This window comes from Dromiciops gliroides, chromosome 1 (assembly GCF_019393635.1).
Source record: "Dromiciops gliroides isolate mDroGli1 chromosome 1, mDroGli1.pri, whole genome shotgun sequence".
Taxonomy (NCBI): domain Eukaryota; kingdom Metazoa; phylum Chordata; class Mammalia; order Microbiotheria; family Microbiotheriidae; genus Dromiciops; species Dromiciops gliroides.
This window is the reverse complement of record NC_057861.1, coordinates 400,122,788-400,236,196: the sequence shown is the minus strand read 5'-3', so window position 1 is coordinate 400,236,196 and position 113,409 is coordinate 400,122,788. Positions and strand designations below refer to the sequence as shown.

The 113,409-nt window shown below is 40.1% G+C and overlaps 1 protein-coding gene and 1 pseudogene across 1 annotated transcript; one reads left to right on the top strand and one right to left on the bottom strand.

Annotated features, from left to right (window-relative positions):
* The window catches only part of LOC122749744, a 16,267-nt pseudogene extending 4,745 nt beyond the window's left edge, over positions 1-11,522 (bottom strand).
* A 21,315-nt stretch (positions 11,523-32,837) lies between these two features.
* On the top strand, positions 32,838-93,093 carry IL31RA (interleukin 31 receptor A). The gene is made up of 16 exons (XM_043978387.1): positions 32,838-32,895; positions 34,754-34,871; positions 35,410-35,412; positions 49,331-49,494; positions 51,115-51,266; positions 58,152-58,308; positions 60,692-60,774; positions 63,794-64,010; positions 68,290-68,472; positions 69,669-69,779; positions 73,860-74,006; positions 76,872-77,012; positions 79,399-79,492; positions 85,647-85,725; positions 89,471-89,973; positions 92,972-93,093. The coding sequence occupies exons 1-15, from the start codon at positions 32,838-32,840 to the stop codon at positions 89,966-89,968; spliced, it is 2,205 nt and encodes a 734-aa protein (XP_043834322.1). The 3' UTR covers positions 89,969-89,973; positions 92,972-93,093.
* Positions 93,094-113,409: the final 20,316 nt, after the last annotated feature.

The following is a 113,409-nucleotide window of genomic DNA, read 5'->3' as shown; positions in this document are numbered from 1 at the left end:
GAAACTTTTCCCAGTGATGTCTGTAATTCAGTGTGCTCATTATCTGCCATGAGGGAGGTTGTTGTCGTCATTGTTGTTGTTGTTGAGTGTTGCCCAATTCTTCTTGACCCCATTTGGGGCAAAGATATTGGAATAGTTTGCCATTTCCTTCTCCAGATCATTTTACATATGAAGAAACTGAGGCAAACCAGGTTAAGTGATTTGCCCGGGGTCACACAGCTAATAAGTAAGTATCTGAGGCTGGACTTGAACCCAGGTCTTCCTGACTCCAGGTCTGGCACTCTATCTAATATGTCATCTAGTTGCCCCACTGTGAGGCATGCAGTACATTTAATTATCTCTTTTCTAGGACCTTCATTATTGGTTGTTTTTTTTAAAACTCAGAGTTTTATTTTATTACTTATTTATTTTTACTTATTATCTACTATATTATTTGTTAATAATATAGCATTCACTACATAATTTATTGTATTTAACTATATTATTATTATTGTATATCATTACATTATTACTGTATTATTCATTTTATTACTCAGAGTTCAACTTCCTTTTAAAGTTCTTTTTATTTATGCTGTTGTCCTATATAGTGTTCTGCCTATTTTGCTCTGTATCAGTTCATACAGTTCTTTGCATCTTTCTCTATTCCTCATACTTGCCATTTCTTACTATATAATAATATTCTGTTATTTCCATATACCATGAATTTTTCAGCAGTTCTCTGACTGAAGGACTCCCCCTTTGTTTGCAGTTCTTTGGCTATCTCAAAGTGTGCTGCTGTGAATATAGATAAAAATTCCTGCAGAACTTCCTTGCCCTACTTGGCATTTGGTTGATTCTTGGCTAGAGTTGGGGGGTGGGGACAAGAAAAAATTCTATAAGCATATTATCTAATGATGTTTACTGCAACAACTTGATGATTCATGAACAGGATATAGAGAGACAATGCATGACTTCAGCAGTTGCTTGCCAGTCTAACCATAGTTAACTACATGTTACATATGTGTGCTTTGTATTATCCATTTTGTAGTTTGTCAGTTGGGCTCACCAACTTTCCTTTCCCCACTTGCTTACTAGTTACACAAGAAGAACAGGAGTTCTTAACATGGGGTCTGCAGATTTCAGTGGGTCTGTGAACTTACATAGGAAAAATACATCTTTATTTCATTATAACTGGTTTTCTTTGTAAGCCTATATATTTTACTTTATTCACTTAAATTTTTTTCTGAGAACTGGCATATAGGCTTCACCAGGCTGCCCAAGGGGTCCATGCCACATGCACAAAATATAAGGAATCTTAGCACTGCCTGGATTAGAGATGACACACTCGTGGAGGAATACGGAAAGCATAAAGGAAACAGAGAAGTGGATGACCTGTGGAGGTCAAGGCTGGTGGTTCTGTCCAGTAGGAATGGCAGTGGTGGTGGTCCACAGACTAAGCTTCAGGTCCACTGGGGCTACTAATGATGGGGAAAGCCTTTTTAGGGATGGCTTCTGAATTACTAAACTTTATAAATGATATTATTTATTATTATTATTATTATTATCCGAAGCTAGACAGGGCAAAGGTCAACTCTTTGAGCTGTTAGTTGGTTAGGGAGCGGACCTGGATAAATAATAATAATAATAATAATATCAACAACTACAACAATAGCAACAGTTTATATTTACATAGTGTTTTAAGGTTAACAATGGTCTTTCCTGTTCAATAACAAACAACTCTGTGATGTGGGTTGAGCAAGTGTTAATATCTCTATCTCTATGTAAATAATGCCCACATCTTCATTTCTGGCCCTAGTCTCTCTCCTGAGCTCCAGTCTCGAGTCACCAATTGCCTATTAGACATTTTAAACTGGATGTGCTGTTTCAAACTCTAAAACAGAACTTGTTATCTTTCCCCTTAACCCCACTCCTTTTCTGAACTTCCCCAGGACTGTTCAGGGCATCATGATCCTCAAGACCTCATTATCACTCATCCCATATCTCTAACCAGTTGTCCATGCTTATCAATTCTACCTTTACAGCTTCTCTCTTATAAATTCCCTTTTCTCTTCTCACACAGTCACCATACTGGTTCAGGCCCTCATAACCTCTCAACTGGTCTATTGCAATAGCCTCCTAATTACCCCAAAGATTACCTTCCACTTATACTGGATGTATTTTATATCTCCCAATTTATATACATGTTATTTCCTCCATTAGAATATAAGATCTTTTAGGGAAGGGACCTTTTTTGGGTCTTTTCTTGTGTCTTCAGCATTTAGCACAATGCCTGGCGCATAATAAACTTTTTAACAGACTTTTTTTTTTTGCATAGTAAACTCTTAATAAATGTCAATTGACTGATAGAATGATTGTACAGATTAGATTTTTCTGGATTTGGGGAGAGACTCATCAAGGGTCCTACCAGTAGTGTCAGCACCTTGGTAGGAATCTAAGCCTCCTAGCTTTAAGATCAGAGTCCTTTCCATTGTACTGGATAATAAGATAGCTCCTCCATATCTACTTTTTATAGTCTATCCCGACTGAACTCTTGGAGCTGGCCCATGACTAAAGGGATACGTGTAAATACTATGCAAACCTATTCCTTAATGGTTTACAAGTTTTATGTGGGAGTCACCCTCTAATTATCCCTACTTTGTACATCAAACATCAGAATTCAAAGGAAGGTATCTTTTCTCTTACAGATTACAAAGTCCTGAGTGCAGTACTATCCTTTTTGCAGAGAATTATTTCACAGTTTGAAATCTGGTTTTCCTGTTTTTCGTGCTTTATTCGCCATTGCCAAGAAACTCACTTCTGAACTGGTGCCTAGGGAGAAATGAAAAATTCATCTTCTTTGACACCCTTTTGAATTATAGACACTGTTAATGTTCTAAAGTTGCCAAGTCATTCCACCTCTCTTCTGTAATTAAAATCACTCAGTAGGAAGGGGAAAAAAAGATCAAATTTGAAGTGAATTCCCTTGAGCTAGGGACCTAGGAAGGATGAACAATGTTTGTGGATGCTATTGTTGACTGAAGAGAGGTCAGAAAAAAAGAGGGAAGAAAGATAGGAAAAGGAAGGAATTGGGAACAAGAAAAGAAAAGGGAAAAAGGGAAGGACAGGGAAAAAGCATTCATTGAATGCCTGCAAAATAAGCACTGGGCTAAGCATAGGGGATACAAAGACATATAATATACGTTTAACAACCTGTGCTCATACCTAGACAAGACACACATAATATATACACGTATGCATATACATAACATACATACACATACAGGTAAATCTATGCATACATAAAATATAAATATAAAACCTGAACCTGTACCTAAACACGCATGATATATGAATATACACATACATATAATATGCACACACATATGATAATATACACATAACACCCCATACCTATACCTATAAATATACATGCTGGGGAGGTGTGGAGGCTACCAACACAAGTTCCTGCTTGTGTCTCAGGATGCTGGTGTTGGAAGAGACCTGAGTGAAATAGCAGGGCAGAGGGGCAGCTAGATGGTGCAGTGGTTAAAGCACCGGCCCTGGATTCAGGAGTACCTGAGTTCAAATCCGGCCTCAGACACTTGACATTTACTAGCTGTGTGACCGTGGGCAAGTCACTTAACCCCATTGCCTAAAAAAATAAAAAAATAAAAAATAGCAGGGCAGAGCAGAAGGAGAAATGGTTATGAATCCAAGGTCTCTGGACTTTGAGTTCTGGCTCTGACATTTGTTGGTGATTGTGACCAGGTTAGTTAAACTGTCTGAACCTCTGTTTCCTTATCTACAAAACAGGAGATCAGGCTACTTTTGGCACCTGCCTCTCAAGTTTCTTGTGCTTTATAAACTAACACTATCATGCTTAACTCAAACCCTGACAGCGGCTCCAGGATCAAAGCTGGTTTACAACTTTCTTTGGCAGGTTGTTGTCAATCCTCTTCACAAATGGTTAAAATCCATAGAATTAAATTTGGGCTTCAATAAATCCTTGCTGAATTTAATTGAACTCCTGGAAAGAAAGCTGCTGGGGTTTGGGGGATAGGGGTGGTGACCAATGCAAAAAGTAATGGATTGGAAGTCTGAGGATTTGGGTTCAAATCATTGCCTGGCTACTGGATGACTGATCTGTTGGATTTGCTGTAGAGGGGATTCCGGTTTAGATATGGGTTGGCCTATATGACCTTTGAGCTCCTTTTTAACCCTGAGATGCTGCTTAATCTTTGTGTGACCGTAGACAATTTGTTTCATCCTTCGGGTCTCTTGTCTATTCTTCTGTGAAATGAGATCAATCATTGGAGACTTATTAAGCACCTACTATGTGTTAGGCATTGTACTGTAGGTTGAAGAAGCTTACATTCTCACTAGAGAGGCAACATGCACAAGATGCTTACTAAGTAGCAAGATAAGAGCAGCCAGGGGAATCAGGAAAGTCCTCCCAGGGAAGGTGCTGCACTTTACCTCTCAACTGGTCTCACTCGTGACTCCAAGAAGCTGTACCGTGAGTGGCAGCTACACCCTGATAAGACCATCACGGCAGATGGGCTACACCAGGTTAAGGGTAACCAACAGGACTCAAACCTGTTGGCGAGTTGGAGGGATGTCTACCCCAAGCATGCGAAGACTTTCCCTGGTGAAATAAGTGGATGAGAACAATTTGTTCCAGCGGCCATGAAAGCAGCTGAAGCAGGTGCTGTGGAGTGTTTTGAGCTTGGTCAGACATGGAATCCACTACATCCCTGGTCATTGTCAGTTGTCTTGATTTTTGTCTTGGCACTGGACTTCCATGACTGTAAGAGAAAGTGAGACTGATGACTTTGGGCAACTCTGCTTCACTTAAATCCAATTCATGCTCAAGTCGAGACATCATCACATGATGTTTTTGGTCCTCTTCAAAATGAAGGAAGAACAAGATTAAAGGAAGAAGATAAAAAGTGGAGGCACTGAGTGTAGACTTAAAAAAAAGAATTTAGCTAAGTAAAGGAGGAAAGATATAGGGGAATAGCAATAGAGATGGTAAGATCTAGTGAAGGTTTTTTGTTGTTTTTTTAAGGCAAAGGGAGACTTAGGCATGTTTTGTAGGCAGCAGGGAAGAAACCAATAGATGGGAAGAGATTGAAGATTTGAGGGAGAAGGGGGATGATTGTGAGGGTCAATCTGCTGAAGAAAGTGAAAGGGGTTGGAACTAAATTTTATTTATAGAGAAAACTTGACTTTGGAGAGAAGGGCCATCTCTTCATCAGAGACTGGAGTAAAGGAAGACATAGTTGAGAATGATGTTGCAGGGGATACGATTTGGGGAGCAAGGGAGAAGAAATAGATGATGAGTCCTAAGGTCCCTTTCAGTTCTAAATCTATGTTATTTATTTTCTGACATCTATTGTTAACTCCTCACCCGGGAAACCTAGTCACTCCTTTTTTTTTCTGTTTTTGGTGAGGCAATTGGGGTTAAGTGACTTGCCCAGGATCACACAGCTAGTAAGTGTTAAGTGTCTGAGGCCACATTTGAACTCAGGTCCTTCTGATTCCAGGACCAGTGCTCTATCCACTGCACCACCTAGCTGCCCCAACCTAGTCACTCTTAATCAATGCCTGTTGCTCTGCAAGTAATCTCATCAGAATAGGCATGTCCTTTACCAGTGCAGAATTCTGGGTTCTTGACTTCCACATCTATCCTACAAGCCTTCCTCTGGTTCTCTTACTATTTTACAGATACAACTAGCATTTGTTTTCATCCTTCACTGGAGGCCACAGGAACCTCTTGTAAGAGCCCTTAAAACACAACTTCTTATTCTTTTTGCACATGATTCTTCCCAGTCCAGAAATGGTTAGCTCCCAATTCATAGGATCATTGACTGAGAGCTAGAAGGGAACTGAGGGGGTCTTCTGGGACAGCCTCCTCATTTAAAGAGGAAGAAATTGAGGGCCACGAAGTTACCCTTTTAACAACAACATTGCTTCCTGGGAAAAAGCTTGAGAGTTCACCTGGGTGGGCCTTTTGTCTCATTTCGCAGCATTGGGGAACTAGAATGACATGGTGACTAAAAGCAGACAGTAGGCCTTCCTGTGGTTGGCTAAGACAGATCAGCTGAAGACAACAGTCTACACATGATGGGAATTTCACTATTTCCTTTCAGGGCTGCCCCATCATTGCTTTTCTGTGTTCTGCCATAATAGATGGAGTGCATTAAACACTGGATGTCCATAGGGAATCCTCAGTGTTGACACCAGACATATTTCTGGAAACCTTTGGCAAATCTGTCCAGGAAAGAGGGCATGATGACTTGTGGTTCAAGTCATATTTGAAATTAAGCTGTAAGATTCTAGCGAAATAATCCCCAAGTTCTAGTTGTTTTTGTGTAAAGAGACAGTACTTTGCCAGAATACGGTTAGATAATAGCTAATGATAATAATAGCAGTAGTACCATTTATATAGAACTTTACTGTTTGCAAATCATTTTTATCTTGACATCTGGAGTTTACATTCAAAAACAACTTTTGTGCAGTCCTAGGTTCAGCCAAACTCCCTCCTAAACCTCCCAAAGTGAGTGTTCTACACTGAGAATCACTGTTGGCAGTGTGACTCTGAGGCCCTGCAAGCTCACGAGCTGACCAATAATGACTGCGCTTCCCATTTTGGACTTTCTAAAGACACAAGAGCATGAATGTGCTTGAGAAGGAGGCTGAAGTGAAACGGGCTTACTGGTTAACCTTCACCTCACTTCTCCACTAACTCCAAGTTATAAACGAACCATTTATATCTTAACAGTTAAGGAGTTGATTTGATTGCAGCAAAGCCCCAACATGCATGTTAGAGCCTGTATTTGCACAACGATTAAAGGTACATAGCTCTATCCAGGGCACCTTGCTACAACATTCACCATGAATTCAGAACAGTCTTAGCTCACATACAAATTTAAAATATTATACTTTTCTACTCACGAAGCAACTTATTTTTTGATGAACTTTTTCCTCTTCAAGGCCTTCTATTTGCCTTCCTGGGTAGCCAGGCTATTGAAAACTTATTTTACTTTTTGCTTCTGTTCAGGATCCTTGCAGCTCTCTGGGGTATCCAATATGCATGATAATCTGATATGATTTGTTTCTGGTTTACTGCTTTTAATCCATTTGCTTTACTGAGGGGGAGGTTTTTCTTTGACCAAGTTTTCATATCTTCCTTATCAGAAACCAGAAGCAGTTTTGAATTATTTCCTGGTGGTTTGAAAGGATGCACCAGAATATAACCTTGAGTACCTTTATTGGGAGTTGCTATGTAAAATGCCTCAACAAGGAAGTAAACAAGTTCAGGTACAAATCTCTGGGACAAAGATAGATATTTCAGGAATAAGCAGTGCACAAAAAGTCCCTTAACAACATCTTGGAGTTACAGGACAGAACAGGACAGTTAGTATTTGACTCATGCACATCAGTGCAGGAGTTTCTACTGGTTGTCAGAAGTTGGAAATAGCATTCCATTAATTTTCACATAAATGAATATGTCTTATCATAGAAATGTTGCACAGACTTTGATTTCAATCACTTCTTCCATCTCATGCACAGTGTCTCCAAAATGTTTGAATTTAACAGAGCTGCTTGCAAATTTAGGAAACATCTGGCAGAGGCTGTACAACTGAACAACTGACTTTTTTTTTTAAATGAGGCAATTGGGGTTAAGTGACTTGCCCAGGGTCACACAGCTAGTAAGTGTCACGTGTCTGAGGCCAGATTTGAACTCAGGTCCTCCTGAATCCAGGGCCGGTGCTTTATCCACTGCGCCACCTAGCCGCCCCTCATCTATTCTTGAAACAAACTCCTCAGCCTCTTCTATATGGGGAATTACAGCAACAGCACTTTGCACATCATTACAAGGACTGGGCTCAATGAGCAGTCCTCTTATACTAGATACAAATGCAAAAGTCTCTGCCCTCACAAAGCCAAAGAGTTTTTCTAATTTTGTTTTGTTTCCCAAAGCAAGACTTGGATGGTTGCATTTCTTAATTGTCTTGGCCACAATCTGTTGATTTTCCTGAAAGTAAAGACTTACATTCCTCATAGGAATTAGGAGCAGCAAATGTATATAGGAGGTCAGATCTAGCAGCTTTTATCATTGTTTTTTTTTTTTAATGCTTCAATCTGTATTCAGACACCATCAGTTCTCTCTCTGTAGATGGACTGCAGTTTTCATAGGACCTTCAGAGTTATCTTGGATCATTGCATTGTTGAAAATAAGCAAGTCATTCACAGCAGATCATCTTACAGTATTGCTGTTATTTTGTATATAGTACATTTCACTTTGCATCAGTTCATGTAGGTCTTTCTGGGTTTTTCTGATAGTATCCTGCTCATCATTTTTTTATAGTAAACTACATTTATATAGTACTTTAAAGAGAGATTTCCAATAAACCTATGAGGGTGATTCTTGCAACAACAGTAATAGATAACATTTATATAGTACCTGATACCTGACAAAATTTTTTTCACAATTTCCCAGCAAAGCAAGTACTATAGTTTTATCATCATAATTAATCAATCATTATCATCATCATCAATCCATCTTCATTGTCCTCAGTCAATCCCTTCATCCAATCATTCGATCATCATCATCATTTTATATTACTCTTGCCTCTGCTTCAAATTTTTTTCACAATTACTGTTCTTAACTGTTTCCCTCCATCCTATTCCCTTCCTATGACATTTACTCTATTTTCTATCTTCTTTCACCCTGTCCCTCCTTAAAGGTGATTTGCTTCTGACTGTCCCCTCCCCTAATCTGCCCTCCCTTCTTTCACCCCTCCCTCCTTAGCTCCTTACCCTCCTATTTTCCTGCAGGGTTAGATAGATTACTCCACCCAATTGAGTGTGTGTGTGTGTGTGTGTGTGTGTGTGTGTGTTATTCCCTCCTTGAGCCAACTCTGATGAGATTAAGGCCTTTGAGCCAATTCTGATGAGTATAAGGCTCATTCACTGACCCATTCCTCCCCAATCTCTTCCCCTATTCCATAAGTCCTTTCGTGTTTCTTTCATGTGGGATTTCACCCCATTCTACCTTTCCCCTTCCCCATCCCCCAGTGCATTCCTCTCACCCCTCAATTTTACCCTAAATATGTCATCATGGGGCAGCTAGGTGACATAGTGGACAAAGTACCTACCTTGGACCCAGGAGGACCCAAGCCCAAATCCAGCCTCAGACATAAGACAATCACCCACAGTGTGACCCCAGGCATGTCACTCGACTCCAACCCCCCCCCAAGATAAACAAAAAATAAATGCATTAAGATATCATCCCTTCATAATCAATTTCCACTTGTGCCCTCTGTCTAAATTTATTTCTATCATCTGCCCTAATAATGAGAAAGTTCTTATGAGTTAGATGTATCATTTTCCCATGTAGGAATGTAAACAGTTTAACCTTTTAACATCCTACTTAATTTCTTTTCCCTGTTTACCTTTTTGTGATTCTCTAGGGTCTTGTATTTGAAAGTCAAATTTTCTATTCAATTCAGGTCTTTTCATAACAAATACCTGAAAGTCCTCTTTTTCATTGAAGTCCCATTTTCCCCCTGAAAGATTATACACAGTTTTGCTGGGTAGGTGATTTTTGGTTGTAATCTCAATTCCTTTGCTCTCTGGAATCTCATATTCCATGCCCTTTGATCTTTTAACGTAGAAGCTGATAGAACTTGTGCTGTCCACACTGTGGCTCCATAGTACTTGAATTCTTTCTTTTTGGCTGCTTGCAATATTTTCTCTTTGATCTGGGAGCTCTGGAATTTGGCTATAATATTCCTGGAAGTTTTCATTTTGGGATCTCTTTTAGGAGGTGATTGGTGGAATCTTTCAATTTCTATTTTACCTTCTGCTTCTAGAGTACTAGGACAATTTTCCCCTGACAATTTCCTGGAAGATGATATCTAAGCTCTTTCCTTGATCATGGTTTTCAGTTAGTCCAATAATTTTCAAATTATTTCTCCTGGATCTATTTTCCAGGTCAGCTGTTTTTCCAAAGAGATATTTCACATTGCCCTCCATTTTTTAGTCATTTGGATTTGCTTTATTGTGTCTTGATTTCTCATAAAGTCATTAGCTTCTATTTGCTCAATCCTAATTTTTAAGAAGTGATTTTCTTCAGAGAGCTTTTGTACCTCCTTTACCATTTGGTCAATTTGTCTTTTCAAGCTGTTGACTTTTTTCTCATCACTTTCCCGCATCACTCTCATTTCTCTTTTCATTTTTTCCTCTACCTTTCTTACTTTATCTTCAAAGTCTTTTTTGAGCAATTCTATGGCCTGAGACCAAGTCATATTTTTATTGGAAGCTTTGGATGTAAGAACCCTGATGTTGCTGTCCTCTTCTGAGGGTGCACCTTGATCTTCCTTGTCACTAAAGAAACTTTCTATGGTCTGCACCTTTCTCTGTCTGCTCATCGTGCCTGTCTTTTACTTGACTTTTAACTACTTCTTAAAGTGGGGCACTGTTTCCAGGCTGTACTGTCCCAAGCTTCAGGGGGTCCCAAGTAGTAAAATTTAAGGAGGGACAGGTTATTCACTAGCCTGGCTTGTTCTTTGGTCCTTAGATAACTACAGGACAACTTGCTAATTAACCAGGCAGCAAAATCTTGTGTGCTGTGGTTAGCTCCAATGAGTCTGTGCCCCTCCCTGACCTGCACCACTGCCACTCAAGCCTACCTCCTGGTTCCCAGCAGGGGTGAAACACCTAAGCACCAGCTAACCACTCAGCTTTCTCACCAGACTATGGGCTTAGTTCCAGAAGACACTGTCACTGCAGCTGATTCAGAGACTTCAGGGGTCTCTTTCTCTGGTGAGGTCTGCCTAGGACTGGATCTGTGTCAGCATGATTGAGGGGTTGGTCTCCACTTCCACCCCAGCATAGCAGCCCCCTCCTACCAACCTTCTGAGCCATCTTTGGCTGGAAAATGATCTCAGCCCGTTCTTTTGTGGGTTCTGTTGCTCCAGCAATTGTCCTATGGCATTATTTGGAGTTTTGTTTTTCTGTTGTTATTCTCAATCAGGTTCTCTTAGTAAGGGTCTAGTTGGATTATGGACCTTAGGATGAATACCTGAGTATTAAAAATTGTTATCTCCTAAACAGGAGAATGTTCATCAACCTACCATGGGTCCAGACTAAAAGTGAGTTCCAAGATGGTGTTGGCTATCATTGCTTTTTGGTGTGAATCACTTGGATTGTTTTCAGATGCCTGTACTTGCTTTTTCTTTTGATTCTCATGTACAATGTCTTATTTTTCACTGTGCATCCTTGATTCAAGGTCAGAGTGACTATCTGAGACATCACTTTCTTCTGAATCTTCAGTATTTGGCTCTTTATCCCTTTCCCTTTCACTGTCTTCTTCCCTGCCTTATTGGACTTGCTCCTTCTCATTAGGGTCATCTAGTTTTTAAAAAATTTATATTCCCATCTTTGTAAGAAAGTAAATACTGATCATCTTTATCTAGAACAAAACCATCATTTAAACTATCTGCTGACATGTGCTTTGGCTCTTTTTCAAATTTATTATTTATTTATTTTAAACATCCTTTTAAAATTTTGAGTTCAATATTCTCTTCCTCCTTCCCCACCATCTCTCCCACCCATTGAGAAGGAAAACAATATGTTATCAATTAAACATATGAAATCATGCAAAACATTTCCACATTAGTCATAATTTTTAAAAAGCAAGAAAAATGAAGAAAGTGAGAAAATTATATTCCAATTTGCATTCAGATTTCATCAGTTCTCTCTCTAGAAGTGGATGGCATTTTTTCATCATGAATCCTCTGGAATTATCTTGGATCATTATATTGATCATAGTAACCAAGTCTTTGACATCATTACAACATTGCTGTTGCTGTGCACAGTGATTTCCTGGTTCTTCCTACTTCTCTTTGCATCAGTTTGACATGTGTTTCTGAAACTATGCCCCCCCCCCCATCTTTTCTTATAACACAATAGTACTCTATTACTATCATATGGCTTATTCAGTCATTCCCCAATTGATGAGTACCTCCTAGTTTGCAATTCTTTGCCATCACAAAGAGACTGCCATAAATATTTTTCTACAGGTAAGTCCTTTTCCTTTCTCTTTGATCTCTTTGGAATGCAGACCTATTAGTGGTACTGCTGGGTCAAAGTGTGTATATATAGTTTTATAGCTCTTTGACTGAAGTTCTAAATTGTTTTCCAGAATGGTTGGACCAGTTCATTATTTCTCCAATAATTCATTAATGTACTTATTTTCTCCTCATTTCCTCCAGCATTTGTCATTTCTAGTAGGTGTGAAGTGCTACCTCAGAGTTTTTGAATTTGTCTTTCTCTAATTAATAGTGATTTAAAACATTCTTTTTCATATGATAGCTTTTTCATGTTTTTCATATAGATAGCTTTGATTTCTTCATCTGAAAACTACCTGTCTATATCCTTTTAGCATTTATCAGTTAAGGAATGACTTGTTTTTATAAATATTACTCAGTTCTATATTTCATATGTATTTTAGAAGTGAGGCCTTTATCACTGAAATTTACTATAAATTTTTTTGATATTACTTCATTGTCCATGTCCATTGTCACCTTTTAGCAAAATGAAGTTCCCCTGATTATCCCCCCCCCTTTTTTTTTGCGGGGCAATTGGGGTTAAGTGACTTGCCCAGGGTCACACAGCTAGTAAGTGTTTAAGTGTCTGAGGTAGGATTTGAACTCAGGTCCTCCTGAATCCAGGGCTGGTACTCTATCCACTGCACCACCTAGCTGCCCCCCTGATTATCCCTTTTAATTAGGTGTGCTTGTGCTTTTGCTTTGTCTGAGATCATGATTATATCCCCTGCCTTTTCTAGTTTAACCAGAGCATATTAGATTCTGCTCTAACCCTTTTATTTGAACTCTGTGTGTCTGTTTTAAGTGTGTCTCTTGTAAACAACATATTGTTAGATTCTAGTTTCTAATCCATTTTGCTATCTGCTTATGTTTTATGGGTGAACTCAACCCATTCATATTTACAGTTATGATTATTTCAAGAAATTTTTTTGGGGGGAGGAAATGAGGGTTAAGTGATTTGCTCAGGGTCACACAGATAGTGTCAAGTGTCTGAGGCTGGATTTGAACTCAGGTCCTCCTGAATTCAGGAATAGTGCTTTATCCACTACACCACCTAGCTGCCCCCTACAGTTATGATTATTAACTATGTATTTCCCTTTATCTCATTTCTTTCTATTTTTTCTTTTTATCCTGTCCCTCCTTAAAAGTTTATTTTGCTTCTTACCACTTCCTCCCTTAATTTGTCCTCTCTTTTGTCATTCTCTGCCTGCCCCCCCCCCCCCCGACTTTTTCTTATTCTTTTCATCTCCTATTTCCCTACTGGGTAACTGGGTGTAAATATATATTCTTCCCTCCAAACCAATTCTGATCACAATGAGTTTTAAGCATTGCCACCCCTCACCTTCCCCCTCCCCCTTTTTCCCCTCACTACAAAAAAAAAAAAGCTCTTCCTTGTGTGGGGCACATGTTTAGTTCAAACAGGGATACCTGAGGAGATTAGGAATGACTACTCTTTGAGACTGGACATTTCTTTGGCCTACTCTGAATCTATCTAATTGCATTATTACAATTTCTAGCCTGCAACTTCATCTTTACCTCAAGAATAAGTGAGGTATTTTATTAAAATGCTTTGCTAAAATGTAGGTAAATATTAATAACTATGCACTCTCATGACCTACCAGTTTAATCACCCTGTCAAAAAAGAAAATTAATCTGGTCTGCCTCATTCTTATTGAAGTCTTACTGGTCCTTTGTGATCATCTGTGATTCAGGTATTTCTTCAATAAATGGCCCTAAGATGTTGCTAGGAAGAAAAGTCAGGCTCTCTCTTGACCTACAGATAGAAGCCTAAATTCCATTTCCTTTTTCAAAAACCAGGACATTTGCTCTTCTTGTGGCCTGTGGCAGATCCCACTCATGTTTTCTGTGATTTCTCCAATATCACTAACAATGGCTCAGCAGTCACATCTACCAGTTTTGTCTGTGTTCGCTGGGGTCAGATGACTTGAATTCATCCAAGGAAAGGAGGTGCTGTCTTACTCAGCCTTACTTATTGTGGAAATCAATTCATGTTTAGCCCTTTTTATTCTCTTCTTCCTCATGCAAAGGTCATCCTCCTTGGCAGAGAAAACAGGAACAGAAAAAAAAATGGAGAAGCTCTGCTTCTTCTCTTTTGTAAATTCTCCTAGTCCCAATCCCCTGAGCCACAGTCCAAGGTCTTCTTTGGTTTTCCTTTTTCTCCCCATTTAGATGAAGAAACAAACAAAACACTTTTTGTTGTCCTCAATTTTCTTATTAGACCTAACTCATTCTGATTTTTAGAAATGACACTACTACATTTTTATTATGAATTCGACACACAACAAGTAAAATGAGCATTTCCACACATAAAGTAAATGAAAAGGATTATACATGACACTAAGGATCCCTATTACGTGCATCTTGCTTTCTCTTTTAAGTATGTGTATGATATATTCATGTAACTTTCAAATAGGTCATGTTTGTCTGATGCCACTCTTATGGGACTATGCCACATGTCTGTATTCATCCTGTTGTCTGCCCTTTCATCCCTATCTCTTTGAAATCTAAGTTGGTTAGTGAGTTCCCTGACCATCAACATCTGCCTCTTCAGACAAGTCCCATTCTTCCCCTTTCCCCCTCCTCCCCAGCATCACATTGGAATTGTTTCCCTTTATGTCTTCAGAATTTCAATCTTAAGGGCCATCTTCTTTAAGGGGTCTTTCCTAATTCCCCTGGTTGTTATATGCTTTCCCATGTCCGGTGGCATGTCCCATGCCTTTACATTTTTTTGTTTATATATTTTGTGCTTTTTCATCTTTGCACATGTTGTCTTCGTGGCCCTACCTCCCTCGTGTAAAATGTAACTCTTTGAAGGTAGGGACTGTCTTTCTTTTATATTTGGAATCCCAGGTGCCTAGCATAGTACAAAGCACATTTGGAGCTGTGTCCAATTCTTTGTGACCCCACAGGGTTTTCTTGGCAAAGATACTGGAATGGTTTGCCATTTCCTTTTCCAGCTCATTTTCCAGATAAGGAAACTGAGGCAAAACAGAATTAAGTGACTTGCCCAGGGTCATACAAAGAGTAAGTGTCTGAGGTCAGATTTGAACTCAGGAGAAATGAATCTTCCTGACTCTAGGTCCAGTGTTCTATCCACTGCGCCACCTAGCTGCCCACACACCACATAGCAGATGCTTAATAACTTATGTACTGGGAACATCAAGTGGATGAGTTTGGCTTTAATGTAAAGTGAGTGTGTAGTTGGGTGGCCTGGGGGGTGGAAGGAGGGAGGGTGATTAGTATGGAAAGAGTTTTGAGCTAGAGCATCAAAAGCCAAGCAGAGGACTTTGTATTTTATACTAGAGGCCATAAGGAGCCACTGAAGCTTTTTTTTTTGTGTGTGTGTGTGGGGGCAATGAGGGTTAAGTGACTTGCCCAGGGTCACACAGCTAGTAAGTGTCAAGTGTCTGAGGCCGGATTTGAACTCAGGTCCTCCTGAATTCAGGACTGGTGCTTTATGCACTGTACCACCTAGCTACCTGTACTGAAGCTTTTTGAACAGAGGAGTGACATAGCTAGACGCAAGCTTTTAGAATATCATTTTGACAACAATGTGTATGGTGAATAGGAAAGTGTTGAATAGCTGATCTCTAGGGTCCCTTTCAACTGTGAATCTGTTACCCTTGGATTTTATGACTTTCATCTCCTTCCTTTTGGACACTATGTTTCTATTAAAGTAACCTAAGATTGATTGCATTAGCTTTTTTTGAATCTGATGTCACAATATTGATACATGGAACTTGTAGTACACTAAAACCCTTGGGATCTTTAAAAAGAGGGGTTTTTTTCCTAATTAAATTAAAAAAAAATTGCAGGTCTGCATTCTCTCTTCTTTCCTCTTTATTGAGAAAGCACAAGCCCCAGAACATTTATTGTCAAAGAAAACAAATTCCTACATTGACCATCCCCCCCGCCCCAAATTATGCTTCAATTGGCACTTGAGTCCATTACCTCTCTATCTGGAGGTGGGTAGAATTCTTCATTGGGAATCCATATTTTTTTTTACATGGACTGTTGTCTAGCCATGCCACCCCCATTCTGCCAAGAGGACATCTATCATCTGTTCTCTGGCACTGAGAATGAACACAACAGTTACTCGGAGCTTAGTGTCTTCTTGGTGTTGTTCTTTTCATTTACATTATTATAGTTATTGAGAATCTTGTTCATCTGATTCTGTGTGTTTTACTCTATATCACTTCATACACATCTTTCCACATTTCTCTGAAATTCTCATATTTGACATTTCATACAGCACAGTAATACTACATCATATTCACATGCCACAGTTTATTCAGCCACTCCCCAGTTGCTGGATACCAATTTTGTTTCCAGTTATTTGCTACCACAAAAAGTACTGTGATCAATATTTTAATATATATTGCTTTTTTTCTGACTTTAACCTTGTTGGGAATATATGTCCAGTGGGAGAATTGTTGGCTCTAAGAGCTTATTTTCTGAACCCAAGTATAAGATCTTATTTATCTCTATTAAATTTCACCTCCTTGTTTCATGGGTTTCTTGAAAGATTGCTCATGCTGTAAGAACCTTTTGGGAGACATAGATGAGAATCCTATGGGCTGGGCAAGCATAGATGAATTGTTGTCTGTATTGTTGGAGAGAACTTGATTTAGTGACAGCATAGAGGCTCTTGAGAATATGAGAGTAAATTTTACCCCATTAAATGTGACATCTTTTGAACTTGTTGACGTTATTTTTGGAAACCTGATTGTCTTGCCTAGTTTGTTGGATGGAAATGCTAGTCTTGAAGGAATACTTGTAGCATTGTAGATTGAGTAATTTGGAACATGAAGACCCAGATTGGAGTCCTTGATTTGCCACTTTCTAGCCATGGGCATAGTAGGTCTTAGTAAATAAGGGGTTCTTATGGTATGATCTCGAATAAATCTTTTGGCTTCCCTGAGCCTCAGTTTCCTCCTCTGTTAAATGTGGATAATAATATCCATACCACCTACTGCAGGTGATTTTTATGAGGTTAGAAGGAGGAAAAACCACTGTGAAGTGCTTTGTAACTGCTAAGTACTGAGTCAATTTAATTCAGTAAGCATTTATAATGCTTCCAAGTATTGAATGAATGAATTAAAAAGTGAGTTAACACATCAACCTGTGATATCATTGGTCCATAATAACAATTGCTTAAGCAAAATGTTATGTAAGGACAGAGGGGGACACCAACTGGAGGTGTCAGAGAAGCTTTCCCAGAGGAAGTAGCATTTAAGTTGGATCTTAAAAGATGGACAGAAATTCAATAGGCAGAGAGGTGTTGAGAGGGCATTTTAGGCATAGAGAACGGCAAAGGCCAAGGAAAAGGAAAATTTAGTAAGGTTTATGCAAGTGTAGATTGGGATTGGAAGGGTGGGGGGAGAGAGTAGGGAGACTTTTGGAGAGGTGGGTGGGATGGGGAGTGGGAGGGTGGAGGGAGAAGATAAAGTAACTGGGATAATCTAAAAAGAGAAACTAATAAAGAAAATAGTGAGTAAAAATAAGAAGGAGGGAATTCACAAAGAGTAATTAGAGCTTTGAATGTGAATGGGATGTTTACAGCAACTAACTCTGTGGTGGCAAAAAACTGGTAATTTCAGGGATCCCCATTGATTGGGAAATGGCTAAACAAATGGTGATATATGATTGTGATGGAATACTACTGGGCTATAAAAATGATGAGCTCAATGATCTTAAAAGGGCATGGAAAGACTTGTATGAAATGGTGAAGAATGAAGTGAGCAGAACCAAGTGAACATTGTATACAGTAACAGCAATATTGTTTTAAGAATGACTTTGAGCAAATAAGTCATTTTGACTATTATAAATACATAAATGAAAAGTAAAGGAATTATGAAGAAAGATGCTATCTGCATCCAGAGAAAGAACTGACAAACAGAAGTATGTATAGAATAATTTTACACACACACACACACACACACACACACACACACACACACACACACATATATTTTTGTCTAATGTAGTCATCTCTAGGGCAGGTTTGGATGGGGGTGGGTGGGAAGAAAAAAGGAAATAAAAGAAATTTACATGAAAACTTTATCATATATTTAAAAGGAATAACAAGTTGTACATAATAGATTTATAATTTCATATTCAATTATCTTTTTTATTATACTATGTTATGGAAATTCTTGTTTTATTCCATAAATTAAAAATAAATTTAATTTCAAAGGGGCTTATGTTAGGTATAGTAAACAGTCCAGTTTGGCAGGAAGGTAAAGTATGATATAAAGTTGGAAGGGTGTGTGTGGGGTAATAAATTAAGGCTTCTTGTTACTGGATTGGAACCAGTTTGTGGCTGAACTTGAATTTAAGGCAAAAGAAGCATAAACTTCATTGTGTAGACAATGGAGAGACATGGGGGATCTTAGAGCATTGGAATGACATATCTTAGCATAAGGGTTTTTTTTAATTTTTTTTTTTTTAGCAGAAGTGAGGTCCAGTTGAAGTTATGAGCCATAAAATTAATTGCTTGATTTTTCAGAATCAGTCATTATTCAGGCCTGCCTGTCCTGGAGGCTTGAGACCTCAGGCTACCCATAGATCAATCAGGGCATGAATTTTTTCCTGCTTTTAGCTTCATTTTGAAAAAAATTAATAAAGTATTTTATTTTTTTCCCCGTTACATGTAAAGATAGTTCTCAACTTTTGTTTATACAAGCTTTACAATTTCCCCCCTCCCCTAGACAGTAGGTAATCTGATATAGGTGTTTTATATATATATATATATATATACACATATATATATATATGTATATATATATACATATACATACATACATAATAACATTAAACATATTTCTGCATTAGTCATGTTATAAGAGAAAAATCAGAGCAATGATGAAAAACCTCAAAATAGAAAAACAACAGCACCAAAAATAAAAGAAATAGTATGGTTCATTCAGCATCTATACTCCACAGTTCTTTTTTTTTTTTCCTGGATTTGGAGATCCTCTTCTATCATGAGTTCCCTGGAACTCTTCTGTACCATTGCATTGGTGAGAAGAATATAGTCCATCACAGTAGATCAACACTCAATGTTGATGATACTGTGTACAATGTTCTTCTGGTTCTGCTCATCTCACTCATCATCAGCCCACGCAAGACCCTCCAGGTTTCTCTGAACTCCTTCTGTTCATCATTTCTTACAGCACAATAGTATTCCATTGTATTCATATACCACAACTTGTCCAGCCATTCCCCAATTGATGGGCATCCCATCAACTTCCAATTCCTTGCCACCACATAAAGAGCAGCTATAAACAAAACAGAAAAACAACAGCACCAAAAACAAAAGAAATACTATGTTCACATCAGCATCCATATTCCACAGTTCCTTTTTTTCCCCCATGAATCCTTTGGAACTTTCTTGTACCATTGGATTGGTGAGAAGAATCTAGTCTATCACAGTTGATCAACACATAATGTTGATGATACTGTGTATAATGTTCTTCTGGTTCTGCTCATCTCACTCATCATCAGTTCATGCAAATCCTTACAGGTTTCTCTGAACTCCTCCTGCTCATTGTTTCTTACAGCACAATAGGATTCCATTACATTCATATACCATAACTTGTTCAGCCATTCCCTAATTGATGGACATCTTCTCAATTTCCAATTCCTTGCCACTACAAAAAGAGCAACTATAAATATCTTTGTACATGTGGGTCCTTTTTCCTTTTCCCTTTTCCATGATCTCTTTGGGAAAAAGACCCAAAAGTGGTATTGCTGGGTCAAAGGGTATGCACAGCTTTATAGCCCTTTGGGCATAATTCCAAACTGCTCTCCAGAATGGTTGGATCAGTTCACAGCTCCACCAACAATGCATTAGTGTTCCAATTTTTCCATAGCTTCTCCAACATTTATTATTTTCCCTTTTGTCATATTAGCCAATCTGATAGGTGTCAGGTGGTACCTCAGAATTGTTTTAATTTGCATCTCTCTAATCAATAGTGAGTTAGAGCATTTTTTCATATGTCAATAGATAGCTTTGATTTCTTCATCAGAAAACTTCCCGTCCATATCCTTTGACCATTTCTCAATTGGGGAATGACTTGGATTCCTATAAATTTGATTTAGTGGTTTTTGATGAATCTTATTACTCTGAATGAAAATTCCTGTCACATGAGCCCTCTTTCCTGAGCCTTTAGTTGGAAGTTTCTGACTTGTCAAAACTGGCAGGTCAGATGGTAAGGAGTGCCAAACATGTTAGAAATTTGTCTTAAAATGCTAGTAATATAACAATTGATTTCTTTCCCTCATCAGACGGATTGACTGATCAAGGGTAGCTCCTGTCATTTTCTCTGTAACAAAACCCACTGTTGCCTTTATCTGATGAGTTTCACTCTTTAGTTCTAGCTCAATCCACTTAAGGAATGAAGCATTTGTTTTCCTTGCTGCCAAAAGATGGGCATGTTTACTATGTCGGCTCAGACAAAGATGTCACGAAGCCATACTGGGAGGTCCCACAGATGCAGTTCTCTGGTTCCCCTCATTCCCCTCTAGGACCCTGTCTAGTATTCACCCTCTTCCCTAAACAGCTTATAAAGAGCTCAGATGCATGATTCAGATTTGGTATGCATCTTTGCTTTCCACCCTGGTGTGTATTCTGCATGGGAGGAATTTTGGACACAGAATTCTCCATATTCTCACTCTCGGTCACATCTCAACTCACTCGTCTTCCCCCATCCTCATATCCACACCCACTCTGTTCTGCACCCATTTATGAAATCCTGTGTCCTTGACACAAACACTGCCTCATCCTTACTCTACCACAGTGCTAAAACTCTACCAGATGGTGATTCGCCTGAAGTCTTGTTGTGGCTAACATTAGTAAGCTACTTTTGTAATGATATAACCCTAGCTGTCATAGTTTCCAAATTGGGAAGCTGTCCTCTAAGTCTTTGAATGACTTAGACAAGCCTCTGTAGTTACTGGAGAAGAGGAAATGGTTTCCATAATGCTGGTAGAAAGCTCCTATCTAAGGCCTTCTGAGATGGACCTTTAGGAAGATGAGGGAGCATAAGGGCCCTTAATCAGACACACAGCCATCTACTGGATCTGAACTATACTCTCTGAATCCAATGTAGCACATCATTTAGCATACCAAGCCATACAAGGGAACCTCAAGAGAAATGGGAGAAACCCCAATGGCTGCCTTCCCAGAAGGCTGGTGTACATGAAGCAGCAACAGAGCAAATGGGAAGACAACAACTAGTCACCATCACCATGACAGCCATGTCTTGATGCTGCTTGCCCCAAGTCTTTCTTTTTATAACTACTAGATTAGAAATGCTTGAGAATAATAGGATTCCAGGGCCAATTTCAAAATATGTTTGCAATATTAAAGCAATGCTTTAAGCATGCTACCTGAATGATACCTCCCTTTCTCCTTTAGGACTCAACTGTTCCTTTCAAATTACATTTTAATTTGGGTTCTGTAGCACTCGGGGGTATTGTGTGTTGCTTGCACCCGCAACCTTGGCCTCAGTCCCAGCCCATGGATTGCACAACTTAATGATAGAATTGGGACTGAAACCTAGGTCTCTAGGCTCCTAGCCCAGTGCTTTTCATTGTACCATTGTAATCCTGAACCAAGATTGAGGTTTCTAACAAAGCTTTTATAGAAAAAAAAATTGTCAGAAAAGATAGAGAATCAATTTGGACGTAAAGCAATCTTATATCCTCTTATTAAACCAAACAGACTTAGTTACTTGTTAAATGTTGTTTTCAAAGTTCAGAGTTTACAAAGGGTTAATTGAGGAAGGAGATTTACATGTCATAAAGATAATCATAGGATCAGAGCCAAGGGGAATCCTTCCTCAAATAAAGTCAGTTAAATCCCCTTGAGAGAATTTAATTAAAATTCTGTAGACACTATATGCCCTTTTCCCTCCCTTTTGGTTTCTTATTTCAGGAATGTCAAAAAGTTTCCTTTAATACTATCATTTCATGAATCAGGTTTTAGCCAGGTGAGGTTAATATTAACAGGAGACACACCTCACACCTATCAGATTGGTTAATATGACAAAAAAGGAAAATAATAAATGTTGGAGAAGCTGTGGAAAAATTGGAACACTAATGCATTGTTGGTGGAGCTGTGAACTGATCCAACCATTCTGGAGAGCAATTTGGAACTATGCCCAAAGGGCTATGGGACTGTTCATATCCTTTGACCCAGTGGTACCACTGCTAGTTCTATATTCCAAAGAGATCATAGAAGAGGGAAAAGGACCTACATGTACAAAAATATTTATTGCAGCTCTCTTTGCGGTGGCAAAGAATTAGAAATCAAGGTAATGCCCATCAATTGGGGAATGGCTAAACAAGTTGTAGTATTTGAATGTAATGAAATACTATTGTGCTGTAAGAAATGATGAGCAGGAGGAGTCCAAAGAAACCTGGAAGGACTTACATGAACTGATGCTGAATGACAGGTGCAGAACCAGGAGAACATTGTACACAGTAACAAGCAACATTGTGTGATGAACAGTGGGGATAGACTTGGCTCTTCTCAGCAGTGCAATGATGCAAAACAGTTTCAAAGAACTCATGATAGAAAATGTTCTTAACATCTAGAAAAAAAGAACTGTGGATTATGAATGCAGATTGTATCATACTGTTTCTACTTTTGGGCTGTTTTTTCCCTTCTTTTTTGAGGTTTTTCCCTTGTGCTTTGATTCTTCCTTCACAAAATGACTAGTGTAGTAATATGTTTAATGTGATTGTAAATATACAACCTATATCAGATTACTTTCCATCTTGGGGAGGAGGGAGGGAATGGAGGGTAGGAGAAAAATTTGGAACTAAAAAATTCTATGAAAACAAATGATGAAAACTATCATTATATGTAACTGGAAAATAACAAAATACTTTTATTTAAACATATTAATAGGAGATAGGTGTCAGTTAATCAGATATCCAAGAGAAACAGCCCCAGGCCACAAATAATAAAAATTAATAAAAGGAAATCAAATTTCTCATAACAGCATAGCTACACAGGTGTTAAGTGTTAAGACAGGATTTTGAACTTAGGTTTTCAAACGTTAAACTCAGCTCTCCCTCACCCTCCTCTCTCTCTCTCCTCTCTGCTTTTGGTCTTCTTTACATCCATCACTTTAAACCTCCTTTTACATATTTCTTTAATCCTCATTATTTTCTTGACTGTCCATAAAGGTTTTTTTTGTCCATAAAGTTTTAATTATCATATTTATTAACATTTATTAAGCTCTTTCCAGGATCATCCATATCTCTGACTATATTTTTCTACTTATTTTCTACCTGGTCATTTGAAAAAATTAGGATGCTGCATAATATCCTTCTTTGGTGGGGTGGGAGTATCAGAAATTCCCCCTAAATATACCTACAGAAGCTTTCTGTAACAACTGGGTTCAAGAATGCCTACTTAAAATATTAGTCATTAAAAAAAAACCACAGCAACTTGCTTATTTCAGAATTCAGATTCCTGTAAGATTAGGTAGTGAAACTTAAAATGAGATAATTGTTTAAAGTTATAATAATGTACTCCACTTTCTACTTTAAATTAATAAGCACTGTGGTCGCCTGGAAGTGAACTTCTAAAAGCAAAGTGCTGTTTTCTCAGAAAGCTCCAGAGGAGGTTTCCCAAGGGAAATTTGTATCCTGCTTAAAAGTGGCTAAGTTAAAGACCAAAAGGCCTTTCTTGGACTTATACTAAAGGACAGAATAAGGAAGGTAATCACCGGAGGGATACTACTTGAGGTTAGTGTTTCATCTAAATCTTAAATTATTCAATTAATTCCATGGGTCAAATCATTGTTAATTATGTCTCTTGTAAAGGGGCTGGAGGGTCTTTCTTTATCATTCAGGGACAGAAGCAGGGTAGGCTTAAGGATTGTAGAATTTTACCAGCCACATTTCTCCATGACAAGATTTGTCATCTATATGCCATTTTGGATTCATTTAGGGGTCAACAGAAAAGAGATCTCTGAGATTCTGGGACTGCTGAGTTGGGTCTGTCAAGAGCAGAAGGAACTGATGAAGTTGCTGATTTTTTGTTGTCAAGGGAAATGGTTTGAAGTAATACATTCGGCAACTGTGCAATAGTAATAAAGATTGCTCCCATTTCTTTGGTACTTGGAGGTTTTGCAACTCTTTTTATGATAAACAACTCTGTGAGGTAGAGTGTAAACATTATTATTCCTTTCCTAAAGATGAGGAACCTGAGAGATAAAGGAACTTGTCCAGGGTTTGGTGAGTGCTTGAGCCCATATTTAATCCATTTCTCTTTACTATAAAAATCATGTTCTTTTCAAAAGCATAGTGTAGTGGAAAGAACATTTATACTGGAGTAAAAAAATTGGGTTCAGAAGCCTTCCTCTGATGCCTGTAATTTGTGAGAACCTTAGATGGGTCTTTGAGACTCAGTTTCCTTATCTGTGGAACAAGTGGATTGGGTTAGGCCTCTGAGGTTCCTTTCAGCTATCATCTGGGATAAGGGGCATTAGACATGTTAGATTCAAGTAGAGAGGAGTAATATCTTTAGGAGGTATAGCTGCTAACTTTAGAAGAGAGGGTTCAGATAGGCCCCTCAGACCTTTTAAAAAAACTTGTGATTAATCTGCCCACTTGTGTTGCCAGTGAATTCAGACTCTTCTCTGGCAGCGAAGGAAATTCCTTGTGTGCTTTGAAAACATTCAGTGTTTCTGGCACTTGTTTTATATTGTTGTTCAGTTGTTTCCGACTGTGACCTCATTTGGAGTTTTGTTGGCAGAGATGTTGGAGTGGTTTGCCATTTCCTACTCTAGTTCATTTTATAGATGAGGAAACTGAGGCCAACAGGGTGAAGCGACTTGCCCAGGTACAACTCCTGATTCCAGGTCCAGAGCTCTATCCACTGTGCTACCTAGCTACCCTTTATTTTATTTGGAGCTTTGTTCTTAGATCTTTAGCTCTTAGGGTCAGCCAATAATTCCTGCAGGAGAGCATACAATGCAGTTTGTCCCTGAAGCCCACCCTTGCGAAAGGCCCAGTCTGTGGATTTGGACTTTAAAATTAGAAGTGGTTAATGAATGTTTGAGGGAAACCCTATGAGGGGAAAGCAGACTTGAAGGGGCTTCTGGAGAATGTGTAGAAAGGAGGAGACATGGTCTCATCTACTTTTCTGTCTTGGTGGTGGGTGGTTCGAGGTTTATGGGCTGGCTAGCAGTCTGTGATGTTTTTTAAAGCTCTGGTTGGTAGAGTCACCTCTGACTGTTTTGTCTGGCACTAAACTGCCAGCTAGGGCCTCTAGGTAGTTCAGTGGATAGAGTGCTGGGCCTGGAGTCAGGAAGATTAATCTTCCTGAGTTCAAATCAGGCCCCAGACTCTTACTAGCTGTGTAACTCTGTGCAAGTCACTTAACCCTGTTGCCTCAGTTTCCTCATCTGTACAATGAGCTGGAGAAGGAAATGGCAAATCACTCTAGGATCCTTGCCAAGGAAACCCCATACGAGATCAGGAAGAGTCAAGCATGACTGAATGACAATAAATCAGAAGACAATGCTAGAAGATAAAAATGGATAATTAGTATCAGCTGATGGGCAGTTGCCAAGTAACTAGCAGCTCCTCAAAACAGCAGCACGCGAGCACACACACACACACACACACACACACACACACACACACACACACACACACACACACACACAGAGTTTTACACAGCCATAGAGCAGACAGCAAAAGGAGCTTATCAGGGGCGGTTGCTCAACCACTTTCCTTATTTGGGTAGTTGAGTAAAAGGGACAGCATGTCAAGTGATTTGGGGGGAGAATGTTTTAACTTTGGGGTAACTTTAGTGTCCCCCAAGATTGGGTCTATTCAGAAGTGTTTCCTTGTAGTTAATCTCATTACAAGTCAGAATGTCTAGGTGGATTTAAATGAGGGAGGGCTGTGCAAGGTCACCAACCTCACTCTCTCTTCCAGAGCCATCTGGGTCCAGTGGCAAAATATGGATCAGGACAACTGGAGATGGCCCTGGATGTTTAAGGCAATTAGGGTTAAGTGACTTGCCAAGGGTCACACAGCTAGTAAGTGAGGTGAGATTTGAACTCAGGTCCTCCTGACTCCAGGGCCAGTGCTCTATCTACTGCACTACCTAGCTGCCTCAATAGGAGGGCATAACCATGACATGTATGTTCATGGCACATACGTGGAGAGATTCACCAGTAGAAAACTCATGTGGCCAAGGTATATGTTTGGAGGGACAGCTCGAATCTCTGGCACTGTATAGCCACTAATATATTCTGCTGATGTCATCATATTGTTTCTAGGTCTTTCACTAGCCATGCTTAGCTGATCTCGTGGTTGCTACTAGGAATTCCACTGCCTGGTTTTGGTTGCAATCAGCTTCAGGATTTCAGTTGGAATCCTGAGTAGAGATGTTGTCTCTTCCCTGTAAAAAAAAGGGTTTTAGGCTTATAGCCTAGAGGCTTGAGGAGCACCAAGGTGGCTCAGTAGATAGAGGTCAGTGCTTGAAGTTAGTAAAACTCATCTTCATGAGTTGAAATCCAGCCTCAGACATTTACTAGCTGTGTGACCCTGGGCAAGTCACTTTGCCCTGTTTTCCTCAGTTTCCTCATCTGTCAAATGAGCTGGAGAAGGAAATGGCAAACCACTTCAGTATCTTTGCCAAGAAAACCCCAAATGGAGTCACGCAGAGTCAGACAAAACTAAAAAATAACAAACTTGAGCTTCAGATCTTTCAGTGTGGGATGTCCTTCACAAGGACACTTAGCTGCTGCCATTCTCCATTAGGAGAGAAGAGGAATTTGTCAGTTACCAAAGTCTTGGGGGTAAGCAACTTTTCTCTCTACAAGAAGAATTGTAGCCTCTGACCCAAAACAACTAGCAAGATACCTAGACCTCATGGGCCTTTAGTTCATCTTTGAATCTCTCCCTCCTGTTCACCTGGAACAATATCTCTGTTCTAAGTCATTATCTGATTTAGGGTTAGAGAGAACTTTTAACTCCTGTTTAATTCTTTATGGAGGTTCTGTGAACAGAATCAGGAAAACAATTTATACAAAATCAACAACCTTATAAAGAAAACGACTTTGAAAGACTTAAGAATTCTGATAAACACAGTGGTCAACCACAATTCCAAAGAACTCATTATAAACTCCTTTTCTGAAAAGAATTGAACTCTTGTCTTTCAAAGAAGAGAATTCATTTTTAAAGAGAATTCTTGAGAGATTTTTAAGTATCTTAAGTGAACTGAGTGATAGGACTGTGCTTCAGGAGTAAGAAGTGAAAAATTAAAGAGAATAGTAAGGACTCTGGCTGTTATCTTTTATCAGAGGAAAAAAACCCTTTAAATATTTGGCCTTACTTTATAATTTGTAACATTGTCAATGAATTGTACAACCAGTAATTTTGGTGTTTATGCTGAGGAGTTATTGTACCAGTTCATACAGGTCTTTTCAGGTTTCTTGGAAGCTGTCCTCCAAGTCTTTTCTTATAGCACAATAACATTTTATTTACATCCATAAACCATAATTTGTTCACTCAATTGATGGAAGAAATCCCCTTTGTTTCTCATTCTTTTCTACCAAAGCAAGAGCTGCTATAGATGTTTGTGTACACGTGGGTCCTTTTTCTCTTTATTTGATCTCTTCTGCTTATAGACCTAGCATCACTGGGTCAATGACAGGTTGAGTCATTTTGCGAGCATGATTCCAAATTGCTTTTCAGAATAACTAGACAAATCACAGTTCCAGCAATAAAGCATTAGTTCCATGTCCTTTAGGAATATCCATTTGGCAGTTATAGAGAATAGTTTGGAAAGAGCAGAAAATACAAGCAAGAAGACCAGTTGGAAAGGTGTTTCGCAATAGTCGAAGCCAGATGTGAGGAGGGCCTTAACAAGGTTGGTGGCCATGTGAATGGGGTGAAGGGGTCAGAAGTGAAAGATGTTTTGGAGTTAGAATTGACAAGACTTGGCAACTGATTAGATATGGGGAGTGTGGAAGAAGGAAGAGTGGAGAATAACTTTTGAGGTTTTGAATCTGCATGAGTAAAAGGATAGGGGTGCCCCCAGTTGAAATAAGGATGTTTGGAAGAGGGATGAGTTTAGGAGGAAATTGGGGCCTAGAAGTCAGAAGACTAGGGTTGGATATATATATATATGAGAATCATTTGTATAAAGATAATGATTGAATAGTAAAAGTACTGCTTTTCATTAGTGGAGATCTGGTAGAGAATAGATTTAATATATTTGTAGTGGATCCAGTTAGTTTTTCTATGTGACTTCTCTTGCTGCACTTAGCAGCATGTGAGTAGGATTGGAAAAGGCAGATGGTGGGGGTGACCAAGGGTTGGAGTTTGGAAAGGCAAGAATAGTGATAGGATGAGGAGGTCGGGGGTTCAAAGGTAGAGAACTGTATAAAATTGAATAGGGTCAAGATTGGGAAGTAATGCAGCAGCTAGGTGGTGCAGTTGGATAAAGCACCAGCCCTGGATTCAGGAGGACCTGAGTTCAAATATGACCTCTGACACTTGACACTTACTAGCTGTGTGACCCTGGGCAAGTCACTTGACCCTCATTGCCCTGGAAAAAAAAAAAAAAAGATTGGGAAGTAAGGAAAGTGAGGCCAGAGATGGGTTGATGGACTGGGAAAACAGGAAATGCTAGAATGTATAGAGATGCTTAAGAGGAATGAAGTAATAAGAGAAAGTAGGATAAAATCTAAGAGAGAAATATCAGACTTCTGCATCATGCAGACTTTTGGGGGTGTTTGTGAGATCAATTGTATGAATATCTCAGTGTGTTGTTGAGGTGAAGGGAAGGTACAGGTCATGTGTTGAGATTGAAATAAAGGTAGACTGAGGCAGGAAAGATCTGAGCATGATCCATTTATTATCTAGGCTAGCAGTAGCCAATAAATGGGGCCAATGACTCCTCAGTAGTCAAAGACCCACATGAGGGAAGGCAAGGTCTTCTATGGCGATTAACAGGATGATAGAGCAAAATCTCATAGGTGTGTCTCCTGATTGGCCAGAAAGTGGGAAAAAACCCTCTGATATCAGTTTGATATTATTATTGTTTGGATCTCCCCTTCTGAAACCACCTGGTTGTTTGTATGATGTTGTTGTGGTTGTTTGTCCTTCATTTTCTTTTTTTTTTGGTTTTGGTTTTGTTTTGTTTTGCAGGCAATGGGGGTTAAGTGACTTGCCCAGGGTCACACAGCTAGTAAGTGTTAAGTGTCTGAGGCCGGATTTGAACTCAGGTACTCCTGACTCCAGGGCCGGTGCTTTAACCACTGCGCCATCTAGCTGCCCCCTGTCCTTCATTTTCAAAGAGGACTAACAATATCATGAGTGATATCTTGATCCATGAGTGAATTAGATTTAAGTGAGGCAGAGTTGTGCCAATTGTCAGCTTCAATCTTTCTTCCTGAGTCATCAGTAGGAGGGCCCTATCCACTATGCCATGCTGTCTCTTACACAGTGAGTAGGTCAGTGGCACAACCTGAACTAGGTGCAATGCCTTGTGATGCTCACCTGAGGAAGTGCTCACACATTTGTTTCCTGATGGCATATTTCTATGTGTGATGACTAAAAGAAGTGCAACTTTTGATCATAGATTCTTTGGTCTTTGACCTTGATGGAAAGAGTCCTTTGTAAAAGATCCCGGTATCAAATATGAAACCAGAGAATCCTAAGACTTGGAATCTAGAGTTCATTTATTCATTCCTTTACTCCACATAACCAATCAGTTGCTGAATATGATTTCTACCTCCACAGCCTCTTGCATTGGACTCCTTCTCTCTGTTACACTTACCATCCTGGCCCCACTGTCTGAAGGCCAGGTATGTCACATTTCACCCCTCCCCTAGGGTTCTCCAGCACGCCTACGGGGATTGGAGGTTGTCTAGGCTCTTCCAAAGGCTCCATCCCTCACTGATAGTGTTCTCTCAAGTGTAAGAGTTGGTCCCCTGCACCCCGATTCCATTTAAGCACCAATAATTGGATTGACTTTGGCTTTGACAAAGAAATATTTACTTCAAATGGCATAATCACAAGTATACACATACACACACACACTTGCTAGCCAACACATGGGGCTTAATCCCCACCCCCAGCTCCCTCTCCCCAACCACCTCAGTCTCTGGGGAGACAGAGGGGATTTGTATCATTGCTAATTCCTAGAGAGCACAGTCATAAGTTCCATGTCCAAAACCCTCCTTGGACTTGTGTCCCAGGGACCTTGGCTGCTCCCAGTTATCTGCTAGCTGGCTGCAACATCCCACCTGCAGTATTTGCTCCAAGGTTACCGGGTCTAGTGCGGCTTATCTCTGGCACCTGAAATAGAAGGATGGACAAAACAAAACAGGAATAAGTATTTCCCCAGGCTTATTTCTTAGAGCCAGGGTAAAAGAGGAGTTCAAGGCCCTGGGTGTGTGGCCTGTTTTAAAGACTGGATAAGCAGCCAATCAAAGGAGGCTGCTTGTGGTAGAGGAGCTCAGGGAAGCAGGGAACCTCCACGTTAGGTGATCTGATATGTCTTTATTCACACAACTTTTGTGGCTGTTCGGTCATTTTGGTTGTGTCTTACTCTTTGTGGCCTTGTTTGGGGTTTTCTTGGCAAAGATCCTGGAGGGGTTTGCCATTTTCTTCTCTAGCTCATTTTATAGATGAGGAACTGAGGTAAAAAGGGTTAAATGACTTGCCCAGGGTCGCCTAGCTAGTAAGTGTCTGAGGCTGGGTTTGAAATCAGTAAGATAGATGATTCTTGCTGACTCCATGCTTGGCACTTTATTCACCACTTAGCTTCCCTATTTATACAACTACCTCCTTAGTTTAGCCCCTCCTCACTGCTTGCCTATGTTACTGTAACAGATCCTAACTGGTTTCCCTGTCTCAAACACCTTTCTTCAGTGAATAGAACACTGGGCCTAGAGTCAGAAAGACCTGAGCTCAAATCTGGCCTCAGAGACTTCCTAGCTGTATGGCCCTGGGCAAGTCACTTCACCCAATTTGCCTCAGTTTCCTCATCTGTAAAATGAGCTGGAGAAGGAAAGAACAAACAACTCTAGTATCTTTCCCAAGAAAACCCCAAATGGAGTCATCAAGAGTCGGACATGACTGAAGAGGATTCAACAACAATACTTAATTGCTAGAATGATTTTCCTGAAGTACCTATCTTAGGATGTTACTCCCCTACTCAATAAATTCTAATGGCTTCCTGTTGCCTCTAGAATCAATACAATTTGTTTAGCTTTAAAAGCCCTTCTAGTAATGCCTCTGATGATATTTCTAGCCTTATTGTACATGATTACAATGGCCTCCAGAACTTAATTCCCACCCTGTCCCCACTCTGTAATTCAGCCAAATTGGCATTCTCTCCTTTCCTCACTCATAATATCCCATCTCCAATCTTTAGGCATTTGCATCATTACTGGCTTTGCTCCAGGTCCACCTCCACCTCAGGGAATCCCTTTCTTCCTCCAACAGGCAGCTTAAGCAGCCCCTTCTATGTGGTTCCCCTCAACTACAGGTACCCTCTCTCCCAAGGTACCTTGTGTTTAACTCCTTCGTATTGATTTGTATCATTCTCTTTATATTTATTCTATTTATACTTATTTTCCTCATCTGTGAAATGGGAATAATAAGAGCACCTACCTCATAGGATTGTCCTGAGGATCAAATGAGATGATAAATACAGGGAGTCTAAAAACTCTTAGTTTTAAAGCTTAAAACTTTCATGCAGTTTAAAACTTAAAAATGCAAAACAGCTCAGTTTTAAAGCTTAAAATGGCACCAAAACTTTTGGGACAGCCTTTTTTGGTAAGGTGCTTCACTACCATTAGGGCACTATATAAATGTTAAATAAATGCTAGCTTTATACTTATATGGGCAGCTAGGTGAGCTTGGAATCAGGAAGGCTCATCTTCATGAGTTCAAATCTGGACTTGGACACTTCCTAGCTGGGTGAACCTGGGAGAGTCACTTCACCCTGTTTGCCTCAGTTCCTCATCTGTCAAATGAGCTGGAGAAGGAAATGGAAAATCACTCCAGTGTCTTTGCCAAGAAGATCCCAAATGGGGTCATGAAGAGTTGGACATGACTGAAATGACCCAACAACAATATACTTACATGTATGTTCATGTTGTCTCCCCTTTTAGAATGTATCCTCCTCATGAGTAGGTATTGTTTCTTTTATATTATTTGTATTCCCCAGTGCCTAGCATAGGGCTTGGCACATAGGTGTTGTTCATTGTTTTATTCTCAAAGGGGAACAATGACATCATGATGGTGATGACTTGACTTGCTCCTGAATTGGATTTAAGTGAGGAAGAATTTCTCAAAGACATCAGCCTCACTCTCTCCTTCAGAGTCATGGGGGACCAGCAGGATAAAAGTCAAGACAACTGGTGATGGCCCAGGATACAGTGGGTGACCTTGGCCTTTTAAAATTAGGTCTTTTCCAAGCTTCCTTTAAGTACCAAATAAGTAACTTAGTGATGCTTGTTCCTGATTGACTCATTCATTCAACAAGTATTTATTAATTTTCCGCTCTGTGTTAAGACACCATACTGGGTACTCCATATGTGAAGACAATCCCTACTTTCAAGGAACTTACATTATAGAGCGATAGCACTCTGTTTTGAAAATAAATAATGCATTCATTCTTGCTTTATGATCTTTCAGCATTTCAATCAGTCCCTCTGAGTCACGATGGAAAAGATGCTGTCCTGGGCACTGTTCCTTTTACTTGGTAATTTCTGTCTAGCAGGTATGTTGCCATTTGCTCATTTGTGGATCATTTGATTTTCATTATTTCCTTTTGAAATGGAGTATTAATTTTATTATCACTCCATTTGTCCATTCAGTGGATCCCCACTTTTGGGCGTGGATAGGTTTGTGTAAGAGAGCCTTTGGCAATGAGAGGAAAGGGAAGAGAGCAAAATTCTCATAATTGTTGGGGGGGACTTAAAAACAGTTCTCATAATCATATACAGAAATTGAATGAGAAGCAAATGTCTAGAAACTAATATATATATGGAATATATAATATATAATATACATAGGAATATATAATATAAATAAAGGAAATATGTATATGTATGTGTGTATACACATATATATATATATACACACATATATTTCCCTAATTTTCTGCTTTAGCAGGTAGTTAAAGGGAATATCTTGAGGCAGCTAAATGGATAGAGCACCGGGCCTAGAGTCAGGAAGACCTGAGTTCAAATCTGGCCTCAGAGACTTCCTAGCTGTGTGACCCTGACAAGTCACTTAACCTTGTTTGCCTCAGTTTCCTCATCTGTCAAAGGATCTGGAGAAGGAAATGGTAAACTACTCCAGTATCTTTGCCAAGAAAACCCATGGACAGTTATTGTCCATGGAGTAATAAAGAGTCAGACACGACTGAACAACAACAGCAACAACAAAAGGAATATCTACCTGGGGAAGATAGATATAGACAGACTTTTGGTGGGTGGGGTTAGGTAGTATCTGGGATATAGAAAATATCAATACATTGCTCTAGCCTTTCATGAATGAGGAAAGAATGGGTGATGTTGAGTTTTGAGGAGTTGAAGAGTGGAATGGAGGGAGTTTTTTTTTGGATGACCTTAATTTTGTCAGTAAAATAAGAACCTAAGTCATCTGCTATAAATGTTGGGGTGTAATCAGGGTTTTTTAAAGAGAGAAAATGATCTAGAACAGTTGCTATGTGGAATAGAATAGGACATAAGAATTATATAGAAGAATTTTGTTTATTTTTTTAGCAGAAGTGAGGCCCAGTTGAAGTTAGGTACCATAAGATCAACAACCTGATTAGTCTCGTCCATTATACTGCTTTGGAGAAACCAAAATGCTTGGAGTCTGCTATGAAAATGAATCTAAAGAAGCACAAATTAGAGTATTCTAGTTTCCTGGAATATATCCCCCACTTTGTAAGCAAGCAGTTCCCAATTTGACAGAAGGAAGTTTTATTAAAAGAAGGAAGACAACAGATCAGAAATTTTTAGTTATGTATGTGAATCCCCGAGTCAGAGTCTCAAATATGTATGCTCCTTAGGTGAATATTCCCCAGCCCAAATCCTTTCTTGGCCCAATGCTCCCTATTTTCAAATGTGCAAGTGAAGAATGTTCATTTGTCGGTCATCTGTTTCCCACTTCTAACTTTCTCCACTTCCCAGTTTCTCTCCCCTTCTTTAGTTATTTCTCTTTCTTCCTCTCCCCCTCCTCCTCCCCCTCCCCCTCCCCCTCTCCCTCCCCCTCTCCCTCTCCCTCTCCTTCTTCCCTCCCTGCCCTCCCCCCTCTCTCTTTTTCTCTGAGCTTCCTGTCCCTCCTCAGGCCTTCCCACCCAATAGATTCTTAAATCCCTCATATGAGGGGGTAGTGGTTCTCTAGAATTCTCTCATTCTTGGGTGCTGTTTCCTCTGTGCAAAGTTGCCGTCAGCCTTGTAGTCTGGCTTTCTCTTCTTTCTTTTAATTTTTATTCTTTTGCGTCTCCACCCATGACCATATGCATCATTCGCTTCAGGGAAAAAAACACATATGTTTTCAGCAAAAGGTACAGTGGTGACAATACTTATCTTTTCTTATTACCCTTGTTTTCATGTGATTTTTAGATATGCCACAGAAGCCAGAAAATATTTCCTGCATTTTCTATCATAAGATGAATTTCACTTGTACTTGGAGCCCAGAAAAGGAAGTCTATCCTACAGTTTATATTGTCAATAGAACTTTGTAAGTATGAGGTGCAGGATGGGAGAAGGGGCTGAAAGTTCTTCATTCATTCTGGGTAGAAGTTGGTTGAGATGTAAGATACTTTCTTATAGTTGTTTGATGCTTTGGATAACACATGATAAGAATAAGCGACATATATAGTGATTTATATAGCATTTCATATATATTATCTCATCAGACTATTACCACAGCCCAATGAGATTGCTACTACAAGTTTAAGGGGTGTGCTGGAGCCAGCTTGAACCAGCTCTCAAGAGCTGATTGTTAAATTTTCAGTGTAAGCATTTATACCTCAGAAATCATGAAATGCCACAAATTGGATCTTGATGTATTGTTTTGTTGATTATCTAGACTTAAGAAAGCTATGAAGAAAATGTGAATAATATGGATTAAACTTAAAAGTGTTATGTGTACATTCCCGCCCCCCCCCCCAGCTGGTCATTAAATATTTAACAGCACACCACTGACAGGTTAATTATCTCTATTTTATGGATGTAGAAAATTAGAGAAATTAAGTGACTTTCCCATGGTTGCACAGTGTGTAAGTCACAGAGGGAGAATTAAAACACAAGACTTCTTACCTTCAAGTACTAACACCTCATTCACTATTTCATGCTGCCTCTTGCCTGGTGGTCAGGAGATAGGATATCAGGAATTTGGTGTCCTTACTGACAGGATGAGCACCCAAACAGAGGAAGGATAGAGAGTCAGGAATACTTTACCTTAGGGAAGTCAAACTAGCTAAGAATGTGACCCATACTAAGTATAATGGGACTGCTAGATGGCTGAGTATTTCATGGAATGGGAAATGATAACCATGGAAAGATCCCTGAACTTGGAAGTTAGGAAGCCTGGGCTCTAGGACCAGTTCTGCTACCAATTTGGTGTCCTTATCTTTAAAGGGGGCAGGAGGGTTGGACTGGAGCTCTCTCCCATTTTATGATTTAATTTTGTGTGCAATGTACTGTGGTACAAAGAAAGGCAAAAGTATTCCCTGCCCTCCAGAAGCTCACATTCTAATGGGGAGACAAGATGTTAATACTTTTGAGTTTAAAAGATGTATACAAAGTAAACTGAAAATTATCCCAAAGGGAAGGTGCTAGCAGTAGAGGGAACCAGGAAAGGACTCCTGCCACATGTAGAATCTGAGTTAAGTTTTGAAGGATGTCAGGAAAGCCAGATAAGGTGCTGCCTCTGTCTTTGTAGAGTTCCCAGTCTTATGAAGAAGATATGATCTATCATCTCTTTTTTGTGTCTGTCTGTCTCTGTCTATCATCTATCCATCCATCCATCCATCCATCCATCACCTATCATCTACTTGCCTTTTTATCACCTTTCACCTGTCATCTATCATCTTTTTCTAACTACCATTTACTACCTATTTATCTATTTCTACTGCTATATCTACTTGTCTCTATATTTTTATCTTTCTATCTATCCCTACCTCTCTCTTTATCTCAATTGTTTCTCTGTCTGTCTGCCTCTCTTTCTTTCTCTCATCATCTGTTTCCTCAGCACTTAATCTCTTCTTTCTGACTGTTTACAGCAGCTTTTATATGGAAGTTCTGGATTTTGTCTATGACATTCCTTGGAGATTTCATTTTGGGATTTCTTTCAGAGGTGACTGATGGATTCTTTCTAGTTTCACTTTGCTATCTGGCTCTAAGAGGTCTGGGTAGTTTTCTTTCTTTCATTATTACTTGAAATATTCTACCCGTGTGCTTTTTTATCCAGTGATTCTTTTTAAAAATTTATCATAAAAGTATTTTATTATTTTCCAGTTACATGTAAAGATAGTTTTCAACATTTGTTTCTATAAGATTTTTAGTTCCAAATTTTTCTCCCTTCCTCCCTTCCCTCCCCCCTCTCCCAGACAGAAAGCAATCTGATGTAAGTTATATATGTACAATCACATTAAACATATTTCTGTGTTAGTCATGTTGTGAAAGAATCAGAACACAAGGGAAAAACCTCAATAAAGAAAAAAAACCCCAAAGTAGAAACAGTATGGTTCAATCTACATTCAGAATCCCTAGTTCTTTTTTCTGGATGTGGAGAACATTTTCCAACATGAGTTCTTTGGAACTGTCTTGGATCCTTGCACTGCTGAGAAGAGCCAAGTCTATCACAGTTGATCATCATACGATGTTGCTGTTACTGTATACAGTGTTCTCTTTGTTCTGCTCACTTGACTCAGCATCAGTCCACTTAAATCTTTCCAGGTTTTTCTGAAATCTGTCTGCTCATTATTTCTTATAGCACAATAGTATTCCATTACATTCATATACTACTACTTGTTCAGTCATTCCCCAATTGATGGGCATTCCCTTGATTTCCAATTCTTTGCCACCACAAAGAGAACTGCTATAAATATTTTTGTACATGTGGTTCCTTTTCACTTTTCTATGGTCTCTTTGGGATACAGACCCAGTAGTCATATTACTGGGTCAAAGAGTATGCACAGTCCCATAGCCCTTTGGGCATAGTTCCAAATTGCTCACCAGAATGGTTGGATCAGCTCACAACTCCACCAATAATATATTAGTGTTCCAATTTTTCCACAGCTTCTCCGATATTTGTTATTTTCCTTTTTTGTCATATTAGCCAATCTGATAGGTGTGAGGTGGTACCTCAGAGTTGCTTTAATTTGCATTTCTCTAATCAATAGTGATTTAGAGCATTTTTCATATTTGTCCAGTGATTCTTTTTTTTAAATTTTTTAGCCCAAACCTTTTATTTTATTTTATGAAATTTTTATTTAGAACTTCCCCAAGTTACATGTAAAAACACCAAATTTTTTCAAATTTATTTTTGTTCTAAATTTTCTTCCTCCTTCCTCAACCCTCCCTATGAAATCAAGCAGTTCAATATGTCATACATGTGCAGTTATGCAAAACATCTTTACATTAGTCAGGTTGTAAAAGAAAGTAGACAAAATAATGTTAGAAAGAGGAACTAACAAATAAAATTATACTTCAGTCTGTATTCAGATACTATCAGTTCTTCCTCTGTCGATGGTTTTTATTTTTCATATGTCCTTCTGATATAATTCTGCTCATCATTTCTTTCACAGTTACTATTGCTAAGTGTATTACCCTCCATCCTATTCCCTCCCTTTGATATTTACTCTATTTTCTATCTTCTTTCACACTATCCCTCCTCAAAAGTGTTTTGCTTTTTACTTTCCTCTCCCCCAATCTGCTCTCTCTTCCTTCACCTCTCCCCCACCTTATCCCCTTCCCCTCCCACTTTCCTTCAGGGCAAAATATATTGCTATACCCATTTGAGTGTGTATGTTATTCCCTCTTTGAGCCAATTCTGATGAGAGTAAGGTCCACTTACTCCCCTGCTCCTTACCATCTTTCCCTCCACTCTATAAGCTTTTTCTTATTTGTTTTATGTGAGCTACTTTACCCTAGTCTACCTCTCCCTTTCCCTTTCTTCCAGTGCATTCCTCTTACCCCTTAACTTTAATTTAAAGATGTCATCATGGGTCAGCTAGGTGACACAGTGGACAAAGCACCAGCCCTGGACCCAGGAGGCCCTGAGCCCAAATCTGGCCTCAGACATAAGCCACCCCACCTCTGCCTGCCCCATAAAAAACAAGTATAGACAAAAAATAAATGCTTTACATATATCATCCCTTCATATTCAATTCCCACCTGTGCCCTCTGTCTAAGCATATTCCTTTCAGCTGTCCTAATACTGAGAAAGTTCTTACGAGTTAGAAGTATTATCTTCCCGTGTAGGAATGTAAACAGTTTAACCTTTTAATATCCCTAATGATTTCTTTTTCCTGTTTACATTTTCATGCTTCGCTAGGGTCTTGTATTTGAAAGTAAAATTTTCTATTCAGTTCAGGTCTTTTCATCACAAATACATGAAAGTCCTCTTTTTCATTGAATCCCCTTCTGTAAGCCTAACTGGAAATACTGGGGGTTGAGTCTGAAATTCTGACCCCATTGGTAGACAGTCCTCCCCTCTCCACCATGCTGAGGTCAGGGGCTGAGTCCACAATCAGCAGTGGGTGATTTCACCTGTAGGGCTCTGGTTGCTGAACTTGTGCTCCAATATTATTTATTATAATCAGTTTTGCTGTGTAGGTGATTTTTGGTTGTAATCCCAATTCCTTCACCCTTCAGAATATCATATTCCATGCCCTCCAGTCGTTTAATGTAGATGCTGGTAGATCTTGTGTTATCCTTACTGTAGCTCCACAGTATTTGAATTCATTTTTTTAGCTGCTTGAAAGATTTTCTTCATGACCTGGGAGCTTTGGAATTTGGCTATAATATTCCTGGAAGTTTTCCTTTTGGAATCTCTTTCTGGAGGTGATTGGTGGATTCTTTCAATTTCTATTTTACCTTCTGCTTCTAGAATATCCAGGGAATTTTCCCTGACAATTTATTGGAAGATGATGTCTAAACTCTTATTTTGATCATGGTTTAAAGGTAGTCCAAGGATTTAAAAATTATCTCTCCCAGATCTATTTTCCAGGTCAGCTGCTTTTCCAAGGAAATATTTAATATTGTCCTCCATTTTTAAAATTAATTTGGATTTGCTTTATTGTGTCTTGGTTTCTCATAAAGCCACTAGCTTCCATGTGTTCAATCCTAATTCTTAGGCAATTATTTTCTTCAGAGAGCTTTTGTATCTCCTTTTCCATTTGGCTTTTCAAGCTATTGACTTTTTTCTTATGACTTTCCTGCATTGCTCTCATTTCTCTTTCCATTTTTTTCCTCTACCTTTCTAAATCTTCTTCTATCTCTCTTACTTTCTCTTCAAAGTTCTTTTTGACTGCTTCCATGGCCTGAGACCAATTCATATTTTTCTTGAAAGATTTGGATGTTGGAATTTTGACTTTGTTATTATCTTTTTCTGAGGGTGTATTCTGGTCTACCTTGCCCCCAGATAAGCTTTCTATGGTCTGCTGCTTTCTCTGCCTACTCATCTTGACCCAGAAACAGATGTCTGATTGAAATCTTATTCTTTATGGTTGTCAGCTTGGCATGCCTTTGCCCCTCTCTCACTAGGCTGCTGATACTCAAGTCAGCTTACTGGTTCAGAATATGGGTGTTTTGCCTTAACTCCAGCAGAGAACACAGCTATTTCACCCCGACCAACTGCTGAACCCCCTCACCAGTCTGTGAGCTGAGTTTCAGAAGAAGCTGCTGGTGCTGAAGATTCTGAGGCTCTGGAGGCATGGTCTGCATTGTGGGCTGAGCTCCTCTCTCAGCCCAAATAGCAGGTGATCCCAGTCACCTAATTAAGCCATCTTTGGCTGGATAATAGTCTAACTCTGTTCTTTTGTGGGTTAGGCAGCTCCGGAAGTTGTCTTATGGCATTATTTTTGGAGTGTGTGGATGGGTTTGTTGGAAGCTTGGGGAAGTCACAGCCTATCCTCTGCTATCTTGGCTCTGCCCCCTGTCCAGTGATTCTTAAATTTTCTCTCCTTGTTCTGTTGTCCAGGTGAGTTATTTTTGATATGAGATGCCTTAAATTTTTTTTTCTGTTTTTCAATCTTTGACTTTTTGGATTTCTTGTTGTCTTATGAAATCATTGACTTCTATTTGGTCTATTCTAATTTTTGAGGAGTCTATTCTATACTCTTTGTGCTAAGCTGTTGCATCTCTTTCCAAGTCTCTCTTCCATAGCTCATTTCTTTTCTACTTTCTTTTTCTTCCACTCTCATTTAATTTATAATATACATTTCTGATTCATGTTTTAAATCTTACATTATTTGTTCTATGAATCAAATAGATCCTGTGAGCAAGCTATGTTTTTCTATGAGGCTTTGCTTGTAGATATTTTGGAGTTATTCTCCTCTTCTGGGTTTGTGTCTTGGGTATCCCTCTTGGCAATATCATAGCTCTTTATCTTTTTGTTTTATTTTGTTTGTTTATTCATTCTAGTTATCTTCTGAGCAACCCTTCTGTAAGCCTAACTGGAAATACTGGGGGTTGAGTCTGAAATTCTGACCCCATTGGTAGACAGTCCTCCCCTCTCCACCATGCTGAGGTCAGGGGCTGAGTCCACAATCAGCAGTGGGTGATTTCACCTGTAGGGCTCTGGTTGCTGAACTTGTGCTCCAAGCCACAAGCTGCTAACATAAGCTGGACACTGAATTTTTGGTCACCTGTGGGGTAGGGGTGGGGGGCTTTGGTGGGGGGTGGGGAGGTAATAATGGTAAATGTTTAACAACTGGTTATTTGGAAAAAAAAGTATACATGTGTTTTTCAATTTAATTTACATTATTAGCATTCTTTTCATCACTTTAAGTGTAGACAAATAAATGTTTTCCTTCCTTAAGTCTTACCATAGTGGTAGTGTTCATCCTCCTATTGAACTTTGTCACTGGTTACAGTAGGAAATGAAAATCCTCTAAATAAAGGAATTTATTTTTGTAACTAATATGAAAATACAAACCAAAAAGTTCACATTTCTTTCTTTTTTTTTTCTGGGCAATGGGGGGTTAAGTGACTTGCCCATGGTCACACAGCTAGTAAGTGTCAAGTATCTGAGGCCAGATTTGAATTCAGGTACTCCTGAATCCAGGGCCAATTCTTTATCCACTGTGCCACCTAGCCGCCCCCTGAGTTCACATTTCTTAAAGTAGCCCTAAGTATATTCTTGAACTTCTTATTGAAATGACATTTGATACAGTAGCACACGGGCAATTTTGTATTTATATGTTTAGGATGCCAAATCTCGCCCCCCCCCCTGCTTCTCTCTTGTTCTTGTTCTGTCATTTTAATACTGTCCAACTCTTCATGACTCTATTTTGGGGTTTTCTTGGCAAAGATCCTAGAGTGCTTTGCCATTTCCTTTTCTAGCTCATTTTACAGATGAGGAAACTGAGGCAAGCAGGGTTAAGTGACTTGCTCAGGGTCACACAGCTAGTAAGTGTCTGAGGTCAGATTTGAACTCTGGAAGATGAGTCTTCTTGACTCCAAGCCTGGCAATCTATCTACTGTGCCACTTAGCTGCACTTTCCTATCTTTCTCTCTGTTCCCCCAACTGAAATTTTAATAATTGGCTCTAAAGAGTTCATGCAAGATGGTTCCAGCATACTCTTGCCTCTGGGCCTCTGTACTCTGCTGGCTTAGCTTGAGTTCTGGCCATGGAGTCTTTGATCCTGGACCATTGCTGTTCCACAGTTCCTGTCCTGGTCACTTGCCTATTTGTGATTGTGAGCTGGAAAAATGACCCATTGTGGTTTCTCCTTGGAATTCCCAATGACTACTTGGTTTGACATTCTGGGTGCCTGGTAGTACTGTTTCCTCCCAGTTTGTCATGCTGTTTCTCCCACCTCTTTCATGTTCTTTAAACAATGAGGGCTCATTCCTCTCATCTGTCTTTGCCCTGCCTCAGAAGCTTGGAGCTAACATGAAGGCCTTCAGCAACTTTACTTGTAATAACCCAGGTTATGGTCCTCAGCTTTCTTCTTTTCTGTGGGTAGTCACACATATGTGATAAGAGCTATATTCAGGCAGTTGGTGTATTGGGAAGACTTCAGGACTTGGAATTCCAGCTCTGACATTCACTTGTTGCACAGTTGTGGTAGGGAAACAAACTATAACAGGATGCTTTAGCTGGAAGAGACTTTATTGATTGACTTACATTTCTATGGTGCTTAAAATGTACACATCATTTCCCTCACTTTTCCTCTTTCTATGAGGTAGATAGTATTCTGGTTTGACACATAAAGGAAACTGAGGCTCAGAGAGGCAGCTGTGGTGTAAAAAAGAGGTATGAAAAATTTGGTATTAGAAGATCTGGGTTTGAGCCTGGCTTTTGTTCCCCCTATGACTTTGGGCAAATCACTTCATTGGACTTAAATTTCTTCATTTGTAATATGAGAGAGGTAGAATAGATGGTATCTCAGGTCTCTGCCAGTTCTAACACCACAATAAATCATGTGACTTGACTATATTCATGCAACTTGTAAGTGTCATAACTGGACTCCAAACCCCAGGGTCTTGTTGCTTCACCAACTGCCCCAAATGGATTTATTATCAGGTAGTGATAATAGTGCATTGTATCAAGGAAGAAGCTGAAATCTTGTCCTATACACACACATACACACACACATACATATTTTGTTTTGTTTTGTTTTGTTTTGGCAGGGCAATGAGGGTTAAGTGACTTGCTCAGGGTCACACAGCTAGTAAGCGTCAAGTGTCTGATGTAGGATTTGAACTCAGGTCCTCCTGAATCCAGGGCTGCACTACCTTGCTGCCCCTGTTATAAATATTTTTGTACAAATAGGTCTTTTTCTCTTTGGGTGGATTTCTTTGGGATATAAACCTAACAGTGGTATTGCTGTTAAATTGGTAAATAAAGAATTTATTCTTGCCAGAAATAAAATATACACATGATCATATTTTAGACATGTGTACTACTAGATTCTACGATGTAGATGGTTTTAGGGATTTCTTTTTGACCGCCTCTACAAGTGGAGTGCCACTAGGTGTAGACCAGTCTTTCTCAAACTTTTTGCTCTTAGGACCTCTTTTTATTCTTAAAAATTATTGATAACTCCATAAAGCTTTTGTTTATGTGGATTATATCTATTAGTATTTGGTATATTAGAAATTAAAATGTCTTACCATTATTATAAAAATAGTTTTGACTTCACACACCTCTGATAGAGTTTTGGGGGTCCCCAGGAGTCCCTGAACCACACTTCAGGAACCACCTGGTCTGTACAAAGACACTATTGACATATATTTTCAAACTGATATAATAACTAGTATAGATACCTCTTTAACCAGTCATCATACATTTTTCAAACTGGCTTCACAAGAACATAGCCTCAGCAGCAACTTCTCTACTTTTTTTTTTTTTGATGAGGCAATTGGGGTTAAGTGACTTGCCCAGGGTCACACAGCTAGTAAGTGTCAAGTGTCTGAGGTCAAATTTGAACTCAAGTCCTCCTGAATCCAGGGCTGGTGCCTTATCCACTGCACCACCTAGCTGCCCCTCTACTTGTTTGTAGCAGTGGTGGTCCTAGAGGAAAGTAAACTTCAGGGTTAGGTAGATGCTCTTCACCTGTTCCCTTATGCTTTAAAAATAAAATAACTACATTCTTCTTCCTGTACTTACCTTACCTAGAAGTTCAACAACCCTAAAGCATTTGGCTGTTCTTTCTATTGCTGTAATTAGTCTTCCCCAAAGAATTGCAGTAAATGGATCATCTCCCAGTCTCAATCCAAGGCAAGGGTTGTAAATCAGTATACTAGCTTTGGGTGGGTGGAGTAGAAGAGGCTTTGTAGACTGTCCTGAAGACCTCATGGGTGTATTGTATTTTGACAAGTTAGGGTGGTGGTATTGATTTGCAAACTCTTATTAGATTACAGAGCTATGTATACAATACTCCAGAAGAGGAAACTATATCTAACAGCAGGACCTTCCCTTATACTTGAAGTATTTTTTCCAGTGATGAGTTAGATGATTAGATATTACTATAAATTATGAAAAGGCAACAAACTGTGACTCAGGCTCAGGATTTGAATGAAATGACACACATGAACCAATGCAACAAAAACAAATTTTACTTAAGATTAGTAAAAGGCTACATTTCATATAGTTTAAAAAATACTAATGGATAAAATATGGATTCTTTTTGCTTCCAAATTCACTACAGTAACTTGCCAAACTAGGTCACAAAAACATTTTCACAGGTCAGTGGGAATTCTGCTATAACTTCTCAAACCAACTCTCCATAGGCATTAAAAAAAAAAATATGCCTCACCGGTCAAGGAAGCCAAACTAATGATGATACTGAGAATAGACTCCCTGTTCCCTTAAAGGGAAACTACCCCAGCTTGCAAAAAAAAGGCTTCACTTTCAATATGTCCCTAGCCTTGTGGCAGGGGCAGCTAGGTGGTGTCGTGGATAGAGCACTGACCCTGGAATCAGGAGGACCTGAGTTCAAATTTTATCTCAGACACTTACTAGCTGTGTGATGCTGGGTGAGTAAGTCATTTAACTCTGATTACCCCAAACACCTGGGGCCATCTTCAGTCCTCCTGGTGTATATCTTGCCGCTGGACTTAGATGGCTCTGGAGGAGAGAGTGAAGCTGGTGACTTTGCACAGCCTTCCCTCGCTTCAGTCCAATTCACTGCAAGTCATGATGTCACCTCCCAATGTCATGATCTTCTTTGAGAATGATGGACAAACAACAACAAAACAACAACCACCTCTGTGGCAAGATACCAAACAGTTTTACAGGGACTTCAACCACTAATGTGGTGGAGAGGTACCTATTTGTGTAGTCTGGTGTTGCTTTTCATGAAAAACAAAAGATTACTCTTGTTTTTTATGAAATATAGTGAGTGAGTCATTGATTATTACAAGAAACAAAACCACACATGATCATGATTCAGATATGGATGCTATTGGAAACTAGAATGCCGACCACCCCAGGGATTCCCCACGGACCAGGAAGCCAGGCAAAATGGGTTGTCCTGATGGCCCCAGGGGAGCGTTGCATTCTGACACATGTGTTCTTATGTTATTGATTTGGAACATTTGCATCCCAAATCCCATATTAGGCATGGCTCCATTGAGACAGGGCTTAACACACAATCTCTTGGATAAGAAAAGAAAAATGTGTCAGAACATGACCTCACTGGAAATGTTTTTTCCACTTGAAGGAAATTTGAAGTATTAGATAGCACGGTGTATGTGAACATCATAACATATGACAGAACGTTGTCAATTGTAGAGCTCTTCTCTTGTGTGAAGATTTCAACTTTTCCATTCCATGACCTCTTTTGTGTGTTTACATCATCTAACCTTTTGCCAATAGTCAAAGATTTATGCCTGTGTTTGGGAGGTTCCTCAAGGACTGATTTCCCCCTGCGCAGTCAGACAATACTCTCTTTTACTTAGAGGTTAAGTAGTCACAGAGAGTGACCTCCCATGAATTGTTATTATTTCTATGTAGATGACTCCCAAATCTACCTATCTAACAATAATCTCCTTACTTTAAGTCCAGTCTTCATCTCCAGCTGTCTTAAGGACATCACCTTTTTTCCCCCTAATTAAATTTTTTAAAAAATCTGAACTTAACAAATACCAAATAAAACAAGCATTTCCATATACAAAGTAGGACAGGAAAAAAGCATTGCACACAAAACCATGAATTTCTATTATGTATAGCTTCCTTTTTCTTTTATGAATACAATAAATTCAACAGGTAACATTCAAAACTGTCTTCTGGATTCTTTTTTTTCTTTCTTTCTTTTTTTTTTTTTTGGTCTTCTCTCTTCTGTGCATTTTTTGATTGCTTTAGTGACTCTCTTTTTTCTTTTTTGTGCCACCCTCTCCTTCCTAACTCCTCTATTCCCAAGTACAAAAAAAAGGAAGAGAGAAAGAAAAACAAACCTTTTGAAACAAATATAGGTGAGACAAATTCCCATATTGTCTATGTCTGAAAATTATGTTTTTTTTCTGTACCCTGAGTCCTTCAGGAGGTGGGAAGAATATTTCATCATTAATACTATGGAATTATAGTTGGTCATTACATCGATCAGAGTTCTTAAGTCTTTCAAAGTTGTTTTTCTTTATAGTGTTGTCATTGCACACACTTTCCTGGTTTTCCTCACTTTACTCTATTTCAGTTCATATAAATCTCCCCGGGTTTTTCTTTCATAATTTCTCACAGCACAATAAAGATCTGGATAGCTAGCATTTACATAGCAATTTAATCTCATTTGATCCTCACAATATCTTCCTCCTCTGAAGGAGGTGCTATTATTATACCTGTTTTAGAGGTGAGGAAAATGAGTCAAAGAGAGCCTTGGCTAAGTGACTTTCCCATTGTCACATAATAAGTGTCTGAGGCAGCACTCATTCAAACTCAGGTTTTCTTGATTCCAGCATTCTATCTACTATGCCACTTTACTGCCCCAAAAAAATTCCATTACATTCATATATTATAGTTTGTTTAGCCATTCTTCAATTGATGGTGATGCACACACACATATACATACATATGTGTGTGTGTGTGTGTGTGTGTGTGTGTTCTTTTCCTGTTTCTCTTTGGTTTCCTGTTGATCTCTTTGGTGCATAGGCCTAGCAGGGGTTGTTTTTTGTCCCTTGTTCTCAAAGAGGACTATGACATCACGATGATAGATAGGCAGGGCTGTGCAAAGTCACCAGCCTCACTCTCTCCTCCAGAGCCATCTGGGTCCAGTGGCAAGCATCAGGGTGGCTGGAAATGGCCCTGGATGTTTAAGGCAATTGGGGTTAAGTGACTTGTCCAGGGTCACACAGGTAGTAAGTGTCTAAGGTGAGATTTGAACTCAGGTCCTTCCAACTTCAGGGCCAGTGCTCTATCCACTACACCACCTAGCTGCACCCCTAGTATTGATGAGTAAATGGGTATACATAGTTAGTGACTTTGAGGATATGGTTCCTAATTGCTTTTCAGAATGGCTAAATCAATTTACAGCTCTACCAACAATACATTCATGTGCCTGCTTTTCTATAGTACCTTAAAATAATCATTGCTTTCTTTTTTGGTCATCTTTGCAAATCCCATAAGTGTGAGGAGTTGATTTAATTTGAATTTTTCTAATAGATTTGGAACATTTCTTTGTATGGTTAACAGCTTGGATTTCTTCCTGATTTTATTGGGAAGGTCTATAGCTTTTTTTCCATTACAAGTAAAGTTGTGTTTTGGTTTTAGAAACATACTATTTGTGATATTAAGGAAAGGTTCCTTTATTCCTATTCTTTTTTTTTTTTAAAGAGCTCATTCACCCTTTTTTTTTTTTTTTTTTGGTGGGGCAATTGGGGTTAAGTGACTTGCCCAGGGTCACACAGCTAATAAGTGTTAAGTGTTTGAGGCCGGATTTGAACTCAGGTACTCCTGAATCCAGGGCCAGTGCTTTATCCACTACGCCATCTAGCTGCCCCTATTCCTATTCTTTAAAAAAAATAAATAACAGCAATGGGGGCAGCTAGGTGGTGCAGTGGATAAAGCACTGGCCCTGGATTCAGGAGGACCTGACTTTAAATCTGGTCTCAGACACTTAACTAGCTGTGTGACCCTAGGCAAGTCACTTAACCCTCATTGACCCACAAAAAGAAAAGAGAAGGAAATATGGCTCCAAAAAAACCCCCAAACCCACCAGCAATGGGTACTGTCAAAAGCTTTTTAAAGCACCTATTGATATAATTGTGTTTTTAAATAATTCTTGCTATTAATATGGTATATCAAGTTTATAGTTTTCCTTATATCGAACTGATCCACTTCTGGACATGTCCACCTAGATGTCCCATTGTCATCTCATAATTAATATGTCAAAAGCAAATCCCAATTGTCTTCTCCTTGACCTTCTACCCTTTCCTATTTATGTTATTTATGGCCACCACCATTCTTTGAGTCACCCAGATTTGCAACTTTGGTGTCCTCAACTCTTTCCTTACCTTTCTCCTCTTATCCAAACCGTTGCTGAGTTTTTTTCAGTTCAGCCACAGCATCTCTGGTCTATCACCTTGTCTCTTTTTGCTGCTTTGTTTAGACTTCACTGCTTTAATTCATCTAAATCTTCCTAGGTTTTTCTGAAATTTTCCCTTTCATAATTTCTTAAGCATACTAGTATTCTATTATATTCACATAGCACAATTTGTTTGGCTATTCCCCAAGTGATCTATTGATAGTCTGATTGGTATAGCATTGAATAAGTTAATTAATTTAGGTAGTATTTTTATTATATTGGCTTGTTTTATCATTGAGCAATTAATTTTTCCTCAATTATTCAGGTCTGTCTTCATGTCTGTATACAGTATTTTGTAGTTATGTTCTTTTAGTTTCTGTGTGTATCTTGGTAGATAGACTCCAAAGTATCTTATACTTTCTGTAGTTATTTTTAATGGAATTTCCCTTTTTATCTCTTTCTGGTATATATTTTTGGTAATATTCAGAAATGTTAATGATTCATTTAGATTTATCTTATTTTCCTTAAATTTCCTTAAATTATTAATTGCTTCAATTAGTTTTCGTTGACTCTCTAGAATTATTTAAGTACATTATCAAATCATCTATAAAAGTGATAATTTTGTTTCTACTTTGCCTGTGCTTATTTCCTCAGTTTCTTTTTCTTTTCTGTTGTGATTGCTAGTAATATTAAATAGTAGTGGTGACAGTGGACATCCTCACTTTACTCCTGATCTTATTGGCAATAACTCTGGTTTATCACTAGTACATATAATTCTAGTTATGGTTATAGATAGATACTATTTACCATGTTAATGAAAGGTTCATTTGTTTCTCTGTTTTCTAGTATTTTAAAAAAATAGGAACATATGTTGTATTTTGTCCAAAGTTCTGTCTGTGCCTTTGACATAATGATTTTTTATTCTTATTATTAATATGGTTAATTTTGAACTACATTACCCCTTTAAGGTAATTAAATTCTTGTCTAACCATGTTTATGTTTAAAGCACTGGAACAAAAAGAGACTCTTGCATAAGTGAGAATCGTACATCATGTTCTTTCTTGTACCCGTATGTGCCCTATCCTAATAATTACTCTATTGAAGTGGAAGCTAAAAATGTTTTTGGTGCACAAAAGTCTGACGTAACATATTGGGACTTGGAAAAAATAGGTGAGTGTCAGCTGGTAATATAAAAACTTTTATTTTAAAGTATTTGTCTGCATACCAATAGAGCAAATAGACTCTCAATTTTGGGATGTGATGCAAAGTTGCTGTCAGATATACTACAGGAAAATTGACTTGTCAGTAAAATAAAAAAAAGAACCCCAACCAAAGCTAAATGACAACAGCTGTGGAGAAAGAAAACCTAAATCAAAGATAAATTCTATTCTCATTGACTCCCATCTTTTCACTCTAGTGTTAATTATGCTTAAAGTAACCAAGAACTAGAATTCTTCCCTGAATGTGTATAAAGGAGAAGACAGTAAAAGGCTCTCCATTTTTCTGATATTTGCCATTTATCCTTTTAAATTTTTTCTTTACATTTATTGGTATTTTATGTTTTTACATCACCTTCATTTCCAAATACATTCCTTCCTTCTCCCCTGAATAATGAAACATCCTTTGTTGTCACAAATTTGTAAGAAATTCTCATTAATTCTTGCCTTTTTCAGTCCCTTGAGAGAGTTAACCTTCACTCTGGTATTTTAAATGTTAGGTAACATTTTTAAAAAGTGTGGAAAGGGGGCAGCTAGGTGGCGCAGCGGATAGAGCACCGTTCTGGAGTCAGGAGGACCTGAGTTCAAATCCAGCCTCAGACACTTAACACTTAACTAGCTGTGTGACCCTGGGCAAGTCACTTAACCCCAATTGCCTCACAAAAAAAAAAAAAGAAAGAAAGAAAAAAGAAAAAAAAAGTGTGGAAATAGGAAAGTGTCAAATCCAAAACTTTACTGTCTATATAACGGCCAAACTTGCATCTGAAGATGAGATGAGAAAATGCATCTCCCTTCATTCTTTGTAGCTGTGGGGGACTGTGAGTGTAGAATATTTCATATATTGTTAGAGTCAGTTAATATTTTAAGTTGACCAAGCTATTACCCTCTCAGGTTTCTGACAATGCTTCCCATATATCTGAGGTCAGAAAGAATGTTGATAATCTTTTTTCATTTTACAATGTAATCATCCCCCTCTCTGAGATCGGCATCCTCCTGCCTAGCAGTCATAGACTTAGAGTTTGAAGAGACTTAAAAGGTCATTAAGTCCATCTCTACCAAATAGTGAACCTTGATGACAACAGTCTGCAATATGATTGAAAGAAACCTGGAATTAGATTGGCTTCCAGGGCATTTTTACTTTAGGAACTGGTAATACTATAGCTGCCTCTAGCAGGATGATTATATTAATCCAGAAGTTTTTTATCATAATGTAAATTGAGAGGCTCAAATAACCTCACTGGAAATGTAATCTATCTCAGGAAATGAGGATGAAGTTGGAGGGAAATTAGGGAAATGGTCCATCATTGAGGTGTTTGAGTTTTGCCTCCTCATTTCCCTCCTTTACAAGATAAAGGGTCTCCTGTCATTTAGAGGAGAAAGAGTTGTTCCATTGTATCCTCCTTCTCTCTCCTCCCTGAATCCCTTTTGCTCATCCTTGTTTAGAATATATACTAATAGTAGGTCTAAAACACATAAGATCTAAGTCAATTTTCAGACAATATTTTTTGAATTTGAATTACATTATATTTGCCTGTGCTTTTTGACTTTTTTTTGTTCTTATTCTTATTTTCAGTGAAAATAGAGCCATCTACAATTCTAACTGTGGAACCAATTCCAGGTGTTAAACATATGCTTCAAGTAGAATGGAGTAAACCTGGGGGTCTACCTTATACAGGTTCATATATATGCCACCTGAGATATAGGAGAGTAAATAGTACTAATTGGGTAAGTTATATCATACGAAATTCCTTTACAGAGTGGTCAAGCACAAGGCATCTTGGATAAAAGCAAGCCCTGTCTACGGTGGGGACTTTCTGACTCTTTACGTTCAGAGTAGCTGTCAGAGAATGGTGAATTCCTCCCCCACCGCCATTTTTCCATTTTAACTTTTTCCAATGGGAAAATATGCTGTTACTGCCTTTTGTGAAATGAGCCCTGTATAAATGAGTACAGGAATTCTTATTTTAGTCACAACATTTGATTCTGGGAAAACACAGTGTCTAGCCAAAAATCGATAAAGGCAACTATAGGCTTAACAATAATGTAGGTCAATAGCAAACAGTAGCAGTAAATAATCATTACAGAGTGCTTACATTTACTGTGTACCAACACTGTGCTCAGTGCTAGGGATACAAAGAAAGGCAAAGCCTTAGTCCCTGCCCTTTGAGGGCCTTAAATGTGAATGGAAGAGAGACACAAATAACCATACAAACAACCATCTATAAAACCACATTACCATATGTAACTATAAGCATATATACAATGCAAATGAAAGGTAGTGTCAGAGGGAAGCCACCAATAATAGAAGGGTCAGATGGAGGGCCAGGTGCTTCTTCTTTTTTTTTTTTTTTAGTGAGGCAATTGGGGTTAAGTGACTTGCCCAGGGTCACACAGCTAGTAAGTGTTAAGTGTCTGAGGCCGAATTTGAACTCAGGTACTCTTGACTCCAGGGCTGGTTTTCTATCCACTGCGCCATCTAGCTGCCCCCCGGGGCCAGGTGCTTCTTGCAGAAGGTGAGATTTGAATTGATTCTTTTTGTTTGTTTGTGTTGCGGGTCAATGAAGGTTAAGTGACTTGCCTAGGGTCACACAGCTAGTATGTGTCAAGTGTCTGAGCCAGGATTTGAACTCAGGTCCTTCTGAATCCAGGGCCAGTGCTCTATCCACTGAGCCACCTAGCTGCCCCCCCTCCCCCTGCCCCCGAAATGATTCTTTTGTTTGTTTGTTTTGGGGGGGGGGTGTTTGCGGGGCAATGGGGGTTAAACAACTTGCCCAGGTTCACACAGCTAGTACGTGTCAAGTGTCTGAGGTCAGATTTGAACTCAGGTATTCCCGAATCCAGGGCCGGTGCTCTATCCACTGTACCACGTAGCGGCCCCGAAATGATTCTTAAAGGAAGCCAGGGAGGACCAGGAAATAGAGATGAGAAGCGAAAACATTCTAGCCTTGAGAAATGTCCAGCAAAAAGGCATCAAGTCTGGAGATGGATTATTGCGTTTGAAGAGCAGCAAGAAGGCCACTGTCCCTAGGTCATACAGTGTGTGGAGAGGAATGAAGTATAAGGAGCCTGGAAAGGTAGGAAGGGGACAGGTTGTAAATGGTTAGCAGAAGATTTTTATGACCATGAGCAAATCACTTAACCTCTGTTTGCCTCAGTTTCCTCATCTGTAAAAAGAGACTAATAATCGCACCTTCCTCTCAGGGTTGTTGTGAGGATCCAATGAGATAATCATTGTAAAGCAGTAAGTATGGACCTGGCATCTAGGAGGTGCTATATATTCTAATTACTTTGATCATCATCATCACTGAATGGGTATTGCCTCAAACAGACTGAGACCTGGGGAGACCTTAGCTTAAAAAGACCAGAGTTTCCCACTGCATCCAGGGCCATTGCCAGTCATCTTGCCACTGGAGTCCAATGACTATGGAGGAAAGAGTGAGGCTGGTGACTTTGCATAGATCTGCTTCACCCAAATCCAATTCACTTGCAAGTCAAGACATCTTCCTCCTGATGTCATCGTCCTCTCTGAGAACAAAGGTTGAACGACAACAACAACAACAATTTTATTTGATCCTGGAAATAATGGGAAATAACTAGAGTTTGCTGAGTAGGGAAGGAGAGGGTGACATGATCAGTTGTCCAATTCAGGAAAATCACTTTACCACCTGAACGGAGGATAGATTGGATTAGAGAGAGACTTGAAGCAGGGAGACCAGTTAGAAAGCTATTGCAATAAAATGAAAAAAAAAATAAAGCTATTGCAACAGTCTAGGCATTAAGTGCCTGTCCCAATGCTAAGAAAGGAAGGAGGGACAGCTAGGTGGTACAGTGGATGGAGCATCGGGCCTGGATTCAGAAGGACCTGAGTTCAAATTCAACCTCAGACACTTGGCACTCACTAGCTGTGTGACCCTGGGCAAGTCACTTAACCCTCATTGACCCTGGGGGGGAAAAAGTGACTCAAGGGGGCAGCTGTGTGACCCTGGGAAGGTCACTTAACCTTTATTGACCCACAAAAATAAAAATAAAAAAAAGGAAAAAAGAAGGAAGGAGGTGAGGAAAGGTAAGAGATGGGAGGGAAGATAAAAGAGGAAATATGATGAAATAGGAGGGCAGACATCCACCATCTAGAATGCTACAGGTGTGGGTGTGGGGTGGGGTCTGTATTATAGCCCAGTGGATTTAGTAGTTCATTTACTTAATATGTTGGGTTATGAAGTGTTAACAACATTATTCAGAATTAGTTCTGCATGTGTTTATAAATCATTTGTTGTGTAATTATGTTGTCTACTCTCAACAGAATCCTTACCATATATAAGCAACTCTTTTATTCCTCCTTAATTGATTCTCTTTTTTTACTTGTCACCTGGGCTATTCTGGACTTCTTTTCTTCTCGAGCTGCCCAAGGCACTTCCTCCTCCTCCACATCTCAGTTGAAGACCTTGCCTTTACCAAAAATAAATAAATAAACAAACAAATAAATAAATAGGAAAAAAAAACCAAAGGCCATTTACCCTGGGCATATTAAATAAATAAAAATCAAAGGCCATTTACCCTGGGCATATTAACACTCCCTGACATTATGACATTATGTCCTCTTTCAAGTGTCCCTGATGAAGAGAAGGCCCTTCTCTGTGCCAAAGCCATCTCCTCTACTTAAACCTTTGATCTTCTCCCTTCTTCTCTGACAGGTTGTCCCCATTATGGTCCCTCCTCTCTCATGAACTTTCAGTCTGTTCCTACGGATTGGTTTCTTCTTTGCTATCCACAAATATACTGAAGTCTCCCCCTCCCTTCAAAAAACCCTTACTGGATCCTTCTAGCACCTCAAGCTGTCATCCCATATTCTTTTCCTTTTCTAATCAATAACCAATCAATTAAAAATCTCAGCCAAACTCCTCAATAAAGCTATATATACTTACTGTCTTTACTTTGTCTCCTTTCATTCTCACATAGGATGATAGAGTTAGCTCTAGAAAGCCCCTTTGAAGCCATAGAATCCAACCCTCAATTAACACAACTCTGAGGTTACATCTCAGAACCGTCAGATTGACAAAGATGAAAAAAGAAGGAAATGCAAATATTGAAGGGGCTGTGGAAGAACAGACATGCTAATGCACTATTGATGGAGCTTTGAATCGGTCCAGTGTCTGAAAAGCAATTCGGAATTGTACCCCCAAAATCTGTAAACAGTGCATAGTCTTTGTCCTAGAAATACCCTTACCAGATTTATACCCCAAAAAGATCAAAGAAGGAGGGCCCTTGTGTATAAAAATATTGCTGCTACTTTCTGTAGCAGCAAAATGTTGGAAACTAAAGGTGTGCCCATATATTGGAGAATGTCTAAGCATATTATGATATATGAATTTAATATAATGCTACCAAGCCATAAGCAATGTTGTAATGGACAGCTTCAGAGAAAAACAGAGGCCTCCACAAACTGATGCCGAGTGGAGTGAGCAGAACTAGGAGGACAATTTAGACAATGACAACAATATCATATAGAAATACAACTTTGAAAGACTTTAGACCTCTGATCAATGCTATAACAAAGCACAATTCCAGGGGACCAAAGATCAAGCATGCTACCCACCTCTTTTTAAATAGTATTTTCCCCCAATTATATGTCAAAACAACTTTTAGCATTCATTTTAATGAGATTTTGAGTTCCAAATTTTTCTCCCTCCCTCCCTCCCCCTTTTCCTAAAATGGTAAGCAATTTGATGTTATATATGTGCAATCATGTAAAACATATTAGTCACATATTCCATATTAGTCACAGTTGTGAAAGAAGAAAAAGACCAAAATGAAAAAAAAGAAAATAAGTGAAAAAATATGCTTTGATCTGTAGAGTTCATCAGTTCTTTTTTTCCATTTAATAATATTTTATTTTTTCCAATTACATGGTTTTGTTTTTTTTTTGTGGGGCAACGGGGGTTAAGTGACTTACCCAGGATCACACAGCTAGTAAGTGTCAAGTGTCTGAGGCTGGATTTGAACGCAGGTCCTCCTGAATTCAGGATTGGTGCTTTATCCACTGCGCCACATAGCTGCCCCCTCCAATTACATGTAAAGATAGTTTTCAACATTCATTTTTGCAAGATTTTGAGTTCCAAATTTTTCTCCTTCCCTCCTTTCCCTCCCCTCTCCCTGAGACAGCAAGCAAGCTGATAAAGGTTATATATGTATAATCATAGTAAACATTTCCACATTAGTCATGATGTGAAAGAAAATTCAGAACAAAAGGGAAAAACCACAAGAAAGAAAAAAAAGTAAAAATAGTATTCTTCAATCTGCATTCAGACTTCATAGTTCTTTTTCTGGATGTGGAGAGCATTTTCCATCATGAGTCTTTTGGAATTGTGTTGGATCATTGTATTGCTAAAAAGAGCTAAGTCATTTGTAGTTGATCATCATACAATATTGCTGTTATTGTGTACAATGTTTACCTGGTTCTGCTCATTTCACTTTGTATCAGTTCATATAAATCTTCCCAGGTTTTTCTGAAATCTGCTTGCTCATAATTTCTTATTGCACAATAGTATTCCATTACATTTAAATATCACAACTTGTTCAGCCATTCCCCAATTGATGGGATGCCATCCACTTCTTTCCAGAGTGATGATAGACTAATAATATAGAACAAGATAAACATTTTTGGACATGCTGAGTTTGGGGATTTGTTTTGGCCACACATATTTATTATGAGGCTTTTTTCCTCTTTTAATTGTTCATTTCAGGAGGAGGGAGTTATACGGAGAAAAAAATAAATACTTGGTAATGGGAGAAACTAATACAATTATTATTTTTTTTAAAAGAAAAGGCAAAAACAAAAAAACCAAGACTGTAAGCTCTGAATTAGTCTAGTCAGGAGGAGTTCTAGTAGTTAGGAAATAAATCATCTCTGGTAGTTGAGAAGAGAGAGTGCATCAGAAGGAGCAGTATGTTTCTCCTCTCCTCTCCTCTCCCTGACCCCTGCCTCCCATTCCATTTTCCCCTTTCATTCATCTCCTCCCCTCTCCTCTTCTTTCCTCTCCTTTCCACATTACTATAACTATCCACCCACTTCTCTCCTCCAGCTCTCTTACTGTTCCACTGTATCCCCTCACTCTAAAAAAAAAAAAAAGCTTTTACTTTTGCCTAAGCAAAATGAATTTACACATTGGAAGATCTATGTCTCACTTCTCACCCCTAGTTCATTGCTTTTTTTCATCAGTCTTTCGGAGTTGTGATTGTTCGTTAAATTGAATTATTTTCATAACTGCTTATAAGAGTTTAATGTAAAAATATGAAGAAAGAATGCTAGAATTGGAGCCAGAAGACCTGGTCTTTAATCCCACCTCTTACAAGCCATGGTTATGTGACCTGCGTGGATCAAGTTGCTTTATCTCATCTGCAGAAGGGAGATTATCATATTTGTACTTCCTACCTCACTGGACTGGTGGGAAAAAAAGCACCACTTTGTACACCTTCAACTGATATATAAATGTGAATTAATATTATCTATTGTTCACTCTTTTTACTCAATATTTTTAGGAAATGGTTTTTTTGTTGTTATTGTTCAGTTGTGTCTTTTTTTTTACCTCATTTGTGGGGAATGGCATATGCACAAACAAAAAAAGAGTAAACTCCTAAATCAATCTATAAGTACTTATTAAATACCTACTATATATTAGGTACTGGGTTAAGTTCTGAGTACATAAAGAAAAAGTCAAAACCTATCCTAGTCTCAAGGGAAACCAATTAGCAAAAAATCTCTTTTTAGTAGTAACTTGTTTGATTGTAAATACAAAATGAAGGAATTAACCCATTCTCAACCCACTTAATGTCTTCCTGACCAACAATAGTAGTTCACTCACAGGCCACAGATGTGTAAAGCTTTTTCATCCTTCCTCATTCCAACATAATCACAGGATTTCTACTGTTTTGGCCACCTCCAGCCCCAAAACATATACCTTCCTTCTAAGATGTCAACTTTTCACTTCAAGAGATGATATTGGCAGGGGATTTGGTGTTAAAGGCCCATGGATTTGAATCCCAGGCTTGCTACACTAACCTGTATGACTTTGAGCAAAACACTTGTCTTCTCCAGGCCTCAGTTTACTCATCTTTAAAATGAAGTTATTGGACCAGATGACCCTTTCCCACTCTAGGATCTATGGTCCTATGCCCACGAAGGGGCACAAAAAATGGAATAATAAAGCCAACCAGCATACTCTTGAACAGATTGTTTAGTCAGATTATGGGGGCAGCTAGGTGGCGCAGTGGATAGAGCACCGGCCCTGGAGTCAGGAGTACCTGAATTCAAATCCGGCCTCAGACACTTAACACTTACTAGCTGTGTGACCCTGGGCAAGTCACTTAACCCCAATTGCTTATCTAAAAAAAAACACCAAAAAACAGATTATGGAGCTACATATGCATATGATGTTCCTGAGGACAAATGGCATTTGTTAATGTGAATTTTCTTAGTTGGAAGCATAAAGAAGACCTTCCCAGTTCTGTAATTGGTAATGGAAAAGCAGGAAGGTGAAGAGGTCACAAATTAGAAAAAATTGGGGGCATATCTCTGGTTCTTTTCCAACTTCTTGTTTCTGTCTTTTTCTTTAGAAGCCAGTCAGCCAAGAATTACAAAATGAAAGGCCATACAATCTCACTGGACTGCTGCCTCTGCAGCAATATGCTGTCTCCATGCGATGCCGTGTGGCCACCTCAGAGATCTGGAGCGGCTGGAGTGAAGAGAGAACAGGCACTACAGAGGGACTAGGCAAGTTGATCTCTTATTAACTGCAATGTGTTTCCTTGGCAAGAACACAGGACTAAAAGTCTGAATCCCAGATCTGTCACTTCCTCTCTCTGGTCTATAATGCTAACTTCAGGGCACTTGGACTAGACTTCTTCTTCTTCTTTTTTTTTTTTTTTTTTAGTGAGGCAATTGGGGTTAAGTGACTTGCCCAGGGTCACACAGCTAGTAAGTGTTAAGTGTCTGAGGCCGGATTTGAACTCAGGTACTCCTGACTCCAGGGCCAGTGCTCTATCCACTGGACTAGACTTCTTATAATGCATTATTAGGTTGGGGGGGGGGGGGCATGAGATACCACAGAGTTGTATGTGTGCCTCTGTATGAAGGCTTTGAAAGGATCATCCAATAAGATGAAATTTAGTAGGTCTTACATTTGGGTATGAAAATTGTTTTTGTTTCCCATGGAAACATGGTATGATGACATCTTGAGGCAGAGGACCTGGGTTCAAATCCAGTTTTATTTGTGCTCTATGTGTGAGGTATGTCACAACCTCCCCGGGCTTCAGCTTCCTCTACTATAAAATATAGAAGTTGGACTAGTTGCCGCTGAGGCATCTTTTACCTGTAAAGGTGTGATCCCATGATGTTATGGTCCTAAAAATGAGATGGTGGAGGCATAGGTACGCTGGAATTCCTTTGGAATATTTCTGAATGTCAAGGAGACCGAAAGCTCAGTGTGAGTCAATAGTATGCTATCTTTTTTTTTTAGTGAGGCAATTGGGGTTAAGTGACTTGCCCAGGGTCACACAGCTAGTAAGTATTAAGTGTCTGAGGCCGGATTTGAACTCAGGTACTTCTGACTCCAGGGCCGGTGCTCTATCCACTTCGCCACCTAGCTGCCCCTATAGTATGCTATCTTAGGCTTAATTATGAGAGGAATAGTAGTTTCCTTCCTCTTATTCTCTTTGGCTCTCAGCCTCTTCAAGTCCATGGAGTGCCTGTTAGTGTAGACAATGAGGTAAAGAAGGCTAAGTCTAAGAATGAAACCATCTACAACCAATCATGAAAATGGCACAAAAATAGCATCAAGGAACTGAGGTCACAGAGATACAAATCAATCTGAAAGGGGTTGACCTTAAGTTTCTGATAAATGTGCGATTTGCCAAGAAAACAACAAGAAGATGCAGGCAAATGTTGCCACAGCGCCACAGGTCCAAGATCCCTGAGGTCAATGCCTGGCATGCTGGCCCCAAGATGGCCACCAAGCCCCCAGGCCTTTGGGTCAGTACCAAGCATCTAGGCCCTAGCATCATGAAGCCCAACTCTAAGGTTGCCAGAACCACTTACCCCAGCCCAAGACTGTGCCCAAGTGCCAAGGTCACCAAGTCTGATCAACCACAAAGTTTGATCCCAAGGCTATGAAGATTCTAAGGTTACAAAGCCCAGTGATTCCAAGGCTTCCAAGCCTACTGATCTCAAGCTTGTCAAAAGCCACCAACCCAAGGCTACCAAACCCAAAGATTCTGGGGCTAAGGCTACTAGTCCTAAGCCTTCAAAATAGATGCTTCAAGACAGAAAAACTTATTTAAACCCTAAATCACCATTTTTTCTCAACAGGGTATGATTATTTACTATTTTTGTAGGAATAAAGGAAATGGTGAGTCACAAGAAAAAAGAGAGAGAAATAGTATGAAGGAATAGTCTTCCCTTGTGCTACCCTGGTCAGATCACATCGGGAGTATTTTGTTCAATGAGGGGCACCACATTTAAAGAGGAATAATATGGTGCAGTGCATTCAGAGGAGGGTAGCCAGGATCTTCATGGCATGATGAGGACTGGTTGAAGAAAATGAGGCTGTTTAGTCTGGAAAAGACTTAGGGAAGATGTAGTAGGGATTTGAAGGGTTATCACATAAAAGAAAGGTTTGAGCTCTGCTCGACCCCAAAGGATGGGAGAGGCAAATTTAGACTTGACATAAGGGAAAAAAAATTCCTACTAGTTAGAACTGTACAAAAATGGAATGAGCTGTTGCACCTCATGGGGAAATCCCATCTTGGAGCAATATAGAGGGGATTCTTGTTCTCATGCCTGGAGAATTAGCTGGCCACTCTAGCTGGCCATGCTTCCTTTCCTGACAGGCTGAAGTCATTCTTGCCTATTCCATCTCTGCTCCCAGTCTTCTGACACACTCCCCTCAAATGCACAGACACAATAAAGGGCTTCCAAGTGGTATCATTCTAATAGCAGCCTGGTAGGTTCCTTCTAGTTCTTCTTCTGCTCAGTAATTTCCTGCCTGATTTGATAGTAGGCTGGGAAATCAAGGTTGGGAAAGCAAGTAGTAGATTGGGAAAGTAGTAGGTTCAGGGGAGCCATTCATCTCATTTCACCTTTGGCTCATTTTCCACAGCTCCAAATTCCAGCTTGGACCTGTGGAGAGTCCTTGGGCCAGCCCAGCCAGATGGAGGGAGAACAGTGCAGCTATTATGGAAGGTAATGCTGCTCAAGTCACATGCTAGGGTTCTCTTAGCCTATCGAACTTCATAAACTCTTTCATATTCCCTTGGCCAAAAGGCTCCTGAAATCCCCCAAGGATCACAATTGTCCTTCTAACCAGAAGGAATTCTATCCACCACTACACAGGTCATCTGCAAGGGCAGTACACATGATGTTGAGGAAGCAATTTCATCCCATTCAACAGTGTAGCAAACAATTTACGGGCCACAAGCAAAGTCCTTTTTTTTTTTTTTTTTGGCAGGGCAATGAGGAGGGACTTGCCCAGGGTCACACAGCTAGTAAGTGTCAAGTGTCTGAGGCTGAATTTGAACTCAGGTCCTCCTGAATCTAGGGCCAGTACTTTATCTACTGCACCACCTAGCTGCCCCATTTTTTTTGCAAAGTCCTTTTTAGAGCTTAGTGGATCCCTACTCACAGCCTCTGTGGGACCTCCCTCTGACTTTCAGGTTGAGAAACACTGGTTTAGGAACAGGTGAATTGGTTGATCATTGTGGGTATTGGAAATATCAGTCAGCTGTCTCTCCAAAAGGAACAACAGTTCAAAGTAAGTCATTCTTCTAGAAAAAGACCATGAGACAAGAGAGAAGAAAAATGTAACATCAATGGAAAGAAGTGATGGAGAAAAATAAAAAGGAGGAAGGAGATGGTAGAGAGGTTATAAGAGTGAGAAGAGACAGGGGAGAAGGAAACAGGAGGAGACAGGAGAGAGGAAGGATGAGATACAAGAGAGGGGAGATGAGACAGGCAAGAGAAGGGAAGGAAGAGAGAAGAGACAGGGTAGTGAGATAGGACATGAAATCTTAGTACTTGTAGTCAGTAATAGAAAGTGAGTGGTAATGACAACTTTAATGGCTTCCCTGTACCACCCATGCAATTGGGATGAGTTAAGGTCATCATTTAGTTTAAGATGCTTCCTACTTTAATGGGTGTAAAATTTTAATCCATGGCCAGCATTCTCGATCCTTTTCTGTAGGGACATCATAGAGTCATGTATTGTGGAATTAGTCCATTGGGATCCTGGGATTTATGTGCATTGGCACAAAAACAATGGTGCTGGGAAACTTCTCTAGCTATTGAGCATCCCCGGCTGTTTCTTGTAACTTTGAGCAGCATGCCAACATGTGTGCCTATTTCAGAACAACACAAGGCTAAGCAAAAGCAGGGAAAGGCCAGACCCAGGCTGTGAAGCAGATGAAGTCCTTCGTTTAGTGTTTTCCTTTTTGTTTTTGCTTGAGTTATGCATTCCAGTGTATCCCACAGTCCCATCCTCTGTGGGGATTGCCCTCCTGAGCAGTGTCCCTTGTTTGTCAAAACTGGCCCTTGTTTCCCATTCCTGAAGGAACCTGATAGTCTGATGAATTGATCCTGGCTAGTGTATTAATGTTTTCCCTCCCAGTTAACATTGGTGTTTTTTCAATGTAGGAATGTGGTCCTCTGGTGACAATGACTTAATGACAAGGAGATTCTAATGTTGAGAATTTTAGATTTGTGACAGGATGGCCTGGGGGGGAGGGGAAAATATCTGTAGCTGAGTGGGCCTTCATGAGAACAAATTTTTAAAATTACAAATTAAAAAAAAGAAAAAAATTACAAATTAAAAAAATCCATACTTAACAAATTCTTCTATATACAAAGCATAATAGAAAAAGATGGTTGTATATGAAACCATGAGTTTCTATTATGTATAATACAGTTTGATTTTTTTAAAAGCATAAGATAAACAGCCTATAATTTCAAAACTGTCCTGCCTATCTGTGTTGTCTTCTGCACTTCCTTATGTTCTCTCCTATGCATTTTCTTTTAAATGTTTTACCATCTCTCTTTTTTTTTGCAGCAGTCAGTATCCCTTCTCTTCTTTTTTTCCTTCTCCCTCCATACATTGAAAAAAAAAGAAAGAGAATACCCTTGAAATGAATAAGCATTGTTAAGCAAAACAAAACTACAGTATATCTGATTCTATACTCTGAGTCAATTACCTTTCTATCAAGAGGTAAATAGTTTGCTTCATTATTGGTACTCTGGAGTTACAGTTGGTCATTCCATTGATTAGAGTTCCTAAGTCTTTGCAAGTTGTTTTTACAATGATCATATTCTATAAATTGTTCTCCTGGTTCTTCTCCTGTTACTTTATATCTGTTCATATAAATCTTCTCAAGTTTCTCTGAAGCCATCCCTTATGTCATTTTTTTTTATTGGCTCTTCAATTTTAAGCAGGTGCTTGCTCTGCTTCCTTAGAACAAAGGGTTGATTAGGAGTTCTCTGTCCCATGTTCAAAAGTTTGGTTTGATCAGTGACTTCTGGTGCCTGCCTTAGAGTGGATCTGAATGCATAGGTTGGCTCTAAAATCAATCTCTGCTTTAGCTCTTTTGTAATATGGCTGGCCTAGGAACAGGTAAAATTTAGGGCTAGCCAAGAGTAAGACAGCCCAGGTTTTCAGCTGCAGCCTTTTGTGGGATTGATCAACCATTGGTAGGGCTACAGGAAGAGAATGAGCTATTAACATTGACCTAAGACTTCTTAGTTACTTTGATTTCATGGTAGGTACTTTTAGATGTGGGTACTAAGACCCCTACAGGACTAACACAAATGTGGATACCATCCAAGGGTTTGTTTTTTTTTTTTTTAAAGCTCATCTTTTTTTTGTTTTGTTGTTTTTTGCGGGGCAATGGGGGTTAAGTGACTTGCCCAGGGTCACACAGCTAGTAAGTGTCAAGTGTCTGAGGCCAGATTTGAACTCAGGTACTCCTGAATCCAGGGCCGGTGCTTTATCCACTGCGCCACCTAGCCGCCCCCCATCCAAGGGTTTTACAACCCTAAAAGGAGTTGTGCTATTTTAGCCACCTTGTGTTATTTAGTCTCAAAGGGTAATTTCCTGATTATGGGATCAGTCCCATAAATCCTTCATCATCCCCACTTCCCATTCCACAAAGTATTTGTCACTGTTTTTAACAATGGTATGATTTCTGATAGTAGTTTCAGTATTATTTGTGTGTAGGAGGCAAGAGTGGAACCAAGTGTAAGGAAACCACTTGGCTACAACATCTGGTACTTTCCAGAAAATGAGACCACTGTTAAAGAAACAAAGACCACAGCCTATCAACAGTTTAAAATCCACCTAGGAAGTGGTGCCTACCTGGTGTCTGTGGTGTACTATACGTCTGATGGCGTGTCTCCAGAAGCGACACTAAGAATACCAGCTGTTCACGAAAAAGGTAGGTTACCTATAAATAGAATAGAAAATACTTTCTCAATTCTCAAACCACCAAAATAGCTCCAATAGAGGGAATTTATGCTTAAAGGAGGCACCTCTCCCCAAATAAATGGGAATGAAAAGTTTTGGGGGCATTAAGGTGGGGATGCGGTAGAGAGTCATAATTATCGTTGTTCAGTTGTTTCAGTCATGACTACATTTGAGACTTTCTTGGCAAGAATACTAGAGTGGTTTGCCATTTCCTTCACCGGCTTGTTTTATAGATGAGGAACTAAGGCAAACAGAATTAAGTGACTGGCCCAGGATCACACAGTTAGGCCAGATTTGAACTCAGGAACATGACTCTCTTCTGGACTCCAGGCCCAGCACTATCCATAGCACCACCTGGCTACCTAGGGTTATAATTGGAGTGGGCTAATTTCTTTTTTTTTTATTTAAAAAATTTTTAATTTTAGTGAGGCAATTGGGGTTAAGTGACTTGCCCAGGGTCACACAGCTAGTAAGTGTTAAGTGTCTGAGGCCGGATTTGAACTCAGGTACTCCTGACTCCAGGGCTGGTGCTCTATCCACTGCGCCACCTAGCTGCCCTGAGTGGGCTAATTTCTAAGAACAGTGGCACCTGGATGACAGGAAATGGTAATGATAGCTAACATTTATATAGTGCTTATTATATGCCAGGCACTGTTTGAAGCTTTTTATAATTATTATCTCCATTTATTCTCACAACAATCTTGGGAAGTAGATGCTATTATCCTCATTTTACAAATAAGGAAACTGAGGCAAACAGAAGTTAAGTGACTTGTCTAAGGTCACATGGCTAGTAAGAGTCTGAAGTATATGCTGCTCAGATATTTTACCCTTTTCAATTTTAAGGGTTCAATTGCTGGCAGTCCTATCCTCTCTTTGGTTATTGTGTTATCCACCCAACACTACTGGGTAGTGCATTGGGAGTACACTGGAACAATGCCAGTCTCTAGGATTCTTAAAGATCTATTATCTCTATTCCCCAGTTCTACCCCTTTCAAGATAGTAACTGCTGGGCTCTAGGGGGATGTTTCCCCATTGAGAATCTTCAATCTCCTGCCCACTGGGAAAACTCTACCTTCTTCCTTTTCTTACTGCATTTTCATTCAACAGACCCCTAGTACATGAACATGGTACAATTGAGATGCCCATGTGCATGACTTAACTGTATAGTTTTTAAAAATTCATGGCCAATGAAGTAGAAGAAATATAATTAAAATGTATTGTGTGATGGCGGGGGGACTAGCCAATGACAGCCCAACTCTTATGAGAATGAGCATCATGCTTGGCTTAACACAGTCCCCCATATGGACTTTGGAGCATGGATAGGTATTGCATGACTGTTTCTAAAAACTTACCAAAAATGGGGGAAAGGCTTTTCAAATGTCTTCTGAAATGACTTGATCTTATTCTTTTTCTCTATTTCCTGGCTGTGTTTAAGTAGCATGAGCTAATGAAGATCCCCAAGAGGTAGTTGTATGACCCTCTCTAACTCAGAGATAACATGGAGCTGCAAGCATGTGGCCCTTCTATTGATGAAAGAAATGTATAAGTATTGAAGATGACCATAATCTTGTGAGCTTCACAAAGGTTGGAAGTCCATACTAGAGTTTGTCACCATCTCAGCACTAAGGAACAACCAGAACCCTGAGGGAGAGATTTAACTGGTCTCACTCTGGGAACCTGACTTGTCAGGACAAATGAGAGTTGGGATAAAGATCCTCAGAGCTTAAATGAGCCAGAAATGGAGGCTCATCTAAGACAACTATTGGGCCCTTTACATTTGTGTTAATCCATTGGAGAGATTCTCCACATGGGACTCTCTTTATTGGATTCCCTAGTTTTCAGGATCCCCTGGTACCTCTAACACCATTTTCTGGATACACAATTCCATTATGTTCTCCCTAATAGCAATAAAAAGTTATAGTTAGCATTTCCCATATATCATCAGTCCTCTTCAGTGATTAATACCCCAATCAATCAATCAATATTTATTAAGCTCCTACTATGTGCCAGGCACTGTGTTTAGTGCTGGGGATACAAAAAAGAGGCAAAAGACAATGGCTCCCCTCAAGAAGCTTATAATCAAAAAAGGGAGACAACATGCAAACAGATTTTATATATATGTGTGTGTGTGTGTGTGTGTGTGTGTGTATACACACACACACATCAAACTATATACGGGAGAAATAGGAAATAATGAATAGAGGGAAGGCACTAGAATTAATAAAGGTTGGGAAAGGCTTCCAGTAAAAGAAGAGATTTTAGTAGAGACTTAAAGGAAGCTATGGAGGTATCTTTTAGCCAATGAAATCAAATTAATCTTACCTAGGGATTTTACTGAGATGTTATAGCAGGAACAGAAGTACAAACTATTTCCTTACACTATGGCACATTCTGCCCCCCCCCTCCCCCACCCCCCATACCACCTTAGTACCTGGCCTCAAACTTAAGAGTGTTTATTATAAAACATTTACCCCACCGTTCTGACTGTGGCATAGGTGATGGATGAAATCCCTTCGGATAATAGTATGTCAGCAACTTGGTCCAGTTCGCTGCTGGGCTGGATGGTGTCGGGCGCTCCTTGAGGCTGTGAGAGTAAAGTGACAAGCTCTAGCACGAACTTCTGATATTTCAAAGTTCACAAAGCCACCCACAGTCATCTCCAATACTCCTTTACCCATATCAGTGACTGTGGGGCCAAATGCTTATGACTTCATGCCATTGTTTCATTTCAGCCCAGAAGCGCTGCTGAATACATCTCAGGACCCAGTGTTATACCCTTAGGACAGACGTAGGGTTTGGTCGAGACCCAAATGGGCAGGAATTTTTCAAGTTGCCCAAGTAATGACCAGGTTCCCTGAAACACTAGAGCCCTGGCTTTCTTTAACTATGTGAGACAAGTAAAATCTACCCACTCTTTGACATGATGTATGGATGTAGTGAGTACTCTCTTTCCACCATTCCCTATCCCCTATGTGGACCTTGCCCCCTTAGGTCTTCTACCTCTTTTATAGAGATTGTACTTGTGCCAGTAACTGAGTGGGTGAGGTCAAACCCCAGCAGGAGCCTTGATGGTGTTCTGTGAATGGGACTCAGCTGTTGTGACATGAGGCTTCCCCTATAAAGGATTGCATTTGCCATCCTGAAAAGTTTTTGTATGCACACCTAGATCCCTCTTTCTTTTATAAGATGAATATGGGTCAGTGAGTAGGTCACCGGGCTTCTGTGGTTGGTAGAACATGGTCCCAGACTCTAAGTACAACTTTATCGGGAAGTCCAAGAGGGATGTTTTTCAAAGGAGGGCCTCAGAGTCCATGGTGGGGACAGGGTTGGCTCTGATTCCAGGGGCCAATCAGTGCTTCTCGTATCTTCTTTCTGGGATATTGTCAGTAGAAAATTATCCTTACTGTTCAAACCACAGCTTGAATTTGAAGCCATATGTGCAGATTCCCTCCTAAAGAGGCACAAAATCTGGCTTTAGACCTGTGGTTACTGCTAAGCCTACAAACAACATGTGAATTTATATGCCCAATATGCAGCTTTGATGGCGAGTAGCCAGTTAGCACAGTTGTTCCTCTGCTTTTTCTAAATAAGATCCTAACTTCCTGAGGACAGGAAATCATGTGTACTTTATGTAGGGCTGGATTTAGGGCTTAGTCAGGTCATTACCCACATACGCACCTGGTATGATTTTTAGCATTACCTGGAAGTTCCCTTTGGATCTTACAGTTCCTCCCTACTCCTCTTGATGCCTGGAATTCTATCATTAGAAATTTAATCCTTTCACTCAGGACTTCCCCCTGACTCCATCTCCATTAAAATAGGGTGGGGAGGCTACAAAGGACCTTCATTCCAAACAACTTCATACCCTCCCATCCTCTCAGGAGGGCAACATTAAGCCTTATGAGTCATTTCTACTTTAGTGTGAATGAAGCATTAGATACTTTCCTAAGATTTAGCTCTAGTAGGGAGATGGAGAGAAGGTATGAGAAGAGGAGGGATGGGGAAAGTCAGGGTAGAGTAGAGAGTACAAGTAGTACCTTTGAGGGAGTAAGGAGGGAACAAAGAAGGGAGGTTGGGAAGGTTGAACACCTATTTTAACTATTTAATAGTTTTGCTGCCTGAGTTTGGGCTTTATTCCTTCCCTAATGTCCCATATCTTCTGGTTTGTGCAATGCATGCTTCTGGGCACTCAACTGGATGCAAGGGATGATTTAGGAGGCTGACACCATTTGGGTTTTGTTGTGTTTTAGCTCTCCAGTGCATTGAGGCTATGCAGGTACACCAATCCCAGGACCACCTGGTGATAGAGTGGCAGACCTCAGCTGAAGAAGTTGACAGATGGGTAATTGAGTGGTATCCAGATTTGGAGATGGAGAATTTGGAGAGATCCTGGGAATTTGTCTCAAAGACCAGGAACTGGACAGGAAGGGCAGGTAACTAAAGCTTTGTTCTTCAGTTATTTATGTAGGCTGATACTTAATTGTGATAACTTTTAAGAATCTTCAACTCTGCTAAAAAAAAAAAGTTTAAACACTGTTAGTTGCATTCAGCTGAGTTTGTACAATAGCATATAGTTGTGAATGCTGCCTGTTTTTACTCCTTGAAGACTGAAGCCAATACGGAGCTGGCGATAGTTCATTTGTATTGTGTCTGCTGATGAAAAGGATTTGAGGCAAATTTTATTTCCCCTTCACTTGGTGGTTGTGCTCTCCCTTTGCCAGAAATGGGAGGAAACACAGGGGATAAGCATTTATTAAGCACCTAGTATGTGCAAGGCACTGTGCTAAGCACTTTACGAATATTTCATTTGTTCCTCACAACAACCCTGCATGATCAGTGCTATTATCATCCCCATTTTACAATTGAGGAAACTGAGGCAAAGGTTAAATACCTTGCCCGTGATCACACATCTAGTAACCATCTGAGACCAGATTTGAACCTGTATCTTTCTGACTCAAGGCTTAGTGTTCTATCCACTGTTCCACCTAGCTACCAGTGGGGAGGACACAGCTCCCAACTTCCAGGACAATATTTGCTGGAAACAGCACTGCCAATCTAGGTCTTGTGGGACATTTGCATTAAACCTGAATGTGCAACTAAAGCCAACGAAATCATTGTCAAGCAGGGAGGAAGGTGAAGATAGGGGCTCATCAGTCTCTTTGATGGTTACTAGTTGATGGTTGGAACTTGAAGGCGACTTAGAAATGATCCCAGGGTTATTGTGAGGATAAAATGAGATGACATCTGTTGAGTGCCCTGTAAATCTGTATATAAATATAGTACTACATAAGGGCTATAATAATATAAATATAATTAATATAAGGTGGATAATATAATTATTACATACAATTCTATGATAATCAATATATTATATATTTGTTATATATAATAGTTATATGTTATGTCTAATTAATATATTAATTATCCTATATTAATTATTACTACCCTTAAAATTGATCAAGTCCAATCCCCATAGTTGGTAGAGGAGGAAAATGAAGGCGAAGAAGGTGTAAAGGATTTGCCCTAGGTCAGCCAGTCAGGAGCATAACTACTCTGTCTCCTGACTCCTGGTGGAGGATTCTCCCCATTCAGCCACTCTGGGGGCTGACGTGTGTTTTTCTTTTTGCAGACAGTTTTGTGCCATTTCAGTGTTATAACATCTCGGTGTATCCAGTGGTGGGAGTTGTGGGAGTTGAAGTCGGTGTTCCACAATCCATCCAGGCTTATTTCAAAGAAGGGAGTATGTATGAACATTACAGCATCTCTGGCATTTTTAGGAGGAATCTGAGGGTATCTGAGGCCTTTTCGATAAGGGGACAAGGATGGCGCCCTCTCTAGCTCTTTCACCAGTCCCTTTGTTGCCTAGCCTTACACACTATGAGCCTGGACTGAATACTCCATGTCAGACAGAACAGTGTGGTCAGTACTTCTTTTTTGATGAGTTTATATCCTCAGACTTTTATTTAATTACAAAAAGAACTGATTTTATCCATCTGCACAGTCATTCATATATGGCAAAACATAAGAGAATAATAGCAGAAGAGAATAATAGAATGATGGTTTCCAGACCATTTCTTTCTGTGCCCCATTGAATAGGGTTATAAGAATGAGATGATAGTGATTGATTATGTTGAGGTTGATAATTATAAAGGCTGACTGGACGTATTGAATATAACCAATATTGTTTTACCTCTGGATGGAGCCTATGAAATGACCAATGCCCAAGAGAGGAATCCCAATACTTTTATTCAATTTTTTTCACAAAGCAGTTTTTGTATCCAGCTGTGCAATAATCTGCTGAACATTAAATCTAAAATAACAATAGTAGGACACAAGTATTTCTATAGTACTTACTAAGTGATAAGTACTTTATAATATTTTATCAAATTCATTTGGTCTTCATAACAACCCTGGAAGGTAAATACTATTATTATACCTATTATGCAGACGAGAAAACTGAGGCAGACAGAGGTTAAGTGACTTGCCCAGGGTCACACAGCTAGTAAGTGTCTGAGTTTGAATTTGAATTCAGATCTTCCTGACTCCAGGCCCAGTGCTTTATCCATTGTGCCGTCTATCTGCCAAGACCATTTCTAGCTGAACTACATGAACTATAAGATAAAAAGAATGAGAATAATAATAATAAATAATGGCAATTATTATTATAACAACAGTAATGATAGAAATTATGTAACATATCATTATAGAGTGCAAAAAATAGTATTTTACAAATATCTAGAAAGATACCATCAAGTAGCCAGAATTTTATGCCATAAGCTCACTATTTTTCATAAATGAAGAGGACAAATCCTTCTATTAAAAATACACCATCTCCAGGGCAGCTAGGTGGTGCAGTGGATAAAGCACTGGCTTTGGATTCAGGAGTACCTGAGTTCAAATGTAGCCTCAGACACTTGACAGTTACTAGCTGTGTGACCCTGGGCAAGTCACTTAACCCTCATTGCCCCTCCAAAAACAAAACAAAAAAAATACACCATCTCCTTTTCAATATCCTTGAAAGTCTAGCAAATAAACTGTATCAGAATCTAACTGTAGCCTATAATTGCCTAGTTATGACATTAACTGTAAGAACCTGAGGACAGCATTTTAGTAGCTACTGACATACTGAGCATTTATGTCCTCCAAACTACGGGAAACAAGATGTTCTTAAAATACAGAGATCTAGTAGAAGAAATAAAAAACCACATGGCAATATGAAGAAGCCGATATAATCTTTGTCATCCTGTTCACTCTAGCAGTTGTGCCAAAGGTGCTTTCAGTGAGTCTACTCACTGAAGATGATCTTGCATCCCAACACTTTCATTCAAATACCAAAAAGAAATCAGTTATTTTACTGACCTTTGCAATTGTCTGCTGAACATTAAATTTAAAAAGGACATCAACTTGTCCCAAGGACCATTCTATTTGAATTATACCAGACATTAAGATAAGGAGACTGACATAGTAACAAGAACAATTGTAAGAATTTATTGTCAATTCACTCACTATTGAACAAAGCAGTGGTGTCAAACTCAAATGAGAAAGGGGATATTAAACCATATATAAGGATTCCTGCGGCACTTGGGAATGTTATAGGCCTGACACTTTTTCTCCAAAGCACCATAACATTTATATTAATTACCTTTGTTGTCACAAAGCCTTTGACTGAGTCCCACATTCATCGTTTATTTAAGTACTGGAAATATATAAGGTAGAACCAGCTATATGAAGGATGTCCACGTGGAAAACTGCTCCCATAAAACATGCCACCAACACAATAATGTCAAGAACAATTGATAAAAAAATGTAAAAAAAGAACAATTGATATAAAACATGGAGTTTTCAGGGAAACAGTTTAAGTCCACTATGGTTCTGCTTAGCTTTAAATTCGTTATGATCTCTACTAAATAGAATTAAATGTCACTTTCAGATTAAAGAATGAGTCAAACAAAAAAACCATCTTGTTGATTATAAGATTGAGTTGATTATGATATTAAGAATTATATTAAGTTAATATAGCTCCACCAAAAGCTACATTGAACAGGAAATACATCTTGGGGAATCTTTCTTCAATATTGTTGAAATGTCATTTGGGCGCAATAAATTTAAAATTATTTTTATATATACACCAAGGAAAAATAGAGACTGGAGGTCTTGTACTTCAATCTGAAGGCCATATTGAATAAATAGATGAAGGCAATACATCCAAATCCCTTGGTCTCCTTCACATAAAACACTTTAACTATAAAGGTACCAAGGAGAAAGTCATGGCTGAATATGTTGAGACTTACTAGCATCCTGAAATCCAAGCTGGATGAGGACATATTTAAAGTAATCACCACCGACATAGAACCAGTCTTAATGTATACTTAGGGACTGTCAAATAGACTAAAACAGATTTGGAAAGTATTATTAAAATAACCTATAAATTTTTTTTAACAAAACACAGAATATCACTCTAAGGCAGCTATACAAGGAATAATGCTACCTCAAGAAGATGATTGATAGATACTCAGTGTGCATTTGAGACCTTTTCTCTCTGAACGTCATGAAAGATGAGAAGAAGTAGAATAATAATAGTAATAACAAGATTAGAAATTGTGCAGCATATAACTACTACAAATTATAAAAAGTTTTGTTGTTGTTCAGTCATGTCAGATTCTTCATGACCCCATTTGGGATTTTCTTGGAAAAGATACTGAAGTGGTTTATCATTTCCTTCTCCCGCTCATTTTACTGATGAGGAAACTGAGGCAAACAGAGTTAAGTGGCTTGCCTAGGGTCACACAGTTTGTAAACAGATTAGAACTCAGGAAGATGAATCTTCCTTACTACAGGCCCTGTACTCTATCCACTGTACTACCTCATAAAAATTTAGCACTTAACAAATGCCTAAAAGACATGATCAAATAGCTGAAATTATAGGGCAGAAGTTATCAGGCCCCAAACCTACAGAACTAGTTTTGGAATAAACAGACATCATCTCTCTGCATAGGTAAAGACTAATTTCACACCACTGGATTTGTCAAATGTAAGCAAATATAGTTTGCCTTCAGATGGATCATAGGAAACAGAATTTAAGATCCAAGAATGGAGTTTAAAGACTTTTCATGGGCAGCATCTATACAAACTCAGGAAGCAACTAATTGATGAAGAAACACTGGAAAAATGGATGAATCATACCAATTTGTTTGTAGAAATGAAGTTTATAAGGGTAATTTAGGATCAGGTCATTGCCATCAGAAACTAAAAAAAAATTTGTTTCCTTAAGGAGCAGAACATTTACCCAATAGTTAGCACAGTGTGACACAGTGGCTACAATTATAGATCAGAAGCTTGCTCTCTATCATGGACTGCCAGATAACAAATCACCATACTGAAAGTACATACCTCAAAATATCCTGGAGAACTCAGTCCTGGGCAGTTATCACAGACTGAGCTGTTGCTCACAATTGCCTGGACATAATTTTGATATATAAAAACTTGACAGTATTTGAAATAGATGTCACCATACTGCATACTCATAATCTTCAAGCTATGCGGAATAAAAAAAAATCTTTCAAAATACAGAGACCTAACAGATGAAGGGATGAGCAATTTTCCCACAGTCACAGAGTTAGTAGACATGAACCTGAGTATTGGAACCAGGTCTTCCTGTCTCCAACTCCAGCATCCCTACCCTCGGGCTTTATTCCAGTCTGAGTTGAGTATTCATTAGAAGTTTTTCTTTTTCCTTGAGGGTGGGGGGCAGCAAATATGGAGGAAAGTCAGGCTGATAGTGAATGAATACTCATTGTTTGTCTTCCTATCTTTTTAAAAGTCCCATTAGAAGGTCCACTGGCTAAGGCTCAAAATATCAGTGCTCGGACAGCTACAATACAATGGGAAGAGATACCCAAGACCCAGAGAAGAGGCTTCATCAATAACTACACAGTGTTTTATAAATCTGAGCATGGAAGAGAATTTGGTAAGTGTACATATCGCTCAGCTGAAAAAAAAAATCTCTTTTGTCCCAACCAAGTAGTATGACTCAGTCAACCATGGTAGCCACATTGATCTCTGTTCTTTACAGTGGGCTTTCTTTAGTGGAGGTCTGTTTCCTAGATGACATATAAATCTCCTTTAGCTAATTCATTTCAATTTAGTTTAGTGAATATTGAACAATGTACCTGGTGCTATGTTAGGCACTATAAGGGATACAAAGATTGAAACTGACACCGATCCTGCCTTCAAGTAGCTTTAATTATAGTAGGTAGGCTATGATTTATACAAGATTAAATAAAATCAGAAGTACAAGAAGAGAACCGAGAAGGAAATATTTGTCTTTTGATGAACACAATTAAAGCTGAATTATTAGGTTAGAGGAGTGGTACTTGGGTACTTGGAGCAGAATATTGATCGTTTTTTGCCTTACCTTTGTGTATGTAATTGGAAGAAGCACAAAAGACTCACAATCCTGAAAGAAGTTTTAAAATTTGACAACTAGTTGGGGTTTTGTTTTGGATCTGACCTGTGAATTTGTTGGTATAAAGGATTCCTGGTCAAGAAACTCCCTTTATCAATGTAGATCTGAAACTGTTCTACAACTAAGGTTTTAGGGTCACAAAACCAGTCTGTATCAGTCTGGACTTGAATGTAGGCCTTCTTGACTCTAAGGCTAGCTCACCATCACACCTCTCAAACTATGGGAAAAAATGTATAGAATTAAATTGCATGAACAAAATCCAGTCATCTGATTGGGATTTTTCATCCCCAGCAGTGAGTGATCCCCACCCACCAACCCCCCTGGGACCACTGGGTCCACCATTGTGGACACTACGTAGTGATTTACAAGGGTTATCAAGATGGAGTATTTTGTCCTTTGCTGTGTAGCCCTTGCTGAAGCCCTGATACAGCCAATAACACTGTGATCTTAGTAATTCATATAGTTCCTTATATGAGTAAGAGGTGGCAGGAAGACCCTTCCACCACTGCTTCAATAGCTCGCCTTCTTGGGAAAAGAATAACAGCTGGGTAATACCATCTCTTCATTACAATAGTTGATAAATTTCCATTCCCCAAAGCAGTCTCATCTACCCTTCTCAGGTTCTTCCCTGACTTAACTGACAGATATTTCCTTGGAGGCAGTGTGGTATAATGGAAAGAATGCTGGCCCAAGAGTCAAAAGATCTGGATTCCAATCCTGCCTTCCAATCCTGATGTTTAAAATGATGTGTGACCTTGGGGAAGTCATTTAACCTTCCTGGGTCTCTGTTTCTTCCTCTGCCGAATGTGGAGACCAGACTAGATGACCTCTAGGGTTCTTGCTGGCTTTAGATCAATCATCCTTTTCTTCTCAGTGCCTCCTCTGGAGCACAATTCATTGTCCTTAACAGATAGAAATAGAACAACTATTATTTGCCCAAACTCTTATTTCTCCCTCTAGCTCCAATCCAGTTCCTGGAGAGTGGTTCTAGAGGGGCAAGTCCTAGACTCAGGACACTAACTATAAGACTATAACAGGCAGGAACAGCTCTGAGAACAACCAGAACCTTCAGGTATTCTTTTGAGTAAACTTGGGGTCTTCTTTGGCCAAGTACCTTCAAGTTACTTGCTTCATTTAGAAACAAGTCTGGTATGTACTGGCACAGTCCAATAGGATAGAAGCTCCTTGAGGGCAGGGACTTTAAAAAAAATAAGTTTTTGTATCACCAGTGTATCCTCAGGCTTATTCTGCCTTGCACAGAATATATGCCTAATAAAGAAAAGCTGGTTGAATGGTGTTGAATTAAACAGTCCCCAAACCACCTTGATCTCTTGAGGAATGATTAAGGATTGCTCCCGTTTCCCTTTCTTTCCTCTACAAAACTGAGTTTGAAGCTGATTAAAGTTCGTGTGTGTGTGGGGGGGGGGGGTTGTGGGGGGGTGTTAGTAATCATTCGTCTTTGCTGTTAAACCTTTCCCAGAATGGCAGAATCTAGAGCTGGAAGGCATCCCAAGCCCATACATCTCTGACAATTGGTCCTCTAAGCTTTTTCTTCAGTGAGGAGAAACCCAGTATCTCCCAGTATCTCCTATTGTACTTCTGGACAGCTCTAATTATTAGGAACTTTTTCCTTTACCTCAAGCCTAAGTCTCCATCATAACAAGAACAACAGCTAATATTTATATAGCACTTACTCTGTGTCAGGTACTACAGTAAGTGCTTTATAATTATTACCTTATTTGGTCCTTATAACAACCCTAGGAAGTAGGTGCTATTATTTTCCCAATTTATACTATCCTCATTTACAGATGAAGAAACGAGGTTAAGTGACTTACCTATGGTCAGTCACATAGCTAGAAAGGATCTGAGGCTAGGTTTGAACTCAAGTCTTCTAGACTCTAGCCTGCATTCTATCCAACTGAGCCTTCTAGTTGCCTCCGTTTTTTATTCAGGAATTCTTTTCTTGTCTCCACTCTAATCTCTCCCTACTCCAAAATCTCTGGGGCTGAGCTGGAAATCTGGGAATCTGGGGAATAGAGAAGGGGATGAGGTGACCTGGTTTAGAACCCAGAATATCCATGCTCCTGGCTTAGTCATGGAAATGTCCTATTATCAGGATCCCTGGAAGAGTACGCGATGGGACTTTAAATGATTCGGGCCCGTCTTTTAAAAATTCATCATTGGGGCAGCTAGGTGGCACAGTGGATAGATAGAGCACCGGCCCTGGAGTCAGGAGTACCTGAGTTCAAATATGGCCTCAGACACTTAACACTTACTAGCTGTGTGACCCTGGGCAAGTCACTTAACCCCAATTGCCTCACTAAAAAAAAAATCATCATGTCTTTTTATTATATTATATTCTTACAGCTAGGACACTCAATTCTAGTACTCTGCAATGTGAACTGGAGTCCCTGGAGAGAAACACTCAGTACACCGTCCAGGTCATGGCAAACACCTTGGTTGGGAGCAAGAATGGAACAAGTTTCAATTTCAGGACATTATCAATTAGTGAGTAATTGTCAAAGAGAATGCTTCTTCTTGATGGTGATTGCATTTCTCCCCAACAATATTTGCTTAGCCTAGGATTTCTTTAAGTGTATTCTATCATGATTACCTTTGAAAAAGGCAAGAAAAAAATAAAAGAAAAGAAAGAATAACTTTTAAAAAAAAATATGGAAATAGGGGCAGCTAGGTGACGCAGTGGATAGAGCACTGGCCCTGGATTCAGGAGGACCTGAGTTCAAATCTGACCTCAGACACTTGACACTTACTAGCTGTGTGACCTTGGACAAGTCACTTAACCCTCATTGCCCCTTACAAAAATTTTTTTTAAATTTCAAAAATATATGGAAAGAGCGGTACTGCATCCTATATGCTAAAATTCCAGAATGGAATGCAAAAAAAATGACATGCTGCTATGGAGAAAATTATACTTAGGGAGAAATGGGAAATTTAGAATTGAGATGGGAGTTACCAGCCATTCTCCTGTGTCCTGGGCTCAAAGGCTTGACTCTCCTTATGTCCCAAATCAGATTGAGCAAGAGTGGCCATTCTTAACATCAATCTCAACAACAAACCAAACCTCAAGATTATCACCAAGTCACAAACACAGATTCTAACATCAGGAGACATGAGGAACCCTCTGGGTATCATAGAATCAAGACCTGGAAAGAACCTTAGCAATCATCTAGTCTGACTCCCTCATTTTATAAATGAGATAACTGAAACCCAGAAAGGGAGAAGCAATTTGTCTATAATTAAAACTAGGAAGTAATGGAGGCAGGCCCTGGATCCTGGTCCTCTGATTCTAATCCATCATACCTGACATCATATAACCTGAGTCACAGAATGCAAATTAATTTGCTATTGTTGATTTTTTTTGAGAAAACTGCATAAAATAGTCCACTTAGTTCAACAAATAAGAATAAAAAATTTAAAACTGTATTCAATAGAAACAATAAATAGTTCAGAACAAATATACTTTATCTCCATCTTCTTGCATATGATGAGGAGCCAGAACTGAGAAAAGGAATGAGAGGAAGAAAAGATAAAGGAAAGACTGAGAAACAATATTGTTGTATACCATGTTTTTAAGACACAAAGTTCTAATTCATTTAGTACCATTGGGCCTTAAAAATCCAACCACTCAGATGAAAAGAGAGGGGTAAGGATGGCTGGATTTTACTACTTTAAAATGTTTTAAATTCCTGCCCAAAGCTTGGAAATACAAAAACTCTCATTTTCTCATTTTTTTTTTTTTGCAGGGCAATGAGGGTTAAGTGACTTGCCCAGGGTCACACAGCTAGTAAGTGTCAAGTGTCTGAGGCTGGATTTGAACTCAGGTACTCCTGAATCCAGGGCCAGTGCTTTATCCACTGCACCACCTAGCCGCCCCCTCATTTTCTCATTTTTATTGGAGAAAAACTTTTTAACCTTATACTCTGCAAATATAGAGCATTGCATCTACCTTTATCCAGGAAGGAAAGGTTTCCTGTTTTGTGGAGCAACATGCCCTCTCTTGTGACAATTTAGGGAATTTCCATATTGCTACTTATGCTTGTTTTTTAAAAAATTGTGATCTTAGCAGATATCAGCATACATGATCATTTCCATAAACAAAGAATAAACAGAAAAAGAGTCATATGTAAAAACTGAATTTCACTTATTTAATAGCTGGCTTTAAGAAAAGAATATAATACATTTAATATTGTCCTACTCATCTGTTTGCTAAAGATTTTTACAGTTATTTTGTATTTGTTCAATTGTAGGCAAAATTGGAATCCCTTTTTGGTATTTGTCCTGAGTGTCCAGTGAAATTAAGCTGAAGAACAAAGCCAGCTTAGGTCTAGACTTGGGGCTTAGACTTGGTTGACAGTGTTACATGTTATGAAAGATGGTTAATATGTGTTAAGGGCTAAAATTCTAGCTAAACTGTCTAAAATATCTAATGAGTGGTCGCCAATAAATTATAAGCTTTAGCAAGAGTTAGACTTTTAAGCATTTATTAAGGAGAATAAGAATTTGGTAAAGAGAGAGAGAAAGGCCTAGATTTCTATCTATTAAAGGGAGAGCACATTTTTAGCTCCCTTCTCCGCCAGAGTCCAGAGGAAAAGAGAGCCGGGAGACTGAGCACCAGTCTCTTCCTTCCTCCTCCCACTAGCTCGCGTCACTTCCTGACTCCTGGTCTTACCCTCAAAGACCTTCCCTTCATGGGCAGAACTCTTCTACAGTAAGTATCCAGCAGGTGGCGTTATTCCAATCGTTACATATGGAACATATGTTAGTTTAACTAATGGATTATCCCCAATGGAACAATCCTTCTGGAAGGATTGGCTTTACTAGAGAAGCCAGGAAACCCTCTTTGTGGCTCAATATTGTTCTCTTTTTCTTACAGCTACAATCGAGATTGTGTATTTAGCCTCTATTACTGGAGGTGGTCTTTTTCTCCTTGGTATCCTGGTGATGGTATGTGGTCTCACCAAACCCAAGTAAGTATTTGTGTGTGTTTGGCAAATGGATAACAGGGAGTGGTGTGTGGAAATTGTCACTGTTTTAATTAGAAAGTTTCACCAGATGCTTAACTAGGCAAAAGGAAATTGGTTTAGCCACAGGTCGTGTGTGTGTGAGCTTTAATAATTGCTATTTTTGCTTTGGCACCAATAGACATGAAAATTTCAATTAATAAGCATTTATTTTCTCTCTTACCTCCCTCCTCAATTTTAAAAAAGTGCCCCCCTTTTAAAAAACATGCATAGTAAAACCAAACAAATTCCCACATTGGCTGTGTACAAATATCAATGTCTCATTCTGCGTCTTGAATCCATCACCTCTCTGTCAGGAGGTAGGTTGCAAACTTCATCATTAAAAATTATTACACTGTGCCTACTCTCTGACCCAGAGATGCTACTCTTAGGTCTATACCCAAAGAGATCAAAGAAAGTGGGAAAGGACTAATAGGTACGAAAATATTTATAGCTGCTCTTTTTGCAGTGACAAAGATCTAGAGACTAAAGAGGTGCTGAACAAATTATATAGTCTATGGAACATGGAATATAATGGAATGTAATGGAACATGAATATTTCTATATATGAAGAAGAGCAGAAGGAAGGTTGTATATGAAATGGAAGAATTCTATGATGTACAGCTTGGCTTTTTTTTTTAAGCACATAATCAGTGCAGTATGTCAATTTCTTTTTTTTTTTTTTTTGAGGTGACAAAGGCTTTATTTTCTTCTCATGAGGAGGTACCCTAGTGTGCAGCTAGTGGGTACCCCGAAATGGGGCTCGTAGGCCCTGTTTTATACCCTAGTCCCTAACTCAAATGGACCTTCCCCTTTTTCATCACTGGTCGGGGTTACAATCTACACCCCAAAACTAGCTAATCGGAACACAGTATTCCCACCCTTCTTCCTTGTATGGGCATGACTCAGGAGTGGACCTTGTACTTCCTTATATGGACAGAACTCTGGAGAGGACCTAATTGAGACCAGGGCTCCTTGAACCATGTGACCTTGCTAACCTGAGGGGGAGGAGGGGATCTGAGACCTTTTTCCTAAAAACAGGTCAGGGGAGTATGACTGACTGTTATATCCACATTGAGAGGAGACAATTACTCATTCCTCACAATCCCTCCTCTTTATTTTTGACTATTTGGCTCCTCTCATTCCATTTATTGAATATTTCCTCTGCCTTTTGGTCTAAATCTGTGAATCCTATGCTATCTAGGCAGATTAGGGCATCAGATGACCCTTTCTTTCTTGATTTAGACTCAGATTTGGAGAAATGCTCAGATGCCATGGTAAATGGGGTGACCAGCCACACCAACCCACGAGTCCCAGCCCAGTTAGGGAGTAAGGTTGGTCTTCCACCACAATACCACCATAGGTCAGCTCAGGGGAGGATCAGGGATGAAAAATGTTTGGACACAACTCATTGGCTTCCTGGTTGGCACACCTGGCACCTACGGACTCTAACCACCTGGCACCATGGTTGGCAGGCCTGGCACCTTGGCACACCTGGTACCTACGGACTTTAACCGCCTGGCACCATGGCACACCCAAAACCAAAAAAGAGCTGCTGTCCTTTTTCCAAATCCCTGCAACCCTCACCCTTTGCCAACCCGTTCTGGTATAATTGAAGGAGACACCAGAACCCCTCCAGGCTAAAATCTGGACTTAGAGTATGGGCAGCTGGTCTTCCCAAAGCACTGACCCATTCCATCCGAGCATTTGAATCTCCAAACCCAGTCTCTGTCTCCACTGTCTGTCTCACATCCTTAACTTCACTGGCCTGTTGGGTTTCCTAATTTCCCTTCTGGAGAGGTTATTTCTGGAGTCTTAAAAGGATAGGGGGATGTAGGATCCATGAGATTTTCCTACGGGATCAGTTCCTCCTTCAGATGTCCATATAAAAAAATCCTTTTTGCTCCTCCACTACTTGTTTGCCTGAGCAGCTCCCACTACCCCAAAATGTTACCTCCCTTCCCCCTTTTTGTACCAGGCTTGGTATATTGCACATTAAAGTCTTTTTAAACTTCACCCTCGGTTGATCAGATTCCTTATTCACAGTCCACTGCTCATGTTTTGGCTTTGGTTTTTCTTCTGAAAAAGGTGTCCCTTTTACTTGAGAGTAGTGAGTCTAGTTTTGCTCCTCAGTCCTCACTGCAATGTCAGTGAAAAGTAACACCAGGAACAGTCCTTCCCAATCAGGCTCCAACTTGTTGCTCTTCCAGGCTCTTATCAATACCCAGTCTCCAGGCTTAAATTGGTGAACTGGAAACTCAAGGAGTCTGGGCCAGAAGTCCCTTCTGTCAGAGTAAAGAAACAGAGGCAGAGAGGCCAGAAATATCTGAGAAACATGCTTTTCATTTCTATTATTGGGAACTCTGTTTCCCTTCCCAAGTAAGGATCACATATACATTTAAGACTTGGCATACCCAATTTTCATTAGACCCAAATTTAGGCAAAAGGACTGAACCTCCCTTGAGGGGAACCCCAGCCCATATTAGGCAACAATATTTTACTTTCTTCCTTTTCTGTATCACTAGAGATGGCATTCCTCATCTTAAATGAACCCTTTGAATTCTTGGGGACTACCCCTGCCTGGCACACTACTTGGCATCTCCTAGCACATTGCTTGGCACACCTGGTGCTTACGGACTCCAATCGCCTGGCACACTTCTTGGCCTGGTTGGCACCCCTGGTACCTACGGACTTTAACCGCCTGGCACCCTGGTTGGCACACCTGGCACCCAGGTACCTACAGACTTTAACCGCCTGGCATCCTTGTTGGCATGCCTGGCACCTTGGCACCCCATGTACCTACGGACTTTAACCACTTGGCACCATGGTTGGCATACCTGGCACCTTGGCACACACAGACTTTAACCACCTGGCACCATGGCACACCCAAAACCAAGAGAATCCAGGAACCCCAGGATCCTGCATCAGGAGTGAAAAGCTGTTCCAGTGAGAGATGCCAAAAATGCCCCATGCTGTTAAAAACTTCCCCAAGCCACCTGCAAAGGAGTCCATAAAGTGATCATCTTTACCCTTCTAATTTAATATAAGACAATTAAAGAATCTAATACCATTGATACCAGTTGCCATGGCCAAATTCAACATTGTGTTTATCATGCCACCTGGGATGATCATGGGGGTTACCATAAAAGAACAGAAGTTGGCAAGCCTCATGGAATACAGTGTAGGGGAAACCGAGTCCTCTCTCCCAGTGGATAGTTGGTACCTTGTTTGCTCAGATCTGATAACTCAGAAGAAAGGCAATTAATGTAAAAGAATGAATATCTAAAAGCTTCAGTGAAGGCTTTCAGTTAATCAATAAACTCAAACAGTATTTAACCCTTAGCAAAATCACAAAACCAATTTACAATAGCATGCAACAGCTGTTAAATATTACCGTAATTTTCATCTGTCAATAGTTTACCAATTGAAACATGGAATCAGTTTTCTCAGGATTTTAAAGTAGAATTCTCAAACATTTTTTTTTCTTTTCTAAGAAAAGGCACTGAATTTACATTCCCCTTTCCCAAGCAAATGAATTGCCTGGGGCTAATGGATCTTTGTTAATCCCAGACTCTAGATGGACCCATAGGCCTCCCTTACCTTTCCCAAGCAAACCCTTTTGTTTTTCTAATGGGCCTAGTTTACCAGAGAAGTTTCCTGGAGCAAATTAAAAAGAACCCCCTCCCCACAAAACCAAACCAAAGGACAGACACTTCCAAAGAGATACAGAGTAATTCCAGGACCACCACCCTTCACTCCAGTCTCCTCCACCCCCAGGGAAGACAAGATTAGGTGTGGCTGCTATCCCTGTGGTGTGAGGGGGAGAGTGAGATGACCTGAGGGATCTGGAGCTGCCCCTCACCCAAATTCCCTCAGCCACCACCAGTGGGGGATGGCCCTCCCCCAACAAGATACCCCTACAGTCAGATGATGACCCCATCGGACCAAGCCACGCCTCCGCACCATGCTCTCTTCTCATGAGATGAAATTCAGGGACCTCTCTCCTGGGTTTCCCGCCCAAAGAAAACATTATACTAAACCCCAATAACATTTTGCTCTATCCTCACAATCTTGGGAGGTAAGCTTTCATTCATAAATTCACCCAACACCCCTGCAAAAGACGTATAGCAAGTGACTCCCTAACATGAGCCTAACAAACCAGAGCGCTGGCTTTTCCTTCCTCCCCACAGCAATCCCTGTTTTAAATTCTTACCCCCTTGGTGAGCCTGCTCCACCCTGCGTTTGCGACGTCTCTGCTGAGTTCCTTGAACTCAGGAGTTGGGGGTGGCCCCCTCTGGGCTCTGGCTCCGACCATCACTGGTGAAGGGCGCTGGGAGTGCTGGAACCCGGAGGGCCCTGCAGCACCTTACATCTTGGTGGGACCTCCAATTGTGAGGGAAAAATCCATCCTCTTCTCAATAATTCTCAGGAACTCAGCAGCGAGGTGACAAAGGCTTTATTTTCTTCTCATGAGGAGGCACCCTAGTGTGCAGCTAGTGGGTGCCCAGTATGTCAATTTCAAAGCCATCCTGTTGTCTAACACAGCCATCTCTAAGGGCCAAAGGAAGCCCTTGGTGGTCCACCCTCTGCTGCTCTGACCACCTGAGATGATTCGGAAAAGGCCACAGGTACCCTTGCATCTCTAGAGATGAGTATTTCATAGCACCAAGAAACTGCAGAAGCGGTGCCCTTCTTCCGTAAAGTCCTAATGTGAATTATGGTGGAGTATAGAGATGAGAGAGGGTAGGATGTTGTCAAGGATGGGGAAGGATAGTGAGAAGTTAGTTTGAGACTTGAAAAACTCATTTACATGAAAATATTCATTGACTCTAGAATTCACGTGTGACCCACGTTAGACTGGAGGGTTATTTGCTTTGTCTTTCCTCAAATCCTTGATGTTGCTGCTTGACCAGACCTGCTCTGAGGGCCCAGTTCTGCTCAGCTAGATCCATATGGTACCTAACCCAGTACAACAAATGAAGACATACTAATGAATGAGCATTCCCTTTCCTTTAGTCATCGTAGATATCCTAGGTCTTTTGCTTAAGTGGCTTAAATATAGCATTAACTTGTACAAGTTTCTAATTTTTTTAGTTCTTATGTTTTCCTATATCCAGTGGGGATAGTGATTTTTGCCTCAGATTCTCAATCATATCTATGAACACCCCCCCCCCCTCCACACACACACACACAAGATTTGCCTTTAGGTCAAGAATTTGCTAGGGAAACTAGATGCAGTTGTTTGAAAATTGTGAGTTTATCAGCATCTTAAACCACAATAAATTCTAAATGGATTGAAAGTATAAATTTTTTAAAGAGCACATGATTTAAAAAAAGAAGATAGTAAAAGGTTTCATCTTTTATAATTGTTGAGAGGAGAAAATGCTTAACCAGCTATGGCTTAGAAGAAATTTTTAGGGACAAAATAAGTTATTTTAATTATATAAAAAGTTTTAAAATTTGCAAAGAAAAAACTACACATCCAGAATAATAAGAAAAAATACAGATTGTGTGGGAATATCTTTGCCTTAAATGTTTCTGATAAAAATCTGACATCTATAATTATAATTTAATGAATTGAGACACATTTATAGGAACCAATGCCCAGTGGCATTTTTTTGGGGGGAGGCAATGAGGGCTAAGTGACTTGCCCAGGGTCACACAGCTAGTAAATGAAAAGTGTCTGAGGTCAAATTTGAACTCAGGTCCTCCTGAATCCAGGGCTGGTGCTTTATCCATTGTGCCACCTAGCTGCTCCCCCTTTTTTGAAATAGGCAATTTTTACAAGAAGAAATTATCAAGTTCTCTAAAAAATATTCAAATTTTCTAAATAGCAGATAAATGGAAACTAAAGCAACTCTGAGGTGCTCCCTTATAGCCATCACATTGGCAAAGATAGAAAAGGATAATAAAATCCATTGCTGGTATAGTTGTGGGAAAACTGGCATCCTAATATATTTCTGGTGGAGCTATAAACTGATTAAAGGGCAAGCAGTATACGGTTATACAGTAAGAATAACAAAAATGTTTATACCTTTTGATCCAGAGACTTATACCTTAAACATGGTATGAGCAGGGAGAAAAGTACAAAACCTCACCAACTTTTCTTTCTTAATGGCAGATTGAAACGACTAGTTTGTCCAGAAATCCCTAATCCTGCACAGAGCAATGTAGTCCTGTGGCATGGTGACAATTTCAAAGTAAGAAGTCATATGTTTATTCCTAAAATCACTCTAGTAGCTTGGGTTTGAAGGGAGGGGGCACCTGCCCAAGGCAGTGTGGCACAGTGGGCTGAGCTTTGAGCAGAGTTTATATGACAAAGATCAAAGTGGGAACATCCTTGTGAGAAGTCAGGACAAGTCAGGTAGAAGAAGCTTTTCAGAGGCTGCCAGCCTCAAAGTTTAGAAGGAGGAAAGGAAGTCATTAACATTCACTGAGCACCTATGGTATGTCTGGGCATACACTTGATGCCTTGAGGGATGGGACAAAATTAAAGACACAGTTTTGTTCTTATGGTCCTGATTTTCTAGTTTAAGAGATAGAGACAGAAACAGAGAGAGAGAGAGAGAGAGAGAGAGAGAGAGAGAATGCTAACATACGAAACAAGTGTGAGAACCCATTGGAAGCAGCATGTAATTGAGGGTGATTTAATTGAGGGCTATTTATTCAACTAAGGGCAAACTCAGTTTATAAATACTGAGCAAATATATAGACTTTAAAGGAAGCAACCTTGGGGATGAAGTGTGTATAAGTTACATCACAGAAGACTGACCAATGCCATACAAGGCTAGGTTGAAAGAACTGAGAGCATATTGTCTTAGAGTGGATTGGGGGGTAGGAGCATGAGAAATGATAGCTGAGAGATGGTATGGAGACAGAATGGTACCATGGAAGGGAAAACTGGGTTTTTAATTCAAGGGTCTGAGTTTATAATCTGATTTTGTGACTTATTACCTCTGTGAACTTGGGACAGTCACTTTCCTTCTCTGGTCCTTAATTTTATCATCTACAAAATCATAAGATTGGATTAGATAATCTCTAAATTCTCTTTCATTTCCAAGTTATATTTGCCTCTGATGTATTGAAAGAATGCGAAAGTGAAATATGAAAGAAGGATTAAAGGCCGGGTGGCCTCTTGTCAGGGAGTATTTTGCAGGGATTTCTGTTCATGTGAAAGTTGGATGAGGTAAATCTAGGTTCACCTCTAGCTCTGAGAAACTATGATTCTGGGATTTTGATTTGGCCCATATGGCACCAGAGGGCAGAGTTAGGATCATTGAAGTTATAGAGAGGCAGACTGAGCTCAAAATAACAAAGAAACTCCTAACAACCAGAGTTACCCAACAAAGGCTTCCTTGGAGGGGATGTGGCTAGCCCATTACTGGGATTTCAAAGTCTTCTCAGAGGAGTAAAAGTTGGAGAAAAAAACCCCAAACCTTAAAAGAGCATCTGTTACTAGCTACGTGACCCTGGGCAGGTCACTTAACCCCCATTGCCCTGCAAAACCAAAAACCAAAAACCAAAAACCAAAAAAGAGCATCTGGCCCACCCTCTTCATTTTGCAGATGAGGCAGCTAAAATTCAGTTATTTACCCAAGATCACATGGTAAACAGAAGTAGGATTTGAACACAAGTTCCCTGATAATTCCATTTGCTCACACTGTTGTTTAAGACAGAGGCTGGATGGCCTTTGGGTGAGGGATATTGTAAATGAAGATCCTGCACTGGGAGAAAAGACTAGATTAGATGACCTCTGACATCCTTCTTAGTCTTAAGATTCTACAGCAACAATAACTAACATTTGTACAATGCTTTAAGGTTTGCTGGGGGTGGTTAGGTAGTGTAGTGGATAGAGCCCTGGGATTGGCTTCAGGAAGACTCATCTTTATGAATTTAAATCTGGCCTCAGATACTTATTAGCTGTGTGACCCTAGGCCAGTCACTTCATCCTGTTTGCCTCAGTTTCCTCATCTGTCAAATGAGCTGGAGAAGGAAATGGCAAACTACTCCAGTATTTTTGCCCCCCAAAACCCCCCAACCCAAATGCGGTCATGAAGAGTCAGACACAACTGAACAACAACAAAATAAGGTTTGCACAATACTTTAGATGTATTATCTTATTTGATCCTCACTACAAGCCTTTGAGGCAAAGGCTATTATTTTATAGATGAGAAGGTTAAGCAACTTGCCTAGGTCACACAACTAAGTACCATTTGAGGCAGGATTTGAACTCAGGTCTTCTTAATTCCAAATCTGGCACTCTATCATTACCACCTAGATGGCTAGATTTTTTTTTCTTTTTGGCAGGATCATAGTAAAACCTCAATTAAGTAAGAATGGAACTTTCTGCTTAACTGAACACTATGCAGTACACATTTTGTCTCAAGATTATTGTTGAAAATTTTCAAAAATTTGTTAGTTTCCTGCCAAAGTGAACATGGGGTACTGATAGCACTTCTAGCTTAGTACAAGCAACCAACCTTTGTACTTCATTGGGAGGAATAATTAGTTAAAATTAGGAAGCTGCCAAATGTGCTTCCTCCCCTCAGTGACCTTCCCTCAAGCGAACTTCTTCTATGGGAAAACAAGTGACTGCCTACCCAGAAGTGCCTTGGAATGACCCAGAGTCCTGGAGGCCTGGTGTCTCCTCCCTGAGGTGTGCCTTCCACTGAATTTATCTTAAGAAGTTGATTTGAGGGCGTATTTATTGCTACTTGTCACTGAGTACATTTTATGATATCTGACCTAGGTTCTAGGTAAGCAGAGGTTCTATATTATGAGAGCTGGATTCTATTGCCTGCTTTCTGCCTTCTTAAGCACCATAATTTCCCTTGTAGTCAGTACCTTTTAAATAACAAAAGCTGATGTGTATACAATTAAGTTATTCTGAGTATTATAAATACTCAAATTGAGTACGAAGGGCTTATGAAGGAAAATACCATCCACCACCAGAGAAAGAACTGATAAATAGAAGTATGCATAGAATTATTTTATATATTTTTATATCTGTCTCTATCATTATCTCTATCTCTCTCTATATCTCTATCTCTTGTCTCTGTCTCTATCTCTCTCTATATCGATTTATCTCTATCTCTATAAGTCTCTCAATTTCTATTTCTATCTCTATAAATATATCTTTATCTCTTTATAAATCTCTCTATCTCTATAAATCTATCTCTATTTCTGTATAGTTGTGTCAAATGGTGGCCTTCTGTAGTGCAGGGTGGGGAGAGAGACAGTTCAGAATGTAAAATGTAATAAAAAAATTAAACAAAAATTTAAAAAATTGATATGAGTAAAGAGGCATTAGGATTTGATGGTTAAAGGGCTGGATGGACAATCAGGAAATCTGGACTCTAGGCAAATTTCATTCCCTGGTTTGCTAGGTAACATTGGACAAATCTTAGTACATTACAAAGAGGACCTGAGTTCAAAACCTGGCTATTCTACTTAGTAGCTAGGACACCTTACACAAATCCCCTTGTTTCTCTGGACCTCAGTTCCTCATCTGCAAAATGAAATCATCGGACTGGATGGTTGCCAAGGGTCCTTTTAAGTTAAATCCATGGTCCTGTGATCCATAAGTATCTGTGGTGCTCTGTGTCTCCATTTTCTACCTGTAAGACAGGGCTTAAGGAACTTTGTGAAGATAGATAGTTCCCAGAATCTTTATGAGCTTTCTAGAAGAAATGACCTATAGATGTACAATGCATAACTTTTGGCAAACAGTGGAATAACAAGTGCATATGACACCTATTTGTTTGCTACGGTGGAAGCATTTAGAATGGATCGAGAATAATTGGGAGGAGAGGGTCGGATGAGAAAGGAGACTAGGAACTTTTTATTTGAGAATATTTTAGCATTTACCAAGACCAAATTCTTTGACCCTTGTGGCATACAAGTGACCCTTCGTGGTGGTGGTGGTGTTCCTCTTTCTTTTGACAGTCCAAGCTGCATCTCGGAGAGGTCCAATTCCATGGCAAGATGAAGGCAATTGACGAGAGGATTCCCAAACCGTACTTCTCTTCCTCTGGTGACTTGATTGACAAGCTAGTGGTAGATTTTGAGAACTTCCTGGACAAAACTGAGGTTCACAGAGTAGAACTGCTGAAGATGAAGGAAAACATTTTGGGTGGGGAAGAGAAGTATGTGAATTCTCCACGTAATTTTTATAGTCCCTCAGGAAAGGTTTTCCAAGGACTTCCATCTTCAGCCTTGATTTCACTGCAAGGAACACAAGAGCAATCTTCAGAAAGGCCAGATAAGGAAGCCAAGGGTAGACCCTTCCAGAGGCCAAGTGCTGGTGGAATTCTGGAGCCAGAGCAGCAGCCCTGGGAAGAAGCTGGATTGAATCCATATTTAAAAAATTCAGTGACGACAAGGGAATTCCTCACTTCTGAGAAGTTTTCTGATCCAATCAAGAAGACTGAAATGCAACCATAGCCTGGGTTTGTTTTCATTTTTGTGTGTTTTGGGGGGAGTAACAGGGTAGAATGACCCTTAGTTAGAAGGAATGTGTTTGGATCTGGCAGCTATGTGTTGCAGTGGAGAGAGTGCTAACACTCTTCCTGAGTTCAGATCTTATTGTGTGACCTGGGCAAGTCACTTAACCCTGTTGGCCTCAATTTACTCATCTGTAGAATGAGCTGGAGAAGGAAATGACAAACCACTCCAGTATCTTTGCCAAGGAAACCCCACATGAGGTTATGGAGAGTCAGGCATGACTGAAACTACTGAAAAACATCAAAGTTCAAATTTATCCACTCATTAGCCACAGACTTGAGAAGAGAAATATTTGCTTATTTCTTTCCCAGTTTGGCTAATTGACTTCCAATACCTCTCTACACATAGTTGTACACTCAGTTAACACAAACATATATAGTATAACAGGATGAGGGAAGGTAAAAGTATCAGGAAACTAGAATTTTTCTTTTCCCCCTCCCATGGAACAATCCATTCTTTTGGTTTCTAGACACTAGACTCCTATTTATGCTTTCTCTTTAGCTAAAATCCATTGAGGATATTCATCTGCTTTTTGCATCTACTGTCATCAGCCTTGAACCTAACACCAGACCTTGTTAACTTTCCCATCAGGACCAGTGATGATGATGATGTTGGTGATAATAATAGCTCACATTTATATAGTGCTTTGAGACTTGCAAAACACTTTAAATTATTATTTCACTTGATCCTCACAACAAGGGTGGGGGGAGGGAGACAGGTGATATTGTTTTCCCCATGGAAGACAGAGTTCAGTGACCTGCCCAAAGTCACACAGTTACTAAGTGTCTGAGCCTGTTTTCCAACTTATGTCTTCCCGCTTCCAGGTCCAATGCTCTATCCTTGTGCCACCCTTGCTGCTTTGTGGTGATTTGGAAGTACAAGGTCTGGCACATATCAGCTCTCTCTGGGTTTCCTAGGATACCATTCTCTCCTCTGGACTTCCTTATCACCAGTGATCCCTTGGATCAGATGGAAACTGTAATTTCATTGGTGTAGGTCACTCCTGGTGAGGAAATGCCTTTCACCAACATCAGTCAGCAACCCTTCTGTGTCTTAGAGAGCTGCCTAAGGCTTCTACAGTTTAAATGACTTGCTTAGGGTCACACGGCCAGGATGTGTCAGAGGCAAGAGGCCATTTCTTTTCTGTGGCAGCAGGGACCAATACAGAGAGCAATCGCCATCCTTCTCCTGCAGAGCAGGGGAAACGCGGCATGGGGAGGAGGCTGGACCTTGCTAACCATTTCTCTTATGCCCTATCCTTGTTAGTTTTGTTGTTGAGTTGTTTCAATCGTGTCTGACTCTTCATGACGCTATTTGGAGTTTTCTTGGCAAAGGTACTGAAGTGGTTTGACATTTCCTTCTCTAGCTCATTTTACAGATGAGGAAACTGAGGCAAACAGGGTGAAGTGACTTGCCCAGGGTCACACAGCTAGGAAGTGTCTGAGGCCAGATTTGAGCTCAGGTCTTCCTTACTCTAGGCTCAGCATTCTCTATTGTGCCACCTAGCTACCCATCCTTGTTAATAGATAGGGACAAAACAGTTCAGGGACTTTCCTCTAGGGAATCTCATCCTGACTCAGAGCCCAGGATATGTTGTTGGAAAGCATCTTTAGACTACCTGCTTTGCAGAAATATTCTGGCAGTTCAATTCTCTTTTGGAACATGCTGGGAAAGAAATGCATTTATTTAGCACTACTGTATAACACTACCTTCCCTTGAGTCAGCCTAAATTTGTGAGAATATCCCAAAACAGCCTATTCATAATTCCACTGTAGAGACTGGGAATCTGCTTGGTCTGGTCATAATGCTGTCCAATGTTGAGCTTGCTCATGGGCTGGGATAGAGACTTTTGGTGGTGGTGGTGGGCGGCTGACATAGGATTTTGATGCTATTTGTTTTGTTTTGTTTTTGGTGAGGCATTTGGGGTTAAGTGACTTGCCCAGGGTCACACAGCTAGTAAGTGATTTTTGACTCTATTTGGCTCTTGGCTGACCCAGGAGAAGTTCAGGAGGGGTAAGGGAAGGGAGTTAGAAGTAAAGTGCCTCATGGAAGCTTTCTGTTCTATGTTAGAGAATGAAGAGTCAGAAAGGCAGATAGTTCCTTTTCTAGAAAATATTTTCAAACTCAATCCTGATGTCAAGTAGGGGTAGGAAATATGGGAAATTTCTTTGGATTAAAAATCTGGTACTTTTGAATTTGAGACAGAAAGGAACAGGGTGGTGATTAGGAATGTCCCTTCCATGGCCTGGGTGGGGGGGTGCAGCGGGGGAAGGAAAGTGATTTTTCTCTAATAGCATCCGTGTTTTAGCCATTAAGGATTCAATTTATTTCAATTGAGAAGTATACTAACACCCTAAATACAGGCAGCTAGGGGGCCAGCAGGTGGAGTGGTGGGTCTGGGAACCAGGAAGATTTGAGTTCAAATTCAGTCTTAGACATTTTCTAGCTGTGTGACCCTGGGGAAAGTCACATAACTTCTATTTGTTTCTGTTTCCTCAACTTTAAAATGAAGATAATAGGGCAGCTAGATGGCACAGTGGTTAAAGCATGGCCCCTGGATTCAGGAGTACCTGAGTTCAAATCCAGCCTCAGACACTTAACACACACTTACTAGCTGTGTGACTCTGGGCAAGTCACTTAACCCCCATTGCCTGCAAAAAAAAAAAATGAGGATAATAATAGCATCTTCCTTAACAGGGTTGTTTGGAGGATCAAATGAGATAATATATGTAAACACTCATATGTTAAATATATGTAAAATACTTAGCACAGTGTCTGACATATGCCTAACAAATGCCTATTCCCTTTCCTTCCTAAGGACTCATATTTCTTGCTTGTTCTCTCTTCTCTCTCCTTTCTCTTATCTTCTTAGTCTTCCTCTTCCATCTTATATTCTTTTTCATTACTTATAGTGTTAACTCTCTTTCTTTCTTTTTTAAACAGTTTGGTAGGAGGCTCAGGACTCCATCCTGACATTTGCCCTGGATCGGGGTCCAAGACAGCATCCTATAGGAAAAGACCTTGTGTTTCTAAGTTTTGGAATTCCCTGGGCTAGTGAGCCCGAAGATCTACAGACCTGCCTGCCCCCCCCCCCCCAACGGTAGCTTGATCAAGAGCTTAAGGATCTATTGTATGTTATCTGTGTTTTCTTTGTATTTGTTTTCATAAGAGAGATTAGGAAGATGAGAAGCAGGCAGACTCTTGTTCCAACAAGGACTTTTGAAATATACACCTTCACAGAATTTTGGTTAAAGGAAGAAGAGACAGAAAAATTTGGATGTCTGGAGCAATGCAGATGGCTGGGCTTGTGGAGAGCTTGCTTTTCCTTCACAGCAGGAGTTCCTAACCTTTTTAGTGTTTCAGACCCCCATGGAAGTCACGGAAGTCTGTTGGGCCCCTTCTCAGAACCCTCTTTTTAAATCATTGAAGGAAATGCTACAGTCCAAGTAGAAATGAGTGAAAAATAAAGATGAAATTTTTTTAGGCCCAAGTATGTGGACCCCTGAAACCTATCCACGGACCCTTTAGGATCCTGTGGATGCCGAGTAAAGAACCTCCGTGTCGTAGCAATGTCAGACAGGAGAATTGTGAAGCAAGAATAAGTAGGAGTAGAGACTTGGTCCTGGGATTTCACTGACATAGAAAGTTCCTGGTGAGGAGCTCTATCAGTACAATCTGGCACCTTTTTCTGCGACTTACCTTTAAGAGTTACTTGGAGGGGGCAGCTAGGTGGCGCAATGGATAAGGCACTAGCCTTGGATTCAGGAGGACCTGAGTTCAAACCCAGCCTCAGACACTTACTAGCTGTGTGACCCTGGGCAAGTCACTTAAACCCCATTGCCCTGCAAAACAAACAAACAAAAAAAAGAGTTACTTGGAGCACAGAGAGATGAAGCCACTTGTCCAGGGGCATGCGTCAGGATATGTCAGAGATGAACTTGAATCCAGGTCTATCTGGCTTTGAGCTCAGTTCTCTGTCCCCAGAGGCATGCTGCTTGTGGTAGAGAAAGGAGACACTTAGTGTTGGTTTCTTCTGGAAACAGCACTGCATATATAACAAAGGCAGAGGTGTAGTTTGAGAAGAGGTAGAGCGTTGGGAGGTAGGGCAAAGAAGGAGAGATGGTGGCCCAAAGGGGATGAATTTCATAAGATTTAGAGCTGAAGGGACATCAGAGATCATCTAGTTCAACAATGTCATCTTACAGATGAGAAAATTGAGGCACAGATTGGGGAAGTGACTCATCCAAAGTCATACATACAGGTAACGAAGTCTGAAATTGAGTCAAAGTCTTCTGACTCCATATTTAAGGCTTCTTCTAGTCCCCCCAAATGGGGTGTATATCTAATTACCATTAATTACTTCTTTCCTCTCTGTTGGGACGTGTGTGGAAATGGGCAGTCTCCTGTCCTGCCCCATCCTAGCAATCCTGTTTTTCCTTCTCCAAATAACCTCAATTCAATTCTGTTGCTGCTGCCCAGATATAGATGTATGTGTGTATCTCTATATCTGGATCTATATCTAAATAGCTGGATCTATATCTCTATACACACACATACATATACACATATGTGTGTAAATATATATGTATATATATATGTGTGTATGTATACAGAGAGATATATACATATATAGACAGATAGATAGATAGATAGCCAGACAGATAATCAGCATTCATAGCACCCAAGCTGGGACTCTGGTTCTATGAGCACACCTGGAGTTCATTATGTTGCAGGCCTCAAAGAGGCCTTTGGATGAATGTATCTCAAAGTCACGGCTGCTCTTAAAATGGATTTTTGACTAGGTTGTTTTTGTTTTTGTTTTGTTGTTGTTGTTGGGGTTTTTTTGTGGGGCAATGAGGGTTAAGTGACTTGCCCAGGGTCACACAGCTAGTAAGTGTCAAGTGTCTGAGGCCAGAATTGAACTCAGGTTCTCCTGAATCCAGGGCCAGTGCTCTATCCACTGTTCCACCTAGCTGCCCCCAACTAGGTTGTTTTTTGCACCCTGACCTTGGAACCACGTTGGAACATTTATCTCCCCCTGTTTCCTGACTCTGAAGAAGGAGGTTAAGTTGGGCCTGGGTTTAGACTCTGAAGTGACTTTGACATCTGAAAATGCAAAACTTTTGATTTTCCAGGCACTATGGCTTTTGAGTGACTAAACGACCAGAGGCCAAGGGGCTTGGTGGAATCAGAATGGATCCTTCAATGCACTTTATCAGTTTGGTGTTTAAAATACATTGATTACATGTAGGTGGTTATTTAAGTAGTTGACATAAGTAATTTTCTATAACTGACTCATCAACATATGCATCGTTTATCAATATAAAGAGCAGTTAATTGACAAGCATTTATCAAGCACTCCTTATGTGTTAGATACTGTGGGAATTTTTGCTCTCAAGGAACTCATGTTCTCATGAAGGAGGCAATGTAGACCTCCTATCTTTCTAACTATCTCTACAACTAGCATTTATAGCCATACAAATGAATGTATGTGCATATACATATATGTGTATATATACACATATGGAAAATTATATATATGTGTGTATATATACATACACACACTTATATAAAAATAGGTGCAAAGTGCATGAAAAGCACGGCATCCTTAGAGGTCTAGGCTCAGGGGCACCTAGGTGGTGCAGTGGTTAAAGCACTGGCCCTGGATTCAGGAGTACCTGAGTTCAAATCCGGCCTCAGACACTTGACACTTACTAGCTGTGTGACCCTGGGCAAATCACTTAACCCCCATTGCCCAGCAAAAAAAAAAAAAGAAAGAAAGGAAAAAAAAAGAGAAGTTTAGGCTCTAATTACTGGGGGGAAGAGGCTATCCTGATGTATATCTTGCTACTGGACCCAGATGGTTCTGGGGGAGAGTGAGGTTGGTGACCTTGCACAGCCCTCCCTCACTTCAATCTAATTCACTGCAAGTCATGACATCACCCCAATGTCATGGTCCTCTTCAAGAATGAAGGACAAACAACAAGGATCCAAGTCATATAAAGGGAAGCAGGGAAGGAGGGGACTGTCAGATGGTAGAAATAAAATGAACCCTAGTAGAATTTGACAAAGAAAATTGTTATGTAGATCAAATCCATATTTTCAAGCATTTGAGGCCATTGCTTGTTGCAAATTCATAATTAATCATGGAGTAATTGTCACCTTTGTCCAGGCTTCCGCCTAGAAATGTTGTGGGATAGAGACTTAACAGAACCCCAATTATGATGTATTAACCACAATGAAAATAGATAGAATCACTGACTTCATTAGTAAACTAGAAGACTGAACATTCTAGTAAGAGCACTCTTCACTCTTTAAGCCTAAGAATGCTCATGCAAATACATATACACACTATATCAAGTATGCTGCTAAATGTTATTGTAATGGAAGTATTCAAGAAGGCATTTATTTAACCTTTGTGTCATGGTTTCTTTAATACAATAAAATTATGATAGATTTTAATGTGACTGTTTTCTTTTTATTATTTCCCTAACACTTGGATGGGACCACTAAGTGGTACAGAGGATAGAATACTGGGCCTGGAGTCTGGAAGATTTATCTTTGTGAGTTCAAATCTAGACTCATACTCTTATTAGCCGTGTGGTCTGGGCAAGTCATTTAACTCTGTTTGCCTTAGTTTTCTCATTTGTAAAATGAACTGGAGAAGTAAATGGCAAACTACTACAGTATCTTTGCCAAGATTATCCTGACTGGGATCATGGAGAGTTAGACACAATTGAAAAATGATTTAACAACAACAGATAGATGTTCAAAGTGATACTAAAGAAATTGAGTCTCTAAGTCCTTTAATGAGTAGTGGGGGGAGGGGGCAACTAGGTGGCACAGTGGATAGAGCTCCGGCCCTGGAGTCAGGAGTACCTGAGTTCAAATCTGGCCTCAGACACTTAACACTTACTAGCTGTTTGACCCTGGGCAAGTCACTTAACCCCAATTGCCTCACTAAAAAAAAAAAAGAAAAAAAAGAAAAAAAAATGAGTAGTGGGGAATCTTAGGATCCTAGAATCTTAAAATCAGAAGGGACTTCAGCCGCCATTCCCTCTACAACATGAATCAATCAAAAAGCATGGGAATGGTGCTAGGCTCTAGGGATACAAATACCAAGAAAAAAGCAATCTCTACTCACAAGAAGCTTACATTCTAATGGGGAAACACCAAATACAGACCAGTTTTTGCTTGAATGTGTCCAGTGAGAGAGAACCCCCTATCTCCAAGGTATCCATTTACACCTTTTATTAACTATAAATGGTAGAAAGTTTTGCCACACAGCAAGTCTAAATTTTTAACTCTGTTAAATTCCAACTACTACACATAGTTCTGTCCTTTGGAGCCAAGTGAAGAAATCCAATCCCTTTATCTAGACCACTAGCACATCTTTTTTTAAGAGTTTTCTTCTGTAAACATATCTAGTCTCTTCTACCAAATAGCATGATCTCAAAGCATCCATTGGATGCTCTCCAGTTTATCAATGTCCTTCCTAAAATATAGTACTAAGAACTCAACACAAGATTGAAAATGGCTATGGCTATGGTATGGTATAGTGCCTGGCTTCTTGGACTCTCAGTACAATCTATTCTCATATCAGCATTTTTGGCTACCATATTATACACAGAACAGAATTATTCGCAGACTACATGACAATGAATTTTCATTAATAATAATAATAATAATAATAATAAGGTGGAGGAGTAAGGAGAAAGGAGGAAGGAGGAAGAAGAAGGAACCCTATTGTTTTCAAGGGTTATAGAGAAAGTTAAACAAGACAAGCAGTTAGCCTGGGAGTGGTTGTATTCTATTTTTAAGGTCTTAGGAGAAAAGGTGTATCTAATAGAAAAAAAGGAGGAGGAAGGGAAGGAATCACATAATAGGGTTATATGAGATTAAGACTCTCTGAACATGGAGGAAAGCATAGGGGAAGCAGATATCTCAGGAACTTTACATTCACCTGAACCAAATAAAGGAAGGTTGAACATACTAATATATATACACATACCCATTTATTCAAAGAGAGTATTGTAGAAATGCATTAATCTCAATAAGGAAATAGGAGGGAAAAGGGAAAGGGGGTTTAAGAGGAAGGGCAGAATAGGTGAGCCAGAAGTCATAAGCAAAGAAACTCCAACATTGAAGGGTGGAATGTGAATGAGGAGGAAATTGAAAGAAAACAGATGGCTTCAATTATAGATCACTAGTGTTAAGTATATTCCTTCTCTTAAACTATCTTCTTTTTTGTAAAGTGGAAGGTAAAGTGAGGAAAAAGTACAAGATGGATGAAAATGAATAAGTAACCATAACTGAATGCAAATGGGGTGAATTCACTCATAAAATGGAAGAGATTAAATTAGAATGCAGAATCCATAATCTTGTTTACAAGCCTAAAGAGAGGAACACCAATAATTATTTCCGATAAGACAACAGTAAGAAGAGACATAGTCTAAATAAAAAGAGTTAAGAATTGTGAGAATTGGAATGACACCCCCTGCTGGGAGGGAGATTGTGAACTCTGACCATGAGGAGAAACCACGTGACTTTAGTGTCCAGAAGTTATCTGGTGTCTGGAAGTTGCCTGGTGTATGGAAGTTATATCTATAGAACCACCTGTGGGACCTGTCAATCAGAGCTACCAGCCAATTAGCTTGGAGCTGTGTGTGTGGACGGCCCTGTTTCTGGTTTCTCAGGTGGCTTCTGGGAGAAGCCCTGGAAGAAGAGGCCTTTCAGTGGGAGACTGGCAGAGGAGCAAGAGACAGGCAGGATAAGGAGAGCAAGCAAATTTCATACTTAATCCACGTGTTTCTCTTTACTTTCCCCTAATATACTTTAATTAATACTTAATGACCAAAGATTGGTGCTATACTTTTTCTAATTTAAGGAGACCATTCATTAGATTTTAGACATCATAGCTAGAATTTTAGCCCCTTATAGAAGGGAAACCACATTAGTCTTAAAGATTCCATATGCATCAATACTATTAATATACATACTTACACTGTTACTTAAAGGAAAAGTTCATCAAACTAAAGGGAGAAATAGATAATAAAATAATAATAGTCGAAGACCTCAAACTTTCAGAAGTGTACAAATCTAAAAAAAATATAAGCCATGAAGAATTTTAGAATCTGAATAAAACGTTAGAAAAATAGAGATAATAGATCTCTGGCAATTACTGAATGGGAAGAGAAACATGTTTACATATTGCTCAACTGTGCATGGCATCTTTAGCAAAACTGACTATGTATTGAGGTATAAAAACAAAGAAAATGAAGAAATGCTAAACACATCCTTTACTGACAATGATATAACAAAAATTAATTGGAGACAAAGTAGTCCTAAGTGGGTAAAAGAACAATTCAAAGAAGCAGCATAGAATTTCAACAAAGAAAATGGCAATGAGACAACATACCAAAAAATTAAGGGATAAGAGAGACATGTATGAACTGATATAGAGTAAAACAAGCAGGACCAGGAGAACAAATTATACTATAACAATATTGTAAAAATGAACAACTTTGAAAGACTTAATAACTCTGACCAACACAATGGCCAACCATAATTTCAGAGGATCAATAATGATAAATACTAGGCACCTCTTGACAAAGAAGAGAAGAATTAAATATGTAGAATGAGACATACATATATGGGCATCATTAATATGATGATTTATTTTGCTTTACTATTTGTATTTGTTCCAGCATTCAGTCTGATTGGTTGCATCTACTTGCATTCTAAAAAAGTAGCACAATAATGAATGACTTTCCCAAAATTACATGATTTACAGAAAAACTAAAAAGCTCCAACAGCTGTACACAATTTCAGTGATGATACAAAATGAAGTCAATTTGGTTCTCTCACCATGTGTCTGAACTGTGTTTGTTTTTTCCTTATATTAACTAAAAAAAATTCCGAGATAGGCTTGTCCCCTGAACCTTGTGAGTTCCGGAGAGCCAGAGGTCCCAGTAGAAGTTCTATTGGCAACCACTTGGTAACAGAGTCCACCAGAGACAGTAATAGTAATCACAGGAATCAGGAGGTGAATTGGCTGCAACCCTGAGATGGACATTTCTTGACAGTGTTTTTTTTTTTTTTAAATCTTGGGCAGTTGTAGGGAGGCAGCAGAAAAGTAGTAGCTAAGCCTGATGAGGCGCCAGCATAGCTGGCATCTTCCTCTTCTTTGGCAGGGTAGAAAGTGTGTGTGCGGGGAGAGGGGTAGTATAGCAGTTTAGGAAGGATGCCACCAGCAGCAGAGTGTTCAGGTTTTGTACTATGTTCTTGCTACACCTACTCAGGAAATCCCTTTTCTAAAAGTTAAGGAGGGGGGCAGCTAGGTGGTGCAGTGGATAGAGCACTGGCCCTGGATTCAGGAGGACCTGAGTTCAAATCGGACCTCAGACACTTAACACTTACTAGCTGTGTGACCCTGGGAAAGTCACTTAACCCCCAGTTGCCTCACCAAAAAAAAAAATTAAGGAGGATTTCTGATTGCAAACGGGGATTACACTGGTGGGACTCAGGAGCTACAGGATTACCTGAACACACATGGCTTCCTAGAAGAGAGGAAGAGGAGAAAAAGGGAGAAAGTCTTATCTACTCCCAAAAAGATTCCCTTAGGGCTTGTGACTGAACTGATTTGCTGTTTTATACACAGGCCAAGAGGTGTGATTTGATCTTCTTGGTCAATCATAAGAATTCTCCAGTGTGACACTGGACACAAGCAGGGACTAAAGCTGGTGGCCAGAACTAGGAAGTCTGGGGTGGGTAGAGAAGAAAGCAGCTTGGATGCTCAGTCAATGGAAACCAATTCTATTTATGCCATCAGCCAGAGTGAAAAGGGTGGGTGGGTAAGAGACTAGACCAGGTGCAGCAGAGCAGACTGCAGATGCAACACCCATTCCAGGGCTAACTCTTTGTGCTTCCCTCATGATATGTGTACATTTGTGTATGTAGGCAGCAAAAGAAACCTGGAATGGTCAATCCAAAGCCAAGACCCATAGGCTACAATGACACTTATCTAAAACCCTGATTCAAGTGACTTATATGATGTGACTTATAATGTGGAATAGAGATGTCAGCCAAGACCAATGCAAGCATTCTCAAGGGACCTGTATGGGGAGGAAGAATGGAACTATAGCAAGCGTGAAATTCTTGCCCAGGATTACACAGCTAGTAAGTGTGAAGTGTCTGAGGCTGGATTTGAATTCAGGTCCTCCTGACTCCGGGGCCAGTGCTCTATCTACTTCGCCACCTAGCTGCCCCTGCAGGTTGTTTTTATAATCCAGCTTGGTGACAGAAGGGGTTGAGGAGAGGGCCTCCCCACTTTCTTGCTGCTCTCTCCCTCCCACTTTGCAAAGGCATGGATGGTTCATTAGAATTTCCAATTAGTAAGTAAATCTTGTAAGTCAAGATATTTTAATTAAATTTTATAGTCCACAAGTGTTTGATTATATTCAGATTCCAAATCTGAGTCACTAGACTAGCTTGGCAGAGCATATGCCCAAAGGTAAAATGAAACGGTATTTTATGGGACATATTGTTACCTTGTATTGTAGTAGCCATGATGAATATAAGCAAAAGGTGCAATTTATTTACCAATATCTGCTACAAAGGATGAAAAGGTAGAGAATTTTTACGAAGACATTCCTAAGAGTTTCCCGGACTAGTAAATGTAAATTTTTATCTTTGGTGACTTCAATGTGAAAGTGAGTATAGAGAAAGTTAGATAAAAATAGTGGAAAATATGATTTGGGATTGAGAAAGGGGCCTAAGGCCTCTATATCATGGATACTTTCTTTAAAGGGAGGGGTAGAAGGCACTGATTGGCTAGGCCAACATTTACCTGGGCTGTGGGATTTCTAGCAGTTACATTAGAATCGGCTGTCTGTGCAGTCAGATTACCAGCTTAAAAAAAAAGTCAGCATCCAATTAAGAAGGAAGGATGATGATGAATAGAAGACATTTCATATAATTGCGTTAATTTCCAACATGATTTATTTAAACAAGTTGCCAAAGGCAAAAAAGAGTAATTTTTTAAAAAGGGAGATGGTCACTTGTGGATTTCTGTGATTTGGGGGAATTTTACCTCCCTTGTCTCTGCCTTTTGCCTTTCCCAGGAGCCCAAACCAAGAAGAGATCAGTGAGGAGCATATTCCTGGATCCTCTACCAGAAAAGGTCTGTGCTGCAGTCCTATTAATTTCCTCTGCAATAGAGAATATTAAAAAATAAAATAAAATCAATGGCTGGACAAGTAATTTGCACCTTGTTTTGAGTGCCATCTGGTGACCAGATGAAATATTGCATGATGAATTACTCCAAACCCCAAAGAACAACCATTGTGCTCTCTTTATACACTTGTTGTTCTTTGTCCTTTGTTCTCGAAGAGGACCATGATAATGTCCTGACTTGCAGTGGCCTGGATTTAAGTGATGCAGGGCTGTGAAAAGTCACCAGCCTCACTTTTTCTTCCATAGCCATCTGGGTCCAGTGGCAAGATATGTTATCAGGACAACTGGAGATGGCCCTGGATGTTTAAGGCAATTGGGGTTGTGACACAGCTAGTAATTATCTGGAATAAGATTTGAACTCAGGACCTTTTGACTTCAGGGCCAATACTCTATCTACTTTGCCACCTCTTTATACATTATTTTATTTTATTTTTATTTTTTTTGTGAGGCAGTTGGGGTTAAGTGACTTGCCCAGGGTCACACAGCTAGTAAGTGTTAAGTGTCTGAGGCCGGATTTGAACTCAGGTACTCCTGACACCAGGGCCGGTGCTCTATCCACTGTGCCACCTAGCTGCCCCTATACATTATTTTAAAAGGATTAAGTAAGAGTTAAGTGAGTTAGGAAGCTTGTCCTGGATGAGGATTTTTTTTTGGGGGGAATTTCTGAAAGTTTAACCAAAACACATTTAGATCACAGCTGAATAGAGGTGTAGGGGGACAGGATTGACCTTATTATATCTAGTAGTTCAGACCTATACTCCTATTTACCTTAGATCCTCATATTTGAAAAAAAAGGATAGGGAACAGGTAGGTGGTGAAATGGATAAAGCACCAGCCCTGGATTCAGGAGGACCTGAGTTCAAAGCCCTGGATTCAGAAGGACCTGACTTCAAATCTGACCTCAGACACTTGACACTAGCTGTGTAACCCTGGGCAAGTCACTTAACCCTTGTTGCCCCACAAAAAAAAAAAAGTTAGTGAAAACAAAGGACAAAAAACAACCCTGATAACAAGAAGGGAGATGTCCATTGGCTGAAAGTGTCACTGTCCTGGAGAATATCTTACACAGTCTCAATGGAGAGCTCTTCTGGGTGCTTCTGCAGGCAGGTGGTAATGTGCTGTTAACTAGCCAGGTAACCCGGAGAATCACAGGCCCTTCTCACTGAGAGCCATGATTTCTCAGAAGAGTTTTGCTTAAGTATCCATTTAGGAAAAACTAAATGTTTGGAACAAAATGTCCCCTTGTCCAGACTATGACATGCAGTTGAGTAATATATCATTACATGGATCTGAAGTAGGCTTTGTGATGGATGAGGAGGTGGATCTAGGATCGACTAGGAGGAAAAGCATGGGCTGAGTTGCTTTTGGGGAACTGGGTCATTCTTTGAATAATCCCAGCCTATTCTCTGGCACAAAAGCCCATCATTTTAGCACAAAGGTTCCCTTAGTGATACTGTATGGTGGTCCCTCAGAGTACCACAACTTTCAAAGAAAAAAATTTGGAGATTGCCCCAAAGTCGGTGGAGAGCCAGTCACACGCAGGCTGCGGCATGCTTCCAGTGATGACCTATGTAACCAAAGTAGTCAGTACAAAGGGTATCATTCAAAAAAATGTATGATTGGGAAAGAATGATGGGCCATTCATTTGGGGAAAGCCAGTGGTAATGGATGGGCAGCCTGAGTCATACAGAATGCAACAGGAAGAATATAGCCCACAGAACAAACCAAGGCCTAAAGGAAGGCTTCTGGTGTGAGAACATCCCCTGGGCTAGAATCTATGGGGCCACATGAACAAGAATCACACCAGATGAGAAGACATTGAAGGGTTGTAATTGGCACCAATGGAGGGAATGCTCATATGAATGAGAGGCCAAATGGGTTGAAATATCTAAGTGCCAGAGAGGAATCTGCCCATGCTGGAAGACTTCCTTTAGGTCATCAACAGTAGAATGTCATCTCTTGGAGGGAAAGGACTATTTCTTCCATTTCTGTTGTCTCCTGTGTGTGAGAATATCACCCCTCGCCATTCCCATCCTGAATCTGTAAGTCTTCCAGAAGCCCCAGGGGCTCAGATTCATGTGGGAATCTGAGCCAGTTGTTGGTACCACTATATCAGGATGATCCCAATACTCTGATCTACTCTTTCTTGGCCTGGCTGAGTACAATCCACTTTAATTAACAGCTAGGCTTTCTGTAATCCTTACAAAGCACTTTCCTCATAACAAACCTATAAAGGGTATAGGAAAAGTATTATTAAATACCCATTTTGCAGATGAGAAGGCAGGAAACAAACATTTATTGAGCACCAGTGAAGCATTTTACACATATTGTCTCATTGGATCTTTTTTTTTTTCAGTTTCCCAAGTTTTATTGAAATCCTGTGATGACCACAGAGAGACACCAAGGAGATAAGTGTCTCCTGTCTCATTTGATCTTCACAACAAACTTGGGAGGTAGGTGGTATTATTATACCCATCTGACAGTCAAAGACACTGAGGTAGACAGGGGTAAAGTGACTTTGCCCAGGGTAACAGAGTTATTAAGTGTTTGAAGTCAAATTTGAATTCAGGTCTTCCTGACTCCAGGCCCAGCACTCCATCCACTGTACATCTCCACACCCCCAGCTACCTAAATGATTGAGGTGAAGTGACTCACTCATGGTCACACAACTACTGTTAGCATGTGCCCAGGGCTCTGGAGTCCAGCTCTAGTGATCTTCCTACTAACCCATCCTGCCTCTCCCAGGAGACCCCACTCTTCTTAATTTCAGTTGAGACAAGGATGAGACTTAATAAAAGGAACTTTTCAATGTATCTAAGGAGAAAATAACACACACACACACACACACACACACACACACACACACACACACACACACACATTCCAGGGTCATAGTGTGGGTGGCAAAAAAAAAAAAATTAGCCTGGGCTCTCAGTTTTTTCCTCTGTATGAGATGGGCTGGCGCCCCTCCCTCTCTGATCTGAGAAGCCCCATGGGCCTTGGAGCCTTAGCGGGTGCCAGCTAGACTGGATGGCTGGGAAAAGCCCCAGCTCTCTCTGCCCTGAGGGGATCTGTCCCAGAGATCCCAGACTTGCCTCTTCTAGCCCCTGGAGGCCCTGCAGAGGCCCCAAGTGCACAGGGGGGCACAGCCCCCTTGAGACCCTGGCCACGGCCCTAGGGAAGCTAACCAATTAGTTTGATGTGTGTGGGTTTCCAAGGAGAGAGGCCTTTTATATACAGGGGAAGTTAGACGGTTGGGGGTGGTGGTTGGGGGGGGGGGGAACGCTAGAAGAAGGTCGGTTGGTACAGAGGAGGATGCTAAGGAGACTCAGGGAAGGACACCAGAGAAAAGGTATGGAAAGAGAGGGCGATTGCAGTTAGATGTTGGAGGAGGACGCTACAGAGATGCTGAGAGGTCGTATTTTACTTTTGTTGCCTTTATCCCTAAGTTTATTTACATAAATAAATCCTTTGCTGTTAAAAGAAAGAGGCTGCTTGCTTATCAATTTGGGAGAAGCAGTTGTGGGAATTTTTAAATGGCTCTAACAGACTGGCTTAGGCAATTAATAGCAGTCAGATAGCCAGCCAATCAAAAGTCCACAGATTAGGCCCACCAGTTAGTTAAATATTTTTTACATTAAATGGTGATCCAGATATAATTTTTCAGCTAGCTATAATTTTTCATATGGTTATAGTTATATTTTTTTCAGATTAAATTTGTTAATAATGTATTTTTTTTACAATAGGAATGGGAGGATTTACAGAGCACAGGTTTCTCATTTTAACCAAAGTCTAACTGTAGATTGGCTGACGACAGTGTATGGGGCCCATTGACCCCTTCCCTGTGCCTTGCTTCAACTCAATGCAACAACAGATCTCACGGGCCCTAAGGAGCTGGGAGGACCCCTCTTACTAAGGTAAGGGGCTCTGGACTCAAGCAAGTACCAGGCTCAGTCCTGAGGGAGCCTGGCCTCTAAAGAGAGGGATCAGGCTCTATTTCTCACACTTTCCATCTCTATATATCCCCCCTCTAGAGCTCCATGGAAAATTACCTTAAAGTTTGGCTCATATCTAGAATCTCCTCATGAAGGTATCAGAAGAGTATTTGGTGATAACATAGAACAGGTATAGGAAAGCTATTTATTTCCTCTACCGAGAGACCTATTGAGAGACCAACAGACAGACACTGACTGCTGAGTCAGGGGAGGAATGAGTAAGAAAGGGGCTAAGTCCCTGAAGTTTACTTCAGGAGCTCCCTGTACAGCTGGGAATGTAGACCAGAGCCCAGGGCTCCAGCAGGATGGGTGGGTATCTGAGATATCAGCAGCTCCAGGAGTTGGAGCTTCAGAGAGTAGACTTAGTCTGAGGGTGAGGGGTGAGAAGAGAAGGCAGCAGAGGCAGAGAGCCCAGGCCTCACTGGATCCCCAACCAAGTGGCAGAAATACTGGATTGCATTCTATAGTTATATTGTTATAATTATACTACGTCCCAAGATGTGGGGCTATCTTTGCAGAATGGGGACACAGTTCATATTCTAGAGAAGTATAAAAGTGGATTTAAAGGTTAAAAGTGACCAAATTGGGGCAGCTGGGTGGCACAGTGGATAAAGCACCGGCCCTGGATTCAGGAGGACCTGAGTTCAAATCCAGCCTCAGACACTTGATACTTACTAGCTGTATGACCCTGGGCAAGTCACTTAACCCTCATTGCCCCTAAAAAAAATTAAAAGGTGACAAAATTAGTATAAAATGAAGCTTTCCTCTGAAATGTACATTATTTGAAAGAAGCAATGGTGGAAACTTGAAGGCAGTATGAGACTGTGATGTCCAGTGAGGTGCCTTTGATCAGGAGTCTGTGTCCACCCCATCAGAGTGATTGTGGTCATCTGCCACAAACTCTACTTGGTGAATTTCCATTGAGGGCTGGAGTAACACTTACGGTTCTTTGTTGTTTATTTGTTTCAGTCTCATCTAACTCTACCCCATTTTGGGTTTTCTTGGCAAAGTTACTGTAGCATTTTGCCATTTCCTTCTCCAGCCCATTTTATAGATTAGGAAACTGAGGCAAATAGGGTGGTCACCCAGCTAGTAAATGTCTAAGGCTGGATTTGAACTTGGGTCTTCCTGACTCCAGGCCTGTGTGCTCTAACCAATGTACCCCCTAGCTTCACCTCCTCTTAGACTCTCAGTTACGATGGAGGGCAAACCCTTCTTCATTACCTTTAATTGGTACTTCATTATTAAATTAAGACAAGAGAGAAAGAGAGAGAGAGAGAGAGAGAGAGAGAGAGAGAGAGAGAGAGAGAGAGAGAGAGAGAGACACAGAGAGAGACAGACAGACAGAGACAGAGACAAAGAGGGACAAAAATACACACAGAGAGACACAGAGAGACAGAGAAACAGAGAGGGACAGACAGACACACATAGAAACACAGAGAGACAGGGAGGGATAGACGGACAGAAAGACAGACAGACAGACAGACAGACAGACAGACAGACAGACAGACAGACAGACACACAAAGAACCAGGACTGCTGAGTGGGCCACACTTCTTGGCTCAAAGGCCAATCTTCTGACTATTCTGTTGTGGGGTAGGTTGGGGTGAGGCACACAGAGTTGCCCTTTAACAAGGAACTGAACCCCTTGTCTCATCCCCAAATGGGATACTTGTATCCATGGGATTGCTTCTCTTACATCTGTCAGAGGAACTTGGCACGAGGAGGATATTTTCCTCTCTGGGGCCCACAGGTTCCATCCCTGGACTTCAGTGCTTCTGCAGTAAATTTGCAGTGGGATCCTTTGCCTTTCTGGAAGTCTCAGTGGCTTAGGTTCCTGGAACGCCCCCTACCCTCACTTCTCTCTGTCAGGGTACATTGCCCATAAGCATATTCAGTAAGTGGTTGTTGATGATGGTTCCATTTTCATGGTAAAAGTTCAACTCTTTGATGTAATGATCTAGGTTAACATTCCAGCAAAGAATCTTTCTACTCTTCATCAAGGAGCCAGGAAACCTGGAATGGGTGGAAGCTCTGTCACAAAGCAGCTGCAGGACGTTAGGTAAGTTTCTTTCCATCCCTGGGTCTCAGTTTCCTCATCTGTAAAATGAGGGCGTTGGACTAGACAGTGTCTAAAACAGAACCATAACTAGTGAGGGGTAAGCTGGGCTTTGAACCGGGGCACCGACATTTATAGGACATTCATAGTAATGGTATTCCCGGAGCACATGGAAACAGTCGAGCTTAGCCCTTATTTAACACGAATAATTGGTCCAAATAGGAAACTACCAGGTGGTAGAAAGACTTCCTCTCCCCAGCTCCCTCATGCATTATGAGCCTCTCTCACTCTCTGCCTGCCCTCTTCCCCTTCCTCCTGGCAGTGTCCTGGGGTCTCTGCCCACAAGGGCCAATGTTCATGGGATCAAAGAGCCAGAGCTAGAAGGAACCTCAGGGGCCGCCAGCCACCTCATTTAAGACAATTTTTAATCATCAAGTATTTGTTTTTTCTCACTCTCCTTTTCCTCCCCCCCCAAAAGAAACAAAAGTCTTTCAACAAATTGAGCAAAACAAAATCCTATATTGGACATGTTCAAGAATGTGTCTCATTCTACAAATTAGTCCATCATCTCTCTGTCAGGAGGTGGGCAACATGTTTCATCCTTTGTCTTCTGGAATCATGACTGATCATTGCCTAGATCAGAGTTCTCAAGTCTTTCAAAGTGATTTAATTTTACTGTTCCAGCTCTCAGACATCAGAAACGGGGTTTTGAATCCAAGTTCTCTGATCCCCTAACTTTAGCCCTTTCCATTTCCCCAGGACCAGGAACCCTCCTCCACAGCTCTTTAATTTGTCTTAAAACACGGCTTTAAGGGCGCCTCTCATGCCGACCGAATCACCAGTCCTGCTGTGATCTAAGGTGCCTCCCAGCCCTGGGTCTGGCGGCCAAATTGTAGTTTTCCCCCAGACCAGTCACAAAACAGTCTCCATGCTGCCACCCAGTGGATTTCTAGGGAGATACAGGAGAAGTCGAGACAAAAAATAATGAATGGATCTTGGGGTAGACAAAATATGGTGTTTCTTGCTTAAGAATAAACAGTATAAAAAATAATGTGACCCCTTAGGAGTCCTCAGGTCAGAGCCAGTCTTACGTAAAGGTAGAGTTGCTGGTCATCTTTGGAACCACCAAATTTTTTCCCTACCAGTTGGTCCCAGCTTTCAAATTCAGTTGCTTTCTTTAACCCCCCACCCCTCCAGATTACACTATTGACCACATTAAATTCAAAATGGAGATGTGACTTGAATATTAAAGATTATGCCATAAAATGAGTACTGAAGCAGATCATATATCTTTCATAGCTATGGGGAGGAGATCTATTCCTAACTAAAGATGATTAAAAACCAGATAGAATAATTTTGATTACATGAAATTAAAAAGCTTTGCATAAGCAAAATTAATGCATCTAGAACGAGAAGGGAAGTAGTTGAGTGAGAAAAACTGTATTAACTTTTTCAGATAAGGGTTTGGTATATAAGTTATATAGATAATGAACAGATATATAAATAAGATGAAAAGCTATTCTTCAAAACAAAACTGGTCAAAGGGATATGAACAAACAATTCTTTTTTTTTTTTTTTTGCGGGGCAATGGGGGTTAAGTGACTTGCCCAGGGTCACACAACTAGTAAGTGTCAAGTGTCTGAGGCTGGATTTGAACTCAAGTCCTCCTGACTCCAGGGCCAGTGCTTTATCCACTGTGCCACCTAGCTGCCCCCTGAACAAACAATTCTTAAAATAATTTCAAATTATTAACAACCATATTAAAGGATGGTCCAAATCTCTAATAAGAGAAATGCAAATCAAAACAATCCTGAAGTTTCACTTCATACCCAGTAAATTGGCAAAGATAACAAAAGATGGGAATAGTCAGTGCTGGAGGGGATGTGGGAAGATAGGCCTACTGGTGCATTGTTGGTAGAATTGGAATCAATTCAACCATTTTGGAAAACAATTTATAATTATGCAAATAGAATGACTAAAATTTCTATAACCTTTGACCCCCAAATTCCTCTACTATGATTATACCTCAGAGAGGTATAATAAAAAGAAGAGAGGTCATTGATAAAAAGAAAGTTCCATATACACCAAAATATGCACAGCAGATATTTTTGTGGTAGCCAAGAAATGGATATAAAGTAGATGTTCATTGATTAGAGAATGGCTAAAATTGTCCTCTGGATCCTATATAAAAGCATTGAGTTATCTAGAATCAGGGAATTCCTGAGCAAGCATGGCCTTCCAATAAAACCTAGGAAGAGGAGCCTCTTAATGGGAGTTGACGGAAGAGAGGCCTTGGCCAGGTTTCTCTCCTTCTACCTCCTTGACCAGAGGAGGACCTTGCAAGCTTAGAAGAGTCTGTAAGATTTGGGACTTCTCATCTTTTCATCAGTGTCCCAGTACCATTCCTATGATAGTAGCAGAGTGCATCAGGAGCCAAGAACAGACTGGATGATATTCATCATACTTAAGCATTCCATGAAAGAGAGAAAAGAACTTCCAGCAGCCAGGAGGGATGAGGTTTCTGTTTGCCACATGTTATTTCTAAGTTTGACACTATTTCCTCCTCCCCCCCCCCCCCGAACTATTTAGGCACTTGTGGGAGGGTGTGTCACAGATTTTTTTTTTTAAACTGTTCCAACTGTTTTTTCCAACTGTTGAACTCAGGTAGATCAATGGACTGAAGGCAGGAAGACTCATCTTCCCAAGTTCAAATCTGGCCTCAGACACTTACCAACTATGTGACTCTGGGCAAGTCACTTAATCCTGTTTGCCTCAGTTTCCTCACCTGTAAAAGGAGCTGGAAAAAGAAATGGCGAACCATGCTAGTATTTTTACCAAGAAGATCCTAAATGGGGTCACAAATTGTCAAACACAATTGAAATGCCTGAACAACAGAAAAACTCTTGACTCTAAGGATGGTAGTCTATCCACCTGGCTGTCCCCAGTACGTGCTGAATAAATGTTTGCTCATTAATTGTCAAACCCTAGTCTCTAAATCTGTTTTAAAGGACATCGAGGGAGCCATTTCTAAATGAGGGCAATCATTATTAAGACTTCTAGAAGGCCTGAGATGCCCATATGACTTAGGACTTTTTTTATCCCTATGTTCCCAACATGATCCGACAACTCTAGCCCCAGGGGCTGTGTCTGGTGGCCAGTCCCAGAACCAGGCTGAGCCTCTAGTTCCTATGCCCATCCTATGTGCCACCTAGCTGTCCCCAGTCTTTTCCTTTCTAAATGGGAATGTGAAGCAATCCTTGTTTCAAATGGTGGATCATAGGGCAGCTAAGTGGAACAGTGGATAAAGCACCAGCCCTGTCTTCAGGAGGACCTGAATTCAAATCTGGTCTCAGACACTTGATACTTACTAGCTGTGTGACCCTGGGCAAGTCACTTAACCCTCATTACCCGGAAAACAACAACAACAACAAAAACAAACAAACAAAAATTAGATCAAAGGGTGGAGCATAGAGTTTGGGTTTCTATCATAAGACTTCACTTAATATTCCACTGGCTTTGAGAGTTTCCATGGATGTATTCCCTCCCTAGGGCTTTCACCTGGCCAGTAGGGTTTTCTTACCACTGTGCCAGTTCCAGGAAATTCAAGGAGCAATATAAATTGACTTAAAAGCTGTCCACAGATTTCATCTGTCTGTGGCCCAAAATGACTGGAAACAGCCTCAAACACCAGCTTCAAGTAAAGCTGCCCAGCCGCTGGGCCATGGCCCATTGGATCATAGGACTCTAAACTGAACAGGACCTACTTTTCCTCCTTCATTTTTTTTTTTTTAGTGAGGCAATTGGGGGTTAAGTGACTTGCCCAGGGTCACACAGCTAGTAAGTGTCAAGTGTCTGAGGCCAGATTTGAACTCAGGTCCTCCTGACTCCAGGGCCGGTGCTTTATCCACTGTGACACCTAGCTGCACCCCCTCCTTTATTTTACAAAAGAAGAAACTGGGGCCCAAAGAGGTTGTTGCTTGCCCAAGGATACACAGAAGTAACAGAGCTGGAATTCTTGCTAGCCATTCCCTGAGGCTGAAATCACAGAGTCAGAAATGTGGATTTTAAGAAAATCTCTGGGTTTAAAAAAAACCTAGTCTAGCCTAAGAACTGAATCTAAACCCTCCTCTACTAGATCCCGGACCAGTGATCATCCTTTTGAAGACCTCCAAAGCTTACTACCACTGGAGTCAAACGATTCTACTTTTTTTGTGTGTGTGTGGGGCAATGGGGGTTAAGTGACTTGCCCAGGGTCACACAGCTAGTAAGTGTCAAGTGTCTGAGGCCGGATTTGAACTCAGGTACTCCTGAATCCAGGGCCGGTGCTTTATCCACTGTGCCACCTAGCTGCCCCCAAACGATTCTACTTTTGACCCTTCTAATTCTAGGTAGTTTTTCTTTATTTTGAGCTCAAATGGGTCGCTCTATAATTTCTGCCCTTTGCTCTTGCTTCTTCAATCTGGGTCCAAGAAACAAAAAGAAATCTAACCTATTTCCATCATTGTGGTCCTTCAAATTACTTGTAGATAGCTACCATGACTTCCTCTAAGTCTTTTCTTCTACCTGTTAAATATCCCCAGTTCTGTCATTGAATTAACACCTCATGCTTTCTGGTCCTCCCATGATCCTGGTCACTCTCCTCTGGATACATTTCACTTCATCAACTCAACAAGCAGCGCCTGAGTCCTGTGCTAGGCGCTGGTGAAACAGAGACAAAAATAAAAAGGCCCTGCCCTCCACATGCCTGTGTTCTATTGGAGAAAACAGCACATACACAGATAATATTGTTAGCTTAACATGTTCATGAGGCAGCTAGGTGCATAGTGGATTGGAAGGAAAGAAACAAATATTTATTAAGCACCTACTATGTGCCAGGCACTAGCTAAATGCTTTATAAACATTAAATTATTTGATTCCCATAACAACTCTGGGAGGTAGGGGCTATTATTGCCCCCAATTTACAGATAAGGAAACTGAGCCAGAGGTTAAGTGACTTGCCCTGGGTCATGTGGTTAGTAAGTATCTGTGGCTGGATTTGAACTCCGTTCTTCCTGACAGTGCTCTTATCCACTGCACCACCTAGCTGCAGTGAGG

Bases quoted from the DNA above. Each gene is read 5' to 3' on its own strand.
- IL31RA (XM_043978387.1), top strand. From the start codon at position 32,838: ATGGAAAAGATGCTGTCCTGGGCACTGTTCCTTTTACTTGGTAATTTC. The intron at 49,495-51,114 runs GTGAGTGTCAGC...TCTTATTTTCAG, and splicing joins TTGGGACTTGGAAAAAATAG to TGAAAATAGAGCCATCTACA. The intron at 74,007-76,871 runs GTAAGTGTACAT...ATATTCTTACAG, and splicing joins TGAGCATGGAAGAGAATTTG to CTAGGACACTCAATTCTAGT.